Source organism: Phascolarctos cinereus, unplaced genomic scaffold, assembly GCF_003287225.1.
Source record: "Phascolarctos cinereus isolate Bilbo 61053 unplaced genomic scaffold, phaCin_HiC Scaffold_2;HRSCAF=192, whole genome shotgun sequence".
Lineage (NCBI taxonomy): Eukaryota > Metazoa > Chordata > Mammalia > Diprotodontia > Phascolarctidae > Phascolarctos > Phascolarctos cinereus.
The window spans coordinates 274,785,449-274,907,344 of record NW_027555625.1 but is presented as its reverse complement, the minus strand read 5'-3'; the positions used below and the strand labels follow the sequence as shown (position 1 = coordinate 274,907,344).

Here is a 121,896-nt window from a genome sequence, read left to right as displayed (position 1 = left end):
TGGTATGATAAGGGACGAAGTGTTTACGCCTTTCTTTGCCTGTGACCACAAGTAATCCTTTCTGTCCTGTAACTGTGAAGAGGGACTCCTCTGTACAGCCACAACAAGCTCCTCCATGCCAGCGCCCCTCCTCACCCCTGCACCGCTGCCCAGAGCTGTGACCCAGATCCAAACACAGACAAAGCAAGAGATTCCTGCCTCAGCACTGGCAAAGAGATCCTTGAAATTCCTGTCTGATCAGCCACTGGATATCCCCTCAGTCTGTGGGCCAGAAGCTCGGGAAGTAGCTGCCCCCCCCCCGGACCATGCTCTTGGGAAATGGAGCTGAAACCCCACCTTCCTCTCTCCGCACTGACAGAAACAGACTTTTCCCACTGACCTTCTAAGTTGTCTTTGGCATTTGTGGGTTGAGGATTCTGGAAACCTCCACAGCTGCCTGTGATTCAGTCCTCTGAGGCCTGCTCCAGGTTTGCTGCAGCCTGCACGCCTACCCCGCGCTGCGCTCCCAGACAGATGCGATACACCTTTCTGATCCATCATCCAGGTTGTCTTGGGCTCGAAATTTGTTTCACTCTGTCTTTTTGTGGGTTCTGCTGCTTCAGAATTTGTTTAGAGTCATTTTTTATGAGTATTTGGAGGGGTTTGGGGGAGAGCTCAAGCAAGTCAATGCTTTCATTCCACCATCTTGGCTCCACCCCTAAAAGCAATTTTTAATATTTGTTTTTAAAGCTTTGGGTTCCAAATTCTCTCCCTTCCTCCCTCCCCACTGACCCTCATTGAGGAGGCAAGCAACTTGGCACAGGTTATAAATGTAATATTTATATTGTGAAAAACTAGCTAGATTTCCCTTCATCCCATCCCATCCCCCTTGTTTATTCTGTTCTGTCCTTTGACCCTTTCCCTCCTCAAAATTGTTTGCTTTTGATTACCCCTCCCCAAATCTGCCCCCCCTTCTATCATCCCCTCTCTCTTATCTCCTTTCCCCCTATTTTCCTGTAAGGTAAGATAGATTTCAATACCCAATTGAATGTGTATGATATTGTCTCCGTAAGCCAAATCTGATGAGAATAAGATTCACCCATTCCCTCTCACCTTCCCTCACTTTCACGCCCTAAAAAGCTTTTTCTTGTCTGTTTTATGTGAGATAATTTACCCTATTCTACCTCTCTCTTTCTCCTCCTCCCAATCCTCTCTCACCTCTTCATTTTATTTTTTAGATATCATCCCACCATCTGCAACTGACCCTGTGTCTTCTGTCTATATGTGTACATATATGTATATGTACATATATAAATATATACATACATATATACATACACATACATACATATATACATATATACACACACACATACATACATGCATATATATTTTCCCCTCCAACAACCCTAATACTGAGAAAGGTTTAATGAGTTACAGATATCATCTTTCCATTTTTAAATGTAAACAGTTCAATTTTAATAAGTTCCTTGTGATTTCTCTTTCCTGCTTACCTTTTTATACTTCCCCACAAAAAAAAAGTAAAGCAATTTGAGAAGTGTCAACAAAATAGCTTCCTAAGGGAGGATGAAATAAAACCAAGTAAGCAGAAGAGAAATAAAAATCAGAGAGAGGAACAGGAAGAAAGCCCAAGATGTAATGTGCTCACTCAAGGTCTTTGTCCAAAAGCCAAACAAATAACCCTCATTTTTAGGATTTCTGTAGAGACAGTATTCAGGATTTCAAGTTAAGTTCATTTCGAACTTCAAATGCTCAATTCGTGCAGAAGCACTAATTAGGTCTTTTGTAGATTCCAAGAAAAGTTAATCTAACAGTTCATATTTTTGTAGAATTGATAAAAAAGGAGTTGAAGGAGAAAAGATTTAAAGAATAAAAGAGGAGAAAGAGAAAGGAAGAGGAGAGAAAAAAGGCCAGAAAGAGGAAAAGGGTGTGTAAAGAAGAGGAGTAAATTCATTGTTTCATTTCAACTCAGTATGTTTTGCTGGCTTCAGACCATGCTTCACATTCCAACCAGCAGAGCCTACCCATTTAGTAGATAACCATAGCCCCCACCCAGTTTCTCTTTCTTCTTCATGCACTTGAAAGGACCAAATCAATACCACTATTGCTACTGGAAAGGGACACGTCACCTGCCCTATACTTCTTCTTGGAATCCCTTGATCAAAACACGATTCTCTAGAATCATTGTATATACTATGCCAGTATGAGCTTCTCATGGGCAGGGCTGTCTCTCTCCTGTGTTTGAATACACAGTACTCAGTATAGTAAGTACTTACATATAACAAATACTTAATAAATGTTGATTAAATGAAAAAAATAGGAAAAAAAGAAAGCAAAGAAGTAGGAAGAAGAATTTTAAAAGAAAAAGAAGGAAGAAAACAAGAAGAGGAAAAAGAATAGAGGAAGAAGAAAGAGAGAATAGGAATCTTGAGTGCAAATCATGCCACAGCTACTGTAGGACTTGATGTAGATTGTGATATAGTATGTCTGATTCTCTAGGTAAGAATTTCAGAGATGTTATAAGAAGGGTATAAGCGCTGCTACATGGCCTCTGGGAATTTCAGTTAGATGGTGAGCAAATGGGATTCTCTGCTCTTTTTGGTAAGGAAAGTCACATGGGAAAATGGAGCTTCTTGGATGTAACACCTAAGAATCTTATTTTGTACTATAACTCTAAACTTTTAGGGAATATTACAAAGAAAATCTGTCTTGTAATTCAAAATATAGGAGCTGATAGTGGTTATTTCAAAGGTTGATTTATCCCCATATTAAAGACTAAAATTCTGGTATAAGTAGCAAGAATCACAAAAGAAATATTTTATTTAATGAAACCCAAATTAATCACACCCATTGAAAGCTAATTCTTTGGAACATTAAGAAAAGAAGAAAAGATTACAGACTCTGGACTCCTTGTGGGCCAAGGTGTCAAAGCTGTAAGCCCTTTTCAGCCTAACACCTATGGTGTTGACATATGGCTATTTATATTTCTTCCTAATACTATTCTGCTTCTCCATGTTCATGATGAGAAGCCTGCTTGCCACCAGAGATAGACATCCATAGAAGGCAAAAATTTCTTCTTGTCCAGGTCCACTGAAGCCTCTTTTCAAGGCCACGCAGTTGCCCAACCAGATGATATCTAAATATGATCTCTCTACTCTTCATCAGATTCCTTTGCCAAGAGCTCAGTGAAAAATGCCACTTCTTTCTCTTTCAGCTTCTTGGCTATTTTGGAAGTGATGTTAATTTGGAGGTACTCTTCATTCTGATTGTATTCAGGCCACTTTAGCAATCCTTCACCATTGGGATTTCTGGAAAGGTAACAATTTTTTAAAAATGATCACCATTTAATTACTGGTAGTGGTCATGACAAAAGGGAGGAAAGGGTGGGGAAATCCACGAAATATGCGGAGATAAATTTTCTAGTATTGGGGCATTATTAAGTTTCCTCTTTGTCAATTAGCACTTCAAGACTACATATAAGGGGCAGCTAGGTGGCACAGTGGATAGAGCATCGCCCCTGAGGTCAGGAAGACCTGAGTTCAAATCCAGCCTCACACCAAACACTTGACACTTACTAGCTGTGTGACCCTGGGCAAGTCACTTAACCCCAATTGCCTAAAAAAAGAAAAAGAAAAGAAAAGAACAGGAAAGAAAAAAAAAACAAGACTACATGTAATGCAAGAAAGTAATAATTATCAAAAGTATTTTGTATTGGTTAAAAACCAGAAAAAATAAATCAGTGGAATAGACTAGATAAGGAAGAATGACAAGCAAATGAACTCAATAACACAGTGTTTGATAAACTCAAGAACATAAAATACTTGAGTAAGAATTCCATATTTGACATGGTGGGAGGAGGGGCAGTGAGGAGGAGCAAGATGGCTTTCTCCCATCTCTACATCAGGTACCTCAAGAAGAAGATGTAATCACAGATGACAACTAGTGAATGTGTTAATAAGATGGGAACAACATAATGATGCTGTTACAAAATGTAAACATCGTTCTTTGAATGGGAAGAAGCAATCATTGACTGGGCAAATATTGTTAAGGCCCTTTAATGGTTTAGGGCTAATTCTGTAGTCCTTTATGGAAGAACCCAATCCTTGAGAGATATTGACTGGGGACAGGAAGCGATTTCCCCATCCTTCCTCTTTTGGACATGGTATCTGACAGGAGGACTGCTTGCGGAGAAGTAGAAACAAACGCAGCAGTTTTAGGGTTACTTGAAGAGTTTGAGGCCCAATTGAGTGAGCAAATGTATACAATTTCCAGATGTAAGCAGATCCAGAGGGACAGTCACTTACATGGTAGTACCTCTGAGAGGAAAAAAAAAAGAGCTATCTATGAATTCAAGAGAGACCTAGCTCTGGCAATCAAGAGTCATTAATCAGGGAAAAGTAGACCTTAGGGTCCCAATTCAGCAATATACCCAACACAGATGCAGTGCCTAGGGTGGGAGACTTATAAGGACTCCAAATGAGAGAAAGGACATTGAAGCCTAACAATACTGGTATAATGGTTAGCCTTAACCATATATTTCCCTAATTTTCTACCATTATACTCTATATTTGTGCTGGCTCTCCATAAAAATGTCATATGCATTTGTGAAAGAATATATCACAGGCTTGTGAAAATAATATTTTCTTTCTCAAATATCTCTGATAAATGTTTGGTACATAGGGATTTAACATAAATATATGACTAAAATTTATTCTCTAAAAGATGAGTGGCAGAAGAATATGAATAGTGCTCAAAAAAGTTATAAATTATAAACAGCCAAATTAAAAGACTGTAAATCACTTATAATAGGAAAAATACAAATTAAAGCAGTCCCAATATTTCACCTTACCCCCATAAAATTGACAAATGTGACAAAAAGAAAGAATAGTCAATGTTAAGGAGATTACAGGTTAGGCAAATTAATGCACTGTTATTAGTGGAGCTGTGGAATGCTCTAATCATTCTGGAAAACAATTTGGAATCTTGAAAATAAAGTGAACAAAATGTTGATACTCTATCAATGAGCCCGTTGCTAGTCATTTGCCTCAAGTAGGTTAATGACAAAAATAAATATCTAAAATGTACAAAAAAGGTTTATAATAAGACTTTTTTGTAGTGGTGAAGAATTTGTGGGGAAAGTCCATGTTCCAACATGGACTGAAGAATGGCTAAATATATTGTAGTACATGAGTGTAATGGAAGAGTATTGAGCTGTAAGAAATAATGAATATGATGGATGTGTAAACATGAGAAGACATGAATTGATGTAAATGGAGAAGGCAGAACCATGAAAAAACCATACAGTGACTACAAAAACGTAAATAGAAAGAATAATAATGACTCATAAAAAAATAATGTATGACATTGTAATGACCAAGCTTGGTCTCAGAGAAAAGATATGAGAATTTACGCTGTTTCTTAATTTTCAGAGGTGGGAGACCATGAATCAGCATCTCATCCTCTGGTCATATATGATTCACAAGTTGGTTAATTTTGCTGAACTATTCTTTCCCCTTTTTTTTATTCTTTAATATTAGAGAAAGTTCTTTGGGAGGGATATATTGGGAAGAATAGGTGCTACAGAAATAAAAGATATCAATAAAATTTTTAAATGTTTTCCTTTCCTATGTTATTAATATCACCTATTCTGAGCAAAGTTGCCCCAATATTTCATCATCCTCCTGCTAAGTTGCTTCTCCTCTTCTGAGAAACCATCTGAAAATGAGAATTATAGGTATTAGAATGGAATTAGAAGTTGTAAATGAGCAAAACTGCAAACTTTATCTTCAGTGCCCACTCTACTTTCTTTGCTCTCATATCTTATTGCCTTTCAGGCATTCTCTCCTCCTCCCAAACCCTAGACTTTTCATCTACACAGTGCCTCTTTCCTGTATACTCTTCTTGGATAGCACCTTAACCTTAATCATGGTTGGCAAATACTGATTGTATGATGTGTAGTATTTTAAAACTAGTAGGACTTATCTAGTTGAGCCCATTCTCTTTGCAGTTTTGGAAGCTGAGAGCTGAAAAGGAGGTCATGTGTCTTTCCCAAGATCATATAAGAAACAGACCTTGGATTTGAACCCAAATTCTAAGACTTCAAATCTATCGTTCTTACCATTATATCAAGTTATGGCTAGACATCTAAAACCTCGATATTGATAGTATTCACATTCTACCTGAATGGTACTCACGATGGAAGTTCAAAAGAAAATTGGGCTCAGGTAATTTTTCTGAGTGGGAAATACTTCGGAATCCTTAGGTAGCCCCACGAAGCCAATTAGAACTTGCCATATTTGAAAAGAAAATTGGGGGAAAGTGTAGAAACCAAAGCTCTAAAATGGAAGGAGTTGAAGCCACACAGCCATAGAATGAATCTTAAGAGCACTGATGGGTTCTCTGATTTTGAAGGACAGAGACTCTTTGCTCTCTGAATCTTGTTATCAGCATCTCCTAAAGCAGGACAGCCATTAAAGGAAATCAGACTCCTGATGCAGAACTGACTTGAATGCTTGTGGCATTCTGCTCAAAATCAGGTAATCTCAGAGCCAGAAGGGACCTCAGACATCTTCTACTCCAACCCACCCAGAATAAGAACACCATCTACTGTCCTGACAAGTGGTCATCTAGCCTCTGCTTGAAGACTTTTAGTGAAGAACCAGATATTTGTTCTAGTTCCAGTTCTAACACTCACTTTATTCTAGTCAATTCACTCTCTGCCATTCAGCTTTCTCATCTATAATTTGGAGATGATAATAAATCACCCTTTCTACCTCACAGGGATATTGTGAGGACCAAATGAAATAAAGAATAGAAAGGCACTTTATTAACCTAAGGAGTTTAACCCATGTAAGTACCAACTTATTTTTCAGAAAAGTCCAGTAGGTAATATTTTTATGAAGCTCATGTAGCAAAAAAGATCCATTACCTCTTAAAAATGGAGACCCAGGCATAAAGAAGATATCATCCCCATGGTCTGCCTTGACTTCAGCTGATTTCATGTTTCCCAAAATACTTGGGCGATGCTGAAATTCATACATGTAGGTGGGTGCACCTCAATCTGAAAGGAAAGAAAGTGGTGGGAAATTCTAGAGTCTTTTATGACAGATGAAACTTCTAAAACACCTTTGGAAAGATTAAAAAGGAAAAAAAGGTTGGTTTTCTGAGACATTAAGCCATTTTAAGTAATTGGAAAGTGTAGGTCCAGGAAACATAATATAATTAGAAGTGTCAATAGAGGCATGCAGAACAATGGCTCACATTGAATAAAGTATGTTATTTGTAATGTTGTTATTTATCCAAAAATAATTCCTTGAAAGTGTGAGCCCTGCCTTACTGGTATAGAATCTTAGATTTGGCCATGAGCATTGAGGTCATCTTGTTCAGACTTCAATATCCTGTGGAAATCCCCTTGGTTTCATCCCAACAGCCATCTTGCCACTGCTTGACAAAGGCAGTCTGATCTAATTTTTCACATAAAAGCTGTAATCTTGGGGAGATCATGTAACCTGATCTTTGGTTCTCAGCTTCCCAAATTGTAAAGCGAAGGGGTTCAACTAGATGAATCCTACCAGCTATAAAATCTTATACAGTTATCCCTTCCCCACCATGGTGATTAGGGGCATGGTGCCCTTGCAATCTAGCAAATCTGCATAAAATTTTTTGGCCTTCCCTTCACACCAGAGAAGAAATCTGATTTTTTTTTCTTTTTCTTTTGTGAAGTGTTTATAGTGCTTTAATGTGAAATTTAGATTGATATTATACAATATTATACATGTATTTTATGCACTTCTGAGTTTCTAAACTTTTCTTGTGTCGTCTGCTGGCCTTCATGTGTCATCTGTAGCTTCTGCAAAATTCCCCCCCAATTCCCATTTAATTTCCTATGCCAGCCCATGATATATCAAAACCATGGTGGGGAAAGTTGTAATGTAGAAGAAATAATTGTATACCATATAGTCAATATTGATCAACCATGGTTAAGGTTGGAATGCTGTCCAGAGTGCTTCTCCTCCCCAGCTGACCAATGTCCCTAATCTAGGTTAAGCAGTGCCCCTTTCTCATAATCTGTTCCTATCTCCCCCTTTATAAACTCCATGACCTTGTACTATGCATTTACTTCGAGGAAATATTCAAGCAAGGATTTGAATTCAGGTCTTCAAATCCCAGAACTCCTTTTATTATATAGTGTCTACAATGTCTCTTGGTAGGGTATGTTCCAAGTAGCTATGGAGTGAGCTAATATATTTTACTAAAAGTTGGAAGGGGTATACCATGCTGTATCACCACCCTCCTCCTTCATATTCCTCAGAAACTTACCCCTGTAATGCTGAGCCAGAATCACAGTTGGTATTCCAAATGTCAAGTCTCCTAGCATGTCCAGAAAAAGTCTTTTCTTTCTGACAGAATCATCTGTCACTACAAGATACTCTTCAGTTACCACAGAAGTAATGTTTTTGGGGATTTCCTGAAATAGTCAATGTATCAAGGAGTGAAAAATGACTCAAACATATTCATTCATTTCAACCATTTACCCATCATTTAATCACTCCATTGAATTGATATCTTACTTAAAATTACTCCACCTCATGTCTTTCACAATATTGCAAATGCATTATAAACAAGTCCATTTATAATATTATAAATCCTGCCATAAATCATTCAAGCCAGTAACTTATTTGTAACATTGCTTACTGTTGTAATTTAATCTGAAATGTCTCATCTAAAATCTTGCTTTTGTGGAATTCATTACTGACATTTGGAGGGATATGCCTATTTTAAGGACTATTACTTTGTGCTGGGTTCCTGTGCTAGACATGTAGCAGAATATAGAGATGAAAAATACAAGCTTCTTACTGCATGACATGGTAGATAGGGAGTTGGACTTGGGATCAAATCCTGCCTCTAGAAACACACTGGCTATGTGATTCTGGACAATTCACTTAGTGTCTTTATGCTAAAGAGTCTTCTCTAAAACTATAAGTTGCTGAGAAGTTGCCAATCTCAATTGGTAGAAGAATTTTTCTCACCAGGAATTTCCAATGAAATCACAGATCAAGTCCTACCCCCATCCTGCCCTCTTAGAATCTATATTCTAAGAGGGAGTTAAAACAACAACACATAAATATTACATAAAGTATATTTGGAATAAATGCCTAAAAAAGACACAAATAATATGCTATTGCATACTTTCAAACTGAATGGAGATGAGTTAGAGAAGATAGGGTGAATTCACTACATGCATTCTTTTACGTCTTTTTCTGTATGGGTAATAAATGTAGTTTTTGAATTTTATTACTTAAAACATTTTGCCCTCTGACTGTTATGATGCTAGAAAATTTAACTGTCAACATTTGCTTTAAAAATACATATTAGGGGCAGCTAGATGGCACAGTGGATAGAACTCTGGCCTTGGAATCAGGAGGACCTGAGTTCAAATCTTGCCTCAGACACTTGACACTTACTAGCTGTGTGACCCTGGGCAAGTCACTTAACCCCGATTGCCTCACAAAAAAAAAAAACAGGAAGAAAGAAAAAAGAAAAAGAAAAAATTACAAAACAAAACATAAAGGTTTCCATTTTCTAACCTAAACAGATATCTGTCAGTTAAACTACTTTGAGTACTTGGTGCCTGCCCTGAGATAGAAAGACTAATGGTGCTGTGGGAATTGTACTGGAATGGACATCAGGAGACCTAGGTTTAAGTCTCATCTCTGTCACAGGCTAGACGTGTGATCTTTGGGAAACTGCTTCCCTCCTCTGGGCCTCAATTTCCCCCATGTATCAAATGAGGGCTTTGTGCTCGATGGGCTTTGAGGTCATTTGAGTTGTAGCATTCTATATTTTCAGGGATTTTTTTTAACCTTAGCCATCTATGTTTTAAGTTCCTCTCAGATCTTATATTCTATGTCTCTAAATATCTTACGACAAGTGGGTAGGAGTGCCATAATAGTTTTGTTGCTGTCTCTTGGTTCAATCCATCACCTGACAGAGGATATCTCATCCCCCGCCCCAGAAAAAAAGGAAAAAAAACCCACAAGATTCTCATAAAGCATTAATGGTTAATGAGAGAAATTAAAATGGTCTATGTGACATAAATGAGGAAAACAATTTTATCTTCAAATTTAACATGAAGTTCTCTGATGAGTAGTGTTGGTTCAATGATTAACACTATTCACTAAATATTCCAGGAAACCACACAAGTAAAAAGATGAGAGAAAATAGTATTTTTTTTTCAGTTCTTAAAAGCAATATTTGCACCCTTTCTTCCAGGAAGACAGAACTGAGATTCCCATGGTGCCCAGAGGGTTGGTTTATAGCTTTCTCACATAGCAATAAGGCCTGAAGAGGGACTGATACTAGAACCACATTCCATTAGTTTACTAGAATGTCACCTTTTAGAATACAGAGTGCACTGTTAGAGGTAACCTTGAACTGTTTAGCTTCCATTTACATCCCAGTGAGTTAATTTATCGCAGAATTTAGAGCTGAATAGTTTCTTAATCTAGTACAACCAATTCATTTACTTTTAACCAACACCTCCTTCAATCCCTCCTCCCTTTTATTATCCCTTTTCCTTTTCTTCCCCTTTACTCTTACTGCTTCTTCCCTCCCTTCTTTCCCACCCTCCCTTTTCTTTCCCCCTTCCCTTTTCTTTCCCTTTTTCCCTCCTACTGCCTATAGGGCAAGTTAGATTTCTATACCTAACTGATTGTGTTATGCCCTTCTTGAGCCAAATCTGATGAAAGTAAGGTTCAAACAATGCTCATCTCCCCCTTCTTTCCCTCTGCTGTAATAGGATTTTGTGTCTTTTCCTGTAATGTAATTTACCCTTGTCTGCCTCCTCCTTTCTCAATACATTTTCTAAGATCTGATTCATCCACTCATTTGGATCCATTTAACCCACTTGATTAGATTTTTTTTTGTCATTACATCAAAGTCAACTAGTATCCACCCTCTTTATGTATACCCCTTTAACATGGTGTAATAACAATACAGTTCTCAAGGGTTACAAGTGTCATATTCCCTTGTAGGGTTTTAAACAGCCCTGACCCCCCCCCCTTTTAACAACATACTGTATCTTTCTGTCCCATTTACCTTTTTAAGTCCTTCTTGAGTACTGTACTTGAAGATCAATTTTTTTGTTGAGCTCTGGTCTTTTTATCAGGAAAGTTTGGAAGTCTCCTATTTTGTTGAATATCCATCTCCTCCCTTGAAAAATGATTCTTGTTTTTGCCAGGTAGTTGATCCTTGGCTGCATTCCAAGCTCCTTTGCCTTACAGAATATCATGTTCCATGCCCTGCGGTCTTTTAATGTAGAAGCGGCAAGGTCCTGTGTAATCCTGACTGTGGTTCCATGATATTTAAATTGTTTCTTTCTGGCTGCTTGCAGCACCTTCCCTTTCATCTGGTAATTTTGGAATTTTGCTATTATATTCCTTGGTGTTGTCAATTTGGGATCTCTTTCAGGTGGTGATCAGTGGATTCTTTCTATGGTTATTTTCCCTTCTGGTTCTGGGACTTCAGTGCAGTTTCCTTTATGATTTCCTGAAAGATACATCATGATTTTCAGGTAGTCCAATAATTTTTAAATTGTCTCTCCTGAATCAATTTTCCAGGTCGGTTGTTTTGCCAATGAGGTATTTTACATTTTCATCTATTTTTTTCATTTTTTTGTTTCTGTTTGACTGCTTCTTGCTCTCTCATAGAGACATTAGTTTGCATTTGTCCAATTCTAGTTTTTAACAGATTGTTTTCTTCTGTGAGTTTTTGTACTTCCTTCTTCAATTGGCCAATTGTGTTTTTTAGGGATTTGCTTTCTTCAGGGTACACTTCTTTTAGTTTTTGTCTTTCCTTCTTCAATTGGCCAATTGTGGTTTTTAGGGACTTGTTTTCTTCAGCGCATTTTTTTTCCAATTGGCCAATTGTATTTTTGAAGGACTCTTCTACCTCTCTCATTTGACTTTTAAAATCCTTCTTGAGCTCTTCTAAGAAGGCTTTTTGGGCTTCAGACCAATTCATATTCCCTTTTGTTGTTGCAGATGTGGGTTTGTTGACAATGTTGTCCTCTTCAGAATTTCTTGATCTTCACTCTTCTCATAATATGAATCTATGGTACATTTCTTTTTACTCATGGTGTTTCTTTATTCCCTGGCCTTTAAAGAGATTGAGTTCTCCTGCTGAGGAACAGAGGGCACTAACCCAAGCTTCTTATGTTGGGAGCCTAGGTCTTGGTCACAGGCTTTGTGTGCTGGGGCCTGTTATACTGGGAATTGGAGGCTGTAGGTTTCTGGCAGCTTACCTCATGTTGAGCTGGAATCAGCAAGGCTGGAACTTTCAGGCAATTCTAGGTTGCCTGCTTCTCCTTTCCTTTAGCTTTCTTCAGCTCCTTTCAAATGGGCACTGCAGGGTGTTTATCTGCCTGGGGCCCCCTTGCAGTGTTGTCTCTGTTTCTGCTAATGCCCTGGGAGATTCCTTTGCAGTGGAGTGCCGAGGCATCTGGTGGTTTTCTGAACTGGTTTCCATGGGTTCCCCCTGCCCTCACTGAGGCACTCAGAGGTCCAGGTATTGGTGTTTGCCTGTTCTACCACCAGTGCTTCAGGATATCTTTACAATTGGAGGCTGCAGGGCTCAGACGGCTCCCCTGGTGTTGGGTTGGAACCAGCAAGGCTGGGGCTTTAGGAAGCCTTTAGGTTGTTTTCTTCACCTCCTTTCAGAATGCTGCAGGGTACTTATCTGCCTGGGGCCTCTTGTGGTTCTGCCTCCCTTATTTTTTGCTGAGGCCCTGGGAGACCCATTTGCTGGGCTGCTGCACTACTGTTCCCCATCTTTCTTCTAGTTCAGCTCTTCCAGGGTCTTTTTTCTGGGCTAATATTTTCTGGGTTTTCAGAGGTTGATAGGGGAGAGTGAGAGTGACTACCTTTTCACTCCCCCCTCTTGGTTCCCCCAACCAATTCATTTTACAAACACAGAAACTGAAGTTCACAGAAGAGCATTAAGTAATTTACACAAGGTCATATAAAAGCTACTGACAGAACCAGGATTCAAACCCATGTCTGCAAGTCTCAAATCTGGTACTCTTCCCTACAGTATCGTATTGCTTCCAACTGAGAGAGATGGGAAGGGTCAAATCCAGAATTTCATACAAAACATTTCCAATTGTAATAGAAAAGAATCTTGAGGGAGAACAGGGACATTATATGCTTTGTGAGTCATGGAGTAGAATACAAAATTGGAGATCTGGTTGCTATTCTTACTCCTTACATTAACACAATGTATCAACCTGATTCAATCTCTCCCCTTTTATGGGCCTTAGTTTTCTCATCTGGGAAATGAGAGGTTTAGACTCTATGCCTTCCAGCTCCAATGTTCTAAGGTTCTTTGAGTAGGAGAGTGAGTGCCAAACACCACTTTCAATTCTGCAGCAACTAAACAACTGTCTAAAGCAATTCCTTAGAAATGGAGTCCTGTGCTGGAGAGAGTATAGAACTGTTAAATCAGAATCAGCCACAAAGGAGTCCCAACCCAATGAATGAAGCCTTTTCTCAGCTTAACTCATGGGTAATCTCTGCTTCTGGAGAGAAAAGGAGAAAAACACAAGATTCCAGAAGAAACACAATGTTCTTATGGTTGGAAGAAGCCAACCAAATTCATCATTGGTGATTCCCATCATGAAGGAAATGCCACCAAATGGCTTTTCAGCCAGGAGCTCTTCAGGACTTTTGGGGGAAAATACTCCATCCACAACTGTAGTTAGGAATATATATTTCTGGAAGAAGAAAAAAATAGTAATATAGCTCCTTTGCTCTTTGAGTACTTATTATCTGCCCTGAGATGAAAAGAATAATGGTGTTGTGGAAACACAGTCTCCTTATCCTTTGGTAAGGTCAACATGGAAAAGGACCTGAAAACTTCAGTCTGGGCATCTGAATTTCAATGACAGTTGTGGGTATTGTCTTTGTATCACAAATGAATTGCTTTTTTTGAATCAATTAATTTTGGCTTTCTTATAACTGACTTCAGTACAATAGATTAGAACATCAGAAAAAAAAACAATTTAATTGTTGCATGGTCAAAAAGTATTACTGTATAAATAAAAGTCCATTGTAAAGGATTATCCTGGGGAGAAATTATTGGATATATTGTTTTCTCATCTTTTCAGGGCCAAGCTTAAGTGCCACTTTCTCAAAGTGTTTTCCCTAGTTATTCTAACTTATATAGATTTCTTCTTCTTTGAATGTCAGTTTTCATTTATTTAATTATGAAAAAAGTACAGAACATGGAACCAGAAGGCCAAAATTTCATTCCATGGCTCTAATATTTACAACCAACAAACTGAACAAATAGCTTACATCTCTAAATCTGAGTTTCTTTATCTGTAAGATAGGATGGTGTTTTTAATATGTATGTCACAGGATTTATGAAGTAATCAAAAACAGAACTGTGAGCTAGTATCATAACAAATGCACATAGAAATGTATAAATTATATAATATGCATATAGACCCATACAGAGATATATTATATCAAGTAATATATGCATACATATAAATATATACATGCATGTAAATATACACATACAAAATGCATTGTGTGATACATATGTATGTATAATATACACACATGTTTTTCTATGCATGTATCTATGTATATACTCATATATGCATATATACACACATATATATAAGTATGCATATATATATACACACATACACACACACACATAAATACGCATACATACACATGTGCACACATTCACCTTAGATTTGATTGACAAATTAGCACTCATTGCATTTTGCTTGGTTGGCTTTTTTATCCTGTCACAGAATTTCAAACTCTTAGTGCTTAGAATCATGAGTGCTCAAAGACTGTCTATTCCAACCAGAACCTGAATTCCCTCTATAACATATCTTCTCAGTCAATTTATTGTGTTTTTAAATGGATATAATCATTACACAGTTTTCTTTTATGCCAAACATCTGAAGCTTCTACCCATTTCTCCTGGAGGTGGTCTATAGAGTCAAACTGAAAAAATCAAGTTTCACTCCTACATGACAACTCTTCAGCTCCCTCAACACAGCTACTTATATCCTTCCTCTATCTTCCCTTCTCCTGGCTAAGCACACCTTGTTCCTTAATCTCATCCTCCTTTGGCATAAACTAGAGGACCTTCACATTCAATGGTTCAGTATCAGTTTGGCAAGAGATCCCCACTGGAGTATTCCAGGGACTCATGCCTAGCTGTATCCTACTTAGTTTTTTTTTTTTTTTTTATCACTGATTGTGATAAAGGGATACATTGCATGAATAGAGTCAGGTTTCAAAAATGTCTTGAAGGAGCATTGGGCTGAATCTGACAAAATTAAATTTAGTGGGAATAAATGGTAGATCTTACACTTGAATTCTAAAATAAATTTCATTAAGTACAATATGGGGAAGATATGGTTAGATAGCAATGTGTCTGAAAAAGATCTGGAGACTTTTTACAAAGACAATATGTTTCAGAAGTAGGATGTAAAATCCAAAAAAGCTAATGTGATCCTGGTTGCATTAAGAGAGGCATTATTTCCAGAAATAAGAAGATGATAGTCCCACTGTACTTTGCCCACATCAGACATCATCCCAAGTATCTTGTTCAATTATGAATACCTTAATTTACAAAGAATATTGATAAGATGAAGGGAACCCAGAAGAGTACAGCCAAAATGTTAAAGAGAATTAAATCCATGACATATAGAGATGATACAGCAAAAACAAGAATTTGGAGGAGGCGTAAGCTAATGTCAACCATGTTCAAGAATGTGGTCAAGTAGGTGAGGTTTGGGATTTGTTCCAGAAGGTAAAATCAGGAGCCATGAGTGGAAGTTGCAAAGAAATCATTTAGGCTTTAGACATCATCATTCAAGAAATTATCTTTTTTTTTTTAATTTTTAAAAATTTATTTTATTTTATTTTATTTTATTGCTTTTATGCAATTGGAGTTAAGTGACTTGCCCAGGGTCACAGAGTTAGTAAGTGTCAAGTGTTTGGTCTGAGGCTGGATTTGAACTCAGGTCCTCCTGACTTCAGGGCCAGTGCTCTATCCACTGTGCCACCTAGCTGCCCCAAGAAATTATCAAGGATAATAATCATATTCTAGAACCAGAGGGTAAAAGAGATATTGAAAGAATCCACTGATCACCTCCTGAAAAAGATCACCAAAGGAATACTCCTAGGAATATTATATCCAAATTCCAGAGTTTCCACATCAAGCAGAAAACATTGCAAGCAGCCAGAAAGAAACAATCAAAATATTGTGGAAACACAATCAGGGCAACACAAGATTTAGCAGCTTCTACATCAAGGGGCTAGAGGGCTTGGAATATAATATTCCAGAGGTCAAAGGAGATAGGATTACAGCCAAGAATTACCTACCTAGAAAAACTGAGTATAATCCTTCAGAGGAAAAAAATGGATATTCAGTGAAATAAAGGATTTTCAATCATTCTTGATGAAAAGACCTGAGATGAATAGAAAATTTGACTTTCAAATACAAGATTCAAGAGAAGCATGAAGAGGTAATCAGGAAAGAGAAATTATAAAGGATTTATTAAGGTTGAACTGTTTATGTTCCTACATGGAAAGATGATATTGGTAACTCATGAGACCTTTGTCAGTATTAGCGTAGTGGTAAAGAAAAAAAATACACACACACACACACACACACACACACACACATATATACACATATACGTATATGTATGTATGTATAGATAGATAGTCACAGCATGAGTTGAAGATGAAGGGGGGATATCTGGAGAATAAAATTAAGGGGTGAGAGAAGATTATACAGGGAGAAAGAGAAAAGGAGAGGTAGAATGGAGTAAATCATCTCACCTAAAACAGACAAGAAAAGACTTTTACAGTGGAGAGGAAACAGGGGAAGGTGAGAGGGAATGAGTGAATATTATTCTCATCGGATTTGGCTTAAGGAGGGAATAACATGCACACTCAATTGGGTATGGAAATCTATCTTACCCTATAGGAAAATAGGGGCGGAGAGGCCAAGAGAGCAGGGAGATGATAAAGGGGAGGGCAGATTGGAGGAGGTGATAATCAGAAGCAAATACTTCTGAGGACAGACAGGGTCAAAAGAGAGAATAGAACAAACAGAGGGCAGGATAGGATGAAGGGAAGTATAGTTTTTTCACAGCATGACAAGTATGGAAGTGTTTTGCATGACTGCACAAGTATAACCTGTACTCAGTCACTTGTCTTCTCAATGAGGGTGCGTGGGGAGGGAGGACAGGAGAAAAATTTGGGACCCAGTGTTTTAAAAACAAATGTTAAAAATTATTTTCACAAGGGGCAGCTAGGTGGTGCATTGAATAAAGCACAGGCACTGGAGTCAGGAAGTCCTGAGTTGAAATTTGGGCTCAGACACATACTTCCTAGCTGTGTGACTCTGGGTGAGACACTTAACCACAATTTTCTCACTAAGAAAAAAAAAATAATAATAATAATAAATTTTTTAATTGTTTTCACATGGAACTGGTAAATAAGATATGCAGGCAATGGGGTATAGAAATCTATCCTCCCCTACAGAAAATAGAAGGGGAAGGGGATAAGAAAAGAGGGAGTTATAGAAAGGAGGGCAAATTCAGAATACACACCATTTTGTGGTGTGGGGAGGGACTAATGGAGAGAAAATATGGACCTCAGTATCTTGTGGAAGTGAATGTTGAAAACTAAAAAAATAATTAATTAATTAAAACAAAAGAAAAGAAAAGAAATCATTTAGGCTTCATGTCAGGAATAACTTCTTAATTAGAGCTGTCCAGAATTGGAATACATGCAGCTAGGTAGCCTGGTGGATAGAGCACCAGGCTGGGACACAAAGAGTCGAACATAACTGAAACAACTGAACGGCAGCAACAGCAGCAACAAAAATGGGATTGGACTTCCTTGGGTGGTAGTAATTTCCCTCTTACTGGAGGTCCTCAAGAAGAGGTTAGATGATTACTTGTCAGGTGTATTGAGGTGGAGATTCCTTTCAGGTATGGGTTGACCTAGAAAAGTGCTATGATTCCATGACTCAAAGAATAAAATTTATATAAGTATAGCATTTTCTTATTTATAAATCACATAGACATCTATTACCTCACTTGGTCCTGATAATCTCATGAGGTAGGTAGTGAAAGGACTATTACACTGCATTATCATACAGATAAGAAAAAGGATGTTTAAAGTGGTTATAGAATCATACGACACAGCCTAGAAGGGACCCTGGGAATCACTTAGTCTGACCCTTATTCAACAAACATTCTATGGACATTTCCATAACTATATGTTAATGATAGATGGATTACAAAGTTGGAACCCAAACATTCCTGTCCTTAAGAAGCTTTTATGTTCATCTATAGGGTAAGAATTTCTGCATCACATTCTTTTACAGATGAGGAAATTGAGGCTCTAAGGGGAGAGTGGCAAAGTCCAGACTTATAGACTAATCATACAAGACACTTTCCTCTATAGGACCTTGCCACAAATGCAAACCAGACTGCAAAGGTAGACTATTAATGGAACATGGTAACTGAAGAAAGAAGAAAGGACATATTTACATTGTGTACAAAACAAAGCTTGAGTACAGTCATTGGGCAAGGAAAGATTCAGAAGACCATACATAGAGATAGAGGGATTAGAAGGAATTCATCATAATATCTCTTCAGCTTAGTTCAAGAGACTTCTTGGAATAGGTGGAATTTTAGGAAAATGTTAAAGAAATGATGGAGTCTTAGTGTGTTCCACATACACTATCCTACCTAAGAGGAGAAATAATTTTGTAGCAAAGATGATGGGAGAGGTAGGGCTAGGGAGAACTTGATTACTACTGAAATGAGTCAGCAAGGCTTGGAATTTCAAATAACTAATCAATCCCAGATATTTTCCACTTAATAATTAGCCCAAAGCTAAAGTCTCCTATTACAATTGCAGTTGTTTTCACAGATTATACGAGGGGTGGAAGAGATTGATAAGAATAGCCTTAATTGCCTGGAGTCTTGGTCTCATCTCTGAGAGCTACTGTAGGGCATAATTGACCCTCCAAAAATGTTTCTCTAGTCTAGAATGTTTTTGTTTTGTTTAATTTTTTATTCATATTTTCTGACATGAACTTAGAAAAAAAAAGTTTACTTTTGGCAGAGTCATCAATAGAATTATTTTGACAGAGATTTTGGGATAGTAGGGGGAAAAAGTTATATAAAGCCTTACTAGGTTTTCTTAACCTGGTATCTGTAAACTTTTATTTTTTTATATATATTTTAGTTACTTTTTCAGCATCATTTATTTCACTTTTAATTTTATGTATTTTATTTTACAACTTTAAAACACTGAAACCCGTTCTAATAACCACAGGAGTCCATCACACATACACACACACACACAAGCATGCATTAAGAGTCCTTGATCTAGAAGGTACTCTGAAACTGAAAAGATCAGTCCCAGAATCCAGAAGATGAATTTTTACACATCAGTAATTGTATCCAAAAGTGTGATGAAGTCCTATTAAAGGATATGACATTGAACTATTCCATTCAGAGATGTATGTCTTTTCTGCACTTAACTTGAACTTAGCAACTAGAATTCTACCACTTATCACAATCCCTGTCACACAGTAGATTCTTAATAAATGTTATTAACTGACTGATTGACTAACTTAAAAGAACCGAGAACTAAAATTAAAATAACAAAAAATAACTTACCTCTGTGGGATCTCCTGTGAAATCCAATTGGTATAATTTCTGTGATGGCAAAAAAAAAGAACGGATGAAAGAAATTTCCCAGAAAGAGCTGCTCTTGCTAATTCACTTGACAATCAGGTTCATTCTCACAGTGTTCTCAAGAAGGTACTCAGGGAAGATGTACATAGGACTTCTGGTCTCCCACACCTCCTGGCAAAGCCAAGTTGTAAAAGCCACAAAGAGAGTAACATGGCCTCTAGGGAATCATGCTTGGAACCACCACCTCAAGTGCTTCTCCCTCCTACTTAGCCCCAACTCATCGTAGGCCTTTGGAAGAAAAAATAGATGAGGTAAACTCTTCTAGAAATGACTGGTGGTACTCTTTTCTCAATTTGTTGAATAAAACAATCTTTCACAGCCCATCACCACCCTATATAATACTTGGCCTCCATTTTAAGAGAGAAAATGAAGAAAAGAGGATAGCATTATCTTTTTAATAAGGCTAAAATAAAGATTGCATTTGGTGCAAACTATGCCAATGCCACTGAAACTCATGCAGCAAGAGTTCAATCATTGCATTTTGAACACGCCTGGCCCTTGTTCTCTATATCTCTGGATTCTCCCGAGATTCCTCAGCCATTGCTGACAAACGGATACATGTGCAAAGTAGAGAATTGTAGCAAATATTCAAGTCATTCTTAGGCCCAGCAAACTACTTAGGCTTCATTTGTCTGATTTATCGTTCAAACATGCTTGGGGCTTGAGTGGATCTAAATGACCATCCCAAGGCTGCATTTTGCCCCTTATGCATGGACACAAGTTTAATCCAGAGTCAGGTTGACTTCACTGAGAAAGCAGATAGCTCATATGGTAAATATCCCTCTCTTCAGAGAAAGCCTCAACACCTCAGGTTCTCTATAGCTGTCAGGATACTCAGGCCACTGTCCCCATGTCTTAGACTTCTTTAAAGAAGATATTCTCTAAGATATTTGAATTGAAGGGAGAGGAACCTCAAATGGTTTTCTAGCCTTGACTCTTATACTCGGACATTTGGTCATCAGAAATGAAATCCATTCCCCTGATCATGACTTACATGATTGTCAAGTCAACTAGGACCTATAGGAGGGACCTTTGTGAAAATTAGGGCTATAACTAGGATAGAATAAGCAAGATTTTTAACACTGTGCCAAAATATAAATAGATACTGTCTGTAGTATTTTGAATTCTCGGCAAAGAAACAATCAAACCAAGCATCCAGTTAGCAAAAATAGAAAGCTTACAGATAGTATGCTAGTTGAAGTATAGGAGGTCAATTCTTTCCTGGCCTTCCTACCAACCATGACATCTGCTCCAAACAATGCAGTATGACTGTGGCAAAAATATTTTCTCTTAAAAAAATAAATAAATAAACAAACAAACAAACAAAAAACCAGCTACTTACCCTTCTAGAAATCAGAGAATGTTGACCATGGGAAATTATCCATACTGCATGGGGGAACTTGAGAGGCTGAAATGACAACATACAATGAAAGTTGTTAAATGAGCAAGAGGTAAGGTCATCTACCATCTCCTCAGATATGTTCAGGATCTAATCCTTTGTCTTCTGCCTCATACGGTGAACCATGATGCCTGACAAGGTTGTTTCACATCCAGCAATAGCTGCCATTTTCTGTTACAAAACATAACAGGAGACACTTTTTCCTATGAGTCCATGGGACAGAATAGTTATACCCAAACCACTGTGTGTGTTTGGATATGTGACATTCAGGTATAGATAGAGAAGAATGTGCTGAATCTGAAGTCAGAGGATTTGCATTCAAATCCTGGCTCTGCCACTTGCTTCCTATGTGACATAGGTAATCATTTCTTCACTCAGGGTCTCCATTCTGAAGGAAAATGAAGTGGTTAAAATAGATGGCTTCTAATGTTCCTTCTAGATTTCACCTTGTTTTGTTTTCCTTCATTCTCAAAGAGGACTGAAAGTGCATTACTTTGTTACAGTCAAGTTCCAATGCCCTTGACTGTGGCTGATCAGACCAATAGGAGCTCAGAACGTTCTACCACAGGTCAGACACAAATAGTCCATCTGAAATTTTGGGTGGATTCTCTAAACTTGCATATCTTGCTTCAGCTTTGACCACTGTGAGTATATAAATGCAGTCAAGTGTTCGGAATGGCATATAATAATGAGCCTACCTAAGTAATTAGTTTGACATTGTAACCGAACAAAGCTTTCTCAAGGACAACGCCACTCTGGAAAATGGCTTGGTGGAAGGTATTCTTGGTCAAGGGAGAAAGATCCTGAGAGAAGAATGGTGAAAACAATATTAAAAATCAAAGCAAAAAGGTAACTAGGATAGGACAAACATGGCTTTACCCTCTCTTTCATTACTAGAATTAAAATTAAAAAAACCATCAACCATGACCTTAGCTCTTAGCTACTAAAATAATTAGCTAAAATAGAGACATGAGGCCTGGTATTGTAAATGGATGGCCAGACTTGGAATCAGGAAAGGTGGATTCAAGATCTTTGCTTGACACCCACTGGCTATGTGACCCTGAAAAAGTGACTTAACTTGTCAGTAACTTCAGGGAGTTCTCTAAGACTATAAGTTGCAGAACAATTATGGATTTCCTTTTTTTTCTCAATTAGTTCCCATTACTAATGAAATCATAGGTTTGAACTCTTGCCTAGAATCTACCTAAAAACAGTCAAAATAAGAAAGAAGCAGAGGAAACACTTCCTCCCTTTGGCTCTCATACTCCTTTTTTTTGGGGGGGGGTAGCAATGGGGCTAAATGACTTGCAAAGGGTCACACAGCTAGTAAGTGTTCTGTGTCTGAGGTTGGATTTGAACTCAGGTCCTCCTGAATCTAGGGCCACTGCTCTATCCACTGCACCACCTACCTGCCCTTCTCATACTCCATTTTAGCTTGGCAATGCTCTCCTATTCCACTGAGTGGAGGGCTTCCTAGAAGCAGCTCCTGACTCATCTGTATTCATTTTGTTCCCCTCCAGTAGAATAGAAACTTGCTGAAGGCAGGGTCTTTCTTTTTGTCTTTGTATCTCAGAGCTTAGCACAGGGTCTTGTACATAGCCTAAATTTAAGAAATGCCTAGAGCATGAAAGCATAAGTATATTAGGATCTACCTCTCCACAGAGATTTTCTGTCCCCAGAGTTGTCTTCCCTTCCCTCCAGTTTGTCTTAAAATATTGATTTAAAATGTTTCATGTTACTTGTCCCAGATACCAAAATGGCTCTTTACAACATGGTTCTAGAGCCCTGGTTAGATGAGTCAAGGAAAGTTCACTTATGCTCAGGAAATACCATGGGGCGACCAACTTACTGGACTGGAACAATAATAAATAAAGATTTGTCTTTATTTTTAGGCCTTGGGAAATGATATTTCCAATGATGGTTATGCATAAATCTGGAATTTAGCTCCTCAATGAAAACTTATAAACAATGAAGCTATTAAGACAAAAATGAGCTACTTGAATCAGAAATGTATAGCAGGCTAGCTTACAAAAAATCATGGGCAAAACTATGAAGTTTCCCCCCCACCAGGAGTCTTAGACACCCCTTAGACATTCCCTTTTTCCCACTCACTGACTTCCATTCTTTTTCTTCTTTCAAAATTTAGTTTTCTCAGGACTGCTCCTCTTCTCCCTATGAACATCTGTTCTTAGGAATACACATGATGAATATATTCACATTGAGATGTTAGTGGCCAATTAGATTTAATATGCTACCTTCCAAGGGAAATTTGGATTATAAATGGGACACAAACTTTAAGGCATGAAATTCTAATGTTAGAACACTAGAAATTCTGTAGGATGAGTCACTCATTGACAGGGAAATTGTTGTGGAGTTATTGTGTGCCTACCTGTAGGTCAAGACCAGCCCTAGTTCTACACCTTAGTGGTATCAAGTAAAATATAGTCAAGTGTGCTAATTTCATAAAGTTTCTTTGAGCTGCCTTAAGTAGAAATATGGAGATTTTCATGATGCTCTCAACTATTCAATATACATGGAAAGACAACTGGAGTTGGACTCTAGAGACATGAGTCTGAGTCCCAGTTCATACACTTCATGACAGTGAGACTACAGCCACTACATCTAGCCGAACCTCAGTTTTTTCATCTTTAAAATAAGAGCAATAATGTGTGTATTGCCTACTTTATATATTATCTGTGAGGAAAGTGATTTTAAAGCAAAATAAACATAACTTGTTGCTATTGTTATTATAAAAGAACACCATTTTGAAAAATGAGTATTGATCTTTATTATTAGTTGTCTTAAATCAGTCTTGGGGCATGCCAGTTCCATATTTCAGTTATAAATATTCACTATAGTCATTGCATACAGTTGTAAGAATCAAAGTCTCTTTTTATACCAGAAATCTCTGTTCTGCTTCAGCTCCCACCCTGAGCTCAGAAACATTGGCAGAACCCTCTAAATCAAAGCATGGAATTCTGAAATCTCACCAATGCTGAAACGCTAAAACCTCCTGATGATTCACCAAAGATGGTCACTGAGTTCAGGTCTCCTCCAAAATTGGCAATATTTTTCTGGATCCAATGTAATGCTGCCACTTGGTCTAAGCAACCCCAGTTCCCCCAAGCATGTTCATCTCCAGTGCTGTAAGGGAGAGGAGAAGAGATGGATGAATTGATGGATGGATATAAATAGATGGGAAAATGGGAATAATTGTTAAAGGGTGGGCCTTCTGATAGAACTTAGCGTCAAGAAATGAGAGGTAGTCTCTTCTCTCTCACACTTTCCTTTGGAGCTTCCTGAGCGCTGAGCTAGCTCTGGCAATTCGTGTGTCAATCTCATTATCAGGTTGACCTCCTTGGAAAGTACACTATCGAGGTAAGTGAACTTATCCATAGCATTCAAAACTTCTCCATTTGCTGTAAACAATGGTTCCATGTATAGATGATATGGTGGTGGCTGATGGAGTATCTGTGTTTTCTTGGTGTTAATTGTTGTGCTAAAATTAGCACAAGCAGCAGAGAATTGATCCATACTTTGTTACACCTCAGCTTTAGAGGCTGCATTGAGTGCACAATCATCTGCAAACAGAAAATCACACACCAGCACTCCCTCCACTTTGTCTTGGCTTGTACACAGGAACTATACTAAGTGCTGGAGTTACAAAGAAAGGCAAAAGAAGTTCCCTATTCTCAAAGAGTTTACTGTCTAATGCTGAAACAGCTATGTACAAACAAGCTACATTAAGGATAAATTGGAAATAATCAAAAGAGAAAAGGCACTAGAATTAAGGGGAATCAGAAAAGGCTTAGTGTAGAAGGACCTGCTAGGACCTGAAGGGAGCCAGGAAAGCCAGGAGGTGGCCATGAGAAAGGCATTCCTCTAAGGAAGAGACATCCTTGTTGCTGTTATTCAGTCGTGTCTGACTTTTCATGACCTCATTTGTGATTTTCTTGGGAAAGATACTGGAGTGATTTGCCATTTTCTTCTCCAGCTCATTTTACAGATGGGGAACTGAGGCAAACAGGGTCAGGTAACTTGCCCAGGGTCACACAGCTAGTAAGTGTCTGAAGCTGGATTTGAACTCAGGAAGATGAGGCTTCCTGAGTTCAGGCCCAGTACTCTATCCACTGAACCACATAGCAAAGCTACCTATAGTCATATGAAAAAGTGCTCTAAATCACTTTTTACTAGATAAATTCAAATTAAAACAACTCTGAGGTACCACATCACACCTATCAGATTGACTAATATGACAGAAAAGGAAAATGAAAATATTGGAGGGAATGTGGAGAAATTGGAACACTAACACACTCTTGGTGGAATTGTGAATGGGTACAACCATTCTGGAGAACAATTTGGAACTATTCCTAAAGGGCTATAAAATTGTGCAATACCCTTTGACCCAGCAATAGCACAACTACGTCTATGTCCCAAAGAGATCAAAGAAAAGGGAAAAGAGAAAAGGACCTCTCTGTGCAAAAATATTTATAGCAGCTCTTTTTGTGGTGGCAAAGAATTGGAAATTGAGAGGATGCCCAACAATTGAGGAATGACTGAACAAGTTGTGGTATATGATTGTGATGGAATACTATTGTGCAATAGGAAATGATGAGCAAGATGCTTTCAGAAAAAATCTGGGAAGACTTATATGAACTAATGCAAAGTGAAGGGAGTGGAACCAGGCAAACACTATACACAGTACCAGCAATATTATACAATGATCAACTACAAAAGACTTAGCTACTCTGATCAAGACAAAGATCCAAGACAATTCCAAAGGACCCATAATGAAAAAGGCTATCCACCTCCAGAGAGAGAACTGACAAATCCTGAGCGCAGATTAAAGCATACTTTCTTTCACTTTAAAAAAAAAAAAAGAAATGAGAGGTAGTATAGTAGGAAGAATATTGACTGACAGGAGAAATCTTGTTTCAAATATGGCCTTTTAATATATTTAAGCCTTATTTTCCTAATCTGTAAAATTGATAATAATAGTACTTATCTAAAAGTAGATGAGGGAGAAAACTTTGTACCATATATAAAACATTGAAAAAAATGGCATTACTATTAGGAATAATTAGTTACATGAGAAAATTGGGTGTAATGAAGAGGTTCCACACCCACAAGAAATCCAGCTTTAATTTCAACCTTATTATTTTTATGTCTTATCTAGGCCCTGCTTTCTGCATATAAGTATTATGAGAGCAGCAGTCAGGTCTTCTTATTTCTTATGTTAACTCCATGACCTTCCTCATCCTTTGGATACCCAATTGATGAGAACTGCTCCAAAAGGACCTGGCTGAAATCCCCAGGTATTTGGTGCCCAAATTGTTCCTGTTCCCCACCATACCATGTCAGTGCTTTGTTCTCATGTGATTTGCTGGACTTCATATTTTTCTCGTCCTCTATGCTAATATGAAAATGCTTAGTTCATATCCTATCTGCTCCAGAAAACCTAGACACTCAGACCAATAGTGATTGCTCCCTCCTCTGGATTCTGATATCTAAGAACCATTATCATCTATAATCCTCATTTGGCAATAAAATTTGTTGTCAGTATTCAATGTAGAAAGGCAGCCTCTTTGGACTGGACAGTGATAAACAAAATGAAGCTAGCATTATTTTTTTTTCCTGGAAGTAATGTGACCCAATTGCTTTACTTTACTTTTATTTTATTTATTTAGCTTATTTTTTTTTTAATTTTAGTCACTTCCTTTGCATACCTCCTCTTCAATCAAATAGGATCTTGAGAGCACAGAGTCTTAATCCATCAACCTACAACATCACTCCTATGGCATTATTTTGGGCAGAGTTTGTGGGATAATGTTTGGGGGACACAATATCCCAATCAGGCATACAGTTGAAATACATTAGAGAGAACTAGCTAACTTCACTAGACCAATAGGCTGCAAATCTGCTGTAGAAAAAAAAAGAGGAGGGGGTGGTAATTGATTTTCTAACACATAACCACAGCATTAATCTTAGCCTGGACACATTCTACTGGCTTTTGTTGACTGCCTGGCTAAGTGTGGAGGTTCAATGACTCAGCCACTATACACATAAGAAAGGTAAGTATATCTTTGTCAGGGAGAGAATTTCTAGCCACTTCATCTTCGATGGGAGGAGCCCAGCAGATGATATTGAAGAGGTGAAGCCAAGTATATGACAGCAGAATACTTACAATTCAGCAACCACAAGCATGGAAGAGATGTCAAGAAGAGATAACACTAAGTCCAGCAAAGAGTAGAGACAAGAAACTCAGCAGAGAAAATGTAGTACCCAACAGAGATGCATCATCTAATAACTACAAGCAGCTATTAAGTATATATCATGTACCAGGCACCAGAAACAAAATTACCTATCCCAAAGAGATTAAATTGTATTAGTTAAACCCATGTGTAAAATAGAAGTATAAAAGAGACACAAATCAAATGAAAGTTTATTTTGAAAGGGTAAAGAGACAATAGCCCCTGAAGACATCAAGAAGGTACCCATATAGGAGATGGTAATTGAAATGAGCTTTGAAGGAAGCAAGATACTCTGTTTATTAAATGACTTTCTTTTAGATTAACTGTCTTCTGACTGACTAGTAAATATAAATATATTGGTGGGAGCTCATGAGCTATGACTTAGAGCAAATGCAAACATATAGAATAAGATAATCAAATAACTGATTTACAGTTAGAAACAACCTCAGAGCTCAGCTAGTACAACCAATTCACTTTATAGTTGAGGAAACTGAAGAAAAAACAGATGAATTGCTTTGTCCAGTTATAGAGAAAGTAAAATGAATGAGTTCATATTTAAATGCTGAAGTAGTTTTTTTCATACAAATTTATTTATTTTTCGTTTTCAACATTTACTTCCACAAGATTTTGAGTTCCAAATTTTCACCCCATCTCACCCTTCCTCCACCCAAACATGGCATGAATTCTGAATACCTCTTTCCCTTGTCTGCCCTCTCTTCTATCTCTCCCCCCCTTCTCTTATCCCCTTCCCCTTCTATTTTCCTGTAGGGTAGGATAGATTTCTGCACCTCATTTCCTATATTTCTTATTTCCCAGGTGCATGTGAAAACATTTTTTTTAAAGATGTGTTTTCAAAACTTTGGGTTCCAAATTTTCTACCTTCCTCCCTCCCCACCCACCCTCATTGAAAAGGCAAAAAACCCAAAATAAGTTATACATGTGTAGTTATGTAAAACACTTCCATAATAAACATGTTGTGAAATACTAACTCTATTTCCCTTAATAATATCCTGCTCCCCCATTTATTCTATTCTTTCTTTTGACCCTGTACCTCCTCAGAAGTATTTCCTTCTGATTACCCCCTTTTCCCAATCTGCCCTCCTCTCTATCATCCCCCTGCTCTCTTTTATCCCCCCCCCATATATTTCTGTAGGGTAAGACAGATTTTCATACCCCATTGAGTGTGTATGTTATTCCCTCCTTAAGCCAAATCCTGTAAGAATGAGATTCATTCATTCCCTCTCACTTTCCTCCATTTCCCCTCCACTGAAAGAGCCTTTTCTTCTCTGTTTTTTTGTGAGATAATTTACCTCATTCTACTTCTCCCTTTCTTCTTCTCCTAAGATAATCATCTCTTATACCTTAATTTTATTCTCCAGATATGACCCCTTAATCTTCAACTCATCCTGTGCCCTCTATCTATCTATCTATCTATCTATCTATCTATCTATCTACATACATACATACAATTTTTCCCTCCAACTACCCTAATACTAACAAAGGTCTCATGAGTTATAAATATCATCTTTCCATGCAGGAATGTAAACAGTTCAACCCTAATAAGTCTCTTATGATTTCTCTTTCCTGTTTACCTCTTCATGTTCCACTTGAGTCTTGTATTTGAAAGTCAAATATTCTATTCAGCTCTAGTCTTTTCATCAAGAATGCTTGAAAGTCCTCTATTTCACTGAATGACCATTTTTTCCCCTGAAGGATTATACTCAGATTTGCTGCGTAGGTAATTCTTGGTTTTAATCCTATTTCCTTTGCCCTCTGGAATATTATATTCCATGCCCTGTGGTCCTTTAATGTAGAAGCTGCTAAATCTTGTGTTATCCTGATTGTGTTTCCATAATACCTGAACTGTTTTTTTATGGCTGCCTGCAATATTTTCTCCTTGACCTGGGAACTATGTAACTTGGCTACAATATTCCTAGGAGTTTTCCTTTGGGGATCTCTTTCAGAAGGAGAATGGTGGATTCTTTCAATTTCTATTTTGCCCTCTGGTTCTAAAATATCAGGGCAGTTTTCCTTGACAATATCTTGAAAGATGATGTCTAGGCTCTCTTTTTTATTATGGCTTTCAGGATAGTCCAATAATTTTTAAATTCTCTCTCCTGAATCTATTTTCCAGGTCAGTTGTTTTTCCAATGAGATATTTCACATTGTTTTCTAATTTTTCATTCTTTTGGGTTTGTTTTACAGTGTCTTGATTTCTCATTAAGTCACTAGCTTCCAATTGCTCTATTCTAATTTTTAAGGAAGTATTTTCTTCAGTAATCTTTTGGACTTCCTTTTCCATTTGGTCAATTTTGCTTTTTAGGGCATTCTTCTTCTCATTGGCTTTTTGGACCTCTTTTCCCATTTGGGTTAGGCTATTTTTAAAGTGTTATTTTCTTCAGTATTTTTTTGGGTCTCCTTTAGCAAGCTGTTGACTTGCTTTTCATGATTTTCTTGCATCACTCTCATTTCTCTTCCCAGTTTTTCCTCTACTTCCCTTACTTGCTTCTCAAAATCCCTTTTGAGCTCTTCCAAGGCCTGGGACTGATTCATATTTTTCTTGGAGGCTTTGGATGTAGGAGCTTTGACTTTGTTGTCTTCTGGTTGTATGTTTTGATCTTCTTTGTCACAAAAGTAAGATAATATAGTCTGATTCCTTTTTGTGAGGTTTGCTCATGGTCCCATCCAATTACTTGAGTTTTAAACTCTTTGTTAAAGTAAGAGTCTGCTTCCAATGTGGAGAATGTACTGTCCCCAGCTTTGGGGGTTTGTATAGCTGTTTTCAGAGATACTTCTAGGGACTTATAAATTTTCAGTTCTTCCAAGGTGCTATGATAAGGTGTGAGGTGTTTACTCCTTCCCTGGACTGTGCTCTGGTTTCTGAGTGACCACAAGCAGCCTTTTCTGTCTTGGACCTGTGAGGAGAATTTTCTCTGCCCAACCACTACAAACTCCACCACACCAGCGCTCCTCCTTGCCCCAGGACCACCACCCAGAACTGTGATTCAGATCCAAGCATGGGCAAAGCAAGAGATTCTTGCCTCAGCACTAGCAAAGAGATCCCTGCAGTCCCTTCTGATCAGCCACCCGATTTCCCCTCAGTCTGTGGGCCAGAAGCTCTGGATGCAGCCACCACTCTGGGTCCACCGCTCGCTTGGGAACTGAGGCTGAGACCTAGCTCCTCTCTCACTGCAGAAACAGACTTTTCCCACTGATGTTCTAAGTTGTCTTTGGCATTCTTAGGTTGAGAAGTCTGGAATCTGCCACAGCTGCCCAAGATTCAGTCCTCTGAGGCCTGCTCCAGGTTCACTGTGGCCTGTGCACCTACTCTGCGCTGCACTCCTCGCCCCACATGTCACAATATACCTTTCTGGTCAACCATCCAGGCTGTATTGGGCTGGAGTTTTGCTTCACTCTGTCTTTTCGTGGGTTCATCTGCTTTAGAATTTGTTTAGAGCCTTTTTTTTACTGGTATTTGAAGGGGGCTTGGGGGAGAGCTCAAGTAAGTCATGGCTTTCACTCTGCCGTCTTGGTTCCAACCCCTCCAGCAGTAGTTTGATATCTGTCTTCTGACTCCACGTCCATGATACTATCTTTTGAAATTTCTGTTGTTATATTGATTTTGCAGTAGACATAATTGAAGGAATTCAAATACTAGATATGTGTCACTCTGAGGAGCCACATTTCAAAAGAACAGTGACTTCTAAAGATGTGAGTGCCTTTTCCATTAACATGGATTACTAGCCCTCTGAACTATAGTTCACCACCTGGCCAACAAACTGTTGATGAGTCTATCCAAATTTAGCCAGGCCAGACCATGCAGGAAAGACAATATATTTGGGCCTATATTCAAAGCCCTTCTTTCTTATTTGAAATTGCCAAACCCTGTGCTCCATTAGCATTTTTAAAAAAGGACTCAAAAGTTTTTCATACAGGCTGTTCCATGAAATGCAAAAATTTTCTTGATTTCAATCTATCTGCTTTCTTATCCACCTCCCAAACCACTGCCAGGTAATCTTCCTAATGCTCCCTTAAGGTCATGCCTCTCCTCTACCACAAATAGTTTAGTGTACCCCTTTTGAACTCCTGTCCCTGGCATTCAAGACTCTGCACAAGCAGACTCCAGCCTTCCTGGCCAGGCTTTTCTCAAATTATTCCCCTTACACACTCTGATTTGGTCCAACTTGATTGTGCTACATCCCACTTTGTCATCCTGGCTTCTCCTGTCTCCATGACTTTACTCACACATTCCCCATATGAGGAATGGATTCTTCCCCCTTCTACCTTAAACATCTGCCCAAATCTCTCTTTTCCTTTAAGGATCAAAGCAGGTGCTGCCTCCTCCATAAATCTTCCCTAGACTGTCTTCCATTATAGATGAAAAGGGACTTTCCCTGCTCAAATTCTCATAGGATGTTTACCTATACCCTCACTTTATATTTATCTTACTCTCCCTTGTATAACAGCTATGTATCTATTTAGCTTTCTTCCCATTAACCTGTAAGGTGCTTGACAGCAAGTTTACTGCCATGCCTAGCTTTGTCTAACTCCTCCATCCCATCCTGAACCATGAACATACTAGACATTTATAATAAGTGTTTATTAATGTGAACTTAATAATGTTTGTTAGTTAATTTGAATTGTATGGTTTGTAAATAGAAGTACTCATTGTATACAAAAGGAATGAGTGAATACATAAAGGGTCTTCAACTCACCCTTGATGAATTGGACAGATATCAAATGATAACCTCTGCCTACCTATCGCTAACTACATAGTGACATTGACATTGCTATTAATAATAAGCTCATAGTGCAACAAGCATAGGACTTACCACAGTCCCTTTGACCTCAAGAAGATTATATTATGGAAGCAGTACAATTGGCCCACACATATACCACATTTTAGGAAAGTAAATGCAGGAAATAGAAATATTCTCTGTCAGAGTGAGTTCCCTATATTCATGCTTTTCAAAGATCAGTTTCCATAATAATCAGAGAATTTCAGAGATAGGGAATACCTAGGCAGAGCTTTAGCATCAGTAGTAGGCTCACACTTCTTGTTGAGTAGTATTTGAATCCCTGGACTCTAGATCTTACCTAAAGAGCCCAAAGATTCCCAAGCGAGACTGAATGGATATGACCACCACATTCTCAAGGGCCAACAGGGCCAGTACATTATAAGCTGAAGCCCCGCCTATCATCAAACCCCCTCCATGGATCCACACCATCACCTAGGAAATAAGGAGGAAAATTGTTTTGATCAAAGAGCATAGAATTGAAAGGAACCTCAGAAAATGAATGTCTAAATTGCCCAGACCATATGATCTATATAACCCTTATTTTAGGGAAGAGGTGTGATATAGTAGAAAGGGCCCTGGAATAGGAATCAAAAGACCTATACTCTAGGTCTGACTGTACCACTACCTTCCTCTGTAACCCAAGGCAAATTATTTTCCTTTTCTAAATCCTAAATTATCCATTGGCACAATGACTGTGATCTTCAAACTTGCCTCTAACTCTGACATTCTGATCCCATGTTACTCCATGGAAATGCTTTTTCTTGCAAACATGCATTCATTCATTTAATAAATGGAATAATATTTGTGAAGGTACTTTGCAAATATAAGGAATCAACCAATCAATAAACATTTATTAAGCATATATTATGTATTAGACACCATGCCTTGTGATGGAGAAACAAGGACAAAGTCAGTTTCCTTCCTTAAGGGGCTCACATTCTGAAAGGCAAGATCACATGCATATGTGTAAAGTAGAGATATATACAAATCTGTATAAAATAGATGGAAGGCAATTGTTTTGGAAGGAAACTAGAAACTGGGGAATCAGGAAAGACTTCATATTGGAGGAGGTAGCATTTGAATGGAGCTCTGAAGGTAGCTAGGGATTCTAAGAGGTAGAGATGGGGAAGCAATGTGCTCCAGATATCAGGAACAGCTTGTGCAAAGGCATCAAGATGGGAGATGGCAGGTCATGTGTAAGGGAAAGCTCAAAGGCTATTTTGACTGATCTAAAGAGAACGTGAATGGGAGTAATTTAGAATAAGGATGGAAAGATGGGTTTACAAATATTATCTCATTTGATCCTCACAATTCTGTGAGGTAGATGTTACTATTTTTCTAGTGTTTAATAATGACAGCAACAGGGTCTCATCTGGATTATAGGAATATGATGACTTTAGCAGTAGGTGATGGAAGGATTGGAGAAGGATTAGGATTGGAGAAGGATTGGGTGAGACCACTTCAAATACTGTTGATTTTGTTTGTTATTTTACTATTTATTATTTGCTCCTGGGTACAGATGTGTCCTTTCTACCCTTGTCTTAGGCTATGATTGAGGAAAACTGAGGTGAAGCAGATAAAACTAAATGACTATTCTAAGGTTAGAAAGTCTGACCATTGGAGATCAGACCAATGGGAGATCTTAATCTATGGCTACTCTCTCCAGACCAAGGGCTGTTTCCTTGCTGTCCTGTGCTGTAGAAACAAGAGATAACCGTGACCCATCTATTGATTCCAAATCATAGGCAATCCCTGCCACAGGCTTCTAGCCAGTAATCTTGTTTTCTTCTTCAGGCTAGTTGACATGTAAATATTTAGGTACAAACAATCTTCATAAGGTGGCTTCAGCTTAAACTGTAACTTGCTTGCATTCCAAAAGGAGAAAAGGTTTGTAAAAGTGCATTGTTACTTTGAGTTTCTGGGTACACCTGTGTAATGAAACATGAGGAAATAGTTTCTTTTCAGCAGAATCTCAGTAAAGCACATTTGGGTCATAAGATCATTTGTCAGAGGTTGTAAAGCTTGGAAATCACCTAGTCAAACATCCTTATTTTACAAATGAGGAAACTGAGACCCTTAGAAAGAAAATACTTATCCAGGGTCATATGTGAAATAAGTAATACAGACAAGAAGACAAGTCAGGTAATCCCTCCGACCCTAGCTTCCTTTCAACAGTACTGAAGGTTTGAAAAATTATTGATTTTTTTTTTTATTTTCTATCGGTGTGTTCAATATCCCACTAACTTTCTATTATATTTGAACATACCACGTTACTACCTTGAACCTTAGTTCTCCAGGAAAATGAGAGAGTAGAAATAGATGATGTCTAAGGTCTCTTTCAACTCTGATTATCTATGGAAGAAATGCTTACTGGTGTTAAGAACAAGAGTGAAAAAGGGGAAGGAGGTTTATATTAAAGCAGAGGTACCGTAGGAATTATTCTTCCCTTTGAAACATTGGAGTAACTCCAGGGGCAGCCAAATGCAAAACCAGGGCCTCAGAGTTGTACCTAACTATAATTAGGGTTGACTCCCCATCACTCTCTGTACTCTCCCTACTGTACCAAAATACATGTTTCCTTGATCTTATACACTTTATTATAACTATTAGCTATACTATAACAAAAAAGCCACTGCCTCATCTCATCTACACAGTGAGCTTGTGGGATAAGTAGATTAGTTCTCTCATGTCTAATGTAGAAATTAAAAAAAAAAAACAAAACAGAAAGTTTCAGTCATTGGCCCTGGGTCACAGCTACAAAGTCACAGAGTCAGGGCTAGAATTCTCATGTTTATCTGAAAGCCTTTTGGTCCAAACCACTTGCTTCATATCCACTGAATCCAATGAGGGCAATGAAGACATTGTTTTATATGTAGAGATGGTCCTGGAATGACTGAAAAATGGAAGTAAAGGACATTTGCCATTCTGCCAGGACTTTATTTGACTATAAATAAGCAAAGACAGCAATGCACACAGCATCTTTCTGGGTTTGCATACTGCAGTAGGTCCATCATTTATTCATCTTGACTGAAGTTCCCAGAGTAGGTGAATCATGTCATATCTCAGGAGCAGCTCAGTGTGAAAATCTGAGAGGCTTTTCTCCAGCAAACCCTCCAGCCTCTGATAAGGATTAAGGTAGGGGGTTTAAAATGAGAAGAAACAGTAATATTTCTCAGGGGGAGGGCAAAATGAAGGATTCTCAGATGGTTTGACTGGAAATTAATCTAAGAATAAGAATATGATTCTTCATGTTTTTTCTCTATTTTTATCTCTCTCTTCCCAAAAAGAGTCTGAAGACTGATGCTTACCTGGGAGGGTAGTTAGTAGTATCTTTCGCATAGTTCCAGGGCTCAGGAGGCTGGGGCAGACAGAATCTCAAGGGTCCAAGAGGAGGTTTGGAAAAAGGAACACCCAGGAAAACATGGACAAGTATGTCAAATCCTTGCAGTCTCACTTCTTTGCCTTGGACTTTCCCATATTCGGTGTCCACTACTGGCATTGAAAGCTTCTGCTGTCCTGTGCCATGATGAGATAGAGGAAGTTAGTTCACTGAGGAGGTGATAGAACCGAGTAGAACCACTAGGAGTCAGGAGCCCTGGGCAGCTCTGCCCACTTCTAGCAGGGTAACCTTGGGAACGTGACTTCAGTTCTCTGGGTTCAGATTTCTCACCTCTAAGTTAAGTTTAATAATAGCAATCTACTGGATTGATTCATATTTGAATGGAGAAAATGGACATGAAGAGTTCAGAAGATATAACAATAAAAGTGCATCATATTTCTAAAAGATTTCACTATTTTCAAAACACTCTGTTCATAGCCCTTAGTAAGGTAAGTAGTAGATATTATTTGAATTTATAGAAGGACAAATGCAGTCTCATAGGAGTCTAGTAACCTACCCAAGGTTGCATAGCTGGTGTATGTCTTATAAAGACAAATTCTGTGCATTTTACACCATCCCACAGGTGTTACAAGAAAAGTTTGATAGTAATACACATAGCTTGTATTTCTTCTGTGGAAAACCTGTAGATTTGTTCATTTGGTCAACAGTCAATTGTCAAGGACCTATTATCAGCAGTGCATTGTGCTTGGCACTGATGAGTACCAGGTGAATGAAATTTAGAGATGGATTTTACTCCAGCCTTGGAATTCTGAATTATGCACTCCAAATCAGGAGTGCTATGCTATGCTATGTTATGGTGTGGAGCCAAGAGGAATAAGACCCCAGATGTAGTTGCTTGACACCTTAATTGATGCCAAATCCTTGCTGAAGCACTCCTAGGTAGCAGATTTGGCCAAACTAAAGTGGGATAGGTTATATAATAGAAAAGACACCATTTGAACAAACCATCAATGTACTCCTAGGAAAACATCTCTGGGGCCAGATGGATTTACAAGTGAATTCTATCAAACATTTAAAGAGCAATTAACTCCAAAACAACATAGACTATTTGGCAAAATGGTCAAAGAAGGAGTTTTACCAAATTCTTTTACTACTACAGATATGGTGTTGATAACTAAATTGGGAAGAGTCAAAACAGAGAAAGAAAATTACAGACCAATTTCCCTAAGGAATATAGATGCAAAAATTTTAAATAAAATACTAGCAAAAAGATTACAGCGACTTATAATAAGAATGATATATTATGACCAGGTAGGATTTATACCAGAAATGCAGGAATGGTTCAATATTAGGTAAACGATTAGCAAAACTGATCATATTAACAACAAAACTAACAGAAACCATATGATTATCTCAATAAATGCAGAAAAAGCTTTTGACAAAATACAACACCCATTCCTATTAAAAACAGTAGAAAGCATGGGAATAAATGGAGCCTTCCTTAAAATGATAAGTATCACATACCTAAAACCTTCAGCAAGCATTATATGTAATCGGGATAGGCTTAAAGTATTTCCAACAAGAGCAGGGGTGAAACAAGGATGCCCATTATCACCACTGTTGTTCAATATGGTACTAGAAACATTAGGTTTAGCAATAAGAGAAGAAAAAACTGAAGATATTACAGTAAGCAAAGAAGAAACAAAACCATCACTCTTTGCAGATGATGTCATAATATACTTAGAGAATCCAACAGAATCATGTAAAAAAGTACTTGAAATAATAAATAACATTAGCAAAGTTGCAGGCTATAAAATAAACCCATACAAATCACCCACATTTCTATATATTACTAAAAAAGCCCAACAGTAAGAGACAGAAAGAGAAATTCCATTTAAAGTTACTGCAGACATTATAAAATATTTAGGAGCCTGCCTATCAAAACAAATCCAAGAACTACACTTTCCACACAAATGAAGTCAGATCTAAATAATTGGAAAAACATCAGTTACCCATGATAGGCCGAGCTAATATAACAAAAATGACAATTCTGTCCAAGCTAACTTACTTTTTCAGTACCATGCCAAACAAACTACCAGAAAATTCCTTTATTGAGCTACAAAAAATAATAACAAGATTCATCTAGAAGAACAAAATGTCCAGAATATCAAAAAAACTAATAAAAAGAAATGTGAGGGAAGGTGGCCTAGCCATACCAGATCTTAAATTGTATTATAAAGCAGCAATCATCAAAATTATTTGGTACTGGCTAAGAAACAGAGTGGTGGAGCAGTGGAATGGCTTAGGTACACAAGACACAATAGTCAATCCTATAGTAATCTACTGTTTGATAAAACCAAAGACCCCAGCTTCTGGAATGAGAGCTCATTGTTTGACAGAAACTTCCAGGAAAATTGGAAAAGAGCATGGCAGAAACTAGGCATAGACCAAAATCTTACACTCTATACCAAAATAAAATCAAAATGGGTACACGATATACATATAAAGGCAAATTGTAAGCAAATTGGGAGAGCAAGGAATAATTTATCCATCAGTTTTATGGAGAACAGAAGAATTTATGACTAAACAAGAGATGGAAAACATTATAAAATGCAAAGTGGATAATTTTGATTACATTAAATTAAAGTTTTTGTACAAAGCCAATGCAACCAAGATTAGGAGTAAAGCAGAAAACTGGGAAAGAATTTTTACAACCAGTGTCTCTGATAAGGGCCTCATTTCTAAAATATATAGAGAACTAAGTCAAATTTATAAATATCCTCAAGTGATAAATGGTCAAAAGATATGAACAGGCAGTTTTCAGATCAAGAAATTAAAGCTATCTATAGTCATATAAAAAATATGCCAAATCACTAGTGATTAGAGAAATGCAAATCAAAACAACTCTGAGGTTGTCTGCTTCCATAGCACATTATCAGATTGGCTGACATGACAAAACAGGAAAATGATAAACGTTGGAGAGATAAATGTGGGAAAATTGGAACATTAATGCATTGATGGTGGAGTTTTGAGATCCAACCATCTTGGAGAGCAATTTGGAACTATGCCCAAAGGGCTATTAAAATGTGCATACCCTTCGACCCAGCAATAGCACTTCTAGAGCTGTATTCCAAAGAGATCATAAAAATTGGAAAAGAACACATATGTACAAAAAATATATTTGTAGCAGTTCCTTCTGTGGTGACAAAGAATTGGAAATTGAGGGGATGTCCATCAGTTGGGGAACAGCTGAACAAATTGTGGTATATGAATGTGATGGAATATTTTTGTGCTATAAGAAATGATTGAGTATGCGGACATCAGAAAAACCTGGAAAAATTTGTATGAACTGATGCTGAGTGAGTGAGCAGAACCTGGATAATGTTGCACACAGTAACAGCCACATTGTGTGATGACTGACTTTGATAGACTTAGCTCTTCTCAGCAATACAATGATCTAAGACATCATCAAAAGTCTCATGATGGAAAATGCTATCCACATCCAGAGAAAGAACTGTGGAGTCTGAATACAGATTGAAGCATACTATTTGTTCTTTTTTTTCCTCTGTTTTGTTTTGTTTCTTCTCTCTTCTGGTTCCTCCTATTGATTCTAATTCTTCTTTAAAACATGACTAGTGTGAAAATATGTTTAATAGGAATGTATATGCAGAGTCTATATCAGATTGCATGCTGTCTTGGGGAGAGGGAGGGGAAGAAAGAGGGGAAGAAAATTTAAAACTCAAAAACTTATGAAAGTGAATGTTGAAAGCAAAAAATTAATTAATTAATTAATTAATTAATTAATTAATTAATTAATTAGAGAAAAGATACCATTACCAAACAGTTCAAATTCTGCTTGAGGTAACTGTGATTTGTTTTGGTCAACTTTCCCAAATAAGTTGCCTGAAACATGCTATTTTAGTTCATAGATGACCAGTCTCCCATGTCCACATAGAGCCTGGGTCTTTGAAGAGGTGTGGAAAAGTGGAGAAGCACAATCTATAGACAACTCAGGAGCTGGCTGAAAAGATTATAATAGATTGGGATAAGAATTTCAGAAACTTCTCATAAAAAACAACTCATGGCAACAGTACTGTTACCTAAATCATTTTACTGGCACTTTAATATACATGTTATATTTACCTGATGCTTAGTATGCTACTTAGCTTCCTTTTCTGATGTAACAAGATTTTAGAGCATGCCCAGACCATCTAATATGGAGGCAGCTACATGCGAGATGTCAAGGACCTGATTCTTGAAGAAGATATTCCACCTTCCCTAACTGCATGCATAGGAATAGCCTCTTTCCGTTGATTACGTAGCTTAAAAAATGTACCTATTTAAAACAACCATACTGGGACACATTAGGCTGGTTTTTCAGCTGCATCCAGAAAGGGTGAAAGTTCAAGTTCATCTACATTTACAGAGCTGGTGAGCTCTGTAAAAAGGAGCTCCCTGCTTTTAAGCCTTGTGTCCCAAAGATATGGACTTGATTTTGGGTCTGTTTCATTTGACCCATTCAGTTCTAGGTGTAGTCTCTGGAATCATGGTTTCAATCTTGGGTCTGAGGATTCTACCACTAAAAAGATGGTGGGGTCCTCAACAGCAATGGGGAAATTTTTAAATAGGGGATATTTGCTGAGGGATAATCAGTTCCATTTAGGACATGTTGAGTTATAAATGCCTATAGGATATCCATTTAGAGATGTTCATCAGGTAGTTGGTATTATAGGGCCAAGGTTCTAGACTGAGGTTAGGACTAGTGAGACCAATATGAGAGTCTTTTTAATGAGATGAGTATTTAATACGTAGTTGCTGATAAGAGTAGAGAAAAGAATAGAGGGCCTAGGACAGAATCATGGGGAATTTGCACCCTTAGTATGCAAGATGATGGCCTAGAACAGGAAACAAAGAAGTAATGTATGAACAGGCAAGAGAGCTGAGATAATATAACACATTTTGCAAACTTTAAAAGGCTATATAAATGTAATAATTATAACAAAAATAATGAAAATAATTATATCATTCTCATCTTTTTCAATAAAATTCAGATTCAAGTGGGATATGTTAATATCCTGCTATTATTCTCCCATATCTAATGTTACAAGGATTGTCCCAAAGGTAGATCAAAATGATTATTTTTTGAATTTGCATAAAAGTATTGAGCATATAAGATATATGAGATCTTCTAAAGACTCACCGGAAACATCTTTGGGATATCTCCCAGCAGCAGACAGAATGACCAGCATGATATGTACTTTATTCTATTTTCACAAGATTTTTGTGTGTTTGTGTGTGCATGCACAGAGATATTGACATACACATATATGTATGTATGTATATTTATGTAAATTTCTCTTCTATATTTTGAAAGTTTTATATTTAATAGTTATGAAGCTATGAGTATTTCATACAGTGACATCTATTAAAACATTATTCTTTTTCTTTTTTGGATCATTGTGATCATGGGAAATAGATTTCTCTGTGGAAATTCTTCATTTCTAGTGAGTCCAGTAATTTATTTGATGAATGCTCAAGGCTATTTTGGGATCTGTAATTATAATATAGGGATAATGATGAGAACCAAGAAAAATCAATGTGATAGAAGAACAAGGAAGAGATGTCCACAAGCAAGGGTTTGACACTTTAAATGTGCAGAGAACTCAACCAATCTAAAGGCTGACAAAAGGCCATTAATTTGCCAATTAACAGTTGATTTGTAACTCCAGAGATAGTAGTTTCTGTTTAAAAGTAGGAATGGAAGACTGATTACAAGGAATCATAAAGAGAATGGAAGAAATGAAAAACACAATACCATGACAGAAACTAGCTCCTGGTATTCAGGTTAGGAAGCAGCCAAGATGGCAGAGTAAGAGGTGAGTCTCTCTTACTTTCCCTTATTAACCCCTGAAAGTCCAGAAAATATCACCCCAGGAAAAACCCTGGAACAACTGAACCAGAAGAAAGATGGGGTGCAGCAGTCCAGTAGCCCACATAGCTTGATGGATTAACTGGAAAGGCACCTCTTACCCTGGGGAAAGGGGGAGCAGTACAGAACAGGAGGCATCCCGGCAAGCTAGTGGAAAGCCCTACCTCAGCATACCAGGAGGAGATCCTGAAGCCCAGGTGATAGAGCAGGCAAACACCAACACCTGGACCCAAAGTGCCTCATTGAGGGTGGGGGAACTGGTGGAAACCAGCTCAGAAAACCACCAGGAGCCTTGGCACTCTACAGTAACTGGCTCTCAGCAAAACTAATGGAATCAGAGCTCCAAGGAGCCCCAGGGAGACAAACACCCTACAACATCCATCTGAAAAGAGCTGAAGAAAGCAAAAGGAAGAAAAGGCCTGGGTGAGCAAGAAATCTGCAGGAGTCACACTACCCAATCCTACCCCTAGAGTTCCAGTACTGTTGTTTACAGCCCTATGCCAGGTAAGTTGCCAGAATCCTACAACCTCCAACTGCCAACATTGGAGGCCCCAGCACACAAAGCCATTGACCAGGACCTAGGCTCCCAACACAAGAAGCTTGGGTCAGTGCCCTCTGCTCCCCAGCAGGAGAGCTCAGTCTCTTCAAAGGCCAGGAAATAAGCAAACACCTAGAGAGAAAAAAAAAATGTCTGATACATTCTTATTATGGGAAGAGTGAAGATCAAGGCAGAAATTCTGAAGAGGACCACATTGTCAACAAACCCACATCTGGAACCTCAAAAGAGAATATGAACTGATCTGAAGCCCAAAAAGCCTTCTTAGAAGAGCTCAAGAAGGATTTTAAAAGTCAAATGAGAGAGGTAGAAGAAAAAATAGGAAAAGAAATGAGAGGCATGCAAGAGAGAGTCAATAGCTTGGAAAAGGAAGGACAAAAATTAACTGTAGAGAACAAGTCCTTAAAAAATACAATTGGCCAACTGGGGAAAAAGTACACTGAAGAAAACAAGTACCTGAAAAGTACAATTGGCCAAATGGGGAAGGAGGTACAAAATCTTATAGAAGAAAACAATTTGTTAAAAATTAGAATTGAGCAAATGGAAGCTAATGATTCTATGAGAGAGCAAGAATCAGTCAAACAAAAACAAAAGAATGAAAAAAATAGATGAAAATGTAAAATATCTCATTGGTGAAACAACTGACCTGGAAAATTGATCCAGGAGAGATAATTTAAAAATTATTTGTCTAACTGAAAATCATGATTAAAAAAAGAGCCTAGACAGTATCTTTCAGGAAATCATCAAGGAAAACTGCCCTGAGGTCCTAGAACCAATGGGTAAAACAGCCATAGAAAGAATCCACTGATCACCTACTGAAAGAGATCTGAAATTGAAAGCGTCAAGGGGAATATAGTGTGCAAATTCCAAAATTACCAGGTCAAAGAGAAAATACTGCAAGCAGCCAGAAAGCAATAATTTAAATATCATGGAACCACAGTCAGGATTACACAGGACCTTGTAGCTTGTACATTAAAAGACCGTGGGTCATGGAATATAATATTCTGTAAGGCAAAGGAGCTTGGATTACAACCAAGGATCAACTACAGCGAAAATGAGCTTAATCTTTCATGGGAGGAGATAGATATTCAACAAAATAGGGGACTTCCATACCTTCCTCATAAAAATATCGGAGCTCAACAGAAAATTTGATCTTCAAATACAAGACTCAAGGGAGACATAAAAAGGTAAATGGGACAGAAAGTAACACCATGTTATTAATAAGGACAAACTCTTTACATCCCTACAAGGGAATATGACACTTGTAACTCTTGAGAAATGTATTGTTATTACACCATGTAAAGGGGGTATACACAAAGGGGATGGGTATAAATTGACTTTGATATAATAATGAAAAAAATCTGATCAAGTAGGTTAAATGGATCCCAGCAAGTGAATTAATCTGATGTAACTAAGAAAATGTACTGAGAGAAAAGGAAAGAAGGAATCAGACAAGAGTAAATTACATTACAGGAAAAGGCAAAAAAAAACCTACTACAGCAGAGGAAAATAAGGGAGGGAGATGAGCATTGTTTGAACCTTACTCTTATCAGATTTGGCTTAAGAAGGAAATAACAATCAGTTAGGTATAGAAATCTAACATGCCCTATAGGCAGTAGGAGGGAAAAGGGGAAAGAAAAGGGAGGGGATTAATAGAAGGGAGGTGGGACTGAGGGAGGTGGTTGTCAAAAGCAAAACATTAGTGAGGAGGAAAAAGGAGAAAGGAGAAAGAAAAGTATAAATGGGGGGGAGAAGAATGAAGTGAAAGACACAGATATTTGTCATAATTGTGAATTGGTGATATATAGATATATAGATATAGATATATATAGATATAGATATAGATATAGATATAGATATAGATATAGATATAGATATAGATATAGATATAGATATAGATATAGATATAGATATAGATATATAGATATAGATATAGATATAGATATAGATATAGATATAGATATAGATATAGATATAGATATAGATAGATATGTAATAGAATACTAGTGAGCTGTAAGAAATGATGAACAGGCAGATTTCAGATAAACCTGGAAAGACTTGTACGGTCTGATGCTGAGTGAAGCGAGCGGAACCAGGAGAATGTTGTCCACAATAACAGCCACATTAAGTAATATCTGAGTTTGATAGACTTAACCCCTCTCAGCAACACGAGGATCTAAGACACCTCCAAAAGCCTCATGATGAAAAATGCTCTCCACATCTAAAGAAAGAACTACAGAGTTTGAATGCAGATCGAAGCATGCTATTTGCTGTTGTGTTTTGTTTCCTCTTTCTGGTGGTTCCTCCTATTGGTTCTAATTCTTGCTTACCAGATCACTAATGTGAAAATATGTTTAATAGGAATGTAAAAACAAAGGTGCGGGTGTGTCGCATCAGGAACCACAATCAAGAAGAAAATAAGAATGAAGTCTAGTAGTCAATCAAAAAGCAATCAGATTTCCTTATTTTAGGGAACTAAAAGGGCATGGCACTTGGATACCGCTGCTTACTAGCATCTCCTAACTGAGGAGATAACAGTGCACTTTGTTACTGGCTGAACCAGAGATCTCCCCAAGGTACCAGGGGACTCAAGATAGGATTCCCGAAATGAAGTTCCCATTTATATCAGGAGTATAAAAGTAACAACCTACCTATCAGCTTTTTACGGACAAATAAACTGAACAGTCATTAGAGAAGGAGCATACACTAATGATCTAAGAAGTCCTTGTGTGTGCGGAGCTTAACTGAAGGCTACCCAAGAGAAGTCTGAGGTGTGTCATATAGATGCACCATGTGTACTGATTGGCTGGACACCACATCGGTCTGGTTTTGAATAAGTAACTGAGGCAAAACAAATACAGCATAGAGGAAGATTGGATTTATTGTCCTTGTCCATTGTTTAGAAAAGCATGTAGTCAATGAGCTCAATGTTTAAAATTTAAAAAAAAAAACTGTCTGATTTTCCACTAGTTTATGTACCATGTATGAGGTTGATGGCCCCTCTCAAACGTGAACTGCTAGAAAGCTGCTCTAGGTTTTAAGTATTTGTGCATGACTTTCAGTAATCAGCCAGAAAACATGCTTAGTTCAAAGTAAATGCACTTAATGAAATAGTGCAGCGATAAAAGAAACAAGAGAATATTTTCTACCATAAACCTAGAATTCATTCTCAAACAAATGCACATGTTCTCCATGGAAAGCATAGGAATTGTGCAGAGAAAATACATGTGGAAAGAGCACACAGATGGAATGCAACACTCCTAATGATACAAAGCTACTGATGACTTTGTCGGTATCATCACACTGCTCTGCTGAGGTTGCTCACCAATGAAGGGTAGCTTCTCCACTGCAACTAGTCTTTATTTAGGCAAATATCTTTAGAGTTACCTGATACTTTGTTATCTCCTGCTGTGGTTCATGAGCCTCTCCAGTACAGCAAAAAGCAATAGCTTTGTCAACCAACTCTTTTTAAAATGTTCCTAATCATGAGAAACTTCTAATTAAATTTTAATTTTTAAATTAATATGAATCTACCTTCTCTCTCTCCCATCTCCTCTCTCCAACCTGACTGAGAGAGAAAGAAAAACAAAATCCATTACAAATATGTATAAGCAGGGAAAAATTCTCCTATTGGCCTTGACTGAAAAAAAAAATTCAATCTACGCTTTGAGCTCACCATCTCTCTGTCAGGACATAAGCAACAAGTTTCATCACAAGTGCTGTGTAATTGTGGTTGGTCACTGGTTTTAATCAGAGTTATAAAGTCTTTCAAAGTTATTGATTTTCAATAATGTCATTATGGCATAAATTCTTCTTGTTACATCATCCTGCATTGGTGCAAACAACCAATGTCAACCAAATCTTTAAACCTTTGTGATCAAGAACTGCAGGCATTGTGGTTAGTAAGCCTTTTCACTTCAGGGAAGGGTTTCATTTTCCTTTAGTTAGTAATTTTAATCAACTACTTACCTAAACTGTTCATAAAAGGTAGAACGCTACCTATACTAAGACCATGTTTTTGAATTTCCTCCATGTGCTATCTCATCTGATTCCCACAGTTTAGCTCTCATTGGATTTGTGATCAGAAACCAATTTACTGCTTACTTTTTATCATACTGCTCCAGGCACAGCAATTATTTCCAGATTATTTCCAATTATTTCACTTTCTCTTGAAAAGGATCTGAATGAAATTATGGGGAAGAAACTGATTTCAACCTCCCTCCACTATGTTCCTATGTTGTTTTGTTGTTTTGTTTTGTTGTGTAAATAACACAGGCAAGGCTGTTTAGAGGGGGGGGGGGGAAGTCTGGTAATTGTTACCTTACTTTACCCAGTAAGAAATCAGAACCTAGTTTTTCAACACATGTATATTACGAATAATAATTCTCAAATGTAACTTTTCATAAAGTTCGTTCTTGAGTCATTTATTTAGAAATCCCGTTCCTATGTGAGCAATGCTAATCTCTTCTCTCTAAGATATCTTCTAGGAAATCCATGACATAACTTAGATGTAGGTGGAAACTGTGATTGTAACTTATTTCTACAAATCATCTTAGGGAGGCTTTACTTTCTAAAGCCATTGCACTCTATTATAGTTTTATTAAGATTTTTAAAAATTTCTTCTTTAATTCACTATTAAATTGTTACTATATTAGTAGTTATTTGAGATACAGTGGAGAAGTAATATTAGACCTCTTGATTCCAAAGACAAGACTGAAAGAAATCCAATAGGCACAGAATGAAGAGTCACTGCCCTAGCTTTCAAAAGTCACTTGCTTTCATAAATAGGTCTGGTATAGTAAGGGAAAGAATCATTACCTGGGAATAGGACTTGACCTCCATTTGATGACTCTGGGGAATACTCTGGAAAAGTGGAAGTAGAGGAGGTGGAGCAAGGAGCATTAGAGTACATACTGTACAAGATTCTCAAGTATTTCACTACTTATGGACAGAGCCATGAATCCTTTGGCCTTTGAATACGACTAATATGATTCCTCCTCTCTTCTACTTCCTAACCAGTTGTAGAGTATATTGTACCAGGGATTCATTTTCACTTATGAGTTGGACTAGATAACCATCAAGTTCCCTTCCTATATGTTTTTTATACTCTGCCTTTTAACAGAATTATTTTTCCCCTACTGAACCCCAAGTTCCCAAGGATGCGGCAATGTCTTATTTATTTTGTCATCACCCATAGAAGCTAGCATAGTGCCTTGTACATATTTGGTATTTAATATATACATAAGGATTGACAGAATGATTCAATCACCATTACCTCTATAATCAAATATGAATTTCTCTCTATGGCATTTAAAGCCTGGAACCAACCTAACTTTCTGGCATTAAAATAGACACATTTTAGAGTCAAGCCAAATTGGGCTTCTTATTCTATCTGACAATCCTTCTACAGAGCTTTGCACTGGCTATTCCCCTCATGACTGGAATGAACACCTTCCTAACTTCTGCCTCTAAGAAGCCCTACTTTCTTTTAAGGCTGAATACAGTTGCCACCTTCTACATGAAGGCTTTTCCTGTCTCCCCCTCTTTGTTTTCATTGTTGTTGTTCAGCCATTTCAGTCATGTCTGACTCTTCATGACCCCATATGGATATTTTTTGGCAAAGATACTAGATTAGTTTGCCATTGCCTTCTCCAGTTCATTTTACAGATGAGGAAACTGAGGCAAAGTTAAATGTCTTTCCCAGAGTCACACAGCTAGTGTCTGAGGCCAGATTTGAACTCAAGAAGATGAGTCTTACTGACTCCTGGCTTGGTGCTGTATCCACTTCACCACCTTACTATACATATATGGGATGTTTCCATACATATATTTATCTACCCAGGCTAGATTGAAGGATTCTTGAGGACAAAGACTGTTTCAATTTTGTCTTTATGCCTAGTGCTTAGCAAAGTTCCTGGCTCATAGTAGGCCCTCAAAAAATTTTTGTTGACTGACTGAATCAATGGATAAATGAATGAATGAATAAGAAAGAGGATGGTCATTTTTTTGAAGACTCAAGACTAACTATCACATTCTATTTACATATGTTTCAAGATTGTACTTTTACCATTATCTCTCTCATATATCTTCTTTCCTCCCTCTTCTTCCTTTTCTCTCCATATTCATGGTAGGCACTGAGAAATACTAGAATCAGATTAGTTCAGTGTTTGAAGGGACTCCAGAAACTATACACTTGAATTTATACCCCTAAAAGCAATCCCCACTCCAACTTGGCTGACAAGTGTTTACTCAACCACTGCTTGAAGAACTCCATTGGAGTGAAATCTCCTCCATCCTGATCTAGTCCACTTTTACAGAGATCTTGACATAAAACCTAAAATTGCCTTTCTATATTTCCATCAATTGGATTAAAGGAGCCAAAAAAAAAATAGTGAGCTAATAAGGTTTGGCAAGAAGATACTTGGAGGGGCAGTTAGGTGGCATAGTGGATAGAGCACCAGCCATGAAGTCAGGAGGACCTGAGTTCAAATCTGGCCTTAGACCAAACACTTGACATTTACTAGCTGTGTGACCCTGGGCAAGTCACTTAACCCCAATCACTTAAATAACAAAACAAAATTAAAAAAGAAGATACTTGGGTTATGAGCTAGTAGAAAAGTTTGAGTCCTGGTTTTGCTAATATTAAGAAGGCACTGCTTCTCTTTCTGTCTCTCTGTCTCTCTCCATCACTTTCTTCCTCCATCTTGATCTCTTACTCTTTCTTACTATCCCCTCTCTATTCTCTCTTCTTCTGTCTCATACTCTCTCCTCTTCTCTCTTCTCTTCTTCTTCTCTGCTTCTTTTTTTCTATTTCTTTTTTTCTTTCTTTTTTCTTTTTTCTTTCTTCCCTCCTTCCTTCTTTCCTTCCTTTTTTCTTCTTCTTTCTTCTTTTTTCCTTTCTTTCTTCTTATTTATTTTTCTCCTTCCTTTCTTTTTTCCTCTTTCTTTCTTTCTTCTCCTTCTTCTCCTTCTTCTTCTTCTTCTTCTTCTTCTTCTTCTTCTTCTTCTTCTTCTTCTTCTCTCTCACTCTCCCCTCATCCCCTTTCTTGTGGTCTCATCAGTGTGGGATATTTCTCCCCCAAACTCAGAGTAGAACACAACAGTCTTTAACTTACAGTGTTAGAATGTTGCTTAAGACTCAGGAAGGTTAAATGACTTACTCATGGTCACACAGCTAGTAAATGTTAGCACCAGGATCTGAACCCAGGTAGTTTTGACTATATGTCTGATATTCTATCTATTTATTCTGCCAGGCTATCTTCTTACATATATGTGGGGAGAGGGGTCTTGCATTAAATGAATGGTGCAGTAGTTGGGGGAAAACAATACAATATAAACAATATAAAGAGACTTTAGTTTTAGGTCTTTCTTCTCCACTAAGTAGCTGTAGATGTAGAATAGGTTTAAAACAATTGCTTTGCTGCAGTAAGGGCCCATTTGAGATTACATAATAAAAATCTGTGGTGGATCCAGTCAACAAACTTTTAAAATTTTCTCCACTATCATTTAGCAATACACATGTAGAATCAAAAACAGGAAATGATAGGAGTAATCCAGCATTATGGCTTAGCAGGGCAAGATTGACATTAGGAGAAGGGAGAGAAATTTTGTTCCAAATTAGTGGTGGTGAAGTGGAAAAAAATATACTAGCTAATTGTAAGGATAGCTCAGTTCATGATCTGTTCTACCTCTAAGTAGCTGTGTGATCCTAGTCAAATCACTTGATATTTCTAAGAATATTTGCCTATATGTAAAATGGTATAATAACTCCATCCCTGACTTCCTCCTGGGGTTGTGGCAAAAGTACAATTAAATAATGTATGAAAATGCAAATTGGAAAGCATAAAGGATCATTCAAGCTATATTGGAGAAAAAGATTTATATGAAAGCAGTTCATTGCTCAGCATGGATATGATGACAATTATGGACTATGAAGAAGATAGAACTATTAAATTCTTAATTTTTCCCTGTTTTCTCTGCCTACAACAATGATCTTCAAATCAAAAAAGATAGAAGGAAATGATTAAGAGGGAGTTGAAACCTTAAATAAGAACTGAATTACCCAGATAATGCAGAAACAGTAATACCCAGGTAAGCAAATTGCAAATTATTTTTAATCTGAGTTCTTTAGGAAGTTGCCTCATTTTGCCACCTTATCCAGGAAGTTTTACTTGTAAGCGCTATCTGTGCTCACTTCCTAAGTTGTCTATTTGTATGCAACTCTGATTCTGAATAAGCAAATCATTTTGCCCATGAGATAGTATGTACCGTTTAGCAGAAGAAACTTCCTCCAGGCCTCTCATACATCCTTCCCATCCTTTCTATTAATATTTGTTCTCTCTTTGCTCTGGACTTCTTGGCCTAACTCAGGAAGACCCTATGGCTTTCAGCTCCCTACTTCTTTACTACAGTTGAGCAATCTAACCCATTAGGAAGATAGGCCAAAGGTGTCATTTTAAAATAGCTTCTGCAGAGAGGTAGCATGAAATAATAATGACAAGACTAAGAGACAAGTCACCTAGTTTCTAGTTCAGTCTCTACAACTGAATTACCCTTCTCTCTTTTCTCTATTGGCTTCGGTTTCTACTGCAGAATGGGAGTGTTGAAATGAATTATCTCTAAGGTTCCATCCAACTCTGATATTCCAGGACCTGGACTATGCAATTTAAGTGAAATGCAGGTTGGTTTGTTTTTTTTTTCTTTTTGTCTTACATTATCTAGATGGTTGTTCCATTTTTTGTTTGTTTTTTTGAATTTTTTTTTTTTGGCCACCAGGATCACATTGCCTTTATGTTAAGTAGGGACTACTTTGTTATTTTAAGTGACTTATTCCCCAGGGTATTTTCTAGACTATGGGATCTCAGCCTGTTTTGTGTCATGGACCCCTTTAGCAATCCGGTAAAACTGAAACCCTTCTAAAAATAATGTTTTAAATGTATAAATAAAATACATAGGATTGCAAAGGAAGTCAAATATACTGAAGTACAATTATTACAATAATTTTTCTTTTAGACAATTGGGGTTAAGCGACTTGCCCAGGGTCACACAGGTAGTAAGCATCAAATGTTTGGTCTGAGGCCAGATTTGAGCTCAGGTCCTCTTGACCGGCCAGTGCTCTATCCATTGCGCCACCTAGCTGCCCCAGTTGCAACAGTTTTAAAAACCAGTTAGTTCACAGTCTTGTGGTTAAGAACCTCTTCACTAGACTTAAAAATATATAAACAGAATCACTTGAGATTGTTTTAAGTAAGATATCCATCAGCTTGGAAGGTTCAGCCTCCTCCTGATCCTGCATTAACACACACACACACACACACACACACACACACACACACACACTTCTTCCCATGGAAAGTCACAGGAAAATTAGTCTACATTTTGAACTCTGTCACAAAGACTAGTCCTCATGCAACAGAAGTTCCCAGTTTTACACACAATCTTTTTAGTTTGTGTTTCTTCTTTGTTCATTGAAATACTTTTGTTTATTTAAAATTAAGTTCAAATGAAAAAGAAAGGCTAGGACCTGTCTAGTTTTCTCCCAAGATACTAAGAAGAGCCCTTTTAATGTCTATTATTTTTGGAAGGGGACTAAAATACATTACCCTCAACTGGGAAAGCAGTGATGGAGCTGATGGAGCACAGGACCAGTGAAAGCAGCCACATCTTGGGAGCAGTGGTTTCCCACATGGCTGGTTCAGGGATCTGAACTTTCCTTCAGAGTCACTGGTGCTTTTATAATGCACTAGGGCTAACTAGATGAATTAGTGATTAAAGGGTGGAAAATTAAATCTCATACAATCAAGAAAGGAATTTGCCTCCTTCTAATGCTAATCTTGGAAAGATGGTATCAGTGATGGCATCTTAAAGTTACACCCCTTTATAACTCACCCTCTTCATTTTTATAGCTCTAATTCTAAAATGCTCATAGTAAAAACTCAATACCCATGTCAATAGGCAAAGCCAAAATTATAGAAAGTCCTTTTTAATCCTGAATTCCATCTGAATGCACATAGCTTAATGTCTGGTGTGCAAACTGTGGGCCTAGAAAGCTGACTCATTCTTGCTGGCCAAGTGACCTTTAAGGACTGTCCTAATTTCTCACTTTTCTTTCCTCTTCAGAGAATCAGAGTCCTTTGGGGAAAGACTGCTATTTGTAAACAAAAGCCTGAGTAAAGTATGGGAAAAGAGGAAAGAAAAAAGGACATGCAGCTGTCCTCAAGGTAGATAAAATTTATGGGGGAAAGACAGTCACATTTGTAAAACAAAGCATAAAAATTGCAACATGAAAGAAATAATCATTTAAATTTCTCTAAATTTTATGCTTTGTAAATCATTTTTATTGTGCTATAACATGGTTAATTACGGCTGTACTTTCTGAGGTATAGGCCTTTGTTTTGCCCCTTCCTAATGTTCTCTGATAGCCTGAGGGAAGTTGGAGACTCTTCCATTATATCAAATTCCATTGATTGTATCCCTCTCACAATTTTAGGGGTTAAGTGACTAGCATCTCAGTTTCATTTAACTATTCAGCATTGGATTCCTTTAAAGGTATAGCAACAATGTACAAACATTTCCCTTAAAACCTTGGGGACATAATGCCTCTTACTCCTTCTACTCCTTAGTTTCTGGGAAAGAGCGAGGCCTTATACTTTAACTGAGTTCCTTCATAGTTCATAGTTCATAGAACTTAGTTCCACCAAGTTAAAATCCAGAGTTTCATTGGGCTAGCCATTTCAAGACTTTGATTCTTGGGGATTCCTTTTTGGGATGGCTGTAACAAAAGTTTATATTCCTATAATTCCATGACTCTAGCTCCTGGGTTGGAGATTCCAATCCCTGTAAACATAATGGAGAAAATGCAGGAAAGAATAAAACCCTATCCTAAATTTCTCTGATGCACTTGGGACTAGAGAGGAAGGACAGGAAGGAAATATCCCCCAGGACCTCCTCTTTTACCATATGATATGAGAGAAGGAGTTCACCTTCAAATGAAAATTCAGGAAAAAGCCATCTGAACTTCTCACTCAGGCCACATTAAAGATGTTCACTGGTCCAGCTATTTGGACAACAGAAAAGATCACTCTCAACCATGTGGTAGGTCAATGTAGAATGTCTACACACACTTCAATCCTCCAGTCTCCTGGAAGCATGTACCCAGTGTCTTCCATGCAGGCAATGACACCTTAGGTAATATGCACATGCACCAAAGTTCCATAAAACTGACATTAACAAACACCAAATAAGATGAGTATTTGACATAAAAAGCAGAATAGAAAAAAAATTGCATGTACAATCTCTATCAACATCTTGCATACTATCAAATATACAACAAATTTAATATGTAATATTCAAAATTCCTCAAATGATTCATATGATTCCTACTGTCTGTATTTCTCTCATCTGTACATCTTGAAAATGCATCAAGGACCTTCTTTTCTTCTTCTTTTCTTCTTCTTTTCCTCATTTTGTTAACTCCATTGCTAGAACCCCTACTACATAAATGCCCATCTCCAAATGGAAAGAAAGAAAACAAGTGCCTGTATCAAATACAAAGAGTTAAAGAAAGCAAATCTCCACATTGGCCATTTTGAGAATATATGTCTCACTACGCACTTTGAGTTCATTACCTTACTCTCAGGAAGGGGGCAGCATGCTTCTTCACTGCTCTGGAATACTCATAGGTTATTGCAATGATTAGAGTTCTTAAGTCATTCTTTACAATGTTGTTTTTATTGTATAAATTATTTCCCTGACTATAAATAATTCTTCCCCTCTTTTTATCTGAAAGTGTCTCTTTTATAATTTCTTTCAGTGCAGTATTATTCTGTTACAGTCATATATCATCATTTGTTCAGCCATCCCCCAACTAATGGATACTTCATTAGTTTTGAGTCTTATGCCACTACAAAAATACAATAAATATTTATATGTATATATATATATGTATATATACATACATATATATAAATATGTATATAAATATATATATATATAAATATGTATATATAAATATATATATATATATATATATATATATATATATATATATATATATATATATATATATATATAACCTTTACCACTTTCTTTAATCTTTTTTTGATATATAATCCTAGTAAAGCTCAACCTTGGGTCAAAAGGTATGCACAGTTCAGTGGCTTTGGAGGTATTCCAAATTGCTTTGCTGTATAGCTGGATCAATTCACAAGTCCTACTGATGTTGCATGGCTCTGAGGAGTCCACAGGAATATCTTTTTATCAAGTGATTTTGGTTCATTTTCCTTCATAAGGTAACACTTGTTTTGGATTTTTTTTTATATTTTACTTCGTCTTCCTTCTGCTTTCTATTAATCTGCTTATTAGCTAGACTTTTACTATGACATTCTCTTGAGTTTTCAATTTTTTCATTGTTTTCTTGTATTGCCAGGCACTTGTCTTTGATTTTCCCCCTTATTCACTGACACCCCCTTCCCTTCAGCTGCTGTCTGGAGTAAGCTCTGGAGGGAGAGGACTGTCTTCCATTCGTTCAGATTTTGATGTTCCTTTCCCCACTGGATGACTCTGTGCTACATGCAGATTACATCTTCTGACTCCTCTCTTCCAATTGCTTTATATTTCCTTCCTGTGGCTGGGCAGAATCTGTGTACCAACTTTTATGGGATAAGAGAGTGAATTCCAGCCTGAGTCACTTCCTTGAGGGGAGCAGGAAGGAAGGAATAAATCGTGGGTTTGAGGGTTTCCTTGAATTCATGTACTGAGCATATAGAGTGAGTTGGGGGTAGAGATGCTAGAGAGGGAGCTTTAAGTATTTTACGTTCACTAATGTGATTTCAAAAGGCTTTTACCTTAGGTGGTTTTTCTATCTTTTGTTCTGTAAATTCCACTTTAGTTACCCTATATCTAGCAGAAAAAAAATATTTTTCTAAGGTTTCAAGTTGCTGAAAGAAACTACTTTGCCATCTGACTGATCATATGTTCTGGATCCAGATTTAAAAAAAAAAAAAGTTGAGACCTACCAGAAAGCAAACACAGAAGTTTCAGGTATAGACAGAGAAGAAAGTCAGAAACATATGCATATGTGTACACAAACACACACACACACAGAGTAGATCTAGACTGAGAAAAGGAGAAGGACATAGAAAGGCTGGGTTATATGTGTTTGAGTGCGTGGAGAGTGGCCTGTACAGCCATTTGTTCTGTACAGGAAATTACATGCAGATGCTCTGTTCTCAGAAAGACACACGTAGAGATAAACATATCCTCAACGAGAGAAAGAAAAAATAAATTTGAGATGCTGTTGATTAAAGACAGGATAGGACTAGTGGAGACGTCCAGATTCACCAGGATTTAAAGACAGGCTACAAAGTTGCATCATCTGCATAAGCCGAAAAGAAAGAAAAATCAGCAGCAGAAGAGACCGTATGTTTCAAAAAGGAAGCTAAACATGTCTCTTTTCTAGAACCATATCCATATTACATATCCATATGTAATATTGGAACTGTTTTGGGGAAGGAAGGGAATATGGAAATACTAAAAGGGAGGGGTAGTTGAATTCTGGAAAGGAGAACAGGGTTTTCCTGATGACTGAAGATCACAGATATGCCCTTGTGTGTCCTACTGCTTAAGTAATTAGAGGTCATTTGCTATTACCCCAATTCAAGTGCTATAGTGTGGTGAAGGGCATTTGATTTGGACTCAGAGGTCCCAGATTTGAATCATGGCTCCACTACTTCCTCCCAATTTGATGGTACAGAAGTTATTTCACCTTCTCAAGCCTCAATTGCCTCATTTTTAAGATGAGGAGAACTGGTCTATAGATTATGCAAGGTCACTTCCAGCTCTAAATCCTATTAACATACAGGGAAAGGAAGGAATAGAGCATATAGAACATGTCTAAAGAGAGACACTGAGCATAGAACAGCCTCCAGAGTTAAACCCATGGGATCTGAGATTGAAAGCTTCATTGTACTCCTCTGAGAGACCATTTAAAACAGAGAAAAGGAAAATTAAAAAGGTCTGAATTAAAAGTGTAGAGTTAATTTGCTCATTTCTCTGATACTTACATCACCTGTACTTGTTAATAATTATATAGACCATTTTAAAAAATAAACCTATTAGACATTCAAAATGACTTTAGTAAAAATCTATTGAGTTCAAAGCACTATGTTAGGTGCTAGATTATTAGGCTTTACGAGATAACAAAAGTTTTATAGATGCAGAATTGAAAATCTCAATCTAAATATTACATTTGTGATCCTTGCTCCTAAGGAATGTAGGAATTATTCTTTTTTTTAGGTCACAATAACATTATTTTTAATTTATTATATACTTATATTTAAATAATAAATACATAGTTATTTGCGTTAAAAATGAATCTCCAACAATATCTTTGTATGCCCTTCTGTATTTTTTAATTTGTCTCTATATTTCTGTATCATAACTTTCAATAAAATCTTTATAGTGTGAGCATAATATTTCAAATATTTTCTTTTTTTTTATTTTGCATTCATATTAAACATTTCTGCATTAGTCATGTTGTAAGCAAAGAATCAGAACAAAAGGGGAAAGACAAAAGAAAAGACAAAACAACCCCAAAAAAAGAAAATAGTACGTTTCAATCTGCATTCAGACTCCATAATTCTTTCTCTGGGTGGGGATAGCATTTTCCATCATGAGTCTTTTAGAATTGTCTTAGATCATTGCATTGCTAAGAAGAAGTAAGTCTATCAAAGTCAGTCATCACACAAAGTTGTTGTGATTGTGTATAATGTTCTCATGGTTCTGCTCACTTCACTCAGCATCAGTTCATGCAAGTCTTTCTAGGTTTTTCTGAAATCTGCCTGTTCATCATTTCTTATGGAACAATAGTATTCCATTACATTCATGCACACAACTTGTTCAGCCATTCCCCAATTGATGGGCACTCCCTCAATTTAAAATTCTATGCCACCACAAAAAGAACTGCTATAAATATTTTTGTACATGAGGGTCCTTTTCCCTTTTTTAAAAAAATGTTCTGTTTGGGATACAGACCAAGTAGTAGTATTGCTGGATCACAAGATAAGCACAGTTTGATTGCCCTTTGACATAGTTCCAAACTGCTCTCCAGAATGGTTGGATCAGTTCACAATGCCATCAACAATCCATTAGTGTTTCAATTTTCCACACCTTCTCCAACACTTATCATTTTCATGTTTTGTAATGTTAGTCAATTTGATAGCTGTGATGTGGCACCTCAGAGTTTTAATTTGCATTTCTCTAATCAATGGCAATTTAGAGCATTTTTTCATTTGACTATAGATAGCTTTAGTTTCTTCATCTGAAAACTGCCTGTTCATATCCTTTGACCATTTATCAATTGGGGAATTACTTGCATTCTTATAATTTTGACTCAGTTCTGTATGTATTTTAGAGATGAGGCCTTTATCAGAGACATTGGCTATAAAAATTGTTTCCCAGCTTTCTGCTTCCCTTCTAATCTTGATTGCATTGGCTTTCTTTGTGCAAACCCTTCTAAATTTAATTAATTTAAATTATTTAAATTTTTATTTAATTAAATCAATTTAATTTGATAATTTAATCAAAATTATCCATATTGCATTTCATAATGTTCTCTATCTCTTGTTTGGGTCATAAATTTTTCCATTCCCCATAGATCTGACAGGTCGATTATTCCTTGTTCTCCTAATTTGCTTATGATATCATCCTTTATGTCTAAATCATGTACCCAGTTTAACCTTATCTTGGCATATGGTGTAAGATGTTGGTCTATGCCTAGTTTTTGCTGTATTCTTTTCTAGTTTTCCCAGTAGATTTTGTCAAATAGTGGGTCCTTATCCAAGAAGCTAGAGTTTTGGGGTTTACCAAATAGTAGATTATTACAGTTTTTGACTACCATGTCTTGTGTACCTAACCTATTCCACTGATTCACCATTCTATTTCTAAGCCAGTACCAAACAGTTTTGATGTTTGCTACTTTATAATACAGTTTTAGATCTGTTATGGCTAGGCCACCTTCCCTAGCATTTCTTTTCATTAGTTTTCTTAATATTCTAGACTTTTTGTTCTTCCAGATGAATTTTGTTATTATTCTATCTAGTTTTATAGAGTAAGTCTTTGGTAGTTTCATTGGAATGGCACCAAATAAGTAAATTAATTCAGGTAGAATTGTCATTTCATTATATTAGCTCAGACTTCTCATGAGCAACTGATATTTGTCCAATTATTTAGATCTGACTTTATTTGTATGAAAAGTGTTTTGCAATTGTATTCATATAGTTCCTGGGTTTGTCTTGGAAGGTAGACTCCCAAATATTTTATAGTGTCTACACTTACTTTAAATGGAATTTCTCTTTCTATCTCTTCCTGCTTCAAAATCTTTTATTCATGAGATAAACACAAACACACACACAAAGAAAAGAAGATCAAAGCAGGAGATCTTATACAATTACAAAAAAAATTTTAAAAAAACAAAATTGAAAAACTTAAGAAGTGTGATCATTGCAATCATTAATCATGATGTATGCCACCCACCTCCTGATGTACTCAGGGTACAAAATGAGTCATACATATTTTGGGCTTTGATAATGCAGGACTTTATTTTCCTTAGTATGCGTATTTGCTTCAAGGGTTTTGTTTTGCTTTGTTTTATTGGGAGTGGTGGTAGTTGATGCTGCTGCTATTGTTTTTGGGAAGAGGGGATGAAGAACAGAAAATAGCTTTTTGTAATAGAAAAATTAACAAGCCATAAATGAACTCCTAAAGGTAAAAAACCCCTAGGACCAGATGGATTAAGAAGTATATCCTATCAGGCATTCAAAATAATTAATTCCAATATCATGTAAACAATTTGAAAAATAAGACGAGAAAAGATGCTACCAAATTCCTTCAATGATACAAATATGGTCTTCATACTTAAGCCAGACAGAATCAAAATTAAAAAAATAAAACTATAGGCCAATATAACTAACACATATTTGTTAAGAAATGTTAAACATATTAGCAAAAAAGATACTGAAGAGGTCTAGAGGTTTCGGGGTACTGCTGGAACCCCAAGATCGCAGTACTGGGCCCTGCCTGAAAAAATTCAACTCAAATCTTCTTCAGCCAGAGGAAAAGTTTATTAGTAATAAAACACATAGGCCAGCTGACGCCCATAAGGACAGGAGGGCATGAGAAGGTCTCAGCCTAGTGGGCCTGAGATTCTCAGCCCCAAATAAGGGCCGGGGTAGATCTTATATACTTTGGGTGACCAGGGAAGGGTCTGGGAAAATGGTCTGGGAAAAGGGTCTGGGTGAGAATTCCCAGAGATTGGAATGTCTAAGAGATTGAATAGACAATGTGAATAGACAATGAAGGAACTGAAAGGTATCTGAATGAGATTAAAAGGTAGGCTAAGGGTTTCAAAGGCAGATGAGGGGCTGGGGTCTGTAGACAAGGGGAGCCAAATTCCCTTTGGGGCAAGGGGAGAAGACCTGGGCTTGGGCCACATCCCATCATTCCCCCCTCAAACAAATTTGAACCAAATTCTTTTGGGGAGAGGGGCAAAGTCTTGATTTCTGAAACTGCTTCCTGCTGGCAAGGGGCATAGAGCTGTCCCTGCCTCTCTGGGTCCTGTTTGAGGGGTCAAACATGAAAACCTGGCTGATGCAAGGTTCAGCAGGCTAGAATCCTTGGGTTGGTATACAGCTTGAGCAGTCATCTGAAAATTTATGGCTTCAACCTTAGAAGAAAGGAATCTGACAAGGATATTTAGTAAACATGGACCAAACAAACAGAAAAATATGATCAGTAGTGGAATGAGAATAGGAACCAATATAGAAAGAAGCCAGGACTCCCATGAAAAAGATTTTTGAGCACTAAAGTTATTGTGAATTTCTTGCATCCAACTAACTTTTTCCAAAATATGAGCAGTGCAGAACTCTGTCTGCCCAGAGTTGTTATACATGCAACAAAATGTGTTTGCTAAAGCACATACACTCCCACTGGAGGCAAGCAAGTAGTTTAGAGCTATTCTATTATCTAGAACTACTTTAGCTAAGGAAACTAAAGATTGCTGGATTTCCTGGAGACCATAAGCTGTCACATTTGCCAACTGGTCAATAGTCTCTGTAAGGTTAGAGAGAATATGTTCATGCTGTAAGTTACACCAGGACATAAGATAGTGTGCTCCCTTTTTAAGAGACCAGGGGACATTTCCCCAAAATCCATGCTTTGCCTTTAAGTTAGAGACGATGGGCTGTTTGGCATTGAAAATGGAGAAGGGCAGTGCTAAAAATCCGAGGGTACACACCCAGAAGTCTTCATAGGGTGTCAAACATTGAGTGACCAAAACAGTAGTTCTGGGGCCTTGCCATGTGTTGGCACTTTGTCTCACCTTTTCCCCAAAATTCTTGTCACTAGTGGTATCTGCACAGGTAGTGCAGGTCAAAATATTAGCAGAAACTCTAACAAGCCCTCCCTCCACAGGGGTGTTAACTTGTCTAGTGGCCTTGCAGCTTGTCTCCCAAGTATGGGAATATTCCCCTTCAGAAAAGCAAAGTATTGATACAGAGAGAGTGGCCCATAGAGAAGTGGCAAGCATAAATGGAGTGGCATAAACTTCTGAGAAAGTCATATTGGGAAGGGGACTTTGTGGAGATGAGAGTTACCGTGTGGATGTGAGCATTCTAAAGAGTTCCCAGTTTAACTAAGGAAATATTTCCCCACTTTAAGAGGCTTCCTCAATTAGAATGACTGTAGCAGCCACCACCAGGAAGCTAGAAGGCTTTCCAGTGGCTCCTAAGGACTGAGTTAGGAGTGTGGAGGTCAATTTCAATTTAGATTTTAAAATCACAAAAGCCTGGTCTGGGCCCCACTCTTGAGAGAGTGAGTCAGGGCCCAGAGGACAGTCATAAAGGGGCTTAACCATCAAACTATTATCAGAGATCCAGAGTCTATCCATGCCTAGAAAAGTACAAAATTCTTTCTTAGTGGCCAGGACCAGGAGTTGCTGGCCCAGAAACTTTACAGACTGGCATGCTATCTGGACTTTGTTCAAAGAGACCCTGTAGCCTTGAGTTCCCAAGAAATTAAGCACTCCTGAGGCAATGGACAAAGAAACCTCCTGGGTGGGGCCACAAATACAGCGATAGGTAAATACTTTAGGGTCTCGGAGGTAAACAATGGCTGGGGTGGCAAAAGTATCCCAAATTGTCTCCCACAGTTCCAGGGGAACAGGGGGAGGTCTGGCACACAGAGGGAAAAGGGACATGGGAGGCTTAACTAGAGAAAATTGGCTCCCCAACTTCACCATCAGGTTCCTTCCCAAGGAGGGGGCAGGACAAGAGGAGAGCATAAGGGAGGAGTGTTTAAACAACAGATTCTCAAATAGGCAGGGGGAGGGGTATGTCTGGAGACATCCCTCAGTTACCTCTAGAATGCCCATGATGGGATGGGTCGAGGAGTGAATAGGGCCAGAATAATTGGTTAAAGCAAAGAACATAGTCATGATAAAGTGGGTAACCTTACCTTCAGCCTCGATTTCTGCCCAGGGCTTGATGAGAGAGATGTAGAAAGTGGGAGTGTGGCCCTCACCCAGGCTCCCTTGTCCTCCCCAGTCTTGAGAAGACTGGAGGACAGGGTACTGGGGGGCTGCTTTACCACTTCTCGGGGACAATCCTTCCTCCAATGTCCCTCCTGGTCACATCTTGGGCAAAGTCCTGGAGGTGTCTGTCTTGGGGGCTTCCTCCAAGGGGCGCCCTAGAGGGGCACTTCTGGACCAGTGAGCCTCCAGTGGCCTCCCCTGCCCAAGTTGCTGAGCATCAGAAGCAGGTTTTCCCACTGCCCAAGTTGCCAGGAACACCCTTGGGTCTTTCCCTGACCATGGCAGCAGCCAGGAATCAAGCTTGTTCTTTGTTTCTAGCCCTCTGCCTGCGTTCTTTCTCCTCTGCTGCAACTAGGTCCCTGTTGTTAAAGACTCCAAAGTCAATCTCCAATAACTGAGCCTAAGGTGTTTGGGGTCCCATTGCCAATTTCTGTAAGTTTCCTCCTAATATCTGGGGCAGATTGGTTAATGAAATACATGCTAAGGATTGCTGCCCCTTCTGTAGAGTTAGGATCTAAATTCGTGTACTTTTTAATGCCTTCTACTAGCCTATCTTGGAAAAGGTCAGGGTTTTCCTTTTCTTCCTGAGTAATTCCCTTAATCTTTTGAAAGTTTACCTGCTTTCAAAAGGCCATTTTCAGGGCCTTCTAAGAGGCAAATTATCATGTAGTCTCTCTTTCCCCTATCCTCACTCTTCTGATAATCCTATCCCAGATCACTAGCAGGAACAGCGGCTATTTCTGGGGGGTATTTTGTGGGGTCATCACTAGGAAAATGATCCCCAGAGTTTTGGGCTTGTTCCCAGATTCTCTTCCTCTCCTCAGTGGTACAACAGGTGGAGAAGAGGACATGCAAATCACCCCAAGAAAGTTCAAATTGTAGGGACACATCCCTGAAGCCTTCATTAAATTTATTTGGATCTTCAGAGTATCGACCCAGCTTTTCCTTAATGTGGGTGAGGTCTGAAATGGAGAATGGAACAAAGCACCCTAAGTGTCCCATTAGGAGATGTGGGTACTTCCCTTAAAGGAAAAAGCCCTGAAGGCCCTGTGGGAACAGGGGCTTGTGGGGGAGGGAGGGGGGAAGTCCCACTTCTCGTGAGTGAGGGACTGGAAAGTGCCGGCTGAACTGGCAAGGCCAAGGAATCCAGATGGCAAAGGGGAAGATTACCTGACACCAGAGGAGGGGATCAGGAGAGAAGACACCACTTTGATACCCTTGTCTGGAACCTGAGAAGGGGTCTCGTCTGAAGTAGAGGTTTGGGGAGGAGGCAACAAGTTGAGAACCTTGTCTAGAGCTTGAGCTGGGGTCTCTCTGGAAGTAGAGGCTGGGGTGAGGCCCTTGCTCAAGGCTTGAGTAGAAGTGGCTTCTAGAGTAGGGGCCTGGGGAGGAAATGGAGGGACCAGAGGAGCAGAAGGGAGGGTCTGGGGAGAATGAGGAACAGCCGGAGAGGCCAGAGGACAATGGGGTGGAGATAGGTGCTGGAGAGGTGGTGCCAACCGAGGTTGGGAAGAGGGGGATGCCGTAACCCTAGGAGACATAAGAGGATTGTCCAAAAGGTCCATTTGGTCCCCACTCACCGCTAGTGCGGTGGCTCTAGCTACGAGCATCTTACAATCCTTTCTGAGAATGGGATCTCTAGAAACCTCAACAAAAGCCATTAAGTAAGAAATCTCCACCCATTTTCTTTCTCTGAGACAATATTTTTCTAACTCTGAGAGGGTCTTTACCCGTAATGTCCCAAAAAGGGGCCATGCCTCACAATTTTCCAGGTGATACTGAGGCCAAATGCTGTTACAAAAATGCACCAGCTTTTTCTTTTTAAGTTCTTTGCAGAAGCTAAGATTTTTCCAATTTAGTAAAAGACAGCCCAAAGGTGAGTTCTTAGGAAATGAAAAAGATAGACCTATTGTGGGCTTAGGGAAAAGAAAAAAAAAGGAAAAGAAAAAAAAAATATATATATCCAACAGTTTCCCAATTCCCTAGCGCCAGAGAACTGAGATGTTTGAATCTATGTTTCCTGATAGGGAGTCCATCCTCTATGCTAAGGAAGGTATATACCCAGGTCCAAGTGCTCAAGCAGAGGCACTGGACCAAAAAAACTAAAAAGTCAGGCGGAATTGGGGAGGGGGAGGCTTACCAGTGGTGGCTGAAGAAGAGTTTGAGATTTGGCAGCTATGTTCCTGGTGAGTGAACCATATGAAGAGGTCTAGAGGTTTCAGGGTACTGCTGGAACCCCAAGATTGCAGTACCAGGCCCTGCCTTAAAGAATTCAACTCAAATCTTCTTCAGCCAGAGGAAAAGTTTATTAGTGATAAAACACATAGGCCAAGTGATGCCCATAAGGACAGGAGGGCATGAGAAAGTCTCAGCCTAGTGGGCCTGAGATTCTCAGCCCCAAATAAAGGTCAGAGTAGATCTTATATACTTTGGGTGACCAGGGAAGGGTCTGGGAAAAGGGTCTGGGAAAAGGGTCTGGGTGAGAATTCCCAGAGATTGGAATGTCTAAGATATTGAATAGACAATGTGAATAGATAATGAAGGAACTGAAAGGTATCTGAATGAGATTAAAAGGCAGGCTAAGGCTTTCAAAGGCAGATGAAGGGCTGGGGCCTGTAGACAAGGGGAGCCAGATTCCTTTTGGGGCAAGGGGCAAAGGCTTGGGCTTGGGCCACACCCCATCAGATACTATAACATATCCCAAAGATTATGCATTATGCTTAACTTGAACTTGTACCAAAAGTATTTATTAGAAACAAGGAAAACAAAAATCATATAATCGTATTAACAGTTACAGAAAAGGTTTTTGAGAAGATACAAAACTTACTCCTGTCATAAATACAACAAAAGAGGAATGAACAAATATTTCCTTAATATGCTAAGTAGCACTTTAGGCCAGCATTAAGTGTAATGCAAATAAATAGAGTCCTTTCCAATAAGATCACAGATAAAAATAAGGATTTTCACTATTTCCATTATTATGCTATGGTGCTAGAAATGTTTGCTATAGTAATGACAGAGAATAAGCATAGGCAATAGAAAATGAAATCTTAGAGAACTCAAGTCAAATAAAAATTAATTGAAATTGAAAACTTTAGCAAAGTTGCAGGAAATAATATAAATCCACACAAGTCATTATCATTTCTGTATATTTCCAACAAAATCCAGCAGAAAGCAATAGCAAGAGAAATTCCATTTAAAACAGCTACAAAATGTGGAAAATATTAAGGAGTCTACTTAATAAGACATGTAGCAACTATATGAATACAAGCACAAAATAATTATGTGAAGATAAACTAATGATGAAAAATGAAAAAAAAAGCAATAATATTTTTTTCATTTTTTTTTAGGCAATTGGGGTTAAGTGACTTGCCCAGGGTCACACAGCTAATAAGTGTCAAGTGTTTGGTATGAGGCTGGATTTGAACTTGGGTCTTCCTGACTTTCGGGCCGGTCCTCTATCTATTGTACCACCTAGGTGCCCCTAAGATCAATAATATTAAATAAAATTGAAAATGTATATAATGTTCCATACCTGTAAACTTCTCACTTTGGCCAAGTCGTGGTTGAAGGTACTTTCATATATCTACACTGAGTTCATAATCATTCTTTGTAATTTTTTGACATTTACTTTTAATTGTTGTCATTTTTCTTCCCATTTATATTATAGTCATCTTATTGTTTTCTTGGTTCTACTTATTTTACTTTCTATCAGTTCATCTAAGTCCTTCCATGCTTCTCTATGTCCACCATTTTTGTCATTTCTTCCAGTAGATTAATATTGTAGTAAAATGATCTATCACAATTTGCTTTTAGTGTTTTGCTCTCTAGAAAAAGCACTACTATAAATAGTTTACTGCTTATGGAGACTTTCTTCTTACTGGCACATATAAACTAACTTTCTTGCTATATAAGCACCTAGTAATACAATGTCTGCTTAGCAGAGGGTACATAGTAAGTGCTAAATAAATGTTCATCGAGAAAGAGGGGGAGATAGAATGGAGAGAAAGACACAGATAGCAACCATAACTGTGAATGTGAATGAGATGAACTCTCCATAAAATGGAAATGGGCAGCAGAATGCATTAAAAAGCATAATTCTACAATTTGTTGTTTACAAGAAACACAATTGAAACAGAGGGAAACACACACCAGAAAGGTAAAATGCTGGAGTAAAATATATTATGCTTCAGTTGAAGCAAAAAAAAAAAAAAGCAGGGGTAGCAATCCTGATCTCAGACAAACAAAAGCAAAAAATAGATCTTATTAAAAGAGATAAGGAAGGAAACTACATCCTACTAAAAGGCACCATAGACAATGAATTAACATAATTACTAAGCATATATGCACCAAGTGGTATAGCACCTAAATTCTTAAAGGAGATGTTCTGAGAATTACAGGAAGAAATAGACAGCAAAACTATACTAGTGAGGGACCTCAACCTCTTCCTCTCTGAACTTGATAGGGGGAGAAAATTTAAAACTCAAAACGTTATGGAAGTGAATGCTGAAAACTACAAAATAAATTAATAAAAAAATAAAATAAAAAACCAAATAAATGTTTATTGACTGGGTGAAAGAGCATGGAAATTTTAGTGATTTTATTTGCATAACTTCTAAATCTTCAGAATTAATATTTTTAATAATAAATAACTCCAATCCCAATGTACTACTGTGCCTATCTTCCCATAGCCCCTCCAACATTGATTATTCCAATTTTTTGTCATCTTTAACAGTTTGAGAGGATAAGATGAAACTCTAGAGTTGCTTTGATTTGTGTTTCTTTTATCATTTATAGGTTGAAGAGTCTTTCATATGGTTGGCAAGAATTTGTGTCTTTTGGGAACCATTTTTTCATATACAATATTCACATTTTGACCTCTTGTGCAGTAGTGCATGGCTTCTGGTTTTATACACACACATACACATACATGCTTATATACTATGTATTACATAATACACATATTATATAAAAATACATATTTTATACAGCTACATATTTTAATGATTGATATATTTAATAATTAATATTGTATGTTTGTATGTATATATTTATATGTACAATTATATGTTAATATATTATATAGAATATATGTGTATATTATGTATACACATGCACATTTACATTGATGTTCTATACATCTTGAATACTAAATCTTGATTGTAGATATTTGAGAGATCATTTAATACTGATTGTCCCAGGTTCCAGCAACAACTACTAGTAATAACTCTGGTGAAAATATTTATCGGGAAAAGCATTACTATTTTTTTTTCCAGGTTAGAGCTATTCAGCCATGGGAGACTGCTTATACTGCTGGAGGGAACTAGAGAAACTGAAGTCAAAATGAACAATTAAAGGCTTGTTATATAAGAGCCATAAGGCAACCTAACATCTTTAGGACTATGTCCATGGGCTCCTCCTTTTTTTTTTGTTGTTCTTTTGTTTGTTTGTTTTTGCTTAATATAATGTGCTATAATGGCTCAAGTAATTGTTTTACAGCCAGGAAAAGCTGTGATTTTCTGCAACAAAATGAAAAGCAGGCTCTCTGCTATCAACCCAAAGTGGTAAAACAGCTAAAAGTAAAACCTTATATTTTGGAAGATAAAATAATGCAGTGAATTCAAAAAACTGCTGAATTTAGAGTTAGTAGACCAAGGCTGAAATCCTACCCCTCCTGGCCCCATGAGATAATAAAAATATTAAAACAAAGTTAAAAGACTGATAAAATAGAAGAAAGTGTAAGTTATCACATAACAAAAAAAAAAAAAACACTGACCTGAAAAATAAATACGGAGAAATAAGTTCAGAATCATCAACTACCTGAAAGCCATGATCCAAAAAGAGCATATTCATTATATTTTAAGAAATCATAAAAGAAAACTTCCAAGATCTCATGGAAGAGGGCAATGTAAGAATAGAAAGAATCCACTGACCACCTCTTTAAACAAATCCCAAAATTAAAACTCCTAGGAATATTGTAACCAAAATCCAGGGCTTCTAGGTCAAAAGAAAAATACTATAAGTAGTAAGAAAGAATTCAAGTACAGAAGAATTGTAGTCAAAAATCACGCAAGACTAGAAGTCACAAGTATAAGGAGCAGAGAGCTTGAAATTTGGTATTGCAGAAGGCAATCATTACAGGCTTACAACCCAGAATATCTTGCCCAGAAAAACTGAGTGTAATCCTTCAGGGGCAAATAAATATCTTTAGTGAAATAGAGGTCTTCTAATTATCCTTGCTGAAAAAACCAAAGCTGTGAACAAACTTTGAAATACAAACACAGGAGTTGACTGAAACATAAAAAATATACACATATGAGTGAACAGTCATAAGAGACTTAATACAAACAGACTCTTTAGATTCTAATTTGGAGAGATAATACATGTATCCCAGCAGAATTGTATTATCATCAAGGATCATGGAGGGAGAAGTTTTGAAAGTTGTTATATTATGTTTTGGTGAACTTCAAATAAGAATGGAAATGAAGGAGAAAAAAATAGACTGGGAGGGCAGAGAGAGAAAGGAAGGATAGGACATCAATTTGCCCTCTCTTAAGTCTAAGTAAATCTAACAAAAAAAAGAAGATATGAATGGCATTTATTGAATTTTAGAAACATAAGATAAACTTGATCTCTGGAGATTATTGAATGAGAATTTAAAGGAGCATACAAATTTCTCAGTTGTGCATAGTACTTTCACAAAAATTGGCTATATATTAGCACATAAAAACCTTGCAAACAAATGCAGAAAAGCAGAAATATCAAATCATCCTTTGCAAATGATAATGCAATAAAATTATACTCAGTATTGAGCCTTTGAAAAAAAGAATTAAAAACTAATTGGAAACTAAATAAAAATCCTAAAGATTGGGTGGATCAAAGAACAAATGATAGAAATAATCAATTACTTCATTAAAGGTAATAGTAACAGTGAAACAACATGCTAAAAGTTTGGTAATGTAGCCAAAACAATATTTAAGGGAAAATTCCTATTTCTGAAACCTTTATTTTTTTTAATTCACCTTTATTGATGTGTTTTTATATCACCATAGTTTCCCCCAGGATTCCTCCCATTACCCCTCTGGTAGAGTCATCTCATATAACAAGTAGTATTTTTATAAACATTTTTCATTGTTAAAAAAAAGAACAGAGAAACAACAGATCAATGATTTAAGTATATAACTTTAAAAGCCTAGAAAACTGACAAAATAAAAACCGCAATTTAAAAACCAAAAAAGAAATTCTGAAAACAAAATATGAGATTAACAAAATTTTTTAAAAAGAATCAGTAAACAAAACTATTAACTGTTTTTAAAGCACTAATAAAATAGATAATTTTTTTTTATTGCTAACCATTTAGCTAACTTGACACTGAGGACCAGAGGAACACAAAGTGGCTGCACAAAGAATCCTAATTGTTGTCACATCCATACCAATGACTACAGTTATCCCTTACATATTGTGAGGGTTAGGGGCACAGCACCTCTGTGATCTAGAAAATCTGTATAAAATTTTTTGGCCCTCACTTCATTCCAGAGAAGAAGACTAATTTTTTTTCTTTTTCTTTTATGGGGTGTTCACAATACCTTATTGTATAATTTGAGTTGATATTATACAATACTATACATAAATTTTATGCATTTCTGAGTTTTTAAACTTTTTCCTGTGTCACCTGCTTGTCTTTGCATGTTGTCTGAGGCTTCCACAGAACTTCCAAAAAATTCCCATATGATTTCTCACGCCAACCCATGATATATGAGAACAGTGACAGGGAAAGTTACAGTGTGGAAGGGATAACAATACTTCTCATTTCTCCTTTGCTGTGGATTCAAGAATTTTCCATGCCCCATAGACTCTAACATCACAGTCAGCCTCAATCCTACACTCCTCACAGATAGTTTTGTCTCCTTCATCAAGGCAGCTGTAGTATAAATGTTTAAATACAGTTTTCAGAAATTTTCAAGATTTTTTTTTATTCTGGTGATTATGGAATGCTTGTTCTCCAAGTGAGTTCTGTTAGCACCTATACAATGAAATATGAGAAAATCATTTTTTTGAAGCACCTCAAAGAAACCATATGCAGATAGCAGGCCATAATCATTTGCATATTGCCTCCCCTAGTAGACTGTTAGCTCCTCTGTGAGAGGGGCTGGAATTGTCTTTTGCCTTTCTTTGACTATCTAGTGCTTAGCACAGTGCCTGAGGCATACTAGGTGCTTAATAAATATTAATAGCCTGACTCAGGAAATGTAGTCAAGCTCCTTTGTTTTCCAGAGGAGGAAATGGAGGCCCAAAGAACCCAGCAGTACATAGCTCTAAGAGTTCTTCTAACTAAAACATTCTATGAATAAAACACTAGATACTGCAATTAGGGAAAACAGAATATGAAAGGTAAGGTTAGAGTAGAAGGGGTGGAGCCAAGATGTCTGAGTAAAATCTGTGACTTGCTTGACCTTTCCCCAAAACCCCTCCAAATACCTGTAAAAAAAAAGACTCTACAAAAATTCTAGAGCAGAAGAACCCACAAAAAGACAGAATGAAACAAATTTAAAGCCAAAAAGAACAGGATGGTTGATAAGAAAGGTCTGTTGTGCTGGGCTGGGACAAGAGCGCAGTTAAGCACAGGCCATGCTGGGCTTCAGTGAACCTGGAGCAGTCCTCAGGGGATTGAATCAAGGAGAGCTCTGGCAGTTTCTAGACTTCTCAACCTACAAACACAAAAGACAACTTAGAAGGTCAGTAGGAAAGGTGTGTCTGACCACAGTAAGAGAGGAGCTCATCCCAGTCCCAGTTCTAGCACAGTCCTGAGGCAATGGCTACTTCCAGAGCTCTGGACCTACCGTCGGGGGGGGGGCATTGAGTGGCTGATCAGGGGGGGATTGTAGGGATCTCTTTGCTGATGCTGAGGCAGGATTCCATTGTTTTGCCTGTCCTTGGTTCCGGGTTGCAGTTCTGGATGGCAATCCTGCAATGAGGAGGAGCGCTGGCATGGTAGAGCTTGTGGCAGTGGTAAAGACAGAATGTTCCTCACAGTTCTAAGGCAGAAAAGAGTGTTTATGGTCACTCATAGAACAGAGCCCAGGGCAGGAAAGAAGTAAACAACTCATCCTTAATTGTACCACCTTGGAAGAACAGAAAATTTACAGGTCCCTAGAAGTATCTCTGAAAACAGCTGCACAAAACTGCTGAAGTTTGGGACAGTACATTTTCCACACTGGAAGCAGACTCCTATCTTAAAAAACAGTTTAAAACTCAGGTAATTGCCTCAGATCATGAGCAAACAGAGGAAAAAAAGTCAGACCATAGAATCTTACTTTGGTGACAAGATCAAAACATACCACCAGAAGAAAACAACAAAGTCAAAGTTCCTAAATCCAAAGCCTCCAAGAAAAATATGAATCAGTTCCAGGGCATGAAAGTGTTCAAAAAGGATTTTGGGAAGAAAGTAAGAAAAGTAGAGGGAAAAATTGGAAAGACAAATGAGAATGATGCAAGAAAATCATGAAAAATGAGTAAATAGCTTGCTAAAGGAGACTCAAAAAAAATACTGAAGAAAATAGCACCTTAAAAAAAAGCTTAACCAAAATGGCAAAAGAGGTCCAAAAAGCCAATGAGGAGAAGAATGCCTTAAAAAGCAGAATTGACCAAATGGAAAAGGAGATTCAAAAGCCCACAGAAGAAAACACTTCTTTAAAAATTAGAATAGAGCAAATGGAAGCCAGTGACTTCATGAGAAATCAAGACATAAAACAAAACCAAAAGAATGATAAAGTAGAAGACAATGTGAAATATCTCATTGTAAAAACAACTGACATGTAACAGATCCAAGAGAGATAATGTAAAAATTATTGGGACTATCTGAAAGCCATGATCAAAAAGAAATTATCAAGGAAAACTGCCTTGATATTCTAGAACCAGAGAGTAAAATAAAAGTGGAAAGAATCCACTAATCACCTCCTGAAAGAGATCCCCAAAGGAAAACTCCCAGGAGTATTGCAGCCAAATTCCATAGTTCTCATGTCAATGAGAAAATATTGCAAGCAGCCAGAAAGAAACAATTCAAGTGCTGTGGAAACACAATCAGGATAACACAAGATTTAGCGGTTTCTACATTAAGGAACTGGAGGGCTTGGAATATAATATTCCTGAGGTCAAAGGAGACAGGATTACAGCCAAGAATCACCTACTCAGCAAAACTGAGTATAATCCTTCAGGGGAAAAAATTGACATTCAGTGAAATAGAGGACTTTCAAGCATTCTTGATGAAAAGACCAGAGCTGAATAGAAAATTTGACTTTCAAGTACAAGACCAAAGAGAAGCATGAAGAGGTAAAACAGGAAAGAGAAATTTTAAGGGACTTATTAATGTTAAATTGTTTACATTCCTACATGGAAAGATGATATTTGTGACTCATGAGAACTTTGTCAGTATTAGGGTAGTTGGAGGGGGAAAATTATGTGGATAGATAGATAGATAGATAGATAGATAGATAGATAGATAGATAGATAGAAAGATAGAGGGTACAGGGTGAGTTCAAAATGAAGGGGTGATATCTAAAAATAAAATTAAGGGGTCAGAGAGGATTATACTGGGAGAAGGAGACAGAGAGAGGTAGAATGCTGTAAATTATCTCACATAAAACAGACAAGAAATAGCTTTTACAGTGGTGGGAAAGTGAGGGAAGATGAAAGGGAATTAGTGAATCTTATTCTCATTGGATTTGGCTTAAGGAGGGAATAACATACACACCCAATTCGGCATGGAAATATATCTTACCTTATAGGAAAATAGGGAGGAAGGGAATAAGAGATGGGAGATGATAGAAGGGAGGGCAGATTGGAGGAGGGGGTAATCAGAAGCAAATACTTTTGAGGTGGGCCAGGGTCAAAGTAGAGAAGAGAAAAAATGAAGGGGTGGGATAGGATGGAGGGAAATATACTTAGTCTTTCACAACATGACTATTATGGAAGTGTTTTTCATGACTACATGTAATATAGCCTATGTTGAATTACTTCCCTTCTCAGTGAGGAAGGGTAAGTAGGGAGGAAGGGAGAGAAGTTGGAACTCAAAGTTTTAAAAACAAAGTTAAAAATTGTTTTTACATGCAACTGGGAAACATGATGTACAGACACAGGGACATAGAAATGTATTCTTCCCTACAGGAAAACAGAAGGAGAAGGGAATAAGAGAAGGGGGGGTGATAGAAGGAAGGGAAGGTTAGGGGAAGGGGTTTTCAGAATGCACACCATCTTGGGTTGGGGAAAGGGGAGAGATTGGGACAAAATTTGGAACTCAAAATCTTGTGGAAGTGAAGGTTGAAAACTAAAAATAAATTAATTAATTTTTAAAAAAGGAAAGAAAGGGAAGGTTAGCCTTAGTCATGGAGAGGATATAGAGATATTGGGCTTCCTTGTAAAACAATGAGGTGGCACCAGTGATCTCCAGAAGCTTCTATACTGATTGGAGAGGTCTTTCTGCTCATTTTCTGAGTGCCTTTCTGTGCTCTAGACCTTCAACATTCCATTACAAATTGTCAACCCTGAATCCCATGCAATTTGCTATAGGTTTTTGGTAAATAGAGAAATAAACTTTGACCCCACTGTATAAACAGGCCTAAGGTCACACAGTTATGAATAGTCAATGTGAACTAAAATCTTCATTTTCATCAAAGCACTCTTTCTCCAAAACCATGTTCTTTAAAGTCATCAAGACCATCAGTAGCAGGAAAGTGACTGCTTTTGACTCACCTTGGTCCTGGTACTACTGATAAATGGAGATAAGGGGCATTCAGCATCCTGCCAGGCAGTCTGTTCTCAGGAGTGTGTTTGATAATAATTAAGCAAATAAGCCAAACAGACTTGTAAACTGAGTAGGGAAGTGTAACATTGGTTATAATGTTATATTGCAAGTTGTCAGTAAATTTTTTTAAGTCTTTATTTTAATGTGTTTGGCATTTCTTTTTGTGTGTAAGAACATCATGTTCACTATACATTGTACACTGAGTACCCTTCAACTATCCTCTTGCCAAAACCTAAGCCTTTTGTAATTTTTCTCCACAGTACCTAGAGTTAGGGACACAAGCCAAAAAACATGAGAAAAGGGAGCCTAAACCTTCTCAGTAGAGGTCAAGCTCCCCAAAACTAAACTTGGTTAGTTCTCACACCAGAATCCAGAGCACATGGGGATCTTCAATAGAGAAGGAGAGAGAAACTGCCCTAGCTTCTCCTCCCTCCCCACTGTGGTTTAACCATTAGAATGTTTTTTTTTCCTTTTATCATCCATGATCTAAATAATTGTCTCAGCTTTCCATTTCACATTGTAGGTACAGACACTAATATTCCACTGACTTTATTTTAATTAGGGACTAATTCTTTCTTAAAGTGGCTCATTCTCCCAAAGATTCCCTACAAACCAAAGCCAGAAGTACTTGTAGTCAGCCTAAGTCAGCAATTATTCTTCAAGAAGGTGGCCCATAGTGTGAGTTCTTGCTTTAGTAAAGCCTGTTTCCAAGGAAAACCACAAGCAAACAGGTTAAATAAGTTTCTTCTCAAGAAAATTGTTTTCTTGAAAGAAAGACAGCTTTGACAACCATCAAAAACCAGTTCTTGTTTAGTTTTCTGCCAATATAACCTCAAAAGCTCCTTATTAAAATAATGTTTCTTAGGGCTAGCAATGTCAAAGGGTGAGGTTGGTGGTGCAACTTGCTCTTAATTATGAAGTGCAAGAAGGAGCACAGGACAAGGGGAAGGGCCTACATCTTCTCAGAAGTGATGCTTTGATTTTTTTTTCCAAGTGTCTGGTCAAAGACCTTAGCTTTCCTGAAGGGTTCGTGGTGTTTCTGTTATTTTCAGTTCCACACAGGTGAACCTAACTCACTGATTGAGCATAAGATAAAGGCAGGAAGAAACAAAAATGAAATTTATCTTGTTCCAAAGATCATGTTGGTGGGTACATATGATTTGTGTGGTTCTATAACCCTACCCCCACTCCCAACCATGCTTAATTTGCAAATGGTCCTCAGAACATTAACCAAGGCAAAAGTTATGTAAGGTAAACTTTAACTCGGATGCCTAGATACCTCATGACTTAATTACCGTGTCTCTAGAGCAAAGTCAGTCCCATAGCTTGGTGTTATGAGGGGAGTAGGGTCTGGTGGGTAAATAGCCACAGAAAGCTTGACCCCCAGGCCCAAATACACTGCCTGTCTGAGTGACTTTGGATGACTCCTTCAACTTCCTACTTTTCTCATCTGTAAAAGGGGCATGACCACCTGGCTATAAGGGAGTATGACTTCTCTATAGAAACTTTATAATTTACTGAGCATCCCTGATTATAAAGTGAATATAATGTGAAAAGATATGAAGAAAAGAGCAGCATGTATGCCTGCCCTCAAGGAAGTTAAACTTTATTGGAAAAATGCAGACACCTACAGAAAATATATTTTAATGACAAAACAAAAAAAATAATAGCCACATTTCTTTTCATGTTTTATTGTGGTTTTATTTATTACATTAAGTATTTACAAATTACATTTTTTTCATTTTTAACCTTCCCTTTTATAAGATTTTGAGTTTCAAATTTTTTTTTCTCCCTCTCCCCTCCTCAAGATGGCAAGCAATCAGATATAGGCTAAACATGATGTACAATCATGTTAAACATCTTTCCATATTAGTCATGTTGTGAAAGAAGAATTGGAACAAAAAGGGAAAACCATGAGAAAGAAAAAAAAAAGAAAATATTATACTTCAATCTGTATTCAGACTCCATAGTTCTTTCTCTGGGTGTGAATAGCATTTTCTATCATGAGTCTTTTGGAATTGCCTTAGATTATTGTTTTGCTAAGAAGAGCTAAGTCTATTACAGTTGGTCATGTCACAATGTTGCTGTTACTGTATACTATGTTCAACTGGTTCTGCTCACTTCGCTCAGCATCAGTGCATGTAAGTCTTTCCAGGTTTTTCTAAAATTCATCTGCTCATCATTTCTTATAGAACAATAGTATAATAACCACATTTCTCTAGCATTTCCATTCTTCTCACATCGACTATGTGATGTAAGTAATGCAAGCATTGTTATCCTTTTTTATTGTGTCTGCTTCCCCGACTAGTACCCACAGGCTGGATCCCTAAGGGGTCAGCTATTTTTAGGGTTCTGAAGTAATTTTAGTTGGGTTTCATGAAAAGATTGCTGTTCAGTCATGATTAACTCTTCCTGACCCCATTGGCCCATAACACACCAATACTGTCCAGAGTGTTTTCTTGGCAAAAATTCTAGAGTGGTTTGCTATTTCTTTTTTCCAGTGGATTGAGGAAAAGAGAAGTTAAGTGACTTGCCCAGGGTCACACAGCTAGTAAGTGTCTGAGGTCAGATTTGAACTCAGGTCTAATTCCAGGCACAGTGCTCTATCCACAGTCAACCAGCCGTCTCCTTTATGTAAAGATATCTACATGTAAATCTGTGTGGAAGGATAGAATCATATGTGGTGTGCTTGCCTGGCTATAGAAAATATCAGATATGGGATTCCCACATGTATTTTACTTAGCGAAGGTCACTACAACTCAAGATTATAAGGGTTTCAAAGACATGATATAAATTTTAGTTGTTAACAAGGGAAACAGAGTCATATTGCTTCAAGCATTGTTCTATTTACACAGAGCACATTCTTGAATGTTGGTGGGTTCCTTGTGATATTGTTTTAAGTAACAGTAGAAAAATGACAAGGGCATTTTAACATTCTGCAGTTTCTATGTTTATATTCTTAAACACCACCTTCCTAGTGGTTTCATAAGAAATTGCTTGTTATGGCAATTCTAATTGTCAAGGTTCCTTATTAATTACAGTTAGTTCTACTCCAAAGTGGATACTATGAGATGGAATCAGTCATATGCTTTTTTTAAGTTTCCTCCAGTCCTCTTCATCCAAGAAGGAACGTATCCTGTCATTGGACAAGGGTCTTTGTGTTGAAATCTGGGTCCTTTCTTGCCTGGAGGAACATCTGTTAAGCAGGGGGACAGAAGGAAAGGGGCTCTAGAACTAAGAATACATGATCTACAGTAGCTTTAAAAGAACATGAACATGTTCTTGAAATGTGAAATATGATTAAAGTGGTTATGACCAACTGAAGTAAGTTTTGAATCTACCCAGATGTAAAAATGAAGGCAAAATGACCAATCAAGTGGGGTCCATTCAAACTGTTCAGGGACCTCACCAGCTACTGAAATTGTTAGTGTGTGTCTTCCAAACCTGTTGTGATCTGCTAGAGATGTTAGTGTAGGTACAGAATGAGTTATTGATTGAAAAACAAACTGTTCCTTATTTCAAAGTGAGGAGATAAAATCAGTGTTTCTGGAGAGCCACTTTACAAGTAGAATTAACCTTCTGTTGTATTAGTTAGATTACATTTATGATACAGCTTTACAGGGTTCAGCAATCACATATTTTTGTAGGTGCCCCACCAAATATTTTATTCAGTACCTTGGTTTTAGTGGTAGGCTTAACTTTATACACAAGTGGGTGCTGTATGCATTCTGAAGGGTGATTGTTCACATGATCACCATAGGCTATGAAACTATTATGGAGAAGAATAGGCCCCATGAGCAGCAAGCAATCCATTTTCTGTGTTTGCCACTGACAAAAATAAGTCCTAGAGCAGTTATTGTTGTCCTTTTGAGAAGAGTTGCAGAAAGCTCATTGGTCAATGCAATACAGAGCATAATCTCACCAAATAAGTTAGTTAAGTTAGTGTGCAATATATATTCTCATTCAAAGATGTTTCCAAATATAACTTTTAGAAGTAGAGTTTTATAGATAGGCTACAAGAAAACAAAGGAGAATTATGAGAAGAATAATAGATTTCATAATAATTACTGGTCAAATAATTTACCACATAATTACCCTAGTCTCATTTTAGAATTCCCAAAGTTCATATTTTTCAAACATATGCATTCTTTCAGCTTCTTCTCTCACAGTGCTGATAATTCAATAAACATTTATTAAGTGTCTACCATGTTCTAGGTACTGTGCTAAGTGCTGAGGATGCACATTTTTGGTAAAGGAAGCTAGTTTTTGCCATCAAAAATTTTACAATGCAATGAGGAAGAGAACACAAAAAAAGAAGCTGTATGGGAGAAAGGGGAACACAAGGCCAGGTACCTGGCATGGGGGCAGCATGTTCCATGAAGAAGAAGCCAAAGAGTGTCACTTAGAAAACGGAGAGTTACACAGAAAGTTGTGAGCTTTCTACAAAGGTTATGGATAATGGGTGGGGAAGGGAGCAGGATACCTGGCATGGATGCATGTGGTTCTAAGAAGTAGAAACCAAGAAGGGCTGCTGATGGAAAATGTAAAGTTATCTGGAACATTGTGAGCTCTCTACAAAGGAAGGCTTTGGGGGCAGTTTATTATTCTCCCTTCTCTCTCCCATTTTAGATGAGAGAGGTAACTGTGGGCTTTGAGAAGGCATTGAGTGTCAAAAATTGAATCAAGCTGCTTGGTGATGAGGGTTTAGGTGATCATCTTATCATGAGGGAATTGAGAAGGTGATAAGACTTCATGGCCAAGCCGAGGACAAGTTTAGAAGGGCTTGTATATCCTTAAGTCACCAGCCCTACAGCACCTACTTCATCTCTCTGTCTCTCTCTCTCTCTTTCTCTCTCTCTCTCTCTCTCTCTCTCTCTCTCTCTCTCTCTCTCTCTCTCTTTCATACACATACACACACAGACATATATATATATGTGTATATATATATATATATATATACACACACACACACACACACACACACACACATACATACAAAGACTGCCTATAATTAATCAGTAAGCATTTATTAACTACCCACTATGTGCCAAACTCTGTGCTAGGCACTGAGAATACATATACAAAGAATGAAACAGTCCTGGGGCAGCTAGGTTGCACAGTGGATAGAGCACTGGCCCTGGATTCAGGAGGACCTGAGTTAAAATCCAGCCTCAGACACATAAAAACACTTACTAGCTGTGTGATCCTGGGCAAGTCACTTAACCCCATTGTCTAGCGAAAGAAAGAAAGAAAGAAAGAAAGAAAGAAAGAAAGAAAGAAAGAAAGAAAGAAAGAAAGAAAGAAAGAAAGAAAGAAAGAAAGAAAGAAACAATCCTTACTCTCAAGGAGCACACATTACAAAGATTGGGGTGTGGGGAGGAGGCAACCAATACAACATTAGCATGTAGAGAAAAAATATAAGAAAAACTAAATTCATACACATAAAAAGTTGTTAAATACAGTTAGTTTGGTAAGAAGCAGTTGGCAAATGTGGGGTAGGAGGAGTGATAAAGATAAAGAAAGGCTTCAAGTAGAAGACAATACTTGAGCTGAATTTTGAAGAAGAGAGGTATTCTCTGAAGTGGACATGAGGACAGAGTACATTCCAGGCTGTGGGATAACCAATGCAAAGTAGATGTAATATTAAGTGTAAGGAACAGAGAAGGAGGAACCAAGATGGTGGAGTAAGAAGTAACTCACTCTCACCCTCCCTTATTAACCTCTGAAAACCCAGAAAATATCACCCCGAGAAAAAACCTTGGAACAGCTGAACCAGCAGAAACACTGGGTGAAGCAGTCTTATGGCCCAGGAGGCTTGAGGGATTAACAGGAAAGGCCCCTCTTGCCCTAGGGGAGAGGGAGCAGTACAAAAGCTAGCAGAAAACTCCACCTCAGCATACTGGGGGAGATCCTGAACCCTAGGTGGTGGAGCAGGCAAGCACCAAGACCAGGACCCCTGAGTGCCTCAGTATAGGCATGAAAACCAGTGTAAACCAGCTTGGAAAACCACCAAGTGCAACAGTGTTCAATGGCATCCAAGTCTCCCTGGTGCCTCAGTAATACTCTGGGAAGCACATCTCCAAGAGGGAAACCCCAGGCTGAGAAACATCTGTCAGCCCAAAACATCCATCTGAAAGGAGCCAAAGAAAGGAGCAAAAGCCTGGGTAAACAGGGGCCAGACTCCCCACCCCTATCCCTAGAGCTCCAGTGTTGCTGATTCCAGCCCAACACCAGATAATCTGCCAGAACCCTACAGCCTCCCAGCATCAGAAGCTTGGGTGAGTGCCCCCTGCTCCCCAGCAGGACAGCTCAATTTTTCTAAAGGCCAGGAAATAAGCAAACACTATGAGCAAAAAGAAACAGATCATAGATTCTTATTATAGGGACTGTAGAGGGCTGCTTTTAAGAGTCCAATATGGGTTTAAGATCCAGGACAGAGTTTGACCTTTGCCCAGGCTTTATTGGGCTCAATAATTAAGAAGCAGGGCTCTCCAAATCTTCCCCTGATAGGAGGCTCCTGAGACATTCCTTCTCACCCTTTGAACCTTAGATTTACGTATTCACTCCTCTATACAGGCTCCAGGAAAAAGCCTTGGAATTTACAATCCTATCTAGGAACTCTGATAAGGAGGAAATGTATGTTATCACATCCTTAGCAGATGTTTCAGGGAGTATCTCATGGGGAGGACTCTTTGAAGTTAGGATAGATTTTCTCTATATATCCTGTACCCTCAGAAGAATAAACTGAGTCAGTCTTTACTGCTCCGCCTGGCCCACATCTCACATTTATTTCACGCCTTTCCCTTTGGTGTGCTATCTAGTTGTGGGCAACAGGGACAGTGAAGACCAAGGCACAAATTCTGAAGAAGACAACATTGTTAACAAACCCACATCTGAAACCTCAAAAGGGAATACAAACTGGTCTAAAGCCCAAAAAGCATTCTTGGAAGACCTCAAGAAGGATTTTAAAAGTCAAATAAGAGAGGTAGAAGAAAAATTGGGAAAAGAAATGAGAGGTACACAAGAGAGACTCAATAGCTTGGAAAAGGAAGGACAAAAATTAACTGTAGAAAACAAGTCCTTAAAAAATATAATTGGCCAAATGGGAAAAAAAAAATACACTGAAGAAAACAAGTACCTAAAAAATACAATTGGCCAACTGAAAAAAAAAAAGCATATTGTAGGAACAGAGAAAAGGCTATATTGATTGAATTGCAGAGGGCAAGAGGAAGAGTAATATACATTTAGGCTAGAAAGATTTGGTGGGGGTCAGGTTGTAAATGGTTTTATAAGTAAAATAGAAGAGTTTATATTTTATTTCTAGAAGCAATAAGGAGCCCCAGGAGTTGACTGAGTAGGGAAGTGACTGTTAGATCTGCCCATAAAGGAAAATCATTTTGGCAGTTATATGGAGGATGAATAGGAATAAGGAAACAATTGAGGCATGGAAACCAATCAGGAGGCTATTGCAATAATCTAGGTCAGATGTGATGAGGGCCTGAGCTGAGGTGGTAGCTCTGTGAGTACAGATAAGGGGGTCTAATGATCAAGATGCCCTGACATAGAACATGAAAATTTGACAACTGTTTAGATATGTAAAGGCTAGGGAGAGTAAGGAATTGAAAATAAAGCTGGAGTTACAAATCTGAGAGACTAGAAGAATGGTAGTGCATTTGCACGAAATAGGGACATTTGGAGGAGGTGTTTTGAGAATGGAAGATAATGAGCTCTCTTTTGGACATAATGAATTTGAAATATGTTTTGGACATTCAGCTTGAAATGCCCAATAGGCAACTGGTGATGGAGGACTGAAGTTCATGGAAGAGATAGAAGGAAAAAAAGAATAAAAGAGAAAAGAAAGGAAGGAAGGAAGAAAAAAAGAAAGAGAAAGAAAGAAAAAAAGAAAGAGTAGAATAGAATAGAAATATTAGAAAATCTAGATATGATAGGCCTCTGGAGAAAACAGAATAGAAATAGAAAGGAATATACCTTTTTCTCAGTGGTACATGGCATCTGAACAAAAATTGATGATATATTGGAACATAAAAACCTAACAACCAAACGCAAAAGAAAAAAAGCAGAAATAATAAGTGTATCCTTTTCAGATCATAATGTAATAAAAAGCCTTGTAAGCATAGATTAAAAATTAATTTGAAATTAAATAATCTAATCCTAACAAATGAGTAGGTCAAAGAACAAATCATGGAAACAATCAATAATTTCATTAAAGAGAATGACAACAATGAGACAACATCCCAAAATTTATGGGATGCAGCTAAAGCAGTACTTAGGGGAAAATTTGTATCTCTAAATGCCTACATCAATAAAATAGGAAAAAGAGCAGAAAAGCAAATTGGACATCAAATTAAAAAAAACCTACATAAATAACAAATTAAAAATCCCCAATTAAGCACCTAACCAGAAATCATGAAAATCAAAGGAGAGATTCATAAAATTGAAAGTAAAAAAATATAGAACTAATAAATAAAGCTAGGACCTTGTTATACATAAACATATGTGTGTATACATATAGCATGTTCACCACTAGCTAATTTATTTTTTTTAAACAGCAGAAAACCAAATTACCAATATCAAAAAAGAAAAGGGTGAATTCACCACCAATGAAAAGGAAATTAAAACTAACATTAAGATCTATTTTTCCCAATTATAGGCTAATAAATCTGAAAATCTAAGCAAAATGGATGAATGTTTACAAAAATATAAATTGTGTAGATTAACAGAAGAGAAACTCCCCCTTCAAAAAAAAAAATTAAACCAGCCATCAATGAACTCATTAAGAAAAAATCCCCAGGACCAGATGGATACACAGGTGAATTCTACCTAACATTAAAAGAGTAATTAATTCCCATAATATATTCATGATTTGGAATAAATAGACAAAGAAGGAGTCCTACCAAATTCCTTTTATGACACAAATGTAGTTCTGATACTTAAATCAGAAATAACAAAAATAGAGAGAGAAAACTATAAACCAATTTCCTTACTAAATATTGATGCAAAAATTTTAAAGGAAATACTGGAAAATGGCAGTGGAAAGGCAGGGACTTGCCTGAACTCTCCTCCTATATCCTCCAAATACCTTTAAAAAAATGACTCCAAGTAAATTCTAGAGCAGCAGAACCCTCAAAAAGACAAACTGAAACAAATTTCCAGGCCAAAACAACTTACAAGGTAAGCAGGAAAGATCTGTTGTATCAGGGTGAAAGAGGAGTGCAGTCCAGTGCAAGCTATACCAGTGTAGACAGGGCCCCAATGAAACTGGAGCAAACATCAGGGCAATTGAATTGCTGACATGAGTGGATGTTTCTGTACCTCTCGACCCACAGACACCAGGGACAACCTAGAAAATCAGCAGGAAGGGTCTGACTCACCAGGGTGGGTGTAAAGAGCAGTTCAGAGGAGGACCTGCCAGCACAGAATGGCCCCAGAAGGCCAATAGCTGGCCTTGGGAGTTACTAAAGTGGCAGTAGCAGCAGCAGTGCAGTGGCTGCACCTGGGGGTCCCAGCCCACAGACAGTAAGAAAGTTTAACAACTGGTCAGAAGGAGATTATAGGAGTCTCTTTGCTAATGTTTTGTTTAAAATTTTTGCATCTATATTCATTAGAAAAATTGGTCTATAATTTTCTCTCTCTGTTTTTACTCTTCCTGGTTTAGGTATCTGCACCATATTTGTATCATAAAAAGAATTTGGTAAGACTCCTGCTTCATCTATTTTCCCAAATAATCTGTACAGTATTGGAATTAATTGTTCTTTAAATGTTTGATAGAATTCACATGTAAATCCATCGGGCCCTGGAGATTTTTTCCCCAGTGAGTTTATCAATGGCTTCTTCAGTTTTCTTTTCTGAGATGGGGTTATTTAAGTATTAACTTCCTCTCCTGTTAATCTGGGCAATTTACATTTTTGTAAATATGTATCCATTTCACTAAGATTGTCAAATTTCTTGGTATATAGTTGGGCAAAATAATTCCTAATTATTGTTTTAATTTCCTCTTCCTTGGTGGTAGCTTCACCCTTTTCATTCTTGATACTAGTAATTTGGTTTTCTTCTTTTTTAAAAAATTAAATTAGCCAAAGGTTTATATATTTTATTGTTTTTTTTTCATAAAACCAGCTCTTAGTTTTATTTATTAGTTCAATAGTTTTCTTAATTTCAATTTTATTAATTTTTCCTTTAGTTTTCAATATTTCTGATTTGGTGTTTAATTGAGGATTTTTAATTTGTTCTTTTTCTAGCTTTTTTAGTTGTATTCCCAATTCATTGATCTCTCTTCTTTTCTTTTATTTATGTAAGCATTTAGAGATATAAAACTTCCCCTAAGAACTGCTTTTGCTGCATCCCATAAGTTTTGGTGTGTTCTGTAATTACTGTCATTCTCTTGAATGAAATTATTGATTTTTTCTATGATTTGTTGTTTGACCCAATCATTTTTTAGGATTAGATTATTTAGTTTCCAATTATTTTTAGTCTATCTTTCCATGGCCCTTTATTACATATAATTTTTATTGCATCATGATCTGAAAAGGTTGCATTTAATATTTCTGCCCTTCTGCATTGGATTGTGAGGTTTTTATGCCCTAGTACATGGTCAATTTTTATATATGTGCCATGTACCACCGAGAAAAAGTATATTCCTTTCAATCCCCACTGAGTTTTCTCCAGGGGTCTATCATACCTAACTTTTCTAATGTTCTATACACTTCCTCAACTTCTTTCTTGTCTATTTTGTGGTTAATTTTATCTAGTTCAGAGAGGGGAAGGTTGAGGTCCCCCACTAGTATAGTTTTGCTGTCTATTTCTTCCTGTAACTCCCTGAACTTCTGCTGTAAGAATTTGGATGCTGTACCATTTGGTGCATATATGTTTAGTAATGATATTACTTCATTGTCTATGGTGTCTTTTAGCAGGATGTTGTTTCCTTCCTTATCTCTTTTGATAAGATCTATTTTTGCTTTTGCTTTGTCTGAGATCAGGATTGCTACCCCTGCTCTTTTTTCTTACTTCAGCTGAAGCATAATATATTCTGCTCCAGCCTTTTACCTTTACCCTGTATGTGTCACTCTTTTTCAAATATGTTTCCTGTAAACAACATATTATAGGATTATGGTTTTTAATCCATTCTGCTATCCATTTCCATTTTATGGGAGAGTTCATTCCATTTACATTCACAGTTATGATTACTATCTGTGTCTTTTTCTCCATCCTTTTCTCCCCCTGTTTATGCTTTTATTTCTCCTTTCTCCTTCCCCCCTCACTAGTGTTTTGCTTTTGACTGCCACCTCCTTCAGTCCCTCCTCCCTTCTATTAGCTCTTTCCCTTTTCTTCCCCTTTCCACTTACTGCTTCTTCCCTCCCTTTTATTCCCCCTCCCTTTTCTTTCCCTTTTCCCTCCTACTGCCTTAGAGCAAGTTAGATTTCTATACTTAACTGATTATGTTACTCCCTTTTTGAGCCAAATCTGATGAGAGTAAGGTTGAAACAATGCTCACCCCCCTCCCTTCTTTCCCTCTCTTGTAACAGGTTTTTGTTTTTTCCTGTAATGTAATTTACCCTTGTCTGCCTCCTCGTTTCTGACTACATTTTCCTAGATCAGACTAATCCACTTGCTTGTATGCATTTAACCCACTTGATTAGATTTTTTTTTATCATTACATCAAAGTCAACTTATATCCACCTCCTTTATGTACACTCCTTTAACATGGTGTAATAGCAATACAGTTCTCAAGAGTTGCAAGTGTTATCTTCCCTTGTAGGGATGTAAACAGTTTGCCCTTATTAACAACATATTGTATCTTTCTGTACCTTTTACCTTTTTATGTCTCTCTTGATCTTGTACTTGAAGATCAAATTTTTTTTGAGCTCTGGTCTTTTTATCATGAAGGTTTGGAAGTCCCCTATTTCACTGAATATCCATCTCCTCCCTTGAAATATCATGCTCATTTTTGCTGGGTAGTTGATCCTTGGCTTCAATCCAAGCTCCTTTTCCTTAGGGAATATCATGTTCCATGCCCTACGATCTTTTAACATAGAAGCTGCAAGGTCCTATGTAATCCTGACTGTGGTTCCATGATATTTAAATTGCTTTTTTTCTAGCTGCTTGCAGTATTTTCTCTTCCATCTGGTAATTTTGGAATTTAGCTATTATATTTCTTGGCATTTTCAATTTGGGATCTCTTTCAGGTGGTAAGTGGTGGATTCTTTCTACAGTTATTTTACCTTCTTGTTCCAGGACTTCCAGGCAGTTTTCCTTTATGATTTCCTGAAAGATACTGTCCAGGCTCTTTTTTTCATCATGATTTTCAGGTAGTCCAATAATTTTTAAGTTGTCTCTCCTGGATTGATTTTCCAGGTCAGTTATTTTGCCCATGAGGTATTTCACATTATCGTCTATTTTTTCATTTTTTTTGGTTCTGTTTGACTGATTCTTGCTCTCTCATAGAGTCATTAGTTTCCATTTGTCCAACTCTAGCTTTTAACAGATTGTTTTCTTCTGTTAGTTTTTTTTTTACTTCCTTCTCCAATTGGCCAATTGTATTTTTCAAGGATTTGTTTTCTTCAGTGTACTTTTTTTTCCAGTTGGCCACTTCTGTTTTTTAGGGACTTGTTTTCTTCACAATACGTTTTTTTTTAAATTGGCCAATTGTATTTTTGAAGGACTCTTCTACCTCTCTCATTTGACTTTTGCAATCCTTCTTGAGCTTTTCTAAGAAGGCTTTTTGGGCTTCAGACCAGTTTATAGTCCCTTTTGATATTGCAGATGTGGGTTTGTTGACAATGTTGTCCTCTTCAGAATTTCTGTCTTGATCATCACTCTTCTCATAATATGAATCTATGGTGCATTTCTTTTTACTTATAGGGTTTCTTTATTCCTTGGCCTTTAAAGAAATTGAGCTCTACTCCTGGGGAGCAGAGGGCATTAACCCAAGCTTCTTGTGTTGGGAGCCTAGGTCTTGGTCACTGGCTTTGTGTTCTGGGGCCTCTTATGTTGGCAATTGTAGGCTGTAGGGTTCTGGCAGCTTACCTGGTGTTGGGCTAGAATCAACAAGGCTGGAACTTTCAGGCAATTCTAGGTTGCCTGCTTTTCCTTTCCTTTAGCTTTCTTCACCTCCTTTTAGATAGGTGCTGCAGGGTGTTTATCTGCCTGGGGCCCCTTGCAGTTCTGCCTCCCTTAGATCTGCTGAGGCACTGGGAGGCTCCTTTGCTGTAGAACGCTAAGGCACTTGGTGGTTTTCTAAGCTGGTTTTGACTGGTTCCCACACTTTCACTGAGGCAGTTGGAGGTCCAGGTGTTGGTATTTGCCTGCTCTACCACCTGGGCTTCAAGATTTCCACATGGTTGGCAGTTGGAGGCTGTAGGGTTCTGACAGCTTGCCTGGTGTTGGGCTGGAATCAGCAAGGCTGGAACTTTAGTAGGACTCTAGGTTTCTTTCTTCAGCTCCTTTCAAATGAATGCTGCAGGGTGCTTATCTGCCTGAGGCCCTTTGTAATACTGCTTCCCTTATTTTTTCTGAGGCACTGGGAGACCAATTTGCTGTAGAATGCCGAGTCACCAGGATTTCCTCCTTGTATGCTAAAGTGAAGCTGGGCTGCTGCTCTGCTGTTTTCTGGTTCAGTCATTCCAGGATTTTTTCTGAGGTGATATTTTCTGGATTTTCAGAGGTTGATAGGTAAGGGTGAAAGCAACTACCTTTTTACTCCATCATCTTGGCTCCCAGAAGCGCAAGTCCAGGAGTCTCTTCACTAGCACTAAGGGAGGACTCTGTTGCTTTTCCACACTCAGATCCAGGTCTAAGTCCTGGGTGGCAGTCAAAGGGTGAGGAGGAGCACTAGCATAGCAGAGTTTGGGGCAGCAGTGGAGGAACAGATCATTGTCACAATTTCATGGTCATTCACAGAGCAGAGCACAGACCAGGAGAGTACAAAATAACTCTTGTTAGATCATACCACCTTGGAAGAACTGAAAACTTACAGTCCCTAGAAGTATCTCTGAAAACAGCTGCACAAAACCCCTGAAACTTAGGACAGTGAGTCCTGACCCTGGAAACAGAGCCCTAATTTAGGAAATAGTAAAAAGTCAAGTAATAGGCTAGGAAAATGAGCAAACAATGGGAAAAAAACCTATGAGTATAGAAAGCTATTGTGCTGACAAGGAAGATCAAAACACACACTCAGAAGAAGACCACAAAGTCGATGCTTCTACATCCAAAGCCTCCAAGAAAAATACGAATTGGTCTCAGGGCACTGGAGAGCTCAAAAAGGATTTTGAAAATCAAGTAAGAGAGGTAAAGGAAAAAATAGGAAGAGAAATGAGAGTGACGCAATAAGATCATCAAAAATGAGTCAACAGCTTGCTAAAGGAGATCCAAAAAAATACTGAAGTAACACCTTAAAAATACTGAAGTAACACCTTAAAAACCAAATGGCAAAGAAGGTCCAAAAAGCCAATGAGGAAAAGAATGGCTTAAAGCACAGGATTGGCTAAATGGAAAAGAAGATCCAAAAGCTCATTGAAGAAAACATTTATTTAAAAATTAGAATGGAGCAAATGAAAGCAAATTACTTCATGAGAAAACAAGAAACAATAAAACAAAGCCAAAAGAATGAAAAAAATAGAAGAGGATGTGAAATACCTCATTGGAAAAACAACTGATCTGGAAAATAAATCCAGGAGAGAGAATTTTAAAATTATTTTTCTATCTGAAATCTATGATCAAAAAAAGAGCCTCGACATCATCTTTCAAGAACTTCTCAAGGAAGACAGCGCTGATATTTTAGAACCAGAGGGCAAAATAGAAATTGAAAGAATCCAAAAATCACCTCCTGAAAGAGATCCCCAAAGGAAAACTCCTAGGAATATTGTAGCCAAATTCCAGAGATCTCAGGTCAAAGAAAAAATATTGCAAGCAGCCAGAAAGAAGCAATTCAAGTATTGTGGAAACACAATTAGGATAACACAAGATTTAGCAGTTTCTATATTAAGAGACCACAGGGCATGGAATATAATATTCTGGAGGGCAAAGGAGATAGGATTACAACCAAGAATCACCTACTCACCAAAACTAAGGATAATCCTTCCTGGTAAAAAATGATCATTCAGTGAAATAGGGAACTTTGAAGCATTCTTAATGAAAACACTAGAGCTGAATAGAAAGTTTGATTTTCAAATAAAAGACTCAGGTGAAACATGGAAGAGATAAACAGAAAAGAGAAATCATAAAAGACTTATTAAGGTTGAACTGTTTACATTACTGCATGGAAAGATGATATTTGTAATTCGTGAGTCCTTCATCAATATTAGGCTACTGGGAAGGAAAAACTTATATCTATGTATAGATAGATAGATAGATAGATAGATAGATAGATAGATAGATAGATAATAGATAGATAGATAGATAGAGGGCACAGGGTGAGTTGAAGGTGAATGGGTGATATCTGGAGAATAAAATTAAGGGGTGAAAGGATTATACTGGGAAAAGGAGAAAGGGAGAGGTAGAATGGGGTAAATTATCTCACATGAAACAGACAAGAAAAGGCTTTTACAGTGGAGGGGAAATAGGGGAAGGTGAGAGGGAATGAATGATTCTTATTCTCATAGGATATGGCTTAAGGAGGGAATAGCATATACAATTGTATGGAAATCTATCTTACCCTACAGGAAAGTAAGGGGGGGAAGGGGACAAGAAAGCAGGGAGATGATAGAGGGGAGGGCAGATAGGGGAAGGGGGATAATCAGAAGCAAACACTTCTGAGGAGGGACAGGGTCAAAAGAGAGAATAGAATAAATGGAGGGGCAGGTAAGATGAGGGGAAATACACTTACTTTTTCACAACATGACTAATATGGAAATGTTTTGCATGACTACACATGTATAACCTGCATCAAGTTGCTTGTCTTTTCAATGAGGATGGGTGGGGAGGGAGGAAGGGAGAAAATTTGTAACCCAACGTTTTAAAATCACTTGTCAAAAAAAAATACATATGTATGTATATATGTGTGTGTATATATATATATATACATATATATATATGTATATAATAGTTGAAAATAAAAGATCCTACTGCAAAAAAAAAGAAATTTTATATATATATATATATACATATATATGTATATATATGTATATATATGTATATATATACATATATATATGTAATAGTTGAAAATAAAAGATCCTACTTCAAAAAAAAAAAAGAAATTATCCAGGAAAACTGCCCTCATGTCATGTAACCAGAGGACAAAATAGGTATTTAAAGAATCCACTGGAAAGATGGTGGAGTGAAAGCAATGACTTGCTTGAGCTCTCCATCAAACCCCTCCAGATACTCATAAAGAATGGCTCTAAACAAATTCTGAAGCAACAGAACCCACAAAAAGACAGAGTGAAACAAATTTCCAGCCCAAGACAACCTGGATGATTGATCAGAAAGGTGTATTGCACCTGGCTGGGAGCTCAGCGCATCATGGCGTGTGTGTGCAGGGTGCAGCAAACCTGGAGCAGGCCTCAGAGGACTGACCCAGGCAGCTGTGGAGGTTTCCAGAATCCTCAATCCACAAATGCCAAAGGCAACTTAGAAGGTCAGTGGGAAAAGTCTGTTTCTGTCAGTGCTGAGAGAGGAAGGCGGGGTTTCAACTCCATTCCCCAAGAGTGTGGGCAGGGGGGGGGGGCACCTGTTTCCTGATCTTCCAGCCCACAGACTGAGGGGGAATCCAGTGGCTGATCAGAGAGGGATTGCAGGGATCTCTTTGCCAATGCTGAGGCAGGAATCTCTTGCTTTCCCTGTGTTTGGATCTGGGTCACAGTTCTGGCAGTGGTGCTGGGGTGAGGAGAAACTCTGGCATGGAGGAGCTTGTAGTGGCTGTAGAGAGGAGCCCCTCCTCACAGTTACAGGACAGAAAGCAGTACTTGTGGTCACAGGCCAGGAAAGGAGTAAACACCTCGCCCTTTATCATACCACCTTGGAAGAACTGAAAATTTACAGGTCCCTACAAGTATCTCTGAAAACAGCTATACAAACCCCTGAAGCTTGGGACAGTACACTCTCCACATTGGAAGCAGATTCTTACCTTAACAAAGAGTTTAAAACTCAAGTAATTGGACGGGATCATGAGCAAGCAGCACAAAAAGAGTCAGACTATGTTATCTTACTTTGGTGAAAAAGAAGATCAAAATATACAACCAGAAGAAGACAACAAAATTTCAAAGCTCCTACATCCAAAGCTTTCAAGAAAAATATGAATCAGTCTCAGGCCTTGGAAGAGCTCGAAAGGCCTCTTGAGAAGCGAGTAAGGGAAGCAGAGGAAAAACTGAGAGTGATGCAAGAAAATCATGAAAAACAAGTGAACAGCTTGCTAAAGGAGACCCAAAAAACTAATGAAGAAAACAACACCTTAAAAAAATAGCCTAACCCAAATGGCAAAAGAGGTCCAAAAAGCCAATGAGGAAAAAAAATGCCCTAAAAAGAAAAAATGACCAAATGGAAAGGAAGTCCAAAAGATTACTGAAGAAAATACTTCCTTCTCTTCGCCATCTTCCTCTCGTTTGCAGCCATGAAGGTCGAGCTGTGCAGCTTTAGCGGGTACAAGATCTACCCGGGTCCCGGGAGGCGCTACACCTGCACAGACGGGAAGGTTTTCCAGTTTTTGAATGCAAAATGCGAGACTGCATTCCTTTCAAAGAGGAACCCCCGGCAAATCAATTGGACTGTCCTGTAGAGGAGAAAACACAAGAAGGGACAATCGGAAGAGATTCAAAAGAAAAGAACTCGCCATGCTGTTAAATTCTAGAGGGCTATCACTGGGGCTTCTCTTGCTGATACAATGGTGAAGAGGAACCAGAAACCTGAAGTTTGAAAGGCCAAATGAGAACAAGCCATCAGGGCTGCCAAGGAAGCAAAAAAGGCTAAGCAAGCAACTAAGAAGACAGCTGCATCTGCTGCTAAGGCTCCTACAAAGGCTGCACCTAAACAAAAAATTGTGAAGCCTGTGAAAGTTTCTGCACCCCGAGTTGGTGGAAAACGTTAATTGTCTACTAAGCTGGATTAAGTAAAATAAACTTTAAAGCAACAAAACAGAAAAGAAAAGAAAATACTTCCTTAAAAATTAGAATAGAGCAATTGGAAGCTAGTGACTTTATGAGAAAGCAAGACATTTTAAAACAAATCCAAAAGAATGAAAAATTAGAAAACAATGTGAAATATCTCATTGGAAAAACAACTGACTTGGAAAATAGATCCAAGAGAGAGAATTTAAAAATTATTGCACTATCTGAAAGCCATGATCAAAAAAAGAGCCTAGACAACATCTTTCAAGAAATTATCAAGGAAAACTGCCCTGATATAGTAGAACCAGAAGGCAAAATAGAAATGGAAAGAATCCACAGATCTCCTCCTGAAAGAGATCCCCAAAGGAAAACTCCTAGGAATATTGTAGCCAAATTCCAGAGTTCCCAGGTCAAGGAGAAAATATTACAAGCTGCCAGAACGAAACAATTCAAGTACTGTGGAAACACAATCAGGATAACACAAGATTTAGCAGCTTCTACATTAAAGGACCGCAGGGCATGGAATATAATATTCCAGAGGGCAAAGGAAATAGGATTAAAACCAAGAATCACCTACCCAGCAAAACTGAGTATAATCCTTCAGGGGAAAAAAATGGTCATTCAGTGAAATAGAGGACTTTCAAGCATTTTTGATGAAAAGACCAAAGCTGAATAGAAAATTTGACTTTCAAATGCAGGACTCAAGTGGAACATGAAGAGCTAAACAGGAAAGAGAAATCATAAGAGACTTATTAAGGTTGAACTGTTTACATTCCTGCATGGAAAGATGATATTTATAACTCATGAGACCTTTGTCAGTATTAGGGTAGTTGAAGGAAAAAAAATTATATGTACGTATGTATATATAGATAGATAGCGGGCACAGGGTGAATTGAAGATTAAGGGGTCGTATCTGGAGAATAAAATTAAGGGATGAGAGAGAATTATATTTGGAGAAGAAGAAATGGAGAGATAGAATGGGGTAAATTATCTCACAAAAAAACAGAGAAGAAAAGTCTCTTACATTGGAAGGGAAGCAGGGGAAGGTGAGAGGGAATGAGGGAATCTTATTCTCATAGGATTTGGCTTAAGGAGGGAATAACAAACACATTCAATTGGGTATGGAGATCTGTCTTACCCTAAAGGAAAACAGGGGGAGAAGGGCACAAGACAGCAGGGGGATGATAGAGAGGAGGGCAGATTGGGAAAGGGGGTAATCAGAAGTAAATACTTCTGAGGAGGGACAGGGTCAAAAGAAAGAATGTAATAAATGGGAGGGCAGAATAGGATCAAGGGAAGTAGAGTTACTTTTCACAGCATGTCTACTATGGAAGTGTTTTGCATAACTGCACATGTATAACCTATATTGAGTTGCTTGCCTTTTCAATGAGGGTGGATGGGGAGGGAGGAAGAGAGAAAATTTGAAACATTAAGTTTTAAAAATGTGTTTAAAAAAAATGTTTTCACATGCTACTGGGAAATAAGAAATAAAGGAGATGGGGTATAGAAGTCTATCCTGCCCTACAGGAAAATAGATGGGGAAGGTGATAAGAGAATGGGGGAGAGATAGAAGAGAGGACAGTCTAGGAAGGGATATTCAGAATGCATGCCATCTTCAGGTGGAGGGAGGGGTGAGATGGGGCAAAAATTTGGAACTCAAAAACTTTTGGAAGTGAATGTTGAAAACTAAAAATAAACAAATTTATATTAAAAAAAAAAAAGAATCCACTGATCACTTCAGCAAAGATATCCCAAAATAAAAACTCCTAGGAACATTATAGGCAAGTTACAGAATTAACAAATCAAGGAAAAAATAATGCAAGTGGCCAGAAAGAAACAATTCAAATATTGGGAAGCCACAATCAGGATTTCACAGGATATAGTTACTGCAGCATTGAAGGAAGAGAGGTCATGGAGCATAATATTCTGGAAGGCAAAGGAGCTAGGACTAAAACCAAGAATTACTTATCTGGAAAAATTAAGCATAATACTCCAAGGGAAAAATGGTTGTTCAATAAAATAGAAGGATCTCAAGCTTTCATAAGGAGACCAGAATTGAACAAAAAAGAAAATGATCTCCAATATCAAGACCCAAGAGAAGTCTAAAAAAGATAAAAAGGGAAAATAAAACATAAGGGATTCAATGGAGCTGAACTGCTTATATCCCACATGGGAAGATGGTACTAAAAATTCTCAAAAATTGTGCCACTAATAGTACAGCTAGAAGTAATATACAAAGGGTACAGGTATAAGGAGAATTTGAGGGAATGACATAAACAATAAACAATAAATAAAGGATGAGAAAGAAGAGCACACTGGGTGCAGAAGGACGAAAGAAGTAGAATGGGGTAGATTATTTCACATGAAGAGGCATGAAAACCTATTACAATAGAGGGGAAGATAGGAGAGGGGGCGATTGGGCATTGCTTGAACCTTATTTTCATCAGTATTGGCACACTGTGGGATATGGCACACAGAAGCAAAATACTCTCAAGGAGGGAAAGGTTGAAAGGAGAGAAAGTATTAACAGGATGAAATATAGGATGCAGGGAAATAAACAGTAATCGTAACTGTGAATGTGAATGGGGTGAAATCTCCCATATAAAAAAAAAAAAGAAATAGATGGCCGAGTGATTCGAAAAACAGAATCTTTCAATATGTTGTTTGCAATAACACACTTGAAGCAGAAAGACACATAGAGTAAAGGTAAAGGCTGGAGTATAGCCTATTCAGCTTCAGCTGAAGTAAAAAAAAAAAAAATCGGGGGTATCAATCTTGATCTCAAACAAAGCAAAAGATAAAATAGAACTAACTGAAAGACATAAGGAAGGAAACTAAATATTGCTAAAAGATTCCATAGACAATGAAAGAATGTCGATACTAAATATTATGTGCATGAAGTGGCATAGCATCCAAATTCTTTTTTTTAATTTAATGTTTTATTTTCCCCCAATTACATGGAAAAACAATTTTCAACATTCATTTTTAAAAATTGAGTTCCAAATTCTCTCCTCCCCTACCCACCTCCTTCATTGATAAGACAAGTAATTTGATATAGGTTATACATGTGTAATCACACAAAACATATTTCTGTATGTCATGTTGTAAAAGAAAACTAGACCAAAATACAAACACATGAAAAATAAAGAAAGTTTAAAAAAAAGTGTGCTTCAATCTGTATTCAGATTCCATCAATTCTTTCTCTGGGGATTGATAGCATTTTCATAAGTCTTTCAAAGTTGTCTTGGATCATTGTATTGCTTAGAATAGTTGTCCTTCACAGTTTATCATTTTACAATATTGCTGTTACTGTGTACAATGTTCTCCTTTCTACTCATTTTACTTTGCAAAAGTTCATTTAAGTCTCTCCAGATTTTTCTGAGAGCACCTAGCTCATTATTTCTCATATCACAATAGTATTCCATCACAATCATATATCATAAATTGTTCAGTCATTCCCCAATTGATGGACATCCACTCAATTTCCAATTGTTTGCCACCAGAAAAGAGTTGCTATAAATATTTGGGCATAGTTCCAAATAGTGCTAAATAATGGCTGAATCAGTTCACAACTCCTCCAACAATGCATTAGTGTCTCAATTTTCCCACATTCCCTCCAACATTTATTATTCTCCTTTTCTGTCCTATTTGCCAGTCTAATCAGTGTGAGGTAGTACCTCAGCATTGTTTTATTTTGCATTCCTCCAATCAATAATGATTTAGTGCATTTTAGATGGCTATAAATACATTTGATTACTTCATCTGAAAACTGTTCATTTTTTTTTACCATCTGTCAATTGAGGAATGGCTTTTATTTTTATAAATTTCACTCATTACTCTATATATTTGAGAGGTGAGACATTTTAACAGAGAAATTTGCTCCAAAAATTTATTCAGTTATGATTGCTAACTATATTTCCCACCATACCATTTCTCCCACATTTCTTCTTTTCCATCTCTCCTTTCACCCTGTCCCTCCTTAAAAATGTTTTGCTTCTGATTATTGCCTTCTCCAATCTGTACTCCTTTCTATAAACACCCCACCTTCTCTTACTCTCTTCCCCTCCTACTTTCTTGTAGGGTAAAATAGATTTTTATACCCAATTCAGTGTGTATGTTATTCCCTCTTTGAGCCAACTTTGATGAGAGTAAGGTCAAGCATTCTCTGCCACCTCCCCCATCTACTGCTCCCCTGTAGTAGCTCTTTTTTGCCTCCTCTGAGATAATTTACCCCATTCTACCTCTCCCTTTCCCTTTTCTCCCAGTGCATTCCTCATTCTCATGCCTTAATTTTATTTTTTTGATATCACCCCTTCATATTAACTCACACCAGTGTCCTCTGTCAATACATCCTCCTTCTAATTGCCCTAATAATGAGAAATTTCTTATAAGTTAGAAGTATCATCTTTCCACATAGGAATGTAAACAGTTTAACCTTATTAAGTCCCTCATGATTTCCCTTTCCTGTTTACCTTTTTATGCTTCTTTTGAGTCTTGTATTTAGAAGTAAATTTTCTATTCAGCTCGTCTTTTCCTCAGGAATCCTTGAAATTCCTTTATTTCATTGAATATCCATCTTTCCCCTAAAGCATTATACTCAGTTTTGCTGAGTAGACAAATCTTGATTGTAATCATACCTCCTTTGCCCTCCAGAATATCATATTCCAAGCCCTCAGATCCTTTAATATAGAAGCTGCTAAATCTTCTGTTATCCTAACTGTGTCTCCATGACACTTGAATTGTTTCTTTCTGGGTGCTTACAATATTTTCTCCTTAACCTGGGAGCTCTGAAATTTGGCTATGATATTTCTGGGAGTTTTCATTTTGTGATCTCTTTCAGGAGGTGATCAGTGTATTATTTCAATTTCTATTTTTACCTCTGGTTCTAGAATATCAGGGCAGTTTTCCTTGATAAGTTCTTGAAAGATGATATTTAGGATCTTTTTTTATCATGGTTTCAGGAAGTCCAATAATTCTGAATTAGCTTTCCTGGATCTGTTTTCCAGGTCAGTTGTTTTTCTAATGAGATATTTCACATTGTCTTCTATTTTTTTTTCATTCTTTTGGTTTTGTTTTATTGTTTCTTGATGTCTCAGACTCATTAGCTTCCACTTATCCAATTCTAATTTTCAAAGAGTTATTTTCTTCCTCCTTTTACATTTGGCCAATTGTATTTTTAAGGAATTATTTTCTTCATTTTCTTTTTGTACATCTTTTCCCATTTTTTTGGCTTCCATTATCAAGCTGTTGGCTCTTTCTTCATGACTATCTTGCATCATTCTCGTTTCTTTTCCCAATTTTTTTCTACTTCTATTATTTGATTTTTATAGCTCATTTTGACCTCTTAGGAGTTCTTTTGGGGCCTGAGGCCAATTCTCATTTTTCTCTGAGGCTTTGAATGTAGGTGTTTTAACAATGTTCTCTTCTGCATTTGTGTTTTGATCTTCCCAGTTAACATAATTACTTAGTTTCTTTTATTTGTTTATTTTTTTTGCTCATTTTTCTAGCCTATTTTGTTATGTTTAAAGTTGAGCTCTGCTCTTGGGGTAGAGGGGACACTGTCCCAAGCCTCTTGAGCTACAGGCTCTGGCTGCTGGCCTGGAGCTGTGCTGTCATCTGCAGGGGGCCTGCTGTGCCAGGGCCCTCAGTGGGCTTGGTGCTTCACTGGGCTCCACAGTGGGATCTGGCCATTTATTTTTTTCCTGTGCTGGGACCTTGTTGGGCGACTTCTGAGGGGGACTGGTTGTTCACCTGGTGCTGTACCAAGACCCATGGAGAGGCTTAGTGACCCAGGGGCCACTGGGGAGGGGTATGAGGGGTGTTCCTGCTGTTGGCTTGCCCCGGACTTCACTGCCCTTTTACCATAGTGAGACAACCCTTTCCTACTGAATTTCCAAGTTGTCTTGGGCAGGAAAATTGTTTCACCTCATTTATTTGTTGGTCTTGACTTTCCATAACTCATCTTGAGATGCTATTTTATAGTTGTTGGAATTTGGAAGAGTTCGGGTGATTTCCTGCTTCCTCTGCCATCTTGTGTACCAGAAGTCCATTAACAAAGTAAAATAGGTACATAAAACTAATAAGTGTGCAATTTCATCTGAAAATGTAGGCAACATTTCACATATATAGTACACACTCCCACACACAGAGCTCTCTATTAAAAAAAAAATCTATTTCCTATTCCTCCCAACTAACTTTCTTCAGCTTGTAACTTTCATCCTTACTGCTACATCCCCTCAATGGTTTAGGAGAAGTTTCCCTTTGAACATTGCTGAAAGGAAAAGCCTCTGAGAGGCTTTTATACTTTATCTTTTTCTCCATTTTCCTACTGGCTGGCTGTTTTGTCTTGTGGTTTATTTAAAAAGTTCTATACCTCTGTTCTCACCTTCCTTCACATTCTTGCACCCTGGACTCAACACTCCTCTACAGCTCCCCCTCCCTTCCTTCTTTAGCTTTGGTGCTGATCTGATTCACAGGCTTTCATCCACACTTGGAGAGAGTTTCCCTTAGGACACTATTAAAGTGTTACCACTGAAAGTCCATGACTAACTTTTCATCAGCCATGCAGATCACAAGGCCACCTTGAGCAGAATGTGGATTTTCAGAGAAATGAGGATGTCTGGGACAAAAAGGCAGCAAAAAACAATCAAAGAGAACAACTGGGTTCTTGGTCTTCACTCATTTTTTCCACAAGAATTACTTTGTGGTAGATTCTTTTATTTTTCTTCTTTCCATTATTGCTATTTTTGTTTCGTTTTGTTTTGTTTTTGGCATTTAAGGCCTCTAATATAACCCGTATTATTAAGAGTAGAGGCAGGAAGTTGTCCCTAAGTTATCCTGTTACTCCACTATCTCTTCAATATTCTAGGCTTTGATTCAAAACCTGAAAGGTACTTTATCATTGAATGACAGCTGGACATCTTGGGAATTATAGTCTCCCCTTCCCCAATGTACTCTACTGTCATTTACTCTAGTGAGGCCACTAATCCTGGCCCTGCCTGCAGGATGTTACACTACAATCTCTATTCCCCAGTAATCTCTGTGGCTAGCCTGTGTCCACATTTAGCATGTCCTCAGCCCAACTCTGACGCGCTTCGAAAGAATTAGTCAATAGCTAGATAAGTAAATTCAATTGAGGGAGAAATTTGACCTTTGTAGAATTTGCTTTTTCCCTATCAATTTCCAATAGAAAACTAGAAGGAAAAGAAAACAGGGCAAAAAGAGGTCATCAGCTTACTCTGAAGGCATGTGTGTTTCTGATTCTTATACCACATCTCACAAGAGAGGCTAAAAAGTCTCAATAAGTTCCCCCCAAAAAAGGAATCATAAACTGCACAACTACCTAAACACCCCTGACCCTGACTTGTCTACTACTAAGTCTTATAGTTATTAACTATCAGAACCCAGTAGAAACAGGCAAGTCACCATACCATATTGGCTTTAGGACAGGCCAGCTGTGGATTGGGCCATAGTCTACAAGCTACTAGAGAAAAAATCAACTACAGTAGTCGAAGACATGTCCAAGCTATATCCCATTCATAAGGAGATGGTTGAATGAGGCTTCAACTTCTAAGAGGCCCTAGGAGCTCTGGCATGCAGCCAATGCTTCTAATGCAGTCTCCATGTAACTACTCTGGACATGATTTTTTTTCCAAAATAGCAATTTTAGGGAACCACAGATATCATCTAGTCTAACCCCAACATTTTACATATAGAGAAACCAAGCTTTAGGGAGGTGATTTCTAAAGTCACACAATTATTTAGTGAAAAGGTTAGGAATTGAGTCTAGTCCTAACCTCTGAACTTTCAGGCCAATGTGCTTTCCACTAACACATTGTCTTTTTCTTGCCATTCCTGGAAAGAAAGGGAGAAAAAGATAATTTCTAAAATATCTCAAATTCCTGATCTTGTCTAGACTCCTTGCCTTGAGCATTGGGCATCTAAGCACAGAATAATTTTGCTAACTGCCCCTTTCTGTCACCCTTCTTTCCTTCCAACTCACCTCAAAACATATTTGCAGAAATCTACTCTCATTTAGTCTTCACATCACTAGGTTTCTCTAATTTTACTTCCTGTCCCCATACTGCAACATAAATAATAATAATTGATATCCATAAATCTTTTAGGGTTTGCAAAGAACTTTACACATATTATATTTGAGCTTGATGACAACTGCATGAAATAGGTATTACATTTTATAGATGAGGAGGCTGAGGATCATAGAGATTAAGTGATTTGCACATGGTCATGCAGTTAGTGGGCTCACAGGTCATATTGAGTAGCAGAGATGGTTCTGACTTCAACATTTAAAAGTAACACTATGCACCCCTTTTAAAACTGGATAAATAATCTCAGTCATAGAGTATCATATCCATAACGAGGATGAAATTTCAGAACACATCATTCGTTATGCTCTCTATCCAGAAGTGTCCTAAAATTAGCTTGAACTGGCAACTGAGCATTATTGTTATATTTTCACTGTGAGCATTTACATCTTGGAAATCAGTATTTAAAAATTGGGGCTTGATTTATAGTTTTGTGGATTGTCTAGACTTAAGAACGTCATGGAGAATATGTTAACAGCAGCAATTAAATTTAACAGTATGTTATGGGTACATTTCCCCCCTAGGAAGTTATTTGTTAAGCATTTATCAGTACATCTCTGTTCTCTACTTAATCTTCAGAACATCATAGTATCTGACCACAAACCCATATCAAATACCTGGAAAGACAGATATATTATACAGGGCCCTGACTTTCAGGGTCACAAAGAGCAAACCACAAAGAAAAGTGGGAAAGAGTATGACATCATCAGAGCTGAGCCATTAGAAGCTACCTAGAGCCATCCTGGGCATTTACTTTCACACTCTCCTAAACACTTCAATGTGAACCTTGCAAAAGATGAGCATTCACAAAGATAAATAATAGCTAAAAAGTATATAATGCTTCAAAGTTGTTAAAGTACTCTACCTATATTATCTCCTTTGATCCTCACAATAATCCTGTAAGTAGGTGCTAATATTATCTCCATTTTACAGATGAGGAAACTAAGAGACACAGGTTAAGTGAGTGCCTAGGGTGACATGGTTATGAAGTGTTTAAGGCAAGATTCAAATTTAGGCCTTCCTGACTCTATGTTTAACATTGTATCTCCTAACCAGTAGTGTCAGACTCAGGTAGAAATAGGTCACTAAACTATAAATAAGGATTCCTACTGACCACCTATTGACTTAGACAACTACATACTAATATTATCTGTGTTCTATTTTATTTTCATTTATTTTGTTAAATATTTTCTGATTACATTTTAATCTGGCTCAGCCCTTACTATGCAGAGAGCATTGCTGCTTGTTGGCTAAGTGTTTGACACCACCACCCCACACCATCTATCTGTTTTACACTGATTGTAGTTTGTACTTTACTTAAATATTTCTGTTCTTTGACCCTAGACATAAGCACAGCTCCTGGAGCTTATCTGTATTTTTAGGCTGAGCTATGTTCATACACCCTGCTCTTTTGATAACACTAATCTTTCTTGAGGCAAGGAAGCAAGATGTTAAGAGGGTTATGTGGATGGTTATATGGAGAAAGCAGTTATCAGTTGGCCAGAAAAATTAAATCAACCAACATGAGCAATAAGGTCTGGGTCAGGGTGAAAACAAGCTGAAGATGCCAAATAGAGAGACTCTTCTATGTCTTGATGATCAACAAATCACTTTCTATACCTATTTGCTCACCATGACCCTTTGCCTTTCTTCTCCTGGAATCCTGACATCTGTATTCCTAAACCAACCCTAGTAACTTAACCTTGATTCCCACATTATAGACTCTGCTTAGCACGTTGACTTCTTGACCCTGTAAAATGCCTAAAATGATTACCCTGATTCGAACTGTTGGGAGAAAAATCCTGAGATATGTCTTTGGGCCAGAGAATAAATAGAATATAGCTCAAGATCAAATAATATCTAAAGCTGACATACTCTTTTTTTGTGAGGCAGTTGGGGTTAAGTGACTTGTTCAGAGTCACACAACTAGTGAGTGACAGTTGTCTAAGGCCAGATTTGAACTCAGGTGTCCTGACTCCAGGGCCTGTACTGTATCCACTGCACCACCTAGCTGCCCCTGGACACACTCTTGATGTATGGTAAAACTGAAGGTTTGTTTGGATTGGGGATGGCAAATCATTGAGTAACAACTTTCACAATCAAGTGGGTTGGTGGTCTCTCCAATGAGAATCCCATCACCTCTCTACATGCATATGGAACCCCAGATACCAGCAGGTATTGATTTCTGCCAAAGGGGCAGCTCACAGGCAAAATGAGACTCTTGAGGCTTATGATTTGAGGAAGTGAGGAAGTGGGTTATGTCTAAAAGTTATGTTATTGTTTTATCTCCAACCTAGAAGAAAGAGTATTATTAATATTGAGTTGCCTCTAAGACTTGAAGGACAGACTAGGAGGCAGCACTGGTGATGGCACCTTATCCAGCAGAAGCACATGATGGAATAGAGCTTAGAGAGAAGCATCTACAGTGGGAACAGCAGCAGGGATAGCCATCAGATCCCTGCAGAATTCTTCCGGTATATATTTTAGGACTAAGGACTACATATGTAAGGTCAAGCCTCTGCTATATAAGGCAAAAAACCCAGAATGAGTTCATCAGATGATTATCTCTTCAAGAACTGAGAAAAACTATAGTAAGTTTTTAGTTTCTTCAATTCCACCCTCCCTTTGGTTGTTTGCTAATAGTTTTTAAGTGATTTTTCTTACTGTTTAAATAAGAGATTTCTTTATCTTGATTTTGTTTCACATAAAACCCAATGTTGATCATTCATGTTTTGTACTCCATGTATTTATTCTTGGAAATAGGAATTGTGGAAGTCAGTAGATAGCTAGAAATGCATAGAACTAAAAATGATCAAAATAAAAATAAGGTCAGGATGATTTAACTTTGTCCTACTGATCAGATTTTGTTATTGATTTGAAAGTCCTGAGCTATTGTTTTTAATATTTTTAAATTTTATTAACAACTTGTATTTTTCAGTTCCCAAATTTGAAGAGAAAATAGCACACATGGATTCAGGCCAGCTATTTGGCTAAAGCCACATGTGCTCTTTGTAGCAGCCAAGTTGCTTTAAATGAGAACCTGTTCTAAATACAGACTGATCTTTGATTGTTTTGACAAAGCATCTAGGTACCAAGAAATTGCTGGCCCTAGGATCAGCTTCTCCTCTCCTCCATTGAATGCTCAAGTAAAGGGTCCATCAAGAATGGAAGCTGAGCTCTCTGTTTGGCAGGTCCTGTCCTCAAGAGGTCCATGGTAGAGTAGGACAAACTGCCTTTAATATGGAACTTGAACTAAATAAATAATACTAATTCCATTACATATATATATATATATATATATATATATATATATGTATGTATGTATGTATATATATGCATATATACATATATATGAAAATATTTCAGTTTTGTTTCATAATATTAAGTTATAAGAAACAGTCAGTGACTCATAAGATTGTAAACAATTTCATTCCAGGTTTATTGAGAGAGTCTCCACACACACACATACATGCACGCACGTGCACACACACACACACACACACACACACACACACCTAATTTTTTTAGCTTTGGAAGTAAATGTTCAAAGACAATGAAAAATGGCTATATCCATAAAGAATTGTTTAAAGAGATTTCCTTTGCAAAAAGTCCCTTGCAGCAATTGCTTGCTGGATGGGAAAGGCAGGAAAAATGTATTTTTAGATAAGAGAAATACATCAATAAAATTTATTTTTTTCTCTCTCAACAAAAAAAAACTCTCATAGAAAATCATTTAAAATAAGAAGAGACAAACTACAGGATAAAGTTCAGGACAAAGATTGAGGGTAAGATAAGGGAATATTCTAACTAAAAGGAATTTTACCAATTGTGGGGGGAAAGCAAGAGAATTTTAAAATACAGAGAAAGGCATTTTTCCTAGGAAATCATGAAGGTTAACAAAGTCAGCAATAGAGAAATGGAAGCCAGGGAGTGGAAAGAGCTATAAAGGACAGCAGAAGATACCATCTTTTGGCTTTGGGTCTTTGACCAAAACTCCAGCCTCTTGTCCTTCAGTTCCTTTCCAATTGTAAGATTTATATCAAATTCTAAGTGCTGTTTATTCTGGTCATAAGCTGGCCACTTCAGCAAATCTTCCCCATTTGGATCACTGGAAATGAAATTGTCAGAATTAAATTTCACATTTATAGCAATGTTAGCAAAGAACTGGAAATTGATTAGATGCCTATCAGATGGGAAATGGCTGAGTTAATTGTGCAGCCTGATTGTACTGGCATAAAGCTGTGCTATAAGAAATAAGCTTGATAGAAACAGAGAAGCATAGAAAGGTTTGCATAAACTGTTACAAAGTTCAGTAACTAGAGTTAGGCAAGAAAACACACAATTACTCCAACAACATAAAGGCAAAGAACAACTGCAAAAACAATTTTAAGAAATGAATGTTGTAAAATTGTAAAGAACAACTTACCCCCAAAGAAGAGTAATGAAGAGATACCATCCCCTGATCATTTGTAGAGGTGAGTGTACCTAGGTGTAAATATCATATGTGTTGTTAGATTTTTTTTTCATTTACATGTTGATCATTTTTGCTGATTCTTCTTCCTTTTTGAAATTTCATATATACATATGTGCACAAATATGTGTATATATATAATTATGCATGTATGTATATAGTGTGTATAGTTATAGTTACAGTTACAGTTAGTTATAGTTATAGTTAGTTACAAGGGAAGATCTCTGGGACATAAATGGAGAAATATATGAAAAAAATCCATGCAATGTAAAAGAAAATAATAAAATTTACTTCTAAAAAGAATTAAACAGAAGCCAAATTAAAACATTTAAATCACCATTTATCTTTTATTTTGGCCAGGCAAAATTAGACCAATACATAATTACCTCTTTCTAAGTTATTTTCCTTCCTCAGTAGCAACTCAAGAGAAAAAAGAGTACAAAGATGAAGAAGAGGGAGAGTATCGATAAAAAAGGAAGAAGAACAGGAAAAATAGGAGAGAAATAGAGGGAGAAATAAAAAGAGGAGATAGAGAAAGAAGAGAAGAAAGAAGAGAAAGAAAAGGAAAAGCAGCAAGGAAAGAACAAAGGAACAGAAGTAGAAGAAGCAAATGTCAAAGCACAAGAAAAAGCAGAAGATGAAGAATAAACATCAGAAGAAATGTCAGTAATAGAAAAAGAAACAACAGTAGAAGTATCAGTAACGAATATCAAATATGGATAAAGAAGATCAGAAGAAGAAATAGCAACATCAGAAGCAGAGCAAACAAAAGAAAAAGAAGCAAAAAGAGACACAAGAGAAGTAGAAGGAGGGAGAGAGAGAGAAGGAATAGTAGGAGGAGATGATGAAAACAATAAGGCACCGTAGAAAGAGGAATGGCTTTGGAGTCCAAGGCCCTGGCCACTTAATTTCTATTTGGCTCTGGACACTTCCTTAATCCCTGTAAGCCTCAGGGGCCTTATTTTTTAAAATGGGGTGGAAGAAGACCACCCAAGATAGTGGAATAGTAGAAATATTGTCAAGTTCTTCCCCACGTCTCCTACACAAAGATCCAGAAAACACACAAAATGAAGTTCTTCCTTGGAAATGAAAGGAAAATCATGGTCACTTTTTAAGCCTAAGTCCTACAGAGACAAACAGAAAGGTTTGCGGACTCTGGGAACTGTGTGTAGCCAGGACAGGCTTTATGGAATCTGTCAGGTTCAGACAGAATGAAGGTTTGCCTGCAGTATGACAAGAAGAGGTCCTTTACCTACTTGGAGGGGCTTGACTTGAAGGAAGAAGGAACAAATGTTCTGTTTATTGAGCAAAGATCAAGTACAAAAGAAAGCAACAGTTGTGTGGTTCTGACACCCCAAGAGAAGAATGGGTATCAGCAACAGCCCCTAGCCTAGTCTGAAACCTGCAGGGGAATTACTAGGGAAGGAACCTTAGGTCTAAAGTAAGCCTACAATTTTGTCATTCTGAACCAGCAGAGCTTTCCAGATAACTTACATTGGCTGAGTCTAGAAGCAGTCTACTGAAACTACAACCAGAAGCAAGTCCATAGGTATGTTACTCAAACTCAAACCCACGTCAGGAACTGACAGAGCTTAGACCAGGAATGGAAGGATGGTCAGAATTTTCCCTGGATTACACCATTTGGGGATCACCAAAATCTTGCAGTTTCTCAGCCTGAGCTGTTTCTAAGATCCTGCAATGTCACAAAACTCAGTACTCTGAGAAAGCAGCAACAGGACACAAGCATTGCCTAGGCATTCCCTCTGGAAGTGTGCAAATCCTGGACATGACATAAAGTCCCAAGTCAGGAAGTAGGATAGAAGAATGAGCAAACAAAGAACCCACCATAAAGAGTTAATACGGTGACAGAATCCTTCAAGACACAAACTCAGGAGAATTACTTCAAAATATAGCAAAAGGAAATAAAACAGGTATTTTTAAGCTAAAATGTTCAAGATAACAATTTGGAACAGTGCCCAAATAACAATTTGGAATGGTGCCCAAAGGACTATATAAAATTGTATATTTCCTTTAACCTAGCAATACCACTACTAGTTCTATATCCCAAAAAGGTTCAAAGGAAAAAGAAAAGGAACTATAAAAAGGAACTAAAGGAACAAAAATATTTATAGCCATTCCTTTTGTAGTAGATTTAAACATACTTTTTTTTTACTTTTTTTTTGCGACAAGACAATATGGAAATATGTTTTGGATGACTTCACATGTATAATTGATATCATATTGTTTGTCTTCTCAACAAGCTGAAGGAGAGAATTTGGAAGTCAAAATCTTTGAATGTTAAAATAAAGTATTTTTAAATATGTATTTTTAAAAGTTAAAATCATTTTGTAGATGAAAGGAGAGTTGTAGAGAAAAAAAGGAAAAGAAGTGAGAGCTATGGAAGAATTAGAAAGAAAATTTATAGCTTGTATAACAAGTATACAAGCTTAAGCAAGCAATGTATTGCCTGAAAACTAGAGTAAATCAAATAGAAGTTGAACCAAAAACAATCTTTTTTTAATGTCGAAAGTCTGTAAAAATAGAAGAAAATATAAGGCATCTCATAGTAGAACCAGCTGACTTGGCAAATAGATTGAACCAGGAGAAATAATTTAAGAATAACTGAAGTACCTAAAAGATATGACAAAAATTAAAAACAGCCTAGACATCACATTTCAAAAAACTGTGATAGAAAAATGTTCAGATCCCTTAGCATCAGAGTGCAAAGTGAGAATAGAAAGAATCTATAGATTATCTTTTGAAAGAAACCCCAAAACTCCCAGGAACATTATAGCCAAAATGCAGAGCTTCCACATCAAAGAAGAAATATTACAGTCAACCAGAAAGATAGAATTGAAGCACCAGGGAGAGATAGGCAGGGTCACACAAGATGTAGCAGCCACTACTATAAAGAAGCAAAGAGCTCAAAATACAATATTCCAGGAGGCAAAATATACAGGCTTACAATCAAGAAAAACTTAATCAGAAAAACTGAGAATAAACCTATAGGATAAAAAATGTACCTTCAATTAAATAGAGGCCTTCCAAATATACCTGATAAAAAGATCAGAATTGAAATATAAACACAAGAGTCAAGAGAAACATAAAAAGGGGTGAGCAATCCTAAGGAACAAAACAAGGGTAAACTGTTTACATTCTAATATGGGGAGAAGATGCTTGTATCCCGTCAGTAACCTATCATCATTAGGGATGACAGAGAGAGGCCCTTAGGGTGTTTTGTTAAATGTTTTGATTATCTTAAAAGAAGAAAGAAAAGGTACGAGTAAATGTATAGAGTGGGAAAGAAAGGGAGAAGAAAGGTAGAGAAAATTATTGCATACAATTATGGTGCACAAGTAGAAAACTATACAAATAAGGAGGATGGGGTGGTGAAAGTTGATGACACTTTAAGTTCATTTTCACCAGCATTAGAGCAGGGAAGAAAACAGACAGCTGGTTACAGAAATACATTTACTCAACATGTAAGTAAGAAGGAAAGGGAGAAAAGAATTGAAGGAATAAAAGGAAAGGTAGATTAAGGGAGGAATTAGTCATGAATAAAACAAACTATCATCAGAAGGAGATCTTGAAGTGGGTTTAAAAGGAAAGGACAAAAAGATAAGCATCTGTGATTGGCCTCTGAGAGGGTCAAAGACAAGTGGGGCAGGGGAACAGAAGCAGATTGCATCTCACCTAGAGTACTGGTGCTGATCACACTCCTTTTCTTTGAAACTCTCTTCATAAAGATAACAAAGATAAGAAAAAGAATAAAAGAATATATTGACAAGAAATTCAAAATTAATGATCATAGCCATAAATGTGAATTGGATAAAGTCACAAATAAAATGGAAGAAGACAGTAGAAAGGATTTGATGGAATTTTTACTGTCTAGTAAAAATGGAAGAGGATTAGAAAACAAATGCAAAAAAAATATTTTGCTTACAAAAATATACTTGAAAGAACATGCATTAAGAATTAAAATAAAGGGATGGAATAAAATCTATTATGCTTAACTGAAATAAAAAAGGCAGTGGTAGCAAGTATGATCAGAGACAAGGTAACAAAAAAATTAATCAAGAGATAGAAAGGTAGATTCTATTTTGTTGAAAGTTACCAAAGACAATGAATTTATATCAATATCAAACATTTGTGGCAAATGCCATAACATATGAATAATTACAGGAAAAGTTAAATGAGTTATAGGTAGAAATAGACAGTAAAAAATAATAATAATAGTGGAGAAACTTAATGTACCACTTTCATACATATACAAGACTAACCCCCCCCCCAAAAAAAGTTAAGGACTAGAATAGAATTTTAGAAAGAGTTAGATATGACAGATCTCAAGAGATGATTTAATAGAAATAGAAAGGAATATATATGTTTCTCAACTGTGTGTGGCACCTTTACAAAAATGGAAAATGTTGCAGATCATTATTCATTAAAAATTACATTCAATACATGATAAAAAATCAATTGGAGACTAACAATTCTTTTTTTTTTTTTTTTTTTGCTTTTTGGCGAGGCAATCAGGGTTAAGTGAGTTGCCCGGGGTCACACAGCTAGTAAGTGTCACGTGTCTGAGGAGACTAAGAATTCTAAAGAATGAGTTGGAAAGCAAAATTATAAGAATAATCAGATAATGGCAACAATAAGAAAACATAAAAATTTTGGCATGCAAAGTAATCCTTAGGGAGAAATTAATATCACTAACAATTTTAATAAATAAAGGAAAGAAGAGGTCAACAAATTTGGCATGTAATTTTTTAAAACTAAAAATTAAAATAATTTATAATTTCATCAATTTTTCAGAATACAAAAAATGCACAGAAATCATTAACAGTCCTCTACATGTTGGCAACAAAATTTAGTGAGAATAAATAAAGAAATTGCATTCAAAAAAACTACAGAATTTATAAAATGCTTGAGAATCTACCTACCAAGACATACTCAGGAATTAAATGAATACAACTACAAAACATTCCTTATACAAATAAAGACATATTTAAATAATTGTAGAAATTATAATTTGGAAGGCTAGGTAAAGGCAATAAAATGAAAGTGCTACCTAAATTGTTCTACCAATCAAATTACCAAAGGATTAACTTATAGAACTAGAAAAAAATATATAACAAAATTTCACCTGGAGGGAGAAATGGTAAAGAATCTCAAGGAAAATAGTGAAAATATGGGAAGGAAGGAGATCTCTAACACTACCACAAAGTAATAATCATGAAAACAATTTAGTAGTAGCTAAGAAAGAGAGCCTGATCAGTGGAGCAGATTAATTATACAATATTTTGTTGTTATTATTCTTCAATCATTTTCAATCATATCTGACCCTTCATGACCCCTTTAGAGGTTTTCTTGGCAAAGATACTGGAATGGTTTGCCATTTCTTTCTTTACCTCATTTTACAAGATGAAGTACTCAGAGAAATAGGGTTAAGTGACTTGCCCAGGGTCAAACAGCTAGTAGTTGTCTATGGCCATATTTGAACTCAGTAAGCTGAGTCTTCTTGACTCTAAGCCTGGCACTCTATCTACTGTGCCACCAGGTCTATTACACAATAAACAGCGCAAGAAAATACAGTAGCCCAGTGTTTGATAAACTCATATGATGTAGTTATTGAGGAAAGAATTCACTGTTCAACAAAAATTGGAGGGAAGGGGAATTGAAAAGCAATCTGACAGGAATTAAATATAGACTATGATCTCTCTGTAGACCAAGGTAAGTTCTGAATTTGTATATTACTTAAAAGTAAGAGTGACATCATGAATAAATTACAAGAAAAATCTATGGATAGAGGAAAAGTTCATGTCCAAACAAGGAATAGAGAGGTTCATAAGAGATAAAGTGGACAATTTTGATTACATAAAATTTTAAAAGTTTTTGCACAAACAAAACCAATGCAGCTGAAATTAGAAAAGAAGCAAGTAATTGAGTGAGAAGGATCTTAGAAGAAAGTTTCTCTGATAAAGGTGCTATTTTGAAAATATATAGGGAACTGATTAAATTGTATAAGAATTAAAGCCATTTCCCAATTGATAAATGTTCAAAGGATATGAACAGGAAATTTTCAAAGGTAGAAATCCAAGCTATCAATTGTCAGGTGAAAAAAAATGTTCCAAATCATGAATAATCAGAGAAATCAAATTAAAACAACCCTGAGGTTTTACCTCATACAAATGTAAAAATTGGCAAAAGAAAAAGTGATGAATGTTGGAAGGACTATGGAAAAGGAAATACATTAATGCATTATTGGTAGAGCTGTGGACTGGTTTAGCCATTCTGGAGTGCAATTTGGAATTATACCCAAGAAGTTATTAAATTGTACACACTTTTTACTCACTACAAGGTCAAAGAAAGGAGAAAAGGGTTTCCATGTATAAGAATATTATAGTCCTTCTTCTTCTGTAGCAAAGGACTGGAAACTAATAGGTGGCCATTAATTGGGTAAACAAATTATGGTATTAGAATATGATTGAATGATATCATGTTCCAAGAAACAAAAGGAATATTTTTAGAGAAACCTGGGGCTACTTGTGTGAACTGTTAGAGGAGGTGAGCAGAACCAGGGGAACAATTTATACAATAACAACAATATTGTAAAGACAAACAACTTTGAAAGATTGAGGAATTTTGATCAATATAATGACCAACTACAATTCCAGAGGACTTATGGTGATACATGCTACCTAATTACTGACATGTCTGCAGATATATCTATAGATGTACATACATGTAATAGTAATAACATATATACACATATATGCAAATATATACGTATAGAAAAATATATATATATTTGTGTATAAATGTAGATGACATCTGTGTGTGTGTACATGTGTGTGTATGTGTGTGTGTGTGTGTGTGTGTGTGTATAAATAGCAAATGCCTAAGTTTTGTTGTTGTTTTTTTTTTGGCTCTACCATACGTATTTCTTACAAGGGTATTTGTTTTCAGTGTGAAGGAGAAGGAATATTTTCTAATTCAAATAAATTAAAAAGGAAAAAGAATAATGAAGAGATTGAACTGCATGAATTATATCATGCCTATCAGCTCTAAATCTATCATCTTAAGAAGAAAAAAAGGAGAACACCCACCAAAAATGCTAAGGTAAATGACTTACTACTTAGGTATTAAGTTCTCTCCTTCCTTTGTTAAAAATCTCACCCATTCTGAGCAAAGTTGGCCCAGTATTTCATCATTGTCCTGCTAAGCTGTTTCTCCTCTTCTGAAGCACCCTCTAAAGATGAATACCACAGATATTAGTATGGGATGAGTATAGTAAGAAAGAAAATTTGTCTTCAGTTCACACCCCACTCTTCCTTCATGTATATTCCTTTTACTATCCTGGCTATCCTTGATCTTCTACTTTATATGGTGCCCCATCCTGATGTACCACACCAAATCAATGCTCTGAAGTTGTCTATAAACCTACCTGCATTTTGTTTTAAGTCTTCCCAAGAATTAAATTTTAGGACTGATAATAATAATTAGTAAAACCAAAAATTCCACTCTTCTTAAAGATATTTATACATTAACAGAACATAATAACTTAAAGGAATGAATTTCTAACATAGACTCTCAGCTACCAAGAAGGTTGGCAGGAGAGAGATTTTGAGAATGCTGATAGATATTACTTAGGAACATTAGTTTTTAGAGCTGGAAAGAACTTCATCTAGTCCAACTCCTTGATCTTACAGATAAAGGAACTAAGTGCCAGAGAGGCTAAATGACTTTCCCAAGGCCATACAAGTAATAAGGAGCAGAGCTAGAATTTGAACCCTGAGCCCATGACTCCAAATCCACTGTTCTAATAACATTATTTTCAGCTTTGCATCTAAAGCCTGAGAATCCACAGTATTAACATCAAAGACATTGCTAATAATAGCCCTGAAAGGCAAAGGTAAAGGAAGCCTAGACTCAGATTTTCCTCTTGGAGTAGTAAATACCTAAATGCCAGAAGTTCAATGATGCCACCTAGAGAAAATATGAATCAAAAACTGGAGGAAATTAGAGGCCAAAGCTTTAAGATGGAAAGAGTTCAGTCACATGGCAATATCATGAACCTCAAAAGTGTTGTTGGGCATTTTTATCTGGAATTGTGGAGACTTGTCCAAGTATGACATCAATATCTATCTTCTTGTCTCCCAAGCATCTTCCAAAACAGAGCAGATGATCAGGGCAAATGAAGCCCTTGAAGCTAAGTTTACTTGGACACTCATGGAAATAGTCCATTGGAAATACATTCAGAATTGGAGTAACTCTGAGGACAACTAGACCAACTCAATCTAAAGAGGAATCCTCTCCAGAATGTCCATGAAAAAAGTGCTCATCCAACCTCTGATAGAAGACCACAAGTGACGTAAAGTACACTACCTCCACAGACAAAACATGGACACTTTTGGACAACCCTTATTGTTAGGAAATGTTTCCTTACATTGGAACCAAAATCCATCTCACGGCATCTTACATCCATTGTTACTACTTCTGTCCAAAGAGAATAAGTCTAATACTTCTTCCACGTGACAGTCTTCCAAATATTTGAGCATAGTCATTAAGTCCCACCAATATCGTTACTAGAAACTAAATATCCACAGGTCTTTCAACCATTCCTCATGTGGTATGGTCATAAGGACCCATTGACAGAACTAAGATCCTCTCCATTTTCCTGCAACAGGGATTGCTTTTCCCCAAAATGCAACAAATATTTTGCTAAGGTCTTTTTGGCCTCTGGCTCCTTTAATGCAGCTTCCTGATCACCTAAAGACATTAAAAAGTCCCACCCATATGGAATCCAGACCTTCTGACTCTATGGATATCTAACACCTAAAAATCACCATGATCTGTCCTATTGAGACAAGAGGGTTACATATGTACAAGCTAAATGCCACTGCATGCGTATTACATGACCTTGCTATGTTAGGGTCAAGTGAACCACTTTTTATTAATGGCTCAAAGCAATATCAGGCCTCATTTTGCCCTAAAATTGAGCTCAGAATAACAGGGTGCCGAAGTTAATCCTGCCCCTAACAGTCCCATACCATCCTATTCACTTTCCTCTGGATAGTCTCCATCTCATTAATGTCATTACTAAAATGTAGTGCCCAAAACTGAAAAAAATATTTCAGGTGTGGTTGACTAGGGAAGAGAAGAGCCAAAATGTCTTCTATCTCCTGTCTCAAAACTTTTCTTCTGTTAACGTATCCTCAATATTGAATTAAGCAAGAAGAGATGTTTGTTTACTAGTGACACATAAGGTTTAAGACAGATTGCCCAGTCAAGTTAACCTGGGACTGAGAGACAGAAGACCTGTGCCCTGGCCTCATATCTACCAGTAACCTAAGCCAAATCACTTCCCCTCTCCAGTCCTCATTTTCTTCCTATAAGTTATGGATAATAAAGGCTAAATAATAAGTAGCCTTTATATTTCTTCAGCCTTTTTATCCTACCAAACTTCATATCTTTTATGTCGTTTGATTCTTTCTATTTCACAGGGTTATTGCAAAAATCAAGTTAGACAAGAGAGGCTACTTATTACCCAGCCAATTTTTTCATGAGGCTTTTCTAGCCAGCATAGGTCCATCACCTTTTAAAAATGGAGCCCCCAAGACGGGAAAATGTCATCCCCATGGTCTGCCTTCATGTTTTCTGGTTTCATATTTCCCCAAAAGCTTGATCGATGTTGAAATTCATACATGTAGGTTGGTGCACCTGAAGCTAAAAGGAGAGAAAATGATGGGAAATCCAACATTTCAAGCCTCCTAACCTGGATGTATTTACAAGTCTGGGGAGAGTTCAGAGGGGTCAGTGGAAAATCTATGAAAAGCTTGTTATCTGCTATCTTATGTGAAATTAACTCCCACTTTTGATATTTAAATTCTGTGTGACCTGTATGAGCAAATCACTTAGCTTGCTTTGACCTTAGTTACCTCATCTGAAATGAAAGGTTGAGCTAAATGATCTCTGAGGTCCCTTCTATTTATTATCTATGATGCTATGACCCTCTCACCTCCAGGAATCATTTTGATTAATAAGGTTTATTGGGTTCCTGACAAGTGACAGGCATTGTGTCATACACTAGGGATACAAAGAAAAAACATTAAATAAACCTTGTTTTCAAGAAGCATACATTCTATTGAGAGAGATAACATATACATATTATTCAAAAAGTATTTGCATAATAGTTACAAAATATGAGGTAATTTTGGGAGGGAGGGCACTACCATCTGGAGGATCAGGAAAGACTCTACATAGACAGTAGTGCTTGAACTAAGCCTTGAAGGAAAGAAGGGATTCTAAAACATGAAAATGAAGGAGTTCATTCCAGGCATTCAGTATGATTAGTACAAAGGAAAAGTGATGGGAGAGAAGCTCGGGATGTGAGAAACAGCAAGAAGGACTGTTTAGCTGGGTTGTAAAGTACAGGAGGGGAATAGTGTATCTAATAAGGCTGGAAAAGTAGATTAGGGCTGGTTTTTAAATGGTTTTAAATGACAAAGAGAGGAAGTTATATTCCTTCCTAGAGGTGGCAGGGAATCACATGAGCATACTGAGTAGGGAAGTTATGTGGTCAAACCCAAACTTAAGCAAAATTACTTTGTTAGTTTGTGGAGTATAGATTAAGGGAGACAGGGACTTGGGGCAGGGAGATCAATGAGAAGATCATTGCAATTGTTAGACAAGTACTAAAGAAGACCTGAATAAGCTGTGTGAACAGAGAGAAGGGGATGGATGTCAGAGATGTTGGGGAGATAGAATAGACAAGATTTGCTAACTGATTACCTATATGGAGCAAATGAAAGTAAAAATTCAAGGCTAACACTGAAGTTGTAAACCTGGTTATCTGCAATAGTAATGATCCTTTGACAGAAATAGGGAGGGTAGGAAAGGAATTGAAGTGGGGGGTAGGGTGAGGAAAAGAATAGAATGAGCTTTGTTTTAAATATGTGTAATTTGAGAAATCTCTGAAACATACAGCTTGAAATGTTCAATAGGCAATTAGTGATTGGAACTCAGGAAAGAGACAGGGCTGAACACAAATCTCAGAGTCGTCTTCATGGTATGATAATTAAATTCATGGAAACTGATGTGACCACCTATTAAGAGTGTAGTAAGATTACAGCTGATGGCATAGGACAGGGACTTGGTGCAGATCCATATTTAGGGGGTATGATATGAAATGATGAGCCAGAAAAGGGGGGAAAAGCACTAAAGTTGAGAGGAGAATTACCTTCTTGTCCTATGTCCCAGCCAGAATTTGAACATAGATTTTCCATATCCAAGTCCAGCACTCTTTTCCTTACATAGAAAAAATGTCTACTCAACCTCTAAGCAATACCTATCCCAAGTAGCTTTAGACCAAGCATCCTTGGCTAAAACATGAAACAGCTAAGGTTGGTTTTATCATTACCCTCTTCCTTGTTTTTCCTTATAACTTACCCATATGAAATCGAGCCACCATCACAGCTGAGATCCCAATGAAGAAGTCTCCCATCATTTCCATAAATAGATATTTCTTTTTCACAGTATCATTTGTAATTCCGAGATACTCCTCAGTTATCAAAGGAATGAGATTTTGGGAGATTTTCTGAAAAGATCAATGGATTAAGGAGGGAAAAGTGTTTGGATATGTATTCATTCATCTTTTTTTTTTAAATTCATTAACTATATACTCCACATAACATTGCCACAACTAACCTTTTTCTCTTTACAAAAACATTGTTAATAAATATAACTAACCATATCATAAAACCATGAAACCCTACAATAGCTCCATTTAGTTAATCACTCATTTATCATATTCCTATTAAACTAACTCCCCTCACACACAATGATATTCTTCTTCATATCTTGTTTTTGTGAACCCAACTGTTGACATTAGGCGGAATATGCCTATCAAGCATTTAGTATGTGCTGGGCCCCTGTCTCACGTACTTTGGAAGATATAGAGATGAATAAGACAGAGCTCTCTACCTTTCAAGGCTTACAGTTTAGTAGGGAGATTACATAGTAACAAACACAACTATAACCAAAGTTTTAATATACTAAGTGCATAACAGCGATATGAACAATATGCCACAGGGATGCTTCCAGGGTAGGAGAGAGTACTTTCAACCTAGGGAAGGAGTGAATTAAATAACATTCCATTAAACCATTACAGGAATTTTCTCACAAACTTTTTTTTCTATTCATTTAACTATATACTCCACATAGCATAGCCACAACTAACCTCTTAATGCATATAACTAACTCTACCAAAAAGAATGAAACCCTACAATAATTGCATTTAGCTAATCACTAATTTATCATATTCCTATTAAACTAACCCCCTCACAATGTCATTTTCCTTAATATCCTGTTTTTCTGAACTTAACTGTTGGAATTATGTGGAGCATGCCTATCAAGCTTTTAATATGTTCTGGGCCCCAGTATCAGGTACTTTTGAAGATAGAGAGAGATAAGACAGGACTGTGCTCTTCAAGTCTTACAGGTTAGTAGGGGGATTACATAGTAACAAACTCAACCATAACCAAAGGTCCAATTTACTAAATGCATAACTGAGATATGAATAATATGCCATTGGGAGGCTTCAAGGGTAGGAGGGAGTATTTTCAACCTAGGGAAGGAGTGAATTAAAAGACATGCCATTAAATGATTTTATGAATTTTCTAACAGGCTTTTACTCTACCATAGGGAGAGCCCATGGTTTAGTACTTCTACCAATACAAGGGAAAACAAATTAAAATACTTCCCTTAAAGTATTTTTTTTTAAAATCTGAATGGTAAAAACCAGGATGCAAGGGAAAGTACATTGGCCTGGAGGTCAGAAGACTTGGTTTCAAGTACTAGCTCAGTCACAGAGTAGTTTGTCACCTTAGGGAAATAATTTCTCTGGTCTGGGCCTTGGTTTCCCCAATTTGTACAACAAGGATATCAAATAGATGGACTTTAAGATCTTTTAAGCTATATCATTCTATGTTCTAAGATCCTTCCTGTCTCTGACAATCTTTGACTTATGTGCCCTCTCTGCCCTAATAGTCTTTGGTTCAAGGTCTCTTACAAGAAGTGGATAGGACCTCCAAACCAGCAGCATTGCCTTCTCTTGATCCATTCTGTCTTCAAATGGAGGATACTTCATGAGCTGCACAGAAGAACTAAATTTCACTTAAAGCAACAAGAGCAAATAAACAAATAGAATTAAAGTAGCCTGGGAGAAACTAGGGAAAAAAACCTCTCAGCTTAGGCTATGGAACAAAACTCTCTGATGAGTTGGGTTAATTCAGTGAATGAATTTGGCTTATAACATAACCCAGGAAAAATTAAAAGCAATAATATGAAAAACAATTCTTAAATCAGGGAAATAGCAGATACTATACCTTAAGCCTAAAAAAGGGTCAGTCAACAGGGAGTGTCCAGCTTCCTTTCTGTTAGGATTTATCTATGAAGGATCTGAAAGCATCTGAGATTGGTGTTGTGAGAATCAAATGAGATATTTGTAAAGCATTTAGCATATAGTAGGAGCTTGATAAACTCTTGCTTACTTCCTTTGATTTCTAACAATAACAATAGAGTACATCTCTTCCATTTTTCTTTTATTGATACTAAAGTTCCACCATCAGGGCTTCATTACTTTAAGTCACAGGTGTGCCCTTATTAGGATGCAAGTCTCACTGGGAGAGGCAACACACTAAACAATTCATTCACACTTGAACATTAGTTATAGCTGAGTGTGAATTATTTTTGATGGAGTTTAGAGAGAGAAGGACCCTTAGAGTATATCTAGTGAAGTTTAATGACTTCATTTTACAGATAAGAAAACCAAAGCTCAATAGAAATGACTTGGTTGGGGCCATATAGGTAGCAGGTAATAGAACCAGAGTTCACACTTATGTCATTATATCCCCAAAATAGTGCTTATTCTATCATACCACATTGCCTCTACATTGGAGAAGAGGCTTGGATATAACCTGGGGCCTCATACAAATCTTTTTCCATTTTAACAAAAAAGAGATTGGAGAGTTCATGAGGTATTGTTGTTTCACTCTCTGTCCAACTCTCTGTGACTCCATTTGGAGTTTTCTTGGCACAGATACTGGATTGATTTGCTATTTCTTTCTCTAGCTCATTTTACAGATAAAGAAGCTGAGGCAAACAGAGCTAAGTGACTTCTTTAGGGTAACACTGCCTAGACAGTGTCTGAGGCCAGGTTTAAACTTAGGAGGATGAGTCTCCCTGACTCCAAACCCAGCACTTTATCTACTGCACCACCTGGCTGCCCATCATGAGGGCATTGGACACCTATTCGGTAGTAAGCAATGGAGTGAACCACGAATGAGAGAAAGTCTGGGTTCTAATTCTAGCTTTGCCATTAACTCACTCTAGCATGCATCCTTTTGGCCTCAATTTCTCCATCTATAAAATGAGGTTTGGATTGTATGATTTCTAAGGTCCACTCCACCTCTAAAATTAAAAGATTCCTATTAGAGAGTGCCTGATACTAGGGTTTATTTTTCCTTTGCAAAAATTTAATTACTGCCCAAAGCATCCATGAATCCATGATTAAAATGAGGTCCAAAATTTTTTAAATGTTTTTGGATTTTAAGATATTTTATTTCTATTATAATCCCATGTGTTTTATTTTATGAATTTAGAAACATTGTGCTGAAAAAGCCTTCCATAGATTTCACCAAGGTTAAGAGCTCCTGGTGTGTCCAGAGCAATGCTTTGGAAATATAACTCTATTCTTGGGGGGTGAGACTTGAGGGAATGGAATTCACTGAGAAGCAGCAACAGCAGAGTAGCCTTATTGAGTCACAGATTATTTTCTTGACTTAATTAGGAAAAGAATCTCATCCTGCAAAAGAGGAAGGATGAGGGGATGGAGCCAAGATGGTGGAGTAAAGGCAGAGACTCATCTAAGTTCTCCCCCAAACCCCACCAAATACTTTAAAAAATGACTCTAAACAAATTCTAGAGCAGCAGAACCTACAAAAACACAGAGTGAAACAAATTTCTAGCCCAAGACAAGCTGGAAGGTTGAGAAGAAAGTTCTGTTGTACCAGTGTGAGAGAGGTGGGCAGTCTGGTATAGGCAACGCCAGCACAGAACTGACCCCAGGAAAGCTGGAGCAGGTCTTGGCATGACTGAATCACTGGCAGCAGTGGTGGTTTCCAGACCTCTATAGCCCACAGACACCAAAGACAACTTGGAAAGTCAGCAGGACAGGTCTATTGCACTTGGATAAGAGTGGAGTGTAGTCCATCACAGGCTGTGTCAGCACAGCCCTGGCTCCAGCAAACACACAGCAGGCCTTGAGAATGATTGAACCAGTAGTAGCAGCATCAGCTTCAGGAGCTCTCAGCCCACAGACAGTAATGAGATCAAAAAACAGGTCAGAAGGCAATTACAGGGATCTTTTTGCTAGCACTGAGGTAGGACTGTGTTGCTTTGCCCATACTTGGATCTGGGTCACAGTACTGGTGGCAGTCCTGGGACAAGAAGGAAAACTAGCATAGTAGAGCTTGTGGCAGCAGTGGAGAGGGAACCCTCCCCACAGTTCCAGGGAAGAAAACACTGCTTGTGGTGACTCACAGACCAGAGCACAAGCCAAGAAAGGAGTAAACACCTCTCCTTAGATCATACCACCTTGGAAGAACTGAAAACTTACAGGTGTCTAGAAGTATCTTTGAAAACAGCTGCACAAAATCCCTGAAGCTTAGGACAGTGTCCTCCACCATGGAAGCAGAGCCATACTTTAACAAAGAGTTAAAAGTCAAAGAACTAGGCTGAGAAAATGAGCGAATGGAGAAAAAAAACCTCTGACTATAGTAACATACTTTGATGACAAGGAAGATCAAAACATACACTCAGAAGACAACAAAGTCAAAGTTCCTACATCCAAAGCCTCCAAGAAAAGTATGAATTGCTATCAGGGCATGGAAGAGCTCAACAAGGATTTTGAAAATCAAGTAAGAGAAATAGAGGAAAAAATGAAAATTGAAAAACTTAAAAAAGTGAGAGTGATGCAAGAAAATCATAAAAATCAAGTTAATAACTTGGTAAAGAAGACCTCCAAAAATACTGAAAAAAAAATAACTAAAAAAATAGACTAACCCAAATGGCAAAAGAGGTCCAAAAAGCCAATGAAGAGAAGAATACATTAAAAAGCGGAATTGGCCAATGGAATAGGAGGTTCAAAGCTCATTGAAGAAAACAATTCCATAAAAATCAGAATGGAGTAAATGAAAGCTAATGATTTTATGAGAAATCAAGAAATCATAAAACAAAACTAAAAGAATGAAAAAATAGAAGACAATGTAAAATATCTCATTGGAAAAACAACTGATCTGGAAAACAGATCCAGAAGAGATCATTTAAAAATTATTGGACTACCTGAAAGCTATCATCAAAAAAAGAGCCTAATGTCATCTTTCAAAAAAATTATCAAGGAAAACTTCCCCGATACTCTAGAACCAGAGGGTAAAATAGAAATTGAAAAAATCCACTGATCATTTCCTAAAAGAGATCCCAAAATGAAACTGCCAGGAATATTATAGCCAAATTCCAGAGTTCCCAGATCAAGGAGCAAGCAGCCAGAAAGAAATAATTTAAGTATTGTGGAGCCACAGTCAGGATAACACAAGATTTAGTAGCTTCTACCTTAAAGTATCAAAGGGCTTGGAATATGATATTCTGGAGGGCAAAAGAGCTAGGATTACAACCAAGAATCACCTACCCAAAAAAGATGAATATAATCCTTCACTGGGAAAAATGGACATTCAATGAAATAGAGGAATTTCACAAATTCTTGAGAAAAGACTAGAGCTAAATAGAAAATTTGACTTTCAAATACAAGACTCAAGAGAAGCATGAAAAGATAAACGGGAAAGAGAAATCATAAGGGACTTATTAAAGTTAAACAGTTTATATTCCTACATGGAAAAATGATATTTGTAACTCATAAGACTTTTCTCATTATTAGAGTAGTTAGAAGGACCATATATATAGACAGAGGGTACAGGTGTGAGTTCAATACGAAGAGATGGTATCTAAAAATAAAATTAACGAGTGAGAGCAGAATGTACTGGGCAAAAGAGAGAGGGAAAGGTAGAATGGAGACAAGAGACATAAAAGAGACAAGAAAAGGATTTTACAGTGGAGGGAAGGGGGGGGAATTTAAAGGGGAGTGAATGAACCTTACTCTCATCAGAATTGGCTCAAGGAGAGAATAACATACACACTTAATTGGGTATAGAAATCTATCCTACCCTACAGGAAAGTAGGTGGGAAAGGGATAAGAGAAGGGGTGATGATAAAAGGGAGGGCAGATTGGGGAAGGGAGTAGTCAGAAGCAATACACTTTTGAGGAGTGATAGGGTGAAAGGAGGGAGAGAATAGAACAAATGATGGTGGATAAGATGGAGGGAAATATAGTTAGTCTGTCACAGCATGACTATTATAGAAGTGTTTTGCATGACTACACATGCATAATCTACATCAAATTGTTTATCTTCTCAATGACAGATGGAGTGGGAAGGGAAGAAGAGAGAATATTTGGAACTCAAAGTTTTAAAAATGAATGTTAAAATTGTTTTTACGTGTAACTGGGGAAAAATAAAATACTAAATCAAAAAAAAAAAAGAAAGAAAGAAAAGAAATTCCTGCTAATTATGCAACCCAGTGAAGTTTGTCACATAGAATTAAGAGTTCCAAATTGGAAAAGTGGACCACAATGATGAAAATCATTATATATTCTCAGAACAGTCACAACTCCATAT

At 37.4% G+C, this 121,896-nt stretch overlaps 1 protein-coding gene and 2 pseudogenes across 1 annotated transcript in view; 1 reads left to right on the top strand and 2 right to left on the bottom strand.

Moving 5' to 3' along the window:
* Positions 1-3,151: 3,151 nt before the first annotated feature.
* LOC110207512 (liver carboxylesterase 1-like) lies at positions 3,152-63,285 on the bottom strand (annotated as a pseudogene).
* A 27,743-nt stretch (positions 63,286-91,028) lies between these two features.
* Positions 91,029-91,568, top strand: LOC110207514 (large ribosomal subunit protein eL24 pseudogene; annotated as a pseudogene).
* An 11,909-nt stretch (positions 91,569-103,477) lies between these two features.
* The window catches only part of LOC110207511 (carboxylesterase 1D-like), a 42,852-nt gene continuing 24,433 nt past the window's right edge, over positions 103,478-121,896 (bottom strand). Inside the window, 6 exon segments of the mRNA XM_020985204.1 lie at positions 103,478-103,747; positions 111,287-111,359; positions 113,706-113,732; positions 113,735-113,836; positions 115,559-115,706; positions 117,180-117,260. Of these exon segments, the coding sequence (XP_020840863.1) occupies positions 103,516-103,747; positions 111,287-111,359; positions 113,706-113,732; positions 113,735-113,836; positions 115,559-115,706; positions 117,180-117,260 (663 nt within the window). The 3' untranslated portion in view covers positions 103,478-103,515.